The 144,179-nt window shown below is 29.9% G+C and overlaps 10 protein-coding genes and 1 long non-coding RNA gene across 14 annotated transcripts; 6 read left to right on the top strand and 5 right to left on the bottom strand.

Moving 5' to 3' along the window:
* The first annotated feature begins 29,999 nt into the window (after positions 1–29,999).
* Positions 30,000–39,403, top strand: LOC132918547 (trypsin-1-like). Its single transcript, XM_060979814.1, has 7 exons — positions 30,000–30,506; positions 31,919–31,988; positions 37,732–37,912; positions 38,086–38,294; positions 38,432–38,637; positions 38,780–38,840; positions 38,940–39,403. The coding sequence occupies exons 1-7, from the start codon at positions 30,429–30,431 to the stop codon at positions 39,068–39,070; spliced, it is 936 nt and encodes a 311-aa protein (XP_060835797.1). The 5' UTR covers positions 30,000–30,428; the 3' UTR covers positions 39,071–39,403.
* Positions 39,404–52,233: 12,830 nt separating this feature from the next.
* On the top strand, positions 52,234–72,085 carry LOC132925782 (transmembrane protease serine 9-like). Its single transcript, XM_060990148.1, has 14 exons — positions 52,234–52,717; positions 53,803–53,929; positions 55,000–55,162; positions 58,411–58,619; positions 59,284–59,480; positions 60,198–60,258; positions 60,677–60,797; positions 61,250–61,278; positions 61,755–61,825; positions 61,979–62,081; positions 65,261–65,423; positions 66,926–67,131; positions 68,896–69,156; positions 70,540–72,085. The coding sequence occupies exons 1-14, from the start codon at positions 52,604–52,606 to the stop codon at positions 70,659–70,661; spliced, it is 1,947 nt and encodes a 648-aa protein (XP_060846131.1). The 5' UTR covers positions 52,234–52,603; the 3' UTR covers positions 70,662–72,085.
* Positions 70,477–75,379, bottom strand: LOC132918546 (U5 small nuclear ribonucleoprotein 40 kDa protein). Of its 2 annotated transcripts, XR_009660513.1 has the most exons (8): positions 75,048–75,379; positions 74,831–74,960; positions 74,601–74,774; positions 73,948–74,162; positions 73,677–73,880; positions 73,413–73,578; positions 72,443–72,542; positions 70,477–70,693 (listed from the first exon to the last, which is right to left on the bottom strand). XR_009660513.1 is itself a non-coding variant. In XM_060979813.1 (7 exons), exons 1-7 carry the CDS (start codon positions 75,129–75,131, stop codon positions 72,493–72,495), a joined length of 1,023 nt encoding a protein of 340 aa, XP_060835796.1. In that variant the 5' UTR covers positions 75,132–75,379; the 3' UTR covers positions 72,366–72,492. The 2 variants fall into 2 exon arrangements, 1 of the variants encoding a protein (XP_060835796.1); XM_060979813.1 differs by lacking the exon at positions 70,477–70,693 and having other exon boundaries at positions 72,366–72,542.
* A 156-nt stretch (positions 75,380–75,535) lies between these two features.
* On the top strand, positions 75,536–79,602 carry LOC132917038 (uncharacterized). Its single transcript, XM_060977554.1, has 6 exons — positions 75,536–76,384; positions 76,444–76,580; positions 78,318–78,498; positions 78,586–78,636; positions 78,743–78,894; positions 79,136–79,602. Exons 1-6 carry the CDS (start codon positions 75,847–75,849, stop codon positions 79,241–79,243), a joined length of 1,167 nt encoding a protein of 388 aa, XP_060833537.1. The 5' UTR covers positions 75,536–75,846; the 3' UTR covers positions 79,244–79,602.
* LOC132917039 (transmembrane protease serine 9-like) lies at positions 78,673–87,059 on the bottom strand. 2 transcript variants are annotated; one of them, XM_060977556.1, is made up of 9 exons: positions 86,925–87,059; positions 86,697–86,798; positions 84,611–84,674; positions 83,727–83,889; positions 82,947–83,179; positions 81,808–82,013; positions 80,623–80,680; positions 80,369–80,534; positions 78,673–79,340 (listed from the first exon to the last, which is right to left on the bottom strand). In XM_060977556.1, exons 2-8 carry the CDS (start codon positions 86,787–86,789, stop codon positions 80,413–80,415), a joined length of 939 nt encoding a protein of 312 aa, XP_060833539.1. In that variant the 5' UTR covers positions 86,790–86,798; positions 86,925–87,059; the 3' UTR covers positions 78,673–79,340; positions 80,369–80,412. The 2 variants fall into 2 exon arrangements, with proteins under 2 accessions (XP_060833539.1, XP_060833538.1); XM_060977555.1 differs by having other exon boundaries at positions 86,697–86,994.
* A 3,369-nt stretch (positions 87,060–90,428) lies between these two features.
* On the bottom strand, positions 90,429–96,482 carry LOC132931827 (acyl-CoA Delta-9 desaturase-like). The gene is made up of 6 exons (XM_060997859.1): positions 96,270–96,482; positions 93,314–93,623; positions 91,864–91,994; positions 91,549–91,754; positions 91,116–91,301; positions 90,429–90,999 (listed from the first exon to the last, which is right to left on the bottom strand). The coding sequence occupies exons 1-6, from the start codon at positions 96,276–96,278 to the stop codon at positions 90,621–90,623; spliced, it is 1,221 nt and encodes a 406-aa protein (XP_060853842.1). The 5' UTR covers positions 96,279–96,482; the 3' UTR covers positions 90,429–90,620.
* A 2,262-nt stretch (positions 96,483–98,744) lies between these two features.
* Positions 98,745–105,004, top strand: LOC132931889 (cytochrome P450 4C1-like). Of its 2 annotated transcripts, none has more exons than XM_060997967.1 (8): positions 98,745–99,043; positions 99,939–100,146; positions 100,637–100,831; positions 100,995–101,244; positions 102,179–102,476; positions 102,898–102,974; positions 103,540–103,729; positions 104,524–105,004. In XM_060997967.1, exons 2-8 carry the CDS (start codon positions 99,950–99,952, stop codon positions 104,868–104,870), a joined length of 1,554 nt encoding a protein of 517 aa, XP_060853950.1. In that variant the 5' UTR covers positions 98,745–99,043; positions 99,939–99,949; the 3' UTR covers positions 104,871–105,004. The 2 variants fall into 2 exon arrangements, with proteins under 2 accessions (XP_060853950.1, XP_060853949.1); XM_060997966.1 differs by having other exon boundaries at positions 98,747–99,043; positions 99,911–100,146.
* An 8,114-nt stretch (positions 105,005–113,118) lies between these two features.
* Positions 113,119–122,167, bottom strand: LOC132931888 (protein monoglycylase TTLL8-like). Its single transcript, XM_060997965.1, has 3 exons — positions 121,702–122,167; positions 115,312–115,676; positions 113,119–114,672 (listed from the first exon to the last, which is right to left on the bottom strand). The coding sequence occupies exons 1-3, from the start codon at positions 122,114–122,116 to the stop codon at positions 113,152–113,154; spliced, it is 2,301 nt and encodes a 766-aa protein (XP_060853948.1). The 5' UTR covers positions 122,117–122,167; the 3' UTR covers positions 113,119–113,151.
* LOC132931891 (cytochrome P450 4C1-like) lies at positions 118,204–120,567 on the top strand. The gene is given in 6 exon segments (XM_060997969.1): positions 118,204–118,411; positions 118,670–118,853; positions 118,992–119,241; positions 119,343–119,637; positions 119,760–120,101; positions 120,164–120,567. Coding segments are annotated over 6 exon segments (1,596 nt in total). The 5' UTR covers positions 118,204–118,215; the 3' UTR covers positions 120,493–120,567.
* A 1,308-nt stretch (positions 122,168–123,475) lies between the features above and the next one.
* LOC132931890 (deoxyribodipyrimidine photo-lyase-like) lies at positions 123,476–127,085 on the top strand. Its single transcript, XM_060997968.1, has 8 exons — positions 123,476–123,664; positions 123,959–124,079; positions 124,142–124,268; positions 124,333–124,458; positions 125,134–125,495; positions 125,578–125,776; positions 126,247–126,439; positions 126,509–127,085. The coding sequence occupies exons 2-8, from the start codon at positions 123,972–123,974 to the stop codon at positions 126,912–126,914; spliced, it is 1,521 nt and encodes a 506-aa protein (XP_060853951.1). The 5' UTR covers positions 123,476–123,664; positions 123,959–123,971; the 3' UTR covers positions 126,915–127,085.
* A 2,906-nt stretch (positions 127,086–129,991) lies between these two features.
* Positions 129,992–131,559, bottom strand: LOC132917624 (uncharacterized). Its single transcript, XR_009660311.1, has 3 exons — positions 130,989–131,559; positions 130,859–130,907; positions 129,992–130,801 (listed from the first exon to the last, which is right to left on the bottom strand). It is a non-coding gene; the product is annotated as an uncharacterized LOC132917624 (long non-coding RNA).
* Between the last annotated feature and the right edge of the window lie 12,620 nt (positions 131,560–144,179).

The raw sequence follows: 144,179 nt of genomic DNA, 5'->3' as shown, positions 1-144,179 counted from the left end.
GTTAACGTTTTTTATAAATAATTATGCGTGTAAATTATATTATTTTTTCCAAATTTTTTTACGGGTTCTCTTTTTCCAATAACAAATTGCACCTATTTAGGGTGCATGCGTATAAATAGGATCATAGGAGCATTTTAAAATAAAATACCTATATGGCTATATATAGTGAATTCAGTATTGTTATTGTTATATTTATTGTAATAAGTAAAGTGGAATCGTTATAAATGCATATTAATATTACGCGGATTATCTTCATAAATCGTCCATCGTGAACTAAATCTAATATGTTTACTGTTTGGTATATGGATTATACCTAATATAGCTAATGAATAATTGTGTATAGACATCAATCGCAGAATAACGGATTGACGCAAATACCCACATGCGTATACTATTAACTATTAATACAATAATATGTTGACTTATGTCGACTTATCCACCGGTTATATATACAAGTGTACAATATATACACACAGCCACACATAGTGTGCGTATTATAGTGAAGTCACTTTGATCTCTAAATCGTGTACGCCGTAAACGTGTATAATATTCCTTAGAGGTAGTCGGCTCGTAATTATTTCACATATAATATATATATATATATATATATACCAACCGCGTTTACGTTGAACGCACAAAAGCGGGACTCGTTAAACACGCGAAGGATAATATCGCACGACGTATATAATAATACGTGTGTAATAATATTATTGTGGTGTTCTTTTGATTTCCGCACATCACACGCCGAACCGCATTGGCGCTTAAGTCAGAAATATTTCCACGAGCAACAAACGAAATAATGTGTAAATAAGTGATAACATACACAAACATATATTATATCTATTGGAATATATTTAATAATAGTGTGATGTGTGGCCTACGGGGCAAATAATTTGGTCGTTTTTAATGTTTACCCCTTCACGCGATTTGGTCGTATAATAATAAGCGGCGTACTAAAATTGTATTATAATATTTATGTAGTATAAAAGTTCGACTTTACAATATAAAAATATATTTATGTAGTGGCGGGTATTAATTAGCAGAAAATTACATGAAATTAAGAGCGCAATCGTAGGTGGAGGGGTGTCGGTATTAATTTTTCATAGAAAAAACAGTATAATTTATTGTAAAAACAAAAATCCATGTTTTCAAGTCGTTTCTTCTGTATAATTTTTGATTTTTAGCAATGATCGATGAATTTATTTTCCATTACAATGATATTGTGTAAGTTGTTTTGTAAATTTTTGCATTTGTGTATACGTGTTATATAGTAGAAAAAACTTTGATCTTTGTATTTGGTAGTGCTTTTTGACAAAATAGATTTTGATTTTTTTTTTTGTCTAACCGTAAATATTTATCAAACATTTACATTAATATTTCTTATATAAGATAAAAGCCATTTAGACGTTATTTGAACTTTCATATAATATACAATGTAGATTTATAAACAATTTAACAATGTACACAATCGTAAAAAATACTAATAAATGCGCCTATTATAATTTAAATTAGATATAAAAAATGTATTCAAATTATTATTAAATGGTTTATTATAAGAGCTAAAAGCGAAAGAACAAAAAATCAAAAAAGCAATGTGAATATTGTGAATCAATAATTTAATAAACCTATCATATTATGTGGACCCTAAAGAATTCACCACGATTAGGTACAATGAAATAAATATGTGTCAGTAATAGAGTAAGATGAATAGGTTTGGTTAGCTACTTAATAATATATATTTTTTCTATAACTCTATAATTAAGATTTTAAGTACCTGTATAGTTTCAGCCAATATACCAATTTCCAATGCTTATATTAATAAAAAATTAGAATATAATAATTTATTTTTTAAATTTTTAGAGTCTAATATGATTTAAATGTTTATGAAATACTATCATACAAGAGGAAAAGAGATTATTTATTTGCATTTTATACGAAAAAAATTGAGTTAAAAATATTTAAATATTTAAAGTTATTATTATATGCAGATACTTGAAGGTAAGTTTAAAAGCAGATAATAACATTTTTTTTTTTTGTTATAACGTAGTCTGTAAGACTGTAAACAGTCAAATAGTCATAAATTCATAAATGCATAGTATCCCACCATACAAAAAAGATGAACACGCACTAGTGAAGGTTGTACGTAATAGAAAATAGTTAATATGACTAACATTTATAATGCTATTGCCAATCTATTATCTATTATACGGCGAAAATTTATCTAATATAATATTAAAAATTATAATGTATTATTACTGGTTACTGGTAACTTCTACCTGTGTGGTCATTCATATTGCATCAATACATCGGTCTCAATATTATTCTTATTAATCATAATTATTTTTTTCCAATACGATACGATCAAGCATATTATAGTATAGTATAATTTTAAAACTACTTCGACGTAGAAGTATTTTTATAGTTACGAGTATTTAATTTATGTAATTTGTATAGTCACATATGTTGTACCTAGCTCACCTTTTATTTTATTCATAAATCCCAAGAGTGGATATTTAACCTCTCATTCAAACTTTTCAAACTTAGAATCCATAATATTATGTAGTATAATATTATTAGTATATATCGTGTACTTCTATTATGTAATTTTAGACCAAGATTTTTTTTTTTTAATATACTAACTGAGAGAATAATTTATTAATATCCGGTAGACACTTTACATACTTACTATCATTGAATATACTATTTGTTTACTATTTAGGTTGCACCTGCTATTATAAACACAAAGTTAAGTACATCACTTGTCACAGGTTTTCCCGGATTTCGTAAATAATCATCACACATAAAATAATATTTGTTGAATGACATGAAAATGAAAATTTAAAATAAGTACTTAAAAAGTCACAGTGAATAATAAATAAAAATAAAATTACCATTCATTTATTAAGCTCTACAAATTTCAATAATTATATATTAACTATAGATATTATATCGTCTATTCAGTATTTATATATATGTACAAGGAATGTGTGTGTGTATTATTTTAATTAATTGATTCAAAAACTATTACACAAATTTTGCAAAAATTCAATTTTTTTTTTTAAATATCAAAAAAAGTTTAAACAACTATTTGAATTACATCCGATAGCGTTAAATCATTTTTATTTTCGTTGTTGATTCTCCATTAGATTTGCATACACAACGATGTACATTGACGGTGTTAATTTTAGTTTACTAGTTTCAAATGAGGAGAGTACCGCCTACACTGACACCGACCTTTCCATGAACTGAAGTACATTAAAACCAAAATACACCAAGTACTTTATTATATTGTATATTTTTCATTTTCTTTAAGAAGTCAGGAAGTACAGGAAGTATAATATGATACATTATTTTTTCTTTATTTATTATTAATAAATAATAATAATAAGTCACAGATGTATATAAAAAAAAGCATTTTATAAATTGTAGATAGATTCTCAACAAAATACATTTATGGTTGTAAAAAAAAAATATGAACCGATACAGAACACTTCTTAAATGGCATAAATAATCTTAGTTTTTAAATTTGGTTTATATTATAAGTATATCTACATAATAATTTCGAAAATCAGAATTTTTAACAAAATAGAGAAAAAATAAGATGGGTATGCTTGGCAAATCACTTTGCGTATATTTGTAGTTTTTCACGTGGAAATCATTATCGAAGGTTTCAATTAATTATTCCCCCGCCTTTCGTGAAATTCATAATGATAAATATAATTAAGGTCAGCTGCAATATTGGATACCATTATAATGATTGACATTTATACGAGTATGTTTGTAATTTTTTTAATAAAGAAATGTACAACATTTCAATAGGTGTGTATTTATACTAAAATAGATGCATTGCATTTCTGAAGCTATACAAAAACTGCGATACTTTTATTACTTACATTATTATTTTCATGGTATCGACGTCGTATTTTCATATCGCTATATACATGCACGCCACACTCCATTTTATATCAATAGAATTCATGAAATATTAGGTAGCAACCGTAAAATGTATAATATACTTTTCTGAATACGTATTTGGTGAAAGCGTTTTTAGAACCTGTGACTCCGAGAACAATTATTTAACGATACGATTTCCTCCTAAAAGGTCAACAGATATTTTCTGAGAAATTATTATAATTCTTTTGACAGACCAATTTTTTTATAGGTACTTCCGTTTTTCATCGTGGTTATAACAAAACAATTCCTTTTAAGCGGTGTAAGCAATACAAACATAAAATATATTATAATAAAATACACGTTATGGAAAATTCGATGAAAGTATATTATTATGGTATATATTATATTACGTTCATTAAAATACCGGACATAAATACATAGTATATATATTATGTGCTATTCTAACGACAGTCACTATATTTATATATTATTAATTTCTTTAAAAATTATCAATTATTTTAAATAAAAAATATATATTTTATTTTCTTATGTTTAATATTTTGCGTCGAATTGAAATATTCAACTTTGGCTTCAAATACGAATTTTATTATTTTTGACCGTAAATGTCTCAGTTCTGTACGTTTACATCGGATAAATATTTTTCTACAAAGTCTAAACCCGACGAGATTTCAAAATATTGTAATGGGTTGATGCAGAAGCAGTGGGGAGTAGAAAAAAAGATTATAAAAGAAAAAAACTATAACTGCAAATTGTCCATGTACTATAACCCTAGCATTTATTCAAAACGAAACAATATAATTATGATATTATTATTATTGTTTTTTTTTTAAATAATTTATTTTTATATAGTATTATTTTCTTAATTTAAGTATAACGTTTGTTATATTATGTAAGCTCTGCAGTATAATCAATGGTTGTACCTATATAATATATCAATTAGTGTAGTATATACTTAAATATTCTCTTGTTGTTTTCAATCGTAATTAATTACATATTTGCGGTTGATAAGAGAATGTTTTTGTTTTCACTTCACACTTTTACTATACTCAATTACACACGTCATATCAGTAAATATTGTAGTCTTAAGATCGTCTGTGACCGTGATAAATTAGTGCAGTATTGACACACATATTATATTATTATGTATTATAAACGGTAAACAATAAAACACGTTGACCTAGTTTACATAATTTAAACGAACACTGGATTTAAATATACTCAAGTAAAATTTAAACGTTACAAATCAGACTGTTATTTTTAATTAGTCATATAATAGTGCATTTACTAATAATACGATTTTCGTCTTTATAACTTCTTCTCGACTTGAGTCTTTAAGTCTTTAATAAGTACCTAATAACCACTCTTATACGATTCGTTTTTGTCAGACATATACATCGATTATTCTATATGTATTGCGTATCTTTATTCTTTAGTCACGAACAAATATGTATATTAAAATAATAATTGTTCAATATGTATATCCATGTAATAGTAATATTATACATGACCTAAAATCGTATATGCACTATTAACGTTTAGCTGAATATATATATATTATAACCTGTATAATAATACCATCAACTATGTGATGTACTGATATATATTGTAATGTGTATAATATAATAATAAACTGCGTATTACGTACTAATGCATTTATAGTTTTAAATATGATTGGGTACGACACTTATAAAGTACAATGAAAAATTGTTACAATTATTGTTATTATTACATCACGTTTCTTAAATTCTGAAAAATTCTATACATTGAGGTTTTTTTTTTATTAAAATGTATGACTTTAATTTCTTTTTTTATTTTCCAAAAATCCAAGGCTTTTGTGCAGTTGATTATGATATTATATTATTATCTTCTACGATGTAGCATAAAATAGCGGTGCAAGGAGATTAACGATGGGTTGAGTTAAAATTTTAAAATAACTACTCTCGATTAAGCTTCAGATATTTAATAATATCTACAATATTTATTTCTTATATTGAAAATACTCAGTAAAATATTAATTTATTTACTGTGAGACATGTTGACTGTTATTATTATTATACAACTTTATGTCCTTTGTTCTTTTTTAGAAATTGAAAAAAATAGATACACTGAATTACTAGTTAATGTTAGCACTCGATCAATCACAATATCTCATGTACCATCGCTAACTTACTGTGGTGGTTATGAAATGTATGACTTCCATCATTTGTTGTCTTTCTCTTTCAAAAGACTCAATTAAAAAGATTATCTTTTTATTTTGCACCAACATCTCCTACATCGATGTTTTTTTATTTATAGTTATGTAACATTTTAATTTAATCCATTTTAAATTGTAATTTTCATCATTTATAATATAAGATTTTAAATACATTAATTGAACAGGATTTTGAAAGATCGTGCGAAGATTAAAAGTCGTAGATATAGCAGATGTAAAAGCCTTTGAGCAACATTATTCTTGTAAAAGCATAGTCATAAAGTTACTCGACGCAAAAAAAAAACAGAAAATAGATACCAATATAATATTTTACATAGCACATAAAATAATTCATTTTGTTTCATAGCAGATCTATTTTTTTTAATTATACGTTTCTTCCTTAGTAAATAAAAAACCTATCATTTATTAGAAACCGTCGGTTATGACACGTTTCATCTTGGTTCAAAAGTGTTCCTATAATAAGCAACTTTTACTGCAGTATAATATAACTATGATGGACTTACAGAACTTACATTCACAACATATGTTTGCCATCTTTCTAATCTGCGTGTTCACTCGTGTGGATAATTGTTATTGAAGTATAATAATTTATTATAAATATTTCATAAAAAAAAAAAAAAAAAACATATAAAATATACAATAACCGTAAATTTCTAATAGTACCTACACGCTTCGTATTCTGCATGATTGTGGTAAATTATATCTATCAATAAATATGATATATGATGAATAATTATTTTGTATTTTTTTAATTGTAATGACATATCAGAGTAATATGTTAAACTCGATCTTAATTATTATTGTTATTTTTATTGGAATTTACGGAAAAACAATATTAAATTGATGCCCAACGATAGGTACACCATTATATACTAATCGTTTTCTGTTCGTATATTTATTTATCACGTTGTATAAATATTGAAATAATATATTATGTATATATTATATACATTACACGGTCTTGAATAAAATCGAGATTTAAATCAATTTAGTTATACCATTCGTATAACTGTTTGTTGTCAAAAACAATTCACCTTCGAGTGATTTTCAATTAACAGTGAATACATTATATCGTACATATAGTAATTATATAGTATCAGTCAGCGTCGGAATCAAATTGGATATAATAATTATAAATACCTACTGTTTTTGTACTTAAATTATTACAATATATTACATGTTTAGTTTTATACAAGACCCGCAGTCATTACACTAACATTTTCATCGTTTGCAATCAAATCTTTACTCGTAATCGTTTCTTTATCTGAGTACAGTGTTGTATACGGAAGTTGATGCTGTATTTTGTAGTATTTTGTCATTGTATCGTACTTATTGACAAAACATCATTCGCGTTTCGTACCGGTGTAATTTCGTTTAAAACCGTTATTAATTCAATTCGAATAGATTCCACGACGCTATATTTTTTATATTGATAAAATTATACATTAAACCAGTGCCATAATTATACTTAAATCGTCTATCGATTAAGGATTCTACTCAGATTACTTATCACTTGTGTTATCAAATAATTCTTTAAAGTGTGGAGAAGCACTTTAATATAAATAATATTGTATTAAACATTTTTCATTACTTATAGAGGCCACATTTGCTATTTTCCTTTTGGCCTTTTATGAATTTCTAAAAATAACCAAAAAAAATTATATTTATTATTCCTATTACGTATGATAAATATATTTATACTATAATAGGTATCTATAATATTTCATTTTAATTTTTAGCTATTTTTTAGATTCTAAGTGGAGCAATGAATGCATTAATTGTATAATGTCGGTGTGTATTTTTTTTATATTTGTGTACACGATAAGTAATTAGTAAAATGCTTAAATTTTCATTTTTAAGGTTTTTTTTAATAGAAAATTAGATCTAGTTTGTACTTTAAAGAGGTCAAAATTAAAAATTCACAAAAAATTAAGGAAAACGGGAGTTTTTACAAAAATCCAATATTATTGTTAAAATAATATTATGTTGTAGGTAACCTTGATTACTAAACTTCAGACAATCGTCTTTCAGAATTCAAATTTAGCAAAATTCATTATCTTGATAATCAATAACTAGTTCCACTCGGCATCTAATGTACAGTAGAGCTATACTCATTGTTTACCTTTTTAAATACATACCTATACCTATATATTTATATTCGCAGAATATTGTAGGTAAGTACACGATATAAAATCTTCTAATAATTATTTATTTTAAAAGCTTATATTTATTTCCATATCATGATATACCCGCGGTATTATATCAAGTAATGTTCTATATCATCGAAATAAATATATGATTTAGATGAGAACATAATTATTTTTTCGATTTACAAAAATATTTGAGAGTTCACCAACGTCAATGTTCGTTTAAAAAAAAAGTATTATTATTAATTTAATTCATCTAAAAATATGAACACTAATAAAAATATCAGTTATATATAAATTTTAGAGTATCTATGTCAGTAAAACACTATGAAAAATAAGTAAAATTATACACTGTTAAATGTATTTCATGTTATCGCTAAATAATATATGAGCTATAACTTTAAAATGTAATGACGTTTTATAATAATTAATACGTACAATATAGTGTCTTTTTAAAGTTATTTAATGTATAACTTTTCTTTCAGAAGTTATAGAATTGCCATTTCTGAACTCAAATCTTCATTTTTCGCGTTCATAATTCATTGTTCCTATATGATTTTGGATGCGTTAAAACAGCAGAAAGAATTTTATACTTTAAAATAATTTCGATTTTGATTTATAGATGGAAGTACCAATGAGATATATTGATGGAAGTATAAGGTGTATACGTGCTCTGTATAATGTGAATATTTCCATATTTATCAAAAAAGCGTAACTTTTGAAATTACGATGCGTTATTGTCATTCGTATTAAAGCAATATCAAAACATTATTATCATAAACAAATAAAGTCTGTGACTAAGGAAAATGATATTTACTTACCAAATTTAAAATTTCTAACGAAAACTCACGTAACAATCGCGCACGTACCTACCTGTATAATATAGGCCACTGCGGCGTTATAACGAAATCAAGTTTACTCGAATAATAAAGTTTGGTCGTGTTTTTGGTATTCCGAGCGTACGGTTATTATTTACAGAAAATCCATCTCGAAGATATAATATACCTAATAAAATAATATTATATTCATCTTGCACACCGCATCGAGATTTTTATTTATGGTTTCTTGAGCCACCATTATTTCGCTGTAATATACCAGCTATATACCACGGTTATATATACAGTGAACTATATATAATATATATATTATAAATCAGCGTAGGACTGTACTACAGAAACTTATCGAAATTGAAAATAATACAACTATATATGTATATTATCGCATGATTATATTATTACAACTTCCCTAAGTCAAATACGGCATTTCGTTGGTTTTGTCTAAAGCACCTTGTTGTTTCTTCAAAAATCACAAACTTATAAACATTGTCCATTTCCGTTTAAATATATTTTTTGTTTTTACAATTTAAGTATTAAATGTATAATAATATTCATAGTATTTTATTAGCTGTAATATATAAGTGTGTCATTTATATTGACACGCACCACCAGAATCAAAACTGCGAATGAAATTATAAGAAATGACAATTTTTTTATTTTTTTTTCATTTTTTTTTTTAGACCTGAAAATTAAAAGAAAAATGAATAATATTTTAACCATTTTATTGAATAGGTACACGAGCACTGGTACTGCTAACGTCACAAAACATTCAATTTTCCCAACTATCTGATTGATTGAATCGTGATATTGTTAGGTATATTTTAATATCACATAATAGTCATTATACCAACATTATATTATTAAAATCGTACAGTATGAGCGATACTTATAAGATCACCGATAAAAAATAACTTTGACGGATTGGGGATGATTCGTATTATAACAAAGCTGCAAAATTTCAGGAATGAAGAATATTTCGTTTGGTGGATATTAAGCACGCATTCGATGATTAAACGTCGCATATTATTATTAGTAGGGCTGGAAATGTAATGCCCTATAAAACCTAAAAAAATGCGCTTGAAAAAATGCAGGTATATTGTTTTATTTTTAATAAATTGAGTATAAAATTGAAATAAGTGATTAATTTTTTCATAGGCTAAACTTCAACTTGGATTTCTTTTATTCTGAAAAAAACAATCATTTCCTTTAATTAATTTTATTGTTTGTTATACAAAAAATATATATAATACATTTATATAAAACTCGCGTTAGCGTGTAAAATTTTAAAATTCAATAATGACCTAAAAACCTAAAATCTCTATAATGCCCTAAAAAAAAAAAGAAAATGACGTTAAAATCAAAATGGCCAAAATATGCAAAATAAATTTTCTTATTCTTATTCTTATTCAAAAGCACACTTTACGGATTTGTGATCAGGCGAGTATCGTACAGCAACCTCCCTGGCCCAGCCCCAACTCCTAATTATTACATATGAATTTATATGATTATATTATGTATTATGCTGGAACGCATACAGAGATGTGTGTTTACCTTATATCAGATATCGTAGCACTTGGTATGGATCGCAACAGATGGCAGATGTTGCGATTGTGCAGCGGAATAATTGAAAAACTTTTCGAAAATTCGTTTCACGTGTCGATACACCATTATCGTAGTACTAGAAGATATCATTACTTGTGTATGGCTTACAGTGCTTACACCAGTCACACTTTGTCTGATTATGGCTTAAACACTCAACAAATCCTTTTAAGTTTTTAAACATTGATGGCCGGTCAAAGAATCCAAAGTCAAAACATCGTTGTCAAAATATCTCTTGCAAAAATATCTTTTACATAATAAATAATTTAATCAATAATTTCTAGTTAAAGACTACAGTGTGCCATTTCTTTGATAGTACAATATGCAGCGATCAATTGATATTTTATTTTAATTATTTGACAGTGATTAATATTAAACAAAAAAAATAATTTTTTTTTTTGGAGTTGTATCGACTATCGACTTTGAGGTATTTTTGATAATATAAACTATTATTTTCTTTATAGATATTTTTTCGAGAGATATTTTGACCCAATAGCATATTAGTATTAATTTATTCCGTCGGTTTTATTTCTGGCTTTTCTATTCGAATTTATTTATTCGTAATAACACGCACAACCGACGATTAAGTGATGTTTTCAAAACAAATTTCACCACTAGAATAAATATACTACTTTAAAAATAAAATGTCCAGTATTTTTTTTCTTTAAAAAAGTTTTTTAGCAATTTTTATTTTGAAAAAAACACTTAAGTTTAAAATAAACAATCTGCATTGAGTTTTTTATTATAAAGTACACGTGTGAAATGATTTTTCACACGGACTTAGCTTTAATTTACACCCTAATGCAGCGGTCGTCAACATTTTGGACCTTGCGAACCACTAAAACCATACTCTAAATTCTACGGACCACCTATAACTTATAATAGCTTTTTACATAAATACCGTTCCATTACTGATTAGTCTTATACCAAATTAATAAAATATATATATATAAAATAATAAAAAAAGATTTATACAGTAACATATTACAATTATACTTTGTCACATAGTGATTATACGACACACGCTCATAATTTTTAATTAAAATTAATTAAAATAATATTGCAAATGACGTTCAAATTATTCTGCGGACCACCGGTTGGCGACCGCTACCCTAAGGGGTTCCGTTTGATTCCAATACTATAGGGTACTAATCACAGTGTGAACTGTATGAATACATAATATTTAAAACATTTTTTTAAGGTTACTTCATAGAATAGATATTTTATATAATATTCTAATGGTGACATTAATTGCAAAATGGTTTTATCAACGACCACAGCAACGTGTTTGTGGAAAGCGAACCTGTAGAAAATTAAAAAAAAAATAATTGTATGTATAATGTAAAAACTACAAGGATGTGCTGATTATATTTTATTTTACAACTTAAACTTGATAATGTAATCCAAACTTCCTCATAAGTTTTTGTTATAGTAATTATTCTAATAATTTATTATTAATATATTAAGATAGTATTTTTTTGTAATTATTAATTTTATTGTACAAAAACAAATAATGAATAATGAAAGTATAACCTTGAAACATTGCACTTTCAATAATTATATTATAATTTTCTGAACACAATTAAATTGTCCAAACATTTATATTGTGTTTTTATTGTAAAATTAATAATTATTTTAAACGATTAGTTAGGGATGATAACTCAAGAATTTATTCTAGTTCTACAAATGCACTCGACTAGAATTTCATAATTAGCAAATTATTACTTACTTTAAAAAACATTTCCAAGTTTACAATTTTCGTTCTGGTAAATCTTAACTTTTAGTAGTTGGCGTTATTCATTTGCATTGTTAATAATATCAATTTTTTATTCCTCATACACATTTCGGTCCAATTACTGCTGCATAATGCGAATATAATTGAATCTCTCTTTGATAAAAAAAAAAACAATTCAAAATACAAAGAATATTCATTAAAACTTTTAAATCAGCAATTAGATAATATATCGAGTCAAATATTTTTTTTCACTCCATATAAACGTATTTTTTTTCTATGCGTGAAAAAACATCATAAGTACATTGAAAAATAAAAACTTAAATATTGCATATTTTGATGTATTAAATAATATATCTGTGCGGGCTAGTAAGTATTAAATATGAAAAATAAATATATAATAATTAAATGGTACTAACTTTTCAATGAAAATTATGCATTTCATTGCTCCTCTTTGTTTATTTAAATAAAATTATTGTACTCAATAGATACCATAATAATTCTTAAAACATGCATACCAAATTAATAAAAAAATAATGCATTTCAAATTACTTGATAATGTAAATTTCCAAATAAATAACACACCATAAATATTTGAAATGATAATGAAGGAATTAAGAAAATCATTTTCTTTACTATGATATCTGAAACCGCAAATCTATCATCGTCGGAGAAACTCTGAAACCATTTTAATCCAAATTTAATCACTTAATAAATTTAGTTTAAAAGTACTGTACACCCATAAACTTCAATGGAAATATTATAATAATTATTTGTTTGAAAATAGACAATTTATTTTAAAACAATTAATGCTTAAGTCATGAATTGTATTAGCTTTATCAAATAGAATAATAAATAAAACGTTTATAATATAATAATATTATATAGTACCTAACCATTAAGACTGAGAAAATTTGTGTCGAAAAAATGTTTTTTATGGTAGCATTTTTACATCAATTCTAGATGTCCTAATTACAACATTTAGATCTAAATTAGGCTATATAATAAATTGTAATTTATAATAACAATTATTGTAACTATCTAAATTTTCATTTAAATACTTATAATAATAATACAATTCTATTTTATAAGTCTATCTATCTAAAGTCACAACAAGTTCTATCTATCAGAAAAAATAATTTACCTTAAAGTATAATATAGACAACATAATTTGTTATGCAGGTATTACCTAATTTCAACTTTTTTTGTAGGTACATAGAATTTTATTGAAAACCAACATCCTATAAACGACGTATTATGAGTTTTTACATATATTGAGACAGGTCAGGATGCTGACATATTACATAAATAATATAATTGTGTTGGTAATATATATATATACTTAATATGCGTTTTCCCTACGATGCACATATTACAATTCGCCTAAGTACGCATTACGATTGCGTGTAGAAAGTGGGTCAGGGATAATATGATCGTTCCCCTCGGACCTCACGGCCACACCCATATACTATATTATGCGGCAGTGACCAGCACCCACATATTACAATTTTTATTATTATATTGTAAATTCGCAGCAAAACGCGTACGGATGACCTGCAGAGCTTCGACGACAACTTGTGTGTTACATCCTCGAGGAGTAATCAAACGCCGGCGCACAATTTGTTATCTCCATCATCCTGGTTGTGCTATGATTATCGTCATCACCCTCGTATATAATTCTTTTTCTTCTTTTCCGTCTTATTATTAACGTTACGATATCAAATCGTTGTATTAAATAATATTATTTTACAGCACGACTCTGCGACGCCAGCTCATCTTCCCTTTTGTCTGTTGGCCATCGCATTGTATCATTATAATAATATACTATAGTAATGTAATAACGACCATCTATATCACTATTCTATATATATATATGATTGAACGGTATATAATATGAACTACACGTAATACGATATTAACGTCGAACAATAGTCGGCACAAACTCTTAATTGAAGTAAACGTATGTGTGTGACATATGTGTCCAGTCCGCGTAGAACGACTTATATATATATTATTACATAGCTCTCTGCCGTCGTATTATTATACTATGTACTTAAACTCGGTTGGCAATCAGAATTACCGCGTATTTGGTATCCGGTATCCGCCGTGGTGACAACCCATGATGCGGTGCGTGAATAGACATCGTATAGTGCTATAGCAGATCTACCCCATGCGTTCTTATTTATACTTGGGTTCAGAAATTTTTTTCGTCCACACCGATGGCACGTTATTATTATTAGATATTATATCGTGTATTGTGTATTTGATGTATCTCCGACGTATGCCTGTGTTTATTATATTTCCTCCCAAAAGACCAACTGTATAACACTCAATCAAAATTGTAATATAAAATAATAACAATATAAATGCCAAAAACTTTAGCGTTCACTTTCCATAGAAATATAAATATAATACAACCCCTACACATATACATATACATGCCTCTTTCGCACAGTGCAATAATATAAAATCTCTACGACCCTTCTGTACCAACAACTAAAATCGTCTAATAAATTAATAAATTGCTTATTTGGCACAGCTAATTTACGCAAATAATAAAACAAAATTAATAATTACAAGAACTCGCAGTTTTGTATTGATGACTTGCTCCAACGATATAAAACAAAAACGAAACGACGAGAATTGGTGTATGCAGAATAATATACAATAAACTGTAACGTAAGCGATTGGCGCACACAATATATATTCGATATATTATTTTAAGTATTGGTGACCATCGCACAGTAAAAAAAATTCGATGATTTGCGACGCAGGTAATAATTATATAATATATTGTAAACGTAGGTTAGGTTCGTGCACACGATAAATAGGTACGTATAAAAAAAACAGCGACGATATTCGTATGCAGAATATGAAATTCATAATGTTGTATAATATGCTACGGCGATTTTCGCACGCGGTTCGGCAAACTGAGTGTACTTATGTAAAATCTTTATATGTTATTATCAGATGACAAAAAATTCATAATGATCAAATGAGCGTGTCGAGTAAGTTGTATGCGTGTGTGTGAGACCGGTCGGCGAAAAATATAGGTCGCAGACCCATATCTTCTAGACTTGTAGGTTGGCATGCAGATCAGTCGCCGTTGCATAGGTAATTATAATATAATACGTATACACAAGAATGTAAAATGTTAAGGCAATTCTATACCGACTTTTGCTGTCTCTATAATAATACACGTGGAACATATAAATTTAGTTGTATGTTCTTTGCTCAAATGTACTGATTGATCTAGGGAAGTGATAATAAATTTGAAAACAAATTTAAATTTGTAACGAAGTCTATTTTGACATCGACTTTCCCACATTTTTTTATTTTATCACCTTGAGTTCAAAAAATTATATTAAAAAAGTAGAAATTATAAATTTTCATATTTCATAAAACTTTTTTCAGATTTTTTATCGCTTCACTAGAAAAATCGGTACGTTTGGCAAAAACACATCTGAATTACTATGTTCCGTGCGTGTTAAACAAAGACAGAAACGGTTGATAATATAATAATGCATAACACATCGGACTCGAACCCGAATATATATATTATTGTATATGATCTAAAGTTGGATCATAAATATCGCAGGTAATTGATGATGATTAAAAGATATTATACTCCCGTTCGACAAATTAATGTGAAAGAACGATTGCTGAATATCTTGCATTTATCCTATACGCAATGATATAGGAATAGAATCGCGTTTGTACGCGCGCATCTAACTAACATTGCTGCAGCTATTAATCATCTGTTGACTTCTGATATATTTATTATTTATGTATTTATAATAATGCTTAAATGTTGTAAAAAACAAATACCGTAGGAAGCTAAAAAAATAAAACAATCTTATAATTTAAAATAACATGATATTATGTCGAAATTTATGTTGTTGTTTTTTTTTTTTAATTGTATATTTATTAAACCGTACTGTAGTTGACGGAAGTAAAAAAACTCGAGTCGTGGGCCATAACATAAAAATAATAATAAGACAAACACGAAAATATATTATATATCCAGTAGGACCTTATTATAGTATAGTACCTATACTTACCGTATTATAATACATAATATAACGACTTGATTGACCCACGTCCTCGACTTCGATTCGAATCGTGTTATTTACACTCAATCATATTATATTCTTGTGCACGCGTAGGTGATACGACGCTGCGTGCAACACGTAGTCATACACATTTCTCAACGAATCAATATCGCCCCGTAAAAATGTTTAAATATACATTCGGGTGCTCAGATATGGTAGAAATATTGTAAATTAAAAACGGGTTGATTTACATTACCTGCAGTCATTGCTGTAAACGCATATTATGTACGTATAATGTATATTGTATACTGTATAATAGTAAAGTTTTAACATCAACACTATGTAACATTATAAATTCAGTGGCGATAAGACAATATATATTATATATTTTACCAACTGATTCGATTTTTTAAGTAATAAGCTCTCCTTACCAGTTCACCACCACAAAACATATTTTACTTCATCAAATAGCACAGTGGATGGATTCATTAATGTAACCAATCAATTATTATTACATTGATTAGTGATCCGAGCGAATAGTTTGACTGTACAAGTAAATTATGTGTTATGTACTTATGTCGAAATTACCTCAAGCAATCCAATAAATATAGTGGGGGTCGATACGCTTTTTTTGTGGGGGGGAAGGATGAGTAAATTGTCGATCTCATTTTTATTAATAAAATATAGTATAATAATATATTTCAAGACCTTACGGTGTTTCACATACCAAATATTTCGTCCCTTCGTATGATATCACACGCTTGTTTGAACTAATGGTTTTTCAATAATTTTTACGGGCTAAGTTTATGTGTAGGCAAGATCGCGTATAGTATATGGGAGTGTGTGTAGGCTTGTGTAAATATTTACTTGATTTTTGTTTGCTTTTAATATGTGGTGATGTTTGGATTTCCCGGCCAGATGCTATGGAGAAAATTTTGCCCAGAGGCTCTAATTCTCTGGCTACGTGCGTCACTGCCCATTGGAGTTATTGATTTTACGACGATACTGTTTATTTTTTTAGTAAACATTCTTATACGTACAGTTTACAGTGACATTTAATGTACTACGATCATTTGGCGGAGCATAGCGCACGGATACAGTCAATCAACCAACAATTTATTGCAATGTACACAGTGTGTTACAATAATAATATTATAGTTATATAAAAATACTGACCACGGGTTCTTCAAAACTATAATTTTCAATAATAAAACGTATTAAATATAACCATTTCATTATTTTTTTTTTTTTTTTAAATAATTAAATGAAAATTCATTCTAAATTAGGGTAAACGATTTAATAGATTTGGCTTTTTTTTAAGCCTCAGCACGTAAAGGTCGGTATTAACTATAGTTGAAGAATTAAGTCCTAATTAACTAATTTTTTAGTTTTATAATATTCCCACTAGTTAGATAAATAAATAAACAAAAATAACTTATGAGCAATTCAAAATAGTGATATGGGGGGCTGACTAATTAAATTCAGAAAACGTCTACTATTTGCAAAAAGAAGAAATACTGTAATTATTACAGGTGGGGAGAGGGGATATTAACTTAATTCTTATATCGCTATCAAACATAATATTATTATTATGACGTAACGACAACATAATTTTACTCAACCACGGCCAAAATTACTATCCCTAATGCCAAAGTCTATAATCCACTATTTTACGGTTTCCGTGTTTATTTGATCACAATAAATAGTAATCAATTTTCATTCAGCAGAGCTATTTTACAAAACCTAATTTGAATCTTAAATGAATGAATTTTATTATAAATGAAATTCATTGCTTGATGAATTAAATGTTTAATTTTTGTTTTAAAGAGAAACTTTTATCATATATACTTAATGTACTCTTAAATTAATAAACGATGATTTGTACAATTGTGTTGAATTATTGTAAATTTTAATTTGTCGTCACACATGGTATAGATTTTCATATGAAAAATAGTATACTATCAGATAGGCATTCGTAAAAATCAATAATAGTTCAATTTTTTTAATTTGTATATTGTTTTCATTATTGTAAACACCATATTGTAATTCAAATATGTACTTAAAATATACCTGATAGGCCACCTGCTTATTTTTAAATGTCGGCCTACTAAAATATTTATAAAAATAAATTATTATTATTGACTTATAATGTTGTTGTTGTTGTTGTTGTTGATATTGATAATATTATTACAGTAATGCCATCAACGTGATTAATAATTAATAATTAATTATAATTAATAATTATACTTTCCTAAACATTAAACAACAATTTACATATTTAAATATATGATCAAATTATAAACAGTATTAAACTGAGTAAGGTATTCTCTTCTATTTCAATTTTGAATCTTTCTAATTTTGTTTCAATTCAAGATTTAAATCATATTAATATATCAAAAAAACTTACCAAATTAACTGTAATTTTAAGCAGATTTGATATTTAGCCAATTGTAAGAAATGTAACTAATAAACTTATTGATTTTACTATTAAATCGCTTAAAATTAAACATCTCACAGGAAACGATGTCGAATAACAAATGCAACAATAGAAACTTAGCGCGTTAAAGAAGCTACAGTACATTAAAAGACGATAAAAATAAAAATACTTGTAAAGAATGTATCCGTTATTGATTAAAGTATTGTAAATTTATAATTTACATTATATTGCATATTGAAATTTATTTTGAGACTATTTTGCACAAAAGTACGTTATGAAAGTATCTTTGAATTTAAAATATATAATAGTAAATACATTCCGAAATTGTTTATCGAAAAAATAATGACATTTTTATTCATGAATTGAGAAAAATATTTTAGTCAAGATAAAAAATAAAGTTGTTAATTTGTTATACAATTAGTAGCCAATTAAAAAAAATTATTCAAAAATGTATTAAACTTCACAATGCACATTAGTAAATTTTATTATAATTCAGTAATTAATAAATTAAGTATGATAGGCAAGGGACGGAGAAGGCAATGAAAGAGTATTATACAAAACATTTAAAATTATTGACTCGGTAAAGAAATAAAAACTAAATCAAATCAATCTCTATCAAAATCGTTTTCTAAGAATTTCGTAAAATAATATATATATAATGTCCTTCACATTGTTCCAAGGACCGAGACCAATAAATTTAATCGTTTCAACCTTTCGATTGTTATTATTTTCTATGTTGCATCTGTGTAGGTGTTTATTAGAAATAATATCATTATTAATTATAATTATTAAAATAATTACATTGCTTGGTTACGGATAGGAAGAATTGTTACACAGAAATCAACGAGTCACGGGGTTTACAGGTATGACATCGCATGATTACATATAATATGCAAATCGAAGCAACCGTTTCAATCATTTTATATCGTTTTATTTTTGCGAATCAAATTTAAAATTATAAAAAATACACACTATTATTGTGTGTAAGTATCTATGTATAAATTATACCACAACCGTAGTTTAAAATATAATAATATTCTGATTACGATAACCGTCGATCACAAACCATAAAAAAGTGATTGCACGATATACTTATAAAAATGATAAATCAGTTTATTTTATCCATTTATTTTTACTCGAAAATTGGAAACATAAGTATTTAAATTCATAATCATAATTTTTGTCTAAGATTTTATAATATTTCATGTTTATATATCAATATTTTAAATCACGTCTTAACTTTTCATATAGGTAAATGAATATAGAAATAATAATAAATTCATTATAATTATTGATATTATGAGTACCTATGTACTTATCTTAAGTTTGTGCATTTTGTAAAACCATTTACGGCTAATTTTAGCCACAATTGTTTTGTTAAAAAAAATTTATACATTTTTCGACCATTATTTTATTCTTACTTTTTCTGACCTGTGCTAAAGTTACATCAGACTTTTAGGTAGATACAATGTGTATTCTAGTTAGCAATAATAACTATAATATAAACGTGTAGATAATAATACATTTCCAAAAAAAAAAAAAAAAATTAAGTTTTGAAAATTGAAACCAACTCCAAAAAAATACGCCACTGTCATCACATTATACCTATACATAATGTAATACACCAACATTTATTTTGCTCCAAGCCGAGACAACAATATGATATAAGTACTCGAATTTCGGCTGATAAGTATACCTACTACTGTATTATTGTACTGTGCGTAGAACTTACCACCAACAAATCGGCTTATAATTCTCGAACGACAAGACGACAAAAACATAATGTTAAGAGCATTATTTCAACCCCTCCTCTCTACCCTAAAATGTACGCGAGAAGATCGTCGGTGACGACGAACAATACAGAATGGCGACGAGGTAGTTCCATACAATATATTTATAATAAGTCGCGACAATTCTTTAACGTTATGCGCAATTATAATATTATTATAGCGTTCGGGTCGCAATATCTCATTATCATAATATTATGCTCAAATACCCGTGCACGGACGATTACAAGTAAATAACCTTTGCGCAGATATTTGGCACATCTATACACGTGCAAAGCCGGTGTATGCGACAACAATCACAATAATTGGAAATGTCTGTACAGGAGACGAGCGAAAACTGCTCTTAGTTATGATAAGTCGGCGGTCCTTTGTGCGCAGTCGAATCGAGGAGAACACAAAGAGTCGCCGAAATGTTTTCCGAAGCGAGTTTTTTCAGTCAATAATACGGATGTTGTAACAATAACAACAAAAAATGTGTATATAAAGACGTTTTAATCCGTCCGCCCGACCGCTACTTTAGCAGTACGCCAGTACATTATGTAAAATACATTTCTTTTCGACAAATATAATATTATAATACGTCAAATCGACTAAAATTGAACAGACATCCAAGCAACAACAATACCATTACTGAAAAAAAACCGTAACAGTCCTTATTTTCAAGCAGGAACCACCGGAAAAAATAAATAAATATTAAAGCTCGTTCAATCACTAACGAGACTCAAGAGAAGGCATTTTGTTTGGAGAAACTAATGCACCGTAAACTTGTATACGTAAAAATTACTTATTGTTATTTTACTTTGGCTTAGTAATAAGTGAAATGCGTGTAAGAGTGTTTAAGTTTACAGGAAAAAAACTAAAATTCGGAAATGAAAGAGAAAAAAAAAATCACTTGGGCTTACTACAGTTGTGTACGAGTGGATGATTTATCCATTGTCAAAATTGAAAATGCATCTTGTAAAGACCGTGATGCACATACTAATTCAATTATTAGTTATCAGATCTATTATCTGTAACTATGATAAGTTATTTTGTCAAGTTTGATAAACATATAAGAACAATAATCAAAATATGTATATTCAATTCTAAAGAAAAAATGTGTTGTCCTTTTGTGTGATGATTATGGTAGTAACTTAAGGCGTGTGATAGTAAGCAAATAGTGGGCGTGCTTTAATAGTTTTTCGATTGGTACCATCTAAAGTTTTAGACGTTGTCACGAAGAGTCATTTGTATAATAATATGTCAACTCATAAATACGAATGATGAATATCATATGTATATGTATTACGCTATGAGTTTTTAGAAAAATATTACGTTGTTTTTTAAAAAGAAAAAAAGAAAGTAAGATTGGTCGTGAATATCCTAAAACAGACATGGAAATAATTTACATTATGCACATAGTTTATACAATTGTGAATATACTAAAAACAACAATAGTAATAATTCGGCAATTCACGTGTAATAAGTTATAATGTACTATATTTTTTCGGTATTTTTTTCAATTAAATATTTTTTTTTTTATATATATATATATATATATAACTGTCGCTCTTTTCATTTTTTTGAAGTGATTCTGACGGTAAATTGCTTTCGTGCGTTTTTTGCGAGAATATATAATAACTGTTGACTGTTGAAACGCCTGTGTATTTATTTCGTCGAAGGTAAAAAAGTAACGAGATTTTCTTTGAGAAACCCCAAAAACTTGCTATAGTTATTCCTAAAAAGCAATCTGTTTTTCCATTATACGAGTTCAACGAATATATATATATTAAGATCCTTTTTCATTCAATATATGGACTTTTGACATTTTATTGGAAAATCAACCAAAAGTAGGTATATTGCTATTCTTTTATACGGGTAAAATATTACATTAGCTTTTTAGATTTTTGAGCAACGAATCTAAGAAAACGTATACATATTTTATAATGCCACTACAGCCCCCTCGTAGTGTACAAAATATAATATAAAACACAGTGCCTAGTAATAAAAAATGATGACAAAATCAACAAACCATAATATTATAATACTACATGCTTGCAACATATAAGTAGATGAATAAACATACTCGTATTTTACGAACGAGCACTAATTAAAAATTCAATCTATGCGTGTTTCGGTTACACTAATGGTTGCTAAAACATTTACATATTAGTGAGCATCGTGTTACGAGTATAATTATATACCGTCTTATAGATATACTTAATAATATTTCCCCCAAAATAAAAAAAAAAATCCGATAAGAATATATAATTATATTATACCTACCGCCGCATTTTGGTTTTTTTTTTTTTTTTTTAACAAACGAATAATACAATCGGTAATATTTTACGAATGTCGCTTTGTCTAATTAATTTCAGATTAAGAAAGTTCGTGGAACCCATAGGAAAAACGCGGTTCGCTTCGTTTTATAAACATTTCTTATTTTCGTTGGACACGATTAAGGTTTGTATAATGTACGCAGCTAGTACCAGTATTGCAGTCTGCCGGTATTTCGAAATAAAACTAAAACCGGTACACGGGCGCGTGCTTAATCGCAGGAAATAATAAACCATCAATATAGGTATTACCTTTATAATGTGTATAAATTAACTGATTTTGAGCAATGAACCGATTGAAATTCCTATCAATATAACATTATAAATTATAATACTCCGTAAAATTGTCTATCATACATTCACAGCCGTGGCCCACGCGACTAATAAGATATTATATGTTAAGAACGGAAAGTTACTCAATTTTGTATTGAATTCAATTACAGCTATATACCGAAATTATGTAACTTGTGAAACATTAAACTTAGATTATATTATCGTAAAATAAAAGTACAAAGAATTGTCAATAAGTACTCCAGCCCACCCTCTTTCATACGAAAGAAATACCCGACTCGTATGATTTTTATTTTTTTTTCGGGTTTACGTTATTAAGATTTTAAGAATAACATAATAGAATATACCCGCAATTTCGTTATAATTTATATTTTATGTAAATACTTCGAATAGCGTTTCACTTTGATTATTTGGACTTACCATATTACTATATATAGGTACCTACTTACAATTAATATTTGTGCCAAACGATGTTTTTTTGTGAATCAACTTGTAAATTCTATACGTAGAAATTGTGTAATATATACCTATAGGTAAAATATTTCGAAATATTTGGAGTGAGCGAAACAACGGCACATCTCGGAGTTGTTCGGGACGTATAATAATATTATTTATATGTCGTGTTACGTTGATTAATAATACGATTATTTTCGAATTTTTTCAGCATCGACCCGACGACAGCGAGGCTACGGTTACAAAATCCCGAATTTAATTACACATAGTTAATACATCAGATCGCACATATACGGCGTTTTTAATCAAAAAAAAAAAAAAAAAGTGATCCGGATATACGTTTGCCGCTGGTCGTGTGGTTTTCGGGATATTCGTCGGGTCCGTAACCCGCACGGAGGCATTATCAAATCAGTATACGAGATTTTCGAACCAATAACGAGATTAACCTATACTGACCGGAATTACACGCTGGTCGAGAAAATATCTCCCGGAGCCATACAATTTCCGGCCGTTCCGAAATCAATTTATACGGAAGCTACAACAGCAGTGCGCGATCAATCACCATTATAGTATGTACCATCAGTATCATTCTACTATATACGAGTAGGTTTATGCTATACTTACGGATTGGGCGGGCTTATCCAATCGCCACGTTATTACATTTCAAACAAAACGTACGACGACGACTCGTTCAAAAATGTATAAATATTTTATTTTTGTAGCCGTAAGGTTAATCACAAATGCCGCGCACTTGTTTGATTATATTAAAAAAATCAAATTATTTTTAGCCGGTTCAACGTTTGTTTGATTTCGTTCGTTTAATTATATTTAACTGCGGCGAGTACCTCCTACCGCGCTACTGTATCGATAACTTTTTTTAACGAGCTTTTGAAAAACACGGCTTCTTAAAACAAAATGAAGTAATATAATATTAATTATGTACATTATATAGAGTGTACGAATAAAAAATTGAAATAATAATAACTATTAATGCATTTTATATTCTATCTACGCTCTCGTGTATATTAATATTATTTTCCGTTGTCGAAGTCATTTTAATATAGGTGCCTACAACATCAAAAGGATTGAACAAATAAAAAATCATGAAAAATAATAATTAAAACAGATTAATCATGTCACTAAAGCAGAGAATAATATCGAATCAAGTTAATATACAAGCCAGCTACAACTTCAAAAGAGTTATTATTACATATTTTTGTAAATAATGAAAACCATCGATATGTCAAATGCAATATATATATTATATATATATCTATATATACATTATAGATATAAAAAGAGCTCTGAAGTTTGTCGCTACTGGCAAAATTGGTATATTTTTTTTTATCGAAAACGTCATGTCACGTTTGAAATAAATGTCACGTCATCCGGAAGGAAACTCGCCAATATAATGCGTATACATAGCAGCAGGTAGTCTATATATTAAATGCTACACATACAAAGTAACAAAAAATATACATGAAACATGAGGAGACTTAAGGTCTATTTATACGATGTGAGGTGGCTACATGTCATGACTATACGTATATGTGTGTGCAGGGTTGCTGGCGACTAATATTAGGGAATCGAACGAATTCCCTTGGGACATTATTTTATTCGGCCTTAAGACATTTTGCGCCCCCAAATAAAATTGCATTTAAAGCCTGTGAACATAACACCCTATATACGTACCTAATATGTGTAAGCGTAGGCCGAACCGACTCCGACGGACCATAAATCTCGAACCGAGATCCGTGTATATACGTATATAAATATGTTGGTAAAACATTAGATTCGAACCGAATCAATCCTTAAATTTATGTCACAACGGGAAGTTCTCGTATTTTTAGGATATTAAAAAACTTCTTTTCTCACTTTCTATCTTGATACTGATTTTCGTTTTTGTCTTTTGAATTATAAGTATTAACGTTTCGAATTGACTATTTCAGACTAGTCGCGTTCGTTATACTAATATTATAATATGATTTATAGATATTATAAATGGTAATCTCGTCGATTGCTTATTACTATGTTATATTATGTATTATAATGTTACGTTACGTAATAAAGATCGGACTAGTGTGTTACAATAAAATGAAAATCGAAGATTTTAATATTATAAATTATGTTATTTCGTATTATAATATACTTATATTTCGTGGTATCGATATAAGTGACATACGAAATACAAATTGATAGTTTTTTATTACCAAAATGATTTTACGGATTCAATATACAAATACAAACTTAAATATTTAATATAATGTTTATCAAATAATCTTCAGAAACAAAAAAAAAAGTTTTACCGCCGTTGTATTATTAAGCTAATTGGTTTTTACTTAGGAGATTTAGATATACGAAATGATTTTCTCTCGTAACGTCGCACGATGATTTTTTTACTTTGTATAATCTATCCATTAAAATCTATCCGACATTTAATCATATACATACATATTATATATTTATTCGTGCATCGGAAGACTTAACTAGTGTGTTGTAAAAACTGGTTTAAAATCCTACTCAAAAACGATTTATATACACGATGATAAAAAGATAAAGAACATAATAACATATTTTAAGTTTATTTCATTTAAGATTTCTACATAGTAAAACTTGTATCAAGTTGATTAAATGCATAAAAATTATTTTTACTATATTAGTAAACACGAAACGTTATTTTCAATTCCATATTTATTTTTATTTATTAGTATTAAGTAAATTTATCAAATTTGTATTTTGATGTGCACGCCATTTATTTATTATATAATAATATTATTTTTTTATTAAGTGTAGAAATAACAACACTATAATAATATGTAAATCAATCATTATAATCCAAAGCCATAGATGATTCGTAAATTGATTTCATTTTAGCTTATTTTGTACAATGCGAAAATGTCAGTTTGCTACGATTATATTATATAACATGTATATGCCAAATGGTATCAAAATATATCAATGTGGTACATAAACAGGTAGTAATTCATTTTCATCGTCGCCAATAGTATCACAATATTTATTTCGGTTATATACATAGCCAATGAAATGCAATTTATTATAATAATATCATTTTAATGTAAATGTTTGTAAATGTTTGTTGATTAAAACTCGTATAAATGTAAATAGTAAAATAACGTTGTAAAGGAAAAGCTTCGACGACAAAAAAAAAATGGCACGATCAGAGTGTATAAAATAAAAATTTATAAAACGGGATATTATTATTATATTTACACAAATATATTCCGTATGATTACATACGTAATGTTAGTAGTGTTTGTATTTGTATACATGATGGATGGAACGCATAAACGCGGATAATAATAAATAATAATCATACACTCTGCACTGTTCGCGGTAATGATATGCAAGTGATTCACATATTTTTGCAATATTTACGTGGTCAGCAATTTTACAAATATTGAAATATCCAAAAAATATTTAATAACTGTTTTAATATTTGCACCATACTGATTATGTCATATAACATACAATTATACTATATGATATGTTGTTTTAATAACTATTATCGGAGAATAAATTATCGGTAAGTGTAACATACACATATAGGTACATCATAAAAGATAATAATATGTGTAACGAAGATCATGTAGTAATACATACAATCCTCTTGCAAATAAAAGTCGGTTTAAAATTATGTGGTGCAAAAAGTTTAGATGTATTTTTTCTATTCATAGTTAAATAATGCAAAATGTTGTCGAATCACGCCTCTATCACCACCAATCAGGAATAAAATACTCAACAATCTATATCATTGTTAAAGTATATCGTTCAAAAGATACCCCGGCGCTAGCTCGCTGATCTTTAACATTGCAATGTTTAAAATACATAAATACAGACTCCCGATAAGAATATTATGAGTACACACGATAATCACCTTAGTCTTAGCCGAATATATATAAATATTACAGGCAGTACGGTCTTGCACTGATAATGCGAACTGCAAATAAAATAATAGTTAAATTACATTTTTACTAATTGTGGTACGTTTTTGTATTTAACAATATTTTTTATTATATTGTGCAAGTCTCTTTTCGCTGAACATTCCTGTAATACAGCGCAATTATAGGTACACATCAGCCATTATTTCAGCGTGATGTACGAGATTCCAAATATTTATAGTACAGTAACGTCTCCACTCTTACACATCTTACTAATTTTTTTTTTTTTTTTAATAATCGGAATGTACTATAGAAATTTTCTTACTAACGAGATTTTGGAGATGGGCTTCGATTCGGTACAGTATACCTCAACCACTATATAAAAACGGATTACCTTATAATATTCGTATAATAATTATGGTTATTCAACAACACTTATTAAAATATATTCATTCTTTTTTCTTAACTTAATTACTAATTACATTATTACTATTTCCTGGACTGTGCGGAAATGATGATGTATACTTATTAAACCTGCTTCCATATTCGACCGTGCAGCACTATTTCACTATTTCTAACCTAACTCACTCTTGCCCAGCACTCGAACTGGTCCAGCACACTCTTTGTCGAATTCTCCCTGTGGCTATCATTAAATCCACTTCCTAAATGCCTACGTAATCATCAATTAAATTGTCATCACGACTGTTTAATAAACACACACACACTCACACACTGACGATTATTTCTCAATTCTCTCAGAATCTTAAAAAGTAAAAGTTTAAAAGTACTACTTTGTTTAAAATAAAAAAAAAATGTTTTCCGTTTTTTAAATTGTTGGTATCTATTATAGATTATTTCCGAGAGAGCCAACCCTCATTCGCGGTTATTGTAATAGTTAATGGTGTTACGAAATTAAGTGGTGTCTCAAAAATTCAAAATTCCTAATGGTCAACCAAGCAAATAAGCAACTAAACCATTCTACAATACAACAGTCAGTGATAATGTGTAATTATTAAAAAAAAAAATAAAAAAAGCTTCTCAGCTCAGCTTGTCAATGCTACGTACTGAAGTATGTAAACTTACTACGAAGTTTAGAATTGTTTCTTGAGACACATTTAACACGTTACCAATAGACAATAGGAAGCGTCCAAAGACGTAGAAAAAAAGCTAAAATTATTTTTACTGTAATACAATAGGTATTATCCCCGTAAATTGCAATTCTCATATCTATCTAACAGTTTAAAATAATATTTGAAAACTTGTGTTGTGTTTATACCTAGTGTAAATCTGCTATATACCTAGTTACTCTTATGTCTACGGACAACACGAGGCGGCACTGTATTAAAATACACACAATTTTACAATAACTAACATCAATTCGAATAGAATTGTGATCAGAAAAGGATGCTGTTTATACACTAATTTGCACGCGTTGTCATCATAAGTATAGATAACTGTAAAACGCGTAAAAAATAAAAAAAAACTAATTATTTTTAAAAGATATTTACAATTTTACATCGGTGAAAAAAGTTCGTTGCTCCATTAGTAAGCTATACACGACCAAATTTGAACCGAAGTGAAAAATAATGACATTTAAAAAACCTTATTTTCTAATGGTTTTACATACCAAATGTGTATCAACTGATACCTCAGTAGTAGGTGTATTATGTAATTTTCCAATATAATTGTTAACTACTTCGTTTCATCGCTCATACTAACTACGCGAACTTAACTTTTACGTCGAAAAGGTAGTTTTTTAGGGGCTGAGAGCAAATACTATATTATGATCAGCAATAATTACTGAAATAATGTTATTATATAATATTATAATAATATAAACAGTGCACGCCCGAGTCGCTCGACGGTTGACCTACAAAGGCACGCGGGCCAGTGTCGTTTTAATAAAAACACACAATATAATGTCATACGTATACCTACACGTTACACGTAAATACGTAATATCGTTTAACTATATTATATTATTATTACTGGTATTACGTATTATTATTATTATTATTATTATCATCATCATCATCATCATCATCATCATCATCATCATCATCACCATCATCGTCGTCGTCGTCGTCGTCGTTATTATACGTATTAGATAATACGCGGGCGGGCGCGCATGCACGTCGGACTAATAACGACAACAATAATTATAATATTATGGCGCGCCTACGACGCGGTAACAACAATAATAATAATAATAATAATATCTGACGGCGGCGGCGTAACCTTACGGCCGGCGCCGTCCGTTCAAGGCTGCGCGCGTGTGTGTTCTCCTCCGCGGTCGCGTTATCGCGCACGCTAACGCGTTTCCAACAGTCGCGCGACGGCCGGCCGGAGCGTATATAACACCGGTGCCGCCGATCCTGTGCGCCCGTGGTCCGCTTCGTCTCGTCCTCTCGTCACGTAATCCGCGCGTCTCAGCCGCCGCCGCCGCCGACTGTCAGCAGCCGTCGCCGATTCCGCAGACGAGACCGACTCCGCCGGGACGAACCGACTTGTGCGCCGCCCGCCGTATAATAACGATCCGACTTTACGCGTACAACACACGCGCACACTGCCGACAGCGGTGTTTGGACGATAATATTAATTATTTTATTGCGTATACACACGACAACTCGGCCGCCGACGATTTAATATTATATGCGATTATTATTATCACATCACATAACGATATTATAAAATTAAATATTATCGTCGGAAGAACCACGACTTGGGTATAGACCAGCCGCAGCGACCGCAAGATGCACCCGACCGTTGCCGCCGCCCTGTTGATCGCCGCCGTTCAGGTCGTTCAAGTCGCCGGCGCCTACACGCCATGGGTCAGTATGTTATTACACGACAATGCGTACCTACTCGGTTTATGTCCGTTTTATTTATTTATTTATTTTTCAATAAATTATTACGATCCGTACGTTACAGAAATAAAGTGTATAATAAATCGTTTTTATTACGTGGTAAATACGATGGCGGGGAAAGCACTCGCCCAACAGTTTCGTGTATTTTAATATGTTTCTATAGCAGGGCACCGGGTACCGGAATTAGAACTGGAACCTAACCCAGGTAACCACGTCCGATCTAAACCGGGACAGGAAAATATATTATTTTATTTGTAGAGAACTTTTAGGCGAAACTTTTTTGGTTACAATACTATTTAGCTATTTTATTTACTGAGGTAATAATGATTGAATTTGGTTGCAAATGTATGCATTCATTTCATTGCAATTTTTGATTTCATTAATTTATTTAAGTTCCCAGGAAAACAATACAATATGAGCAGTCACCAATATTTTAATACGTGTATACATTTTTATTTACCCGTCCGACGGTTATTGGCTCATTTTCATGATTATTTCTGTATCTAATAACGTTTATGACTAATAACATAATAATTAGGTATAATAAACTAAGAAGCATCATAATTATGCATCCGAATAAATTTTTATCAGATTGCGATATGGACTAATTGATAAATATATGAACAAAAAATAAGCAAACGACATAAACAACTACAAATTTGGTCACTTTCTAACATGCAAAAATATACACTAATATTTAAATAAAATTACTTTTGTTAGAAATAATTGGATCAAATAGATACACTGGTACAATTTTCCAATCCCTGATCCCTAGGTCGAGATTTTTCTAGGAATTATCGGAAATTTCACGGAATATTTTGAAAATAATTGTTTTATATCAACTAAAAGGCAGAAGGCTTGAAATGTATTTAGAGGTTGAAATATTTTATAGAGCTCCATATTGGAGAAAGCCTTAAAAAACCACACTGTGGCGGGCCTGGTAGTAGTTTTTTTTTTTAATAAAGTGTTTATTAACTGTTGCCCGTTAGTGGAGGATAGCTTAGATTGGAAAAGTGGGCGGGAAGCGAATATTAAGAATGGGCGAACTTATTTTTTTCCCGAGGTGACAGGTTTCGAAAGACGATTTTTTTCCACATTGACGAATCGCCAAATCCGTGTACCTATGCGCTATTCGAATTCGACCGTTTCGAAATCACCTGTTGCGCGGCCGCGGGCAGGGTCCGTAGCGTATTAATAGTACTGCAGCAGTATAACATGATAATATAATATAATGACATTATTACGATCGCGACCTCGCCGAACATATATAAGGTCCTCCCCGGGAGTCGTATGCATGCGATACAGCCGGTGTGCTGAAAATTATATGATATTAAAATTTATCGAATTGATTTACGTGTCGTACGTTTTGTTTTCAGGATCATTTATTCGACTACCGGGATGAACAGGTGCCGGATGAACGGCCAACCAAATATTGCGCGGCGTGTGGTAAATATATAACAATAAAAACCGAAACTAATCGCGAGTACAATCATTATATTCTAAAAAAAATATGTATTGTATATTATGTGCGAGTATAAGCGCTTGAGTTTTTGGAAGCAACGTTTATTTCTTAATATATTTTTGTTTACATTTGTTTTATGTTGTTTCGTGCTTTTTCAAAACAAACATACTACACTATACATGGCACATGTGATTTATTATAACTTATAACTTATAACTTATAATTTATAAGTGATTGTATTTTCGAAGATTTAAGCTTCTGCAACAGCATTATAAAATACTGGTATTGTCTTTAGGACAGTTTACCAAGTATGCTCGCCTCCTTTTTCTTCAATAATGCAGTTCATTAATTTAGTTATTCAAAATCTGATTTTTTGGATTTCTATACTTGAAGCCTTAAAGACCATACTTTTATATTTATTCTTAAAATTTTTTATAGATATTACGTGTCCTGGAGATACACTTCTGTTTTTCAAATGAGAAGAGTTTTCCGCGATAAATTATTTAGTCAATAATTTTTCGGAAAGTATTTACGTATCAAAATCAAAATTTAAACTAGTAGTTTTTTAGTTCTTTAGCTTAATATATCAAGGATAAAATAATCATGTTGATGGATAAAAAATATATGAAAGCTATAGTGATTTAAATGTTTAGTAGTTTATATTAATCTATCAACTTTATATATTTTTTTTTTTAATAACCTAAGTTCTAAATCCAATATTAAATCTAATTTATATTTTTGTAAAACCATGTATATGTACTATTACAATATCACTCTTATTATATTAATTTTAATAATTGAGGAACTACTCGTTGGAGTTTTGAATTAGATACAATACGATTGTTAGTAAAAATATCCACTAAATAATTTACAATAGAAAAGAAGGGATCGCGTTTGAAATACAGAAATTTATCGTAAAAATACATTATTAAAAGAAAAAACGGGGATGAGCATGCTCGATTATTACTCTGCTTCGTATACGACTATTATTGTTGAGTAAACACTATAGCAACGCAGAATAACATGAAAATCACGTCACGGAGGAAAACACACGTCATATTTACGTATTGTTTTCTGTACACAAGTAGGGGACATCGTCATCGGACAAAACATAAAAGGCTATACCGTCGGCTTTATCTCCAGAGGCATTGAGACATTTCGATAATGGTACAGCTGTTTCGGACAATAATTGTATTTGTTTTTAAACGGCCGCCTCTTAAGGCTATACTTAAGTACGCAAAACCATAGCGCGCACACACACGACGCTTTTCAGTCGACGTGAACCCGACGGCCCTAAGTAGACACACATACGTTTAAACAATATAAAAGTATCGTAGTGTTGTTTTCGTTTACATTTGGTAAATAATATTATTTTAGTCCTTCCCCTTCAGCTGCAATTATGATCTATTGAAGCAAATTTGTTATTTTTGTGACCGAACGGAAAAAGCAAAACATATCATTTCGTATACATATATATTTGTCTTATAAAATGCTGTCCCCTTAAACCTCCGAAACAGACCGAAAATCGATTTACAACACGCCGACGCCGGCACGTGTCATTCTGTTTTCGCTGCAAATCGACGTTTCGCGCGTTACGATAACACCGCGGCGCAATCGAACGAGTACCGTTCAAAATCGAATTTCGTACACATCGCAGTTTAATTGACCCGAACGGCGGCCATATACGTAAAAATTGTATATTATTATACATATAACCTTAACCCAGATACGATTTTCGAACAATTATTCGCCTGTCTGTCGTACATTTTTCGTAAATTATTATTTATAGACCCTTCGAATTTCCAAACGTGTAGTGGTACTAGTTAGTAACTAGTAGATATTACATGTTTTTCATTAGTTTGGTGTTTTAATACTAATACCTATCAGTGGCTTTCACAATATATGTATATAAATATTTATAGCCAAGCATCTGACAGTTGGTGTCTGCGACAAACAACGACATTTTGTATCCTAAAATATGTACCTATAAGCACGGGGGATGTACACGACTATCTGAAAGTCTACATTCCAAAGTTTCATAAACTTTTTACATAACAATAGTATAGTATATTAAAATTATTTTATTAGCAGAGTAGAATTTATTTAGTGTACGAATAATTTTACAAGATTCGTTATACTTGTTTTACTTCAATTTTTTCACGAATATATTTCACAATTTTCCACCACGTCTGATCATCTAACTTCGGAACGTTTGTAAATATAATATGATACGCACAATATTTAGTTTATATTTTACAATTTAACCATATAATATATGTAAATATTATTAAGTGGAGCCAAACTAACTTAAACGACACAAATTCGTTATCCTATATTTTTAATTGAATTCGTGTCAAGTGCTAAACTAAAAGTATTATTCTTTTTAATAGTTTATTATTATTATTAATATCCTTTTTTTTTGTTTTAACAAAAGATTTTCTTTGTCGTGTAAATGTTTATCATCAATAATAATGAGGATCCACGCCAAATTTTCTTAATCTCTCTAGTCTTCAATGATCACGTTTTGAAATATTATTACGCATAATGTTTATTTTTGCCATTTGCCGTTTAGGTTAACTATAATAAGTAATAATATATCCATGCGTATAAAGGGTTAAATAACGGTAAATCGTTCCTAATCATGATTTATCGAGTACACAGAATAAATATGTAATAATGGTAGTATAATACATCTAACTATAAGCAATAATAATTGTACATAATCCTTTGTTGCGTAGTTACGAGTTACGATGTTATGGTTAGGCGGCATACATCACTACCATTATAATTACTATGATACTGTAAGCGAGTGTACATAAACTTTCGGTTATTAATTATGTCGTTAATCAGTGAAGGTATACCGACTAAATGCGCGTTGCTACCGTCGATATAATATCATTTAAAATCGATTTAAGAATTTTTATTATCGAACTAAACATATACACAAATTTGTTTTATGTGTGTGTGTATATCGTATATGAACAACAATACTGGATTAATTATCCATTGGGTACTGTAACAGCACACTCAGTAGACGACTTTCAACTCTTAAACTTCAACCTTTTCACTTCCAAAAAAAAAAAAATGTATTTACCACATGATAATAGTATACTCAAACTACGTTGAACTACAATGTTCACAACTCCCATCCTCGCTAATTATTGCAAACTTTGTCATAATATTGTTATTTATTATTGGTTTATTTAGAATTTATCAAATAGTAATAAATAGGTATTAAATTGTGATCTGAACATTTTTATTTTACCTACTTTTTGAAATATCTTTTGAATGTGTGCATTAAAATAATAATTTTTTTGAAAGAGATGAGTCCCTAAAGTTATGAATTCTTCCCGCTCTACCCTTCCCCCCAACACCTCTCACTTAATCCAAGCTTCACAGTTAATATTTTAATATAATAATTGCATTTATCTTTTAACGTCAATTGATAATATATTTATTGAATCGACACTCAATTTAGTTATTACCCATATTAACTTTCGGATTCAGGTACATTAGACTGTTTTTAATAATTAATACTATAAAATAATATAAAGTATAAAGTTTAATGTACATACAGTATACACAACAGATCACACGTGCAATAACAATTAACGATACTTATATTATCGAATGTTCTGTGTACGTGGATCAAGGTTATAATTACTGTGTAATATACGCGTAAGTACCGAACAATTTTTAAAAATTGTTGTTATAAATAAAAATAGCTATTAACTCAAAATAAAAATTTCAATATTTCAATATTGCTCATGTTAGGTGTATGAAAATCTGATTATGAATATTGAATAACAGTGGTCGCCGAATCGCACTATATTATTATAATGTAAAACGTTTATGCGGTAACTTTCTTCGATCAACTTAATCAATAAACGGTATTACACTATAACACAGCGACATTTAATATTTGAATATGAATAGAGAGTGAAGACATAACATAATATATCGTTTCGGAAGTAATTTACGTATGAAAAAGAAACACGAAACCTCGTCAGTTGTCGCTGCACCTATCCAACGGCATAATATTTAACTGCGCGTTCCATTTTCTCGTATATGCCACATAATCGCATTGTAACGTTAATTTTAACGACTCCTCTATATTTTCGTATACATTGTACACGAACGCACATAATTTTAGCCACATATATCTATATCATAAAGCACGTCGTCAGCCGCGTATTACATATTATTATTATTATTATTTTATGTCGTACACGAAGATAACATATTTTACGTCATGTGCATATAGCTATACTGAACCGTTTTGTTTTCGACGATTGCAACAAAATGTTTACCTATATACGGCTGTATTATGACGCTTGTCTACATCACGTGTACTTACTAAAAATTACCGAATACACGATATATTCTGGTATATCACTCAGAAATTATTCGTTAAAATTCAGATTTTAGTAATAATTCGATATTCTTAACGACAAAAAAACTGTTTATTCGGCGAATTTCATAGTTTCAAAAAAAAAAAATGTTTGTATTATCTGGAAAAACTACATACAAATATTCTAAAATGTTAACCAAGTACCCTGAAATTTAAAAAATCGGATTTTTAATCGACAAGCACACATATTCATTAAAATAGGATGACTGCAACGATTAAAAATAACCATGATATTATACATAACACGGTATTACAATATATTACGGTTGATAGATTATGATGTTAATTCGGAGTCATCCGTCACGGAATCCTGACCAAAAGGGAAATCCGAGCAAACGCTGTGCACAGCATGTCTGCGCGTATAGATTCGGTAAACGATATCTTGTCTGGTATGGACGTATGGCTAGCACCATTTTCGTTTTAATTGATGGTTTTTTGGCGGAATTGATTGTGCTTCCGTATAACAACGAGCACTGTGATCTCCGTGTAAACATTATATTACTTACGATGTTCCGGAAACGCGAACGTAAATTACTCTGATAATAATATCGCATCATTAAATTGTTATTTCGACACGAAATATGTACAACGGTGTAGGTATTAATTTATAAGAACAGCAGATAATGGTGGTTTTCCATTTTGAAGAATGTGCGAGCGTGAACCGTAATAATTATTGTAGCCTATTTGCAGACATTATCGTCGTCATACGACATACCTGTACAGTTATAGCAGCGCGACGACTTATCGTAAAATTCATATTCGTGGTTAAATTTGTAAAAAAAAATCCAATGTACCAACAATAGAAATGAACAGATGTACCAGTTATGGCACATTGAAGGGCCTGAAAACAATTTATCTTATATTAACAAAAGAAAAATGTATAGGTATAATATTTATTCATATAACTAAATATTATAGAACCATTATGTATGATAACATAAAATATAACGCTTAGTCGAGTAGCATATTTTCTATTCCGACATTGAACTTTACGTCACAAGTGCGTCTTAGCCGCTGCACAGTACAATAATAAATAATATAATATGTTGTGTAAGCCGAAGTGGTCATTTTAAATATTCAATTGCTGTTATTTTTAGTTTGTACCTAAACATAATAATAATATTACATTTTATTTTTATTAAGTAGCGAATTATTTGTAAAAACAAAAAAAAATTAACGTACAAGACGTGTAAAAAAAAAAAATCACTGTATGTGCATTAAACAATATAGTAATATTATAGCCAAGTCGTCTATTATCCGCTATTACATTAAGTCTATTATAATATCGTCTGACTGTGGTTTCGTTTTCGAAATAGATAAGCCGTGCGGGACCCAACCGGAACGGAGATCGGCTTTCGCGAAGATCGTTAACGGAAAAGACACGCGGGAAAACGAATTCGGTTGGGCGGCCACGTTGGCCCGTCGCGGTCAGTTCTATTGCGGCGGCACGCTCATCACCAAGAAGCACGTGCTCACCGCCGCCCATTGCGTCGAGAAGTGAGTAATAAGTGCACAGTACCTACCATTTACATACTTAGTGTATAGATCACAATTATATTATAAGTCTACCATACAGAAAATATGATTATACGATCGGTTGGGGCTCTATAAAATCTAAAATCATCCTAAAGTAGCTATTATTTCTAATAATTGTCGTCTCGTTTTTCCAGTTTCAGCCCTAAAGATCTAACCGTGACCATCGGTGAACACGACCGGAAAGTCGATACCGGTCGCAAGTCCGTGCACCATGTAACCAAAATCCACCGGCACCAAGATTTCCGACTGAGCACATTTGACAACGACATCGCGATCATAGAACTTCGTGAAGCCGTATCCCTCAACAATCCGTGGGTGCGCGTAGCGTGTTTACCCAAGTCCGGTGAGTATCTTTAACGAATAGGTATATACATAGTGTATACCAATCACAGTGCGATTGATTGCGGTGTGATTTAACTTTATATATTGTATATAATATACTTAAATAAACTCAACTAAACGGGATTTTTCCACACGCAGCTGACACGTCATACGAAGGTATCAAAGGAACCGTGATCGGATGGGGCAGATTGGGCGAACGCAAAAAGTCGTCCAACATCTTACAAAAAGTCGAAGTCCCAATCATATCGAACGCGGACTGCAAGGACATGGGATATTCGCCAGAGAAGATCACGGGTAACATGATATGCGCTGGTTTCAGGGAAGGTCAATATGACGCCTGTCAGGTATAAACCGTATTATTTTGATAATAATAAATTTCCGATAAAATTGTTTTTTTGCGGATACTCGGAACTCCGTACGCGTGAAAATGTTAAATACCCAGTACGAGTAAATTAGGTACCGTAAATTTATTATTTTTTTTTGCAGGGTGATAGTGGCGGACCAATGCACAGACGTTTAGATTCTTCTGATATCATGGAAGTCATCGGTATGTATAATAATATATATATAAATAATTATGATAATATGTTACCGTGCTATTCATTTAATATACTAATCTATCGCGTGAATGTGTTTCGGTATACAGGAATCGTGTCTTGGGGCAAAGGATGTGCCAGAGAAAACTATCCGGGAGTGTACACCAGAGTGGCCAACTACTTGGACTGGATTATGGATCACACGGGAGACGAATGCATCTGCGGAGCAGAAAGTTCCTGATCCTCCGTTTTTTCGTTACCTCAACTTCACCACTTACATTTTAATATACCACACTTAAAATTATTATAATAATTATAATTATTATTGTTATTATTATTATCATTATTACTCTCATGTGCATAATTAAGTATAAATCGAAACGTATATATTATATTTATATAATGTTACTGTATAGCTTATAATGTTATTAACCACCGAATATGATTACCTACATTTTAATATATTGTTATATATTAATTTATATATACGATGTAAATTACGTAAAGTCTAGTCAACACACAGCTGTATAATTATATATTGAATTTTAAATAGCATTAATTAATACGATTTTAACATTGTTCTATATTATTATATGTATATTACAGTACACCTTCTTATACCTAATGTACAATAATGACCGTACGCGTCAAAAGTCGGTTTCCGGTATCGGTTGGTTGCGCCGGCGCCTGCGCCATTTACTCCGGATATAAAACCGTGACAACCGAGCCGTTTTATTTTCTATTATCATATTACATAGCCGCATTTCCGCGGCGATTAACGACTATAGACGGTATAATTATAAGCGATAAATTTTAACTACGCACATAGGTTGTGATAACACGCCTAAGTCCTCAAATCGTGTACAAAAGTGAAATACCTGCGCTCGATCCGGAATTAGTAAACTTTTTTTTTACCACCGACATCATACAATTATTTAAAAATTTAATGAAATCTAATTTGAACTCATTACGTCGATTAATCTCTGTGATTCGCCAGATATTTCATCGATTGCACGAAACGTATAGGTAAACGTCGCTGAATCCGTTTTGTTCGGATAAAACAAAACGTCTATAGTTATATCAGTAGATTACGCGTGTGTTTCGTCGACCCGAATATATTATTTACACTGATAACACAATACATTACGCTCGCTACGTTCTACGGATCAGTATTGTTCTTGATTTAATATATTATATCGGTTTGTATACACAATGATAATAATATAATATAATGCACATTAGATTGCCGGCCGTATTTCTGTTGTACACATTACACGGTCCGTTGGCAGCGCGTGCGAGCGATGTTCGCTTTTGTTCGACGGTGTCGTAAACAAATTGTAACACGAAATATTTTTTATAAATATATTCGTCTTCAGCTGATGTATCGAACTCGGAAACGGATCACTCGTGGTTTTCCTATACTGCATATTACAATGATACACGTGTAAGTGTGTAACGTGTCAAGTTTGTCGACTGTATAATCTGCGTTATAACATTTATTATACGCGTTCGCCACGAAACGTTAAGTGTTTTTATTTTATACTCGTCTCGTGTATACTCATTGTTCCGAGTCCCCGTCGGCCGTCACCCAGCACGCCACCGCCATACAATTCGTCCCGTGATAATGGTAATAGAGCTGTCTTATCGTCCGATCTTGTACATAATTTAAATGTGAAGTGTAAACGAGCCGCGCCCTATCGTCGTCTTCCTCCCGATATTATACTATAATAATATGCTATTATTTACGTATCGGAAGTGGTCTTTTCACGTGATTATGATAATATATTATAATAATATACGAGTACTCATAATAGTATTATATATGCATACATCAATATAATATAACTACAAATTATAATATAATAATGTCATTAGAAATCGAATGCGTTTTTTTCAACGCGTACGAGACCATTGTCTTACTCGCGACAACGTTTGAGAGAACATCGCACGTCGCATCTGTACCTGCAGCGGTCTTCGCAAAATATCTCTCAACGAAAGTATATTACATTATTGTGCGCGAAACTATTATAGATGATGTCGATGTGTATTGTTAATTTGTCGACAATCGTCTCTCAGATCGGCTCTCCTAGAACGTAGAGAATCCTACTGTATTATATAATAAATAGTACTAACATATGATCGTACAGACATTTCGTCTGTGACTATTCATTTTGCAGCGGAAAGATTATCGTACGAATTTCAAAACTAAGCTTGCATGATTTCGGACTCGTTGTACATTACATATTTTGTTAAAAAAAACTTCAAAAAACTTCATTTTACTGGGATATAGATAGAAATACGTATTTTTGGTCACTTCGCATAATTTGATTTAGGAGGGGGGAAAGTTTTGAACGAATTTTAAAACTTGCAGTAGCCTACAGTTTTCTGCAGCATCGGATAAGTACACCATTACAATTATGGTAAATAGTAAATACCGACCATACCTCAACCTAGTGTTTGACGCTAAAATCCCCGTCCAGGCGCTTCATAGAAAACGTAGAAGTCAAAACATAGATTCGTAAACTATAAAAATTGGCTACTAAAATAATATTATAAAGTAATTAAATAAGAGGTATCAACATTTGAAATTATTCAACAGATTTTTTTAAAATTTATATTAAATAGCATAAAGCAAGGACCAACTTGTTAATAGTATAATACAAAATATAGTACAAACAGCGAACAAGGTATGAAAATTATTAATTACAGTGCATATTCATAAATTGTTGTAAAATATATTAAATTAGTGGTTTTGACAAAACTTGTATTGAAATTATGAAAATTATGAAATATTAGGTTTAATCATGCGCAATACTTGGCATTCAAACTAAAAAATATATGATCGCATCTTCACATGGCGTTATAGATAGGCTATTTCGCTACAGCACTGCCATGGGTTAATTTCTTCAGTATCTTACGTATAAGAACGATAGTGATCTAATAAAAATACTCATGGATAAACTAACAATTAAATATAAAAATCCAAAGACTTTAGTCTTATATTTCTTTGATAAAATTTAATAATTTGGCTATTTGGTATTGAATATAAAAAAAAATTTATAGATCACATACCTTAAATATTAAACCATGTATACTAAAACAACAAATCTAAAAACTTATAATTTAATAGGTACCTCATCAATTTAGTTGTAATAATGAAAAGTAATATTCTTTCATTCAACTTATTTCACCTTTCATAATACAGTTTTAATTTTGCTTAATAAACCTTGTTTAAACCTTTATACAATTTATTCGGTTGTATAATAAACTTTTACTGAAAGCTACCTTATCTTATTTTCTTATTTCTTATTTTTGTTCTTCACATTTAGGTAATCTGTGAGTAAAAAATTTAATAAACTATAATGTAAATAAAATGTTGGTATTAATTAAAATGAATAAACTATTCTTATTTTTTAGTTTTACATAAACTATTTATTTAAATATTTTCAAAATATGTAACTATTTAACCTCTGATTTACTTACGTCTTTTTATATAATCCAACATACATTTAATTGTATGTACCTTGTGCCTTTATCGGTAGATATATATAAGATGCAAAAATAAAGCTAAAAAATCTTAAGAGATACAATAAAATAAAATCATATCCTAAAACATATGGTTAATGTACATCCGACGGAGACAGACAACAGCAATAGTCTTATGTGTGTAGGTACATAAATCTAAAATGGAAAATAACATAAAAAATAAAAAAATAATAACAATAATTTTATTAATAAACACAGGAATTGTACTATTTTATATTTATAAAATATAACATTATAAATTGTAATACATAAAATAAGAAATTTTTATTCATTTAAATATAGTATATAATGCATGTTTATAATAAAATGCACACTTCCCCCCTCCCCCAGATACTGGTTTTTCAATGCTTCATTCATACAACTAAAAACACATTTTAATGTTGTTTAGCTTTGGTATATAAATATATAATGATAACGGATAATTTAACGATTTCCAATAACTTTTATAGACTGAGTGATAATTAAATTGATTTTACAATGATATTTTTTTATGTTTTTACCTTTTACGACTGTAACAATGCTTTGATTTTCGTTTTTTGTGGTAGTTTCTGTTAGTTATCGATAATCTTAATTAAAAGATTTAAGTACTTTTCTTAATAATTGTAAAAAATAAATTAAGGTAAAACGATAGTTTTTACGCTAAAACAGTTTTCGACAATATTCATTTCTTTATTTTGTTATTACTCAATAATTCAGAAACTCTAAACTTTCACAAAAAGTTATTAAATTATTATTTTCTTCACATGATATGATTTTCAAAATAAATTAGCTTTTTTTGAACTACCTATGTATAGAAAATTGAAATTTTAAATTTTTTAAGATATTTCTATTATAATATCAAGAAAAAAAATTCACTAAATAAAACGTTTGAAACTTTAAAACAAGTTTTCCTCATACGTTTTAACATTTAAATTTAAAATTTAATCAAATTTCATCGTAGTCGTATACATTATAAAATTATCTTGTAGTTAAAAAATCAAAAATATTTTAATACTCGCCCTCTGATTGTATATTTAAATTCAAGGTAGTTTGTTATAACTTATAAGTATAAAGTACGAAGCATAAAGATGATAATCAGTTTTTATAAGTCCCAATCATTATTCGTAAAAATTTAAAATTTTACGTTTATTAAGAATTATAATTTATGAAATGAAATTATCAAAATAATACTACGTAAGTAGCTTTATTTTAAGATATAACCTGTTAACTCATTAACATTCACAATTTTGAATGGTAATTTAGTACTGACACAAACGATATTAAGAATAATATAATTTGGTATATATATATATTATTATTAAATATTCATAATATAATAAATGCAATATTTTCAGGAAAAATTAAATCAACCTATCGAAATACTCATAGTAAGTTATTTTAATAGAAATATCAAAAAAAAGCATATCATCATTAAAACGTACTTACGATATAAGCTGTCTAACAGTCTTTGCTCAGAATGGCTTTTTGATTACAATGATATATCGTTGAGTTTAAATTGAACACATCCATTACAGTAACCCACTCAACACTTGCTGTATAACAGAACAGTCAGAATGGTACCCAATTTTTTTCACTTAAATTTGTAAAACGACTCCCTGGAACATTAATTTTTCGTAAGCCAATAATCAAGCCGATTACTAGCCACAACATCATATTATATTATACGAATACTTATTAAAGCATACAGTAAATGGATCTAAAAATATTAATTTTTGTAAATATTCGTTACGAAATCTAATACAGAATTGTATTAGATTATATTTAACAGCAAATTCCGTTTTAATAATTGTCGGTCTTTTTCGGTAGAATATTATTTGTGCTTCCGTAACGGGTAACGGCTATAATATAATCACTTGAAATACATACATTATACGTATTATAAATTATAATGTTCCGGATAATTTACAAAATTTAATATTATAATAACACAGGCAAAGGACGACGACGATGTACGACAACGATAATAATATAATATTATTATATCGAATGGGCGTATTGCAAATAATGCGGTTTGTACACTCCACGAACGATATATCGTCTCTTTATAATAGCATAAGTAATAAGTATGCATTGTAATATGTGCGCATAAACTCTGCAAACCGTAATAATTATAACAATATAATAGGTAGGTACATTATCTGTTATATTAAAATATATAAATAGTATATGCGCAATAGCAAGTACCATATTATCATGTTATATTATAATGTACCTACATAAATAACACAATTTACTTTATAAGTTAATAATAACAAGTTAATTAATTCGTATAAATAAATATTATTATTAATTTATAGTCGTCTAGCATTTCTTACATTATAGAGATTAATCAATAGTTAATTTGAATATTGACTAACTAATAAAGTTAAAAAGTTATTTTTTAAATATGGATTTTTAACTACCTAATACCCTCTACACTTCTGATAATAAGATAGAATAGTTTTCATTTGTGTTTTTCTATAGTTGAAATTTATTTATTTAAATACAATAGAAGTGTACACAACATAATATCATACAAATATTCTCCAGTATCTTTATTCTCATTCATTGACAAAGATAACTGTTGCATGTTATTTGACACATCCTATTTTTTAATTACAATACAAAATAATACAATGTTTTGTAATAGCAAAATTTTATAAAATTGTACGATAAATATTTATCAGCATTTCAAATTTTGATATAACTGACATATCAAGTTCTGTAAATATAGTGAAATATGTAGGTACCGATATGAGCTCGGTAAATTTACCGTTAAATTTTATGGGTGAAAGTAAATTTACGTTCATTAATATTTAATGATGCTTATTTTTCGGACAATTTTTTTTTTGCATTCTTAAAATAGAGTGGATTAATCATTTTAAATATTTCTACAGGCGTATAAACTTTTTTTTTGGTTTGGTATAAGCTAATTATACCCTTGGCCGCAATCATCACTTCTCTCCACGCTTCTCTACTATTAGCTAATTCTTCGCCGTTGATAACTCTTAGCATTTGCAGGTGACTCTTAACTCTGTCTGCCCATCTTTGTCTTGGCCGTCCTAATACCTTCTTTCCATCTGGGATCTATTTTGTCGCTTTTTGGATTGCTTGATCTTATGCTCTCCATATATATTATGTCCTGTCCAGATATACGCTTACTCTTCAATATTACTATTAATGTGTCCATTTCACCGATTAATTCCTCAAACCACAAATCGGTCCGTCGTTACCGCAGACCCGTTAAATAATCTTTTTTTGGACCGAATATCCTTCGTAAGACCTTTTATGTTCATCTGCTTTTGTAGTTGTCCATGTTTCACTCGTATATTAAGCAATTTATTGGGCGTACCTTGTACAATATTGTTTATGTTTTTAGAAATGAAAACAGGTTTTAAGGCGAAGAAGCTATATTAATTCTTTTTCAGATTTCTCTATGGTTATCTCCATCTGTACTTAGTTCAGGTACAAATTTTCTATTAAATATTTATTCTACACGAATTTACATAATATTCTGGCTATAGAATATCCGTTGTCTCATAAATGAGCTATTCAAGAGTTTGAACCATGGGATATCTAGGTCAGCAAGAAAATATGCAATTACCTATTGTTGCTGGGCACAAACGAGAAAAATGTTTTTTTTTCAATATCTTATTATGAGAAGGGTAGAAGAAGATGAAACGTTTCTATCGGATTGTTTTCTATTTCGCAGTGTAGTACTAAGAAATTATTATTAATAACATACAATATAATAAATGCAATTAAAATATTTTTTATAAAATATACTCGTATTATTATAATAATAAAAATATTTACAATAATAAGCCAATGCGGCAGCACTGATACCGGGAATACAAAACCGTATTTAGTATTTCAGTATTTCAATTGGATTTTTGTAACGCGCTGGGAAGCTTTGAAGTCGTATTTCGCGGAAAAGACGCGCACAAATGCACAACACAATTTGTTATATCATAGAATTAATATAAATATGTTTTTTTTTCAAATAAAATGCATACCAGCCGTTACGTGGAAAAAACATTTCCGATTCTTTTTAAAACTGTGGTTTGATGTTAAATGCTTGAGGCGTAACCGCAATAACTGAGTTATACAATTTTACATAATATATGTTTATACATATTTATGTATTTATGTATATTAAATTTGTCACGTAAAAAATAGGAAAAAAATCCTTTGATTTCTGTTATTATTATTATTATTCTCATACATCACAATTATTTACTGTTTAATTTTTGAACAAAGTAACATTTTAATGTTTTGCCAAAGAAACGCGCGTGTATGCTCGTCATAGTAATTAAATAAAGGCAAATTTATTTTAAACTTCCATTACGATGTCAAAATCATATGTATGACGTGTTGAGCTTTATATAACTTACAACCCACACACTATACAGTTATTGCTGCAGCAGTTTAATAAGTATTTGTAAATGCTGTTATCCTGCGATATTCTATATGTTAAGACATGCATAATAGATTATAAGCAAAGCAATACGAATACCTCTTATAATACTCCCTCTTATACACCATACATTATTCTCTTAAGTTTTATCATTTTCTATAGGTATCTAGGGGATTTTACGACTCGAATAACAAACAAAATTCTAAATGAACAATAATTATCATATCCTACAGAAACCAAAAACCTGCGGGTTATACCTACATAATACATAATGGAACATTAAAAGATCGAAACTCAACGCTGATGAATATTTTAACTTTGTACGTATTTGTGTTGATAGAATATTAAGATATTTTAAGCGTTACCACAAATCCACAATGTTAAATACACTATCTAGTGTAAGCAAAAGTGAATAAATTTATAATTCGATATTCGTAACCGTAAGGTACAACTTCCATAATCCATTTTATTATTTTTTATTTTTATTTTTATTTTTTTTATAATAACATTATATAATTCAATTTTAATACAATAATAATAAGAGTTGATACGTATACCAGCTGAACTAAGCTCGCATCTGATATACGGAATTTAAATACACACTTCTATTAATTTTTTATACTTTCATTCCTTTCGGAAATAACGATTTTCTTGTTTAGCTCACTGAAACTTTATAGAATATTAGAACTGATCTAATATATTCTAAAATCTTTTTAAAATAAACTAAATCTATTTATTTTATTATTATGTGTATTTAAATCATAATTAAAATGAAAGTATCTACATTAAACCGAAATTGTGTAAAATGAATCACGAAAATCATTGTGCTATTTCCAACCAATTATTTTTAGTTCATCGTCTTGATATAATTTAACAAAAATAGTCAAATTTGATTTAAACAATTGTGTAAATATTTTAAAAATTTGTATTATAATATTATTATTATTTTTCTTATAATGCATTTAATTTGAAATTTCACCTCTCACCACTCAAAATATCCATTTTAATCCAGATTATAAATAATAAAATATTACAAACAAATAATATATTATATTATATTATACTATCATCATACGTGTATATAGGAATGGTTTTAAAGATTCGTGTTTACTTTGTGGTTTGCATAGAAATCGTCAATGCTGGTTTTTATTCGATTTTTTATGTTAGTGTGCGTCTTGATTTGAGTAAACGCACTTCTACCGACGACGAACATTGTCTGAAAAGTAAACATTTTCACTTTCATAAAGCCGGTCTGACGCCATTATCACGTTCTATTAAAAATGACAGTATATACCGATTTCCAATTAAATCGAAGCTAAATATAAAGTATATGTTTATATATTATAATATAAATATATTATGGTATATCAAAAAACTGTCGTAAACCACGAACGGTTTATTTTGCTGCACTGCACGGTTAATACCTAACCTAAGGTATAAATAGTAAAACGCCTTAAAGGAGATAGAATATGTGTTGATTGTTAAACTGCATTTCCTTGAAAAGAAATAAACATAGTCTGCAGGATAATAATTTTATGTTAATTTTATCAATCAATTTTTGTGATTCTGAAAAAAAATTAATTTAGTTAAATTATAGATTAATTATAACGATACACAATTATTTAATTAATTATTTTTGCTATGAATTTTTAAATGTCGAACAAAAAATTTTAAATTTCTTAAAATATTTGACGCTTAAATAATAAATATTTGTAATTTCTAATAATTGATCAGCATTTTGAGTTCAGACAAGCGGAGAAGCGCAACAAAATTATGTGACAAAATTAAGATTGCGTAATATGATCTAAAACTTTCGACGCTTCGTGATGAAGTTTAATCGCATGGGTACGATACAATAATATTGGAATATGTAATTTTATTTCATTTTTTTCAACTCGAATAGCACAACTATGTTATTACTACCATTATTATACAAATACATTTCGCTTTCTTTTTTTCGTTTTTAAACTACACTCGTGTATCATAAGTATATTTATATAATTAAATATAATATTATTCGTTTAATCGTCTTCAAACGTATAACATATAATATTATAATAACAGAAATTATTCGCATTAATAACAAACTTTATTTATTATGCAATGTAATTTTAGAAACGACTGATTTACCTGATTAAAACATTGTTTAAGCCCGTGTATGTTTTTACCGTAGTTTTTATTAGCTCATCAGATAAGCAATCGATGAAAACATTATAAAAATACGAATATCGCTACTCTGTATCATATATTATATCAAGTCAAGATAAAATAATAAATGAATATGTTCAACTAAATTTTCTTTACGGTTGCCGAATTCACACGTCTTACGTAAATTACTGTCAAAATCAAAAATAAATATTATATTTAGTTAGTTTATTTGATATAAAAGTATGTGAGGTAAGAGGTTAATAAAAACAAGAAATAACTTATAAAATTAAAACATAGTGCTTAATAGCACTGCTTATTTGTCAACTTACGATTGTAACAGTTTTAATGTCACAAAATATGCAAACACATTAGGTACAATAATGTATGTAGTACATACCATAAGTATCGTAATTAAATATAATTTATAATAATTGGAAGCAGAAATTGATGAAATATATAGCGAGTAGGTATGATTTATAATAATTTGGGTGGAAGTAAATAACTCACTTTTACTCGTTTGAATCTTATTTGTATATAATTTTCATTGCACAATTATTTTACGCCAATAAAAAAAATGCTGCTTTAGTCTGTTTTTAACCGGTCTCCCCTTACGTCAAATTATTCAAATCGACCGAAAAGTTATTCCACGTCGTGTAACGACATAATATTATGTGCGCATAAATTGGCATAATGTATACGTTAGCAAACAGTTGATAGTAAGCTTGTATCGTATAAGTATTGGTAAGTAGGCAGAAAAGGCAGGAATACAGGCAGGACTGCTGCAAGCCAAAGTACGTTTGTTTAATACACTTTTGCTAACTTTCTGGCTGTAAGTCAATCAAAATTCGACGATCGTCTTCACAGAAAAGTGTGCACGTGACATTTGTACAATAACTTGATTTCCATCGAATTTCATTGTTGCGAAATACATTAAAACTTTGATGCTTAGATATATACATATAATATATACTATAGTATAAGGCACGACGGGAGCTACAAACACGAATGTTATTAGTTTTACATTTGTTGAGTGCGTAAAATTATTTCGGAAACTGTACAAGTCGAACTTAATGTATTTTATTATTCTATACGCGTAAGCGGGTAGTATAGCGCGCTAAAAGTGTGTTGTTATATTATTTTTATAATTATTATCACATGACGGAGCTTTGTCTTTGAAAATTTAATGCCGGTTAAAATTTCGCACTGGTTAATAATGTTTTACCATATAAGTGTAGCGTATACCTTGTATAATTAATTTATAACGGCATTAAGACGAAATAACACGAATTATCGTTTTATATATTATACGAACCCTGCAAGCTTTTACGAAACTATAATTTAATAACACGAAGAGTGATTCCGCACACAACAGTATTATAATAGCCTAAAATATCTATGTAGTATACATAAATAGATTAATTGTAAAAAAAAAACATCACGTAATGTTAACTAGTATAGCGTATAATAATATTATAATCGTTGTATCCTAAACACGTGAAGAAAAAAAAAACTGTTTAAATTTAAATTAGCCGACTTATTAACTTTGTTGTACAGGTGTGCAGTAATACTATTATATATATTATATGGTATCATAATAAAATAAAACGTTTCTTAAATTAAAATTCGTTCCAAGGACCACTAGGTATACAGAGTAGGTACACTAATTAACTGTAGAAAATGTGTTTACTATAATACGTAAATAGGATTAATTTCTTTTTCAAACTAAGTGATTTTAAGTTCCGGTTAATGAGAAGATACTTTAACTTCCATAACTTGTTATTTCGTTTTTTTTCAACATACTTTATAACTTTTACCTTTAATTGGATAAAGATAATTAAATGTTAAATACTCTAAGCACCCATAACAATAATTAAAGAATTTCATTAAACAAAATATAATAAATTTTCATAATATTTAAAAAGTTTTTATTTCACTTAAAAAATATCATTCAAATTTTACAGTAATTAGTCACGTCTGCGTTGACATCTTATTATTTATTTTATTTTATTTTATAAAATATATCACAATAATATCTATTAAAGATAATCATTCAATAACACTGATAAATAAAATCTATTACAATAAACATGAAACACATGAATTTCATTTCAATAACACTTATCTTAAAAATAAAAGTCTTACTAAACTTTTATGATATTTGATAATAAAACGTACTTCGACCATTTTCTTTTAAAACGACGATGGATATTTTGAGGTAGCGAGACATAAATGTCTAAATAAACGAGAGAATAATTGAAGTGGTTTAAAAACTTGAACTGGAATTTTTTTATAAAAATTGTTTATTGACTGTTTATAGTTTTACGAGTAATTTCTACGTGGGAGGCAATGTTGGTCGTCTATTATTGAATATAAGCATGTTAGTCTAAAGACGTTTGCCTAAAGACAATTTAAGTAAGTAATGTTTTGTGAGAAAATGTGACTAAATGCTAAGATATAACGCATTATTGGAGTTGATATGATGGACCAGGCCCGTAACCAGACCAAATTTTCAGGTGGGGCATTATATACAAAAACAATATCAAAAAAAAATATTTATAGTAGGGGCAAAGACTGTGTTAAGGGGGGGGTGTCTACAGGCCTATAATGGACCCATCTAAGCATAAATATTTTACCTAAAATAATGCATTACTATGTGATTGTAAAAAATAATATAACAAACACTAAAAATTACAAATAGTGATATGCTGATATGCTGAATAATATTTAGAAACAATTTAAATAGCTTTTTAAAATGTTAAAACAAAAAAAAATAGTGAAAACAAAGTGAAAACTATTGTTCTAAACCCTATAAATGATACCTTTAGGCGACTTGAAAAGTTATAAATTTGATAGATAAAAATGGTTTAACCAGTTAAAGTAATTAATATCAGCGACGAATTGAATTTGCGCGTAAAACCCAAATGTGAGTACCTATATAATGTGAGGGGGAAACGGTAAATTATCGAATTTATGGCCACCGTGTCGTCAAAAAAATATCGCCCCTATATTAGGTTATCGAATATAAAACGATAAGCGATCGCTTGAAACGAAATTTTTCGATCTCGTGACAATCGGTGTCGTCGAGATTCGTCTACGGTATTATAATACATATACACATTACATACATCGAATTTATGATTTATCATATTTTATTATATTATTGCGGGTTCGGGCCACGGTCGACCGCCGTCGGTGGCGGGGCGGCTTCAAGGTCGTCGCGTCCGCAAGAAAGTGAGAGTAGGTGACAGAGTCATACAGGTACATAATACAACAATATATAAAATATACGTGTATGGTACATACCGCGACCACAATACCAACGATATTACGCAGCTACCGGTACCTCGCGCGAGCACGTCCGCTTTTACTCGCGTCCGGTCCGCTGGCGGGTGCACTTTCTTTCCGCCGCCGTCGTCTCCGTCTCCGTCTCAGTGGCAGCGACGCGCAGTACGACGCGATAACTCGGTTTAGTGTGTGCACACGGCTCGCATAGGAGGTAACCGCTTACCCGCGGTGTGTAATACGCGCGTCGCGGCTGGAACGTGTCCGTACATCGCTGCTAGGTCGGCCGCACGTCGCACTCGACAACCACATCGATCGATCGCTCGCTCGCTCGCACGGACGGACGGACGGACGCGCAGACCGCGGCCAACGCGCGTTTATGGTGCTCGGCCGCCGTCGACGATGCGGTCGCAGCAGCTGCAGCTGATGGTGGTGCACGTGTGCATGCTGACCGCCGCCGTCGCCTCGACCGTCGGCCACGGCTCGGCCACCGCCGCCCCGGCGACCCCGTCCACGGTAAGCTTCTGCGGTGTGACCGCTGTAACGTCGGACGTCTCCGGACGACGCGCCTCGTCTCGGTAGACGAATGTCAGTGCTTTCGGGGTGGTGATAGGCGGGTGACTAGACCGGTATAAGACGTAACCCTATATATGGTTAGGATTACGCGTCGTCATACCCATTCTCTATGATACGACTCTATTTCGTCTGTATAGGTATATTTTGTAATTCGCATATCACATATATAAGCACAATACTAAGTCTTCGGCTGTCTAAAACCTCACTAACTGTAGTTTGTTATTTTCGAGGTGGTGAAGATTATAATGGTAAAAAAAAAATCAAAATTTTTTCGTAAAAATTCGCTGTTGTAAGACACGGCAAAGGCTGATGGTTATTATATGTTTATTACTTATTATAGTTATTACCTACATTAGGTATTGAACGTTCAATATTCTCCAACTATTTTTTTATTTTATTTTCTTATTGTTTAGGGTCGAACAACGGTTGCCACAGTGTCATTAGGTATATCATGAGTTTGAATGACCACGGTAGATCAAATTGACTAAAATTTTGGGAATCTCTGTGATTATTTATATCATATCATGCTATGATAATTAAGGGGCATTCGTTTTCCCATATTCCTAACCAATTCTAGGATGGCTATTGGCTATGCACTAATTATTAATAATCAATAGTAATAATCATGTCTCGAGATCGTCATTGTCGTTCTCTCTTATGACTGGTTCGAGATCGGGATGGTGTGTTACATTTCTGTGGTAAAAGTAGCTCTGTTGCAACCGACAAAGAAAAAAAACACATACGTCGTGTGTTTAAAAAAAAGAAAATTATAATAACAGCAAAATAACGTTTTGACGATACGAATGCTTAAAATAAATTACCATCATTACACGTATTTAAATTTCAATCCGATGTCACGTGAGTACGTGACCCACCCTACTATACTTAACCTAGACATCTGTATGCATACGGGTTTTATCAAGAAGTTATTGAGAAGAAATTGTTGTGTGTCCTTTTGGAGTTTAAGATTATTTATCCTTTACGAGTATGTATGTGTGTTTATTGTTTATACTTTCTTTACACAGGACGACGACGATGACGGCACGTCCAGACCAGACAGGCAGGACGACAAGCGGATATTCTTCGACGATATATTCGGTTCGGTCAGCTACGAACCCGAGGAGAAATTACCGGTGTCCAACTGCACTTGCAGTGAGTACCTACATAATATGTATAATAATTTAATATTACCTGCGGATTACATTATTAGTTATTGTATATTAATATTAACCTGACACAATAAACCATCATAAACACAATATTATTGTGTCAAAATCTTACTAGGGACGCCGTTCGACCTGGTTACCGATTTCCGGACGTGTTTCGGAAACTCCTCGCATACCGGCTACAGTGGCGCTAGTGCGTTACTCGGTTTTCGGGTCAGAATGTAAATACATAATGTTATACTTTTACCGTCACGACGAAATTCGTTTAATATAATATAGTAATGCATATTTTAAATTCGTAACGGAAAGCATTCGAAATACTTCCTGACAAGGTGGTTCCCCATTTCTTTCGTGCATACCACACAATGTATAAAATCGGTTTTATTCAATCGACACCAACGCTTTCGATATATTATATCGTTTTATAATATCACACGTCAATAGCTCCCACGTCAAATGACGTTTATAAATTTAAATTATTACACACGTACATTCATCAGACGGATTTTCATTTAGCATTATCATTGCTTTTTTCGGTCGTTTATATGACATCCCAATGATTTGTATACGGTTGTTAAAGTCACTCCTTAATTTCGAGTTGGTTTTTGTTTGGATTCTGTATTATTATGTGCATATTATATTTTGTTTTGTCGCAGTATACAGACTTCGCCGGCAAGACAAAAAACATCGCCATATACATATAACATATAATATCGCCCGCTACAACCACCCATTTTTGAATTAAATAACCACTACTCATATCTACGACGCATATAAATCATATTATTTATGTTTTAAAATTATCAAAGATACAGCGATAATTTTAATACTTTAACTGTTTATTATAATTCTGATAAAATAGAGCGGTCTTCTCCAAATTTACGAGAATCAAACCATATTATTGAAACTAAAGGGTCAAAAAAATGTTGTGGTGATATTGGCCGCTCTTCTACTAATATCTTCACTCGTAACTGATTAAATATCTTATGTAGCTTCCATAGCAATCTATAATTGTTTTTTAATCGTCCAACTTTTAAAACGTTTATCTGTATATAGATTGTGGAGTGCCCAATCAAGAAATCCGCATAGTGGGCGGTCGCCCCACCGGAGTACACAAATACCCATGGGTAGCGAAACTCATGTATGAAGGTCATTTCCACTGTGGTGGATCACTCATCAACAGCGATTACGTACTGACTGCAGCTCATTGCGTCCGGAAGTGAGTGCACATTTTTATTAAATACTAATAAAAGGTACTATGAAAAAGTATTTAATAATTATAATAACTTACTGGTTATTTAAAAGTAAAACATTAAAAATATACAAAATAAATGGGAAACAAAACCACGGTTTATAATGATTTAATATAAATCTGAAGACAATTTAACGAAAACAAAAACTATATTCTTTTATTTACAAAATTATACTCATCACTACCCATATGATGGTAAGATTTAATTTAATTTAATTTTTTTTTTCATACCTATAAATGCTGCACTACACCAGTCATGATAAATTTATAATAATGTATGGTATTGTGACTATAAATGACAACCGAATGCTTATTCTTTTTCAAATCTATCACTTTCACTTAAACTATAATTCATTAATACAATAAGTAGTGAATGATAAAGTATATAAAAATATTAACATACATTTGCGTTTGTGAATTTATCGACTCGTGTAACTATATGGGTGGTGCATAAGGAGATGAGGAGAGTAAGATCATAGTAGTGTAATTTGAGCACCAATAAAACAGCGTGTCCGTTATAATAATCGCATACATCAGTCAAAAAATGGTACAAGTAGATAATATATTATAATGATTAGGCTATGTTCTAATTGAAAAAAAATAACTAAGCATTTTACGTTCCCGGAGATTTTGAATCTCGTTATAATATAATATTTCATTTAAGTAAAAATATTATTATTTACTTTTACTTGTTTTTCTAAAACAGAGATACAAGAAAATATTGTTTAAAAAGTCTGGTACTCAAGCTCCGAATTACGGTAAATTACTGAGAAATTCGTTTTAAATAAATAGTCACGTGTGTACGGAGTGTACCAAAGAAAGAGAGAGAGAGAGAGAGAGAGATAGAAAGACCTGTTGCCGTTTTTATATACGCGCAACTAGTGAGTCTACTTCTATGCATAGAAAGTTTTAAGACCCTCAACTCGTTGTACAGCGGTGGCCAATAGCAGTCGATAACATTTAATTACGATATTACAATAATACAATATAGCATGTACACGTTGCACGCTGTACGAAATTAATTTTTAATTACTTACGATCGATTATCGGTATGTTATACGGTACTCGAATGCCTCATCGTCGTCATGATACCAGCAATACTCGGTACAGACCACGAATTTGGGGTTTTCTAACTTTCTATACACTCATACACGTTACACATGGATATCGATGTTTAGAAGCGGTCTCGTACTATTTATATATAATATGTTAGCGCACGCGTTTTGTAAATACGTCATGAACCCATACTACATACTATGCGTGACACCGATCCATTATTATTATTATTATTATTATTATTATTATTATTATATTATCATCATTATTATTGTTCGTCTCTGATTTCGGAACAACCGTTATCGTAATAATGATATAGGCACCTGTATTGTACCGTAAAAATCACTTAAAAAAACCACGAACGCATGCGGTCGGATATGTGAAGGTATTTACTGCAGTAGTGCAGTATACGAGTTGATTCGTTTAAGTATCGTCATGAACTTTTTTAATCGGTTTTTATTTTTCAAAAACAAAATACACAGTCTGGAGAATGACTTATATGGTATTCTTTTTTTACGACCGTGACGTGTTAGTCTTTTCAATGACTGCTTTATTTTTAATTTAATTATCTGAAGCAAAATGATTTTCTAAAAGTGTTTCATACTTATATGTATAAATATAGTTATCGCTTAATCAGATATTTACGACAGTTCTATAGGCGACTTTACTAAAAGCCCTTCAATGAATAGTCTATAAACTATGTATTATAGTAGGTACATCACTCGTTGAATATCGAATTATATCTTAAGTACCTATAAAGATATATCCGAAATGTACAGGCCAACTGCTCAAGATAATTATTTTGCTTCAGAGTTTTATCAAATCACCATTGTAAAAATTTGTAAATTGCATAAAAAATGTATTATGTATAGTAATGATAATATTTCAAAAAGTGCGTATTTATCAGAAACATATAAATCGACTGTGAAAATTAGCGTATAGTAATAGCTAGGTGATATGCCACATATATGCGAATCACTACGTATATGTATGTAGATGATACCCGCTGTATTTGTATCGACCGATTACGGTATATACCCGTATATTGCCGTATAATATTATAATACCTGACGCGTAGTATTGCATTTCCACTATCGATTCGCACCGTCATTATATATTATATACGTTTATAAACCTACTGTATTTCAATTGGCCGTCGCCATACCGAGAGATTTCGTCCTAAATTGTTGCTTTATACCAGCGTGGAGTAAACAACGAGGTTATAATATGCATCCGATAGATATGATAGCCGCGGTACCTATACGCGCGCATAATAACTTTCCATTGCGAAATTATTCATAAAAACAATTTCGAATACATGAAACGTACATATTTTCATTTCACAAAACGCGAACATCGTTCACACACACACGCGCACGTATGCGTATTTGCGTGTGTTTGTCAATTAAAATTTAAAACGTACCCACTACTGTCGTACACATAGCAACGATTGCGATCGGAATATTTTCTACGATATCATTTTATAAATTATTATTACATAACAACATATTATACAATATTATATTGTATATTATATTAGATCGAATACAATAGGTAATTAAAAATTTAGTTGCTTACCATTGAATATGATATTGAGCGTTTGATGTGCTTTTATCGGTGTAAAAAATCGCATTCGGTTGAATATTTACTTTTTTTACTCTTACTGGTACTCGTTATAAAACATAATAATATATAGCTAATAATATATAAGATGCAATATGTATATATATATATGTGTGTGTGTGTGTGTGTGTGTGTGTAGGCAGCGTGATTTCGAGTTTGTACCAGTTATTGTTAATCGAGGACTTGGAGAAAGTTAAACACACATTCACACTTGTTTTCGTATTATAATGATAAACAGGCGTATATCATCTGATTAAGATCCATAAATTTAAAGAAAGAAAAAATACTTCTATTTTCCTCCGGACTGCAGTTTACTAGCTGTTAATGGAATAACATCTGTAGTTGTCTACACGCGTATTATCGTTATAACCGAAGCATAATACTATATGATATATATTAGCATATTATTATACATGGTGATTCGGCGTTTTATTCTTTCCCGTCGTGTTATGCATAAAATATATTATATTATCGTCTTTAACGAGCAATAACGACTGTATAAAAATATATAATGTAACGAATGGTGATATTTATAGATTGAAAAAATCTCGTATACGTGTGATATTCGGCGATCACGACCAGAGCACCACGAACGACGGTGAAACGATCACCAGGATGGTATCTTCGATCGTGCGTCATCGGAACTTTGACGTGAACTCGTACAACCACGACGTGGCTCTATTGCGGCTGCGGAAGGCGGTACCGTTCACCAAATCAGTGCGGCCGATATGTTTGCCGATAGCTAGTAAGTACATACCTACAGTATTTAATTCAATAAAACCTAGTGGAGTGCAACGAAATCATTTCCAGCGGTATAATTATAAACTTTGAAAATTCCTCTTACAAATCTTACATGCAATATCTCCCGCGACTTACCCTGGGACGTTGACAAATCATATAGATTTCTTCCGTTCGTTGACCTTTTAAATTTTTAATCCGTCCAAATATTCATATTTCGTTGTAAAAATCTTGCTTATATCCTGTTACAATATTATATTTAATTTCAATAATGGTTCACTCCTCTACCTTCTTCGTAATATTATAAAGTGATTATGTATCTCTGAAAAATAATTTAACTTTTCTTTCGTCTTTTCGTCATAATCTATAGGTACTTAAAAAACTGTACAGTTTAGAAAATTTAAAAATGAAATACTAACAACTTATGTCTGAGAATAAAAAGACATTTTCAATATAATTACACACTAAGATCCAGGAATCGAAAAATTACTACCTGTAACCAGCAAACTGGTCTCTATGACATATTCATTAATACAATTTATACGTCTGTATAATAGTTTACACAAAAACGATAGCGATAATAAATTAGAAAAATCGCTAGTGAACGACTTTTCCAAACTTTTATCGTAAGCACATTAAATAATCATCGTTATAATTGATATTATGTGTAGCTCGCGAACCGTCCGGAAAAGTGGGAACCGTAGTCGGTTGGGGACGTTTGTCAGAAGGTGGAAATCTGGCGGACGTCGTGCAAGAAGTTCAAGTACCGATCCTGTCGCTGGCGCAGTGCAGGGCTTCCAAATACCGACCACAGAGGATCACAGCCAACATGATTTGCGCCGGAAAGGGAGTTGAGGACTCTTGTCAGGTTAGTTAATATTTTGATTTGTGCGTATAATAATCGCATTTTGTCCTCCAGTTCGTTTATACTTACACAAATTCAACACTCCAGCAACTCAGCATACTATGCCTATTTTCACATACATAAATAAATACACTCAGCATTATATTCAACTTGTGTGTCTTTTTTCGAACATAAATCATTATTAATACACTGTTACATCGTTATTATACTAATCCGGTCTGACGATTAAAGACCGTGGTCCCAGGAATGAGACGTCCGTACGTCCGTTTCTGACGAACCATGATTCATAATAAAAAATTCTCCGCCACGAGCGAGGTCAAAATAACCACTACCTATACATAATACATATCATTATTATCAAAATTTCCAGTCTCAATCTAACGTCTATAACATCGACACCCTGTCATTTTATAGAAAAAGCAACCCGGGAACTTTCTAATGTATAACTGCGTTCGTAGTATTTGATAAGCGTCATCGTCATGTAATATATTTCAATTGATTAATCTACATATTTTATCTATAATTATCTATTATTATGTACTTCCCACGTGGAAGGTGGAACGTGTTTGAAACTGTTTTTTAAAACACTAAAATAATCTAAACATTTTTTTACACGAAACCGAAAATTGTCAACACTCTACTCACGATTTGCGACACATTCGCGTCGTCCACCAATCTATATATAGGCGTATTCAATAATGTTAATTTTTGTCGTTGCAGGGCGACAGTGGAGGTCCTTTGTTAATAAACAGCGATGTCGATGAAAAGTTGGAAATAGTCGGTGAGTATAATATAATATCATATTATATATGATATTTTATAATCCATTCGTGGAGAATACAACCGTAATGGTACAGAGGGTGATTCTCTTAATAGTAAACATTCGTTGTTTCCATAAATATTAAAATTTTGAAAATACATATTTAGTTTCTAACAGGTGGTTAATTTTTGTAATTATTTAAACTTAAAATAATTGCACTTACTAAAACAGTAAATAATTAAAATTTGATTTTGTTATGACTTCGATTTGTGTAAAACAAATATTTTCTAAGCCTTCAACACTTTTCGAGATGATGAATGTCCACTGTTCAATGATTTACTCGGTATTATAGACCGCAATATTAAATTCTGTCAAACAATCGGTTACCCATATAATCGTGTTTATTCGTCGTCATTTTTAATAACGTATCGTTTTTCAGGCATAGTCTCTTGGGGCGTCGGTTGCGGTAGACCCGGTTACCCGGGCGTGTATACCAGAGTTACCAAATATCTGGATTGGATTCAAAAGAACATGCGAGATACCTGTGCGTGCGTTAGATAGCGGCCAGAATTGCAGTATAACAATGGCATGTTAATGGAAAATAATGTATAAAATTTATCTCTGCGAGTGTTATAAATGTATTGTACATATTATATCGTATTATTACTTAATATCTAAGTATTTAAATTAAATTATTTATTTGATCTTGTATTTATTTTTTATTTTTTTTATATCCCGTGTTCACTAACATTTAATAAACGTTTTGTTTGGAAAAAGAAAAACTCGAATGAAACGTTATATAAAACTTACTATATAATATAATATACACATCACCGTGCGAACCGTCTATTATATTATTTCGTTTATGCTCGTACGTAACCGTCTGCAGACAAAAAACGTCACTGCCGCGTCGTCTCACTTTCAAGTTTTGACGATATAATAGTAAAATATGACGAACAATGTACAATCGATATTATATTTTGGTAGGTGTACATTGTAAGATAATGTACAGTTCTGCGATATCACAGCGTGTTCAGAGCAGTATATACGTTACGCGTTGCTCGTCGTCATCGTTTCTGTCGTTCATATTTTCATCTTCTTTCACCGCCTCGCGGTGTACCTGCCCATGATGTGGTACCCGTTTACAATATAAAATATAATATAATAATATGTATGACAGGTACTTCCGTCAGACGCATTTCTGAAATTCCGCATAAAATGCACACAACGTGTCTATTAGCCTCGCGGACGCATTACACAACCCGAACACGTTTTAATAATACACACACGCATACGCGCACACACGCATTAATATATATATATATATATATATATTTACTGGACCCGTCGGTCGGTCTTGAATTGGCGTGTAGAAAAGTGGATTCCCGTTTGTTGTGTCCAAGACGTATGTGTGTGTGTATGCTCAGTGTATTTATGTGTATTTGTGCGTGTGTATACATTTTAACGATGTCCGATACCGTTAAACGTATAATACTTGTGGCCGCTACGGGTCACAGTCATGACACCGAGTCGCCAAGGTTCGTTTCTCGCGGGCGTTCTGCTCGTAATAGCATGTGCAACGCAACAGGCAAGTACCTACAATTTTATTAAAAAAAATAATAATATATCGTAATGCTTTATCAATCCTCGGCTTCCGCATTGCGCGTGTATATAATGATAATATTATACGTCAAAAATCCGATGACATTCCACTAATATTTCGCGGCGATTTCTGCTGCAGGGCCATGGCTTGAAAAACGTATTCACAGACTTCGGTTTTCGCAAACCTACGCCTCAAGCGGCCGTGGATTTGATCACCAAAAACGGCCAAGAATGCGACTGTAGTAAGTATATCTGAATATTCCTAGGTACCAGATAGCCGTGGTCGTTAAATTTAATCCAAATATAATATCACATAATTCGTATCCACCTTGCGCTTAGACTTGCACGACTTTTATTTTAATATAAAATCAATTCGTGTTGAATGTATAGGTATAATCACAACAGTGTTAGAATAATTGATTTTAACTTGTTTTTCGTTTTAATAAAACATAATCTACCGATATACCGCTACTTCGGTAAACTCCGAAACGTATATGTATAAAAGATTTAAAAATGCAGTAAATTTATTTAAATTGTATATTATTATTTTTTCTCCAATACATTGTGTATTATACAACTAAGAAAGTGGTAAAAATTTTATAACATTTATTCAGAGATCATATTTTTTTCATTAGTTCATTTAAGATATTTAATATTATGTAAAATAATTTAACGCAACTTTGTGAAACATAAAAAGAAATTCATTCAAAGGATATCATTCAAATTTCTGCTTTTAACGAGTATATAGAAATTAAATATTCCATTAGGTACGCAATTATATCGTTAGCATTAATAATTGATATACTTAAAAGGTTTTAATTTTTGAATTCACTAAAAAATCTTCAAGATTTTCACAAAATGTAAAGAAGTTATTACATATACGATACGAAAACGATACCAATACGATGAATAAAATATTACAAATACTAAAATTAAATAAATCCATATTTAAAATAATAAAGCACCCGGCGCTGATATCATTTTTTCCTCAAAAATATCCTTTATACGGTATATAATTATAGAATCGACCAAATCTAATTATTTTTTTAATCAATAGAGGGAAATATTCTATAAATTACATTTACCTCCGTTTTCAATATTTTAATCTTAAATTTTATATGTCTATAAAAAAAAATTTTAAGCTTTTTTACAAATTTGTTTATAGTGCTTATACCATTATTTTTAATAAGATAAAAATAAGAGTTCAATGGGGACTATTAAATGTCTTCTTCTTTTAGATAAAAAAAAAGTACTTATCTAAATTCAAGAATATGATAGTAGGTATAGTTAATGATTTTTATATATATGATATTTTACTTATTTATCATTATTATTATTTTTAAAAAACCAAAGAACAACCTTAAAAGCTATACATAATATCCGTTAAGATGTTACGATATTATTTTCTTTTACACTATTTTTATCTAGTTGACTGATAAACCTATCAAAATATATATTATAACAATTTAAAAGATACATCTTACATTTTTCAAAATTTTCTTACACTTTTCCCCGAATTTTTCAATTTTCCAAACAACAAACATTTTCTTCCTGTAAAAACTTTATTTGATCAATTACGAACATTTGAAAACAAAAATGAACCCAATCGGTCCATCAATTTTCAAATTATACATTTATATGCATACCTACTAACAACATCATTTAATTATAATTTACATAGATTCAAGTATATTCTAGCCCCTGGATAATAAAACAGGTAATAAGGTATATTCTATACATATAATATATTATTATATTACTCTATAGTCTGTATTATACAATGTATTATGTATACATTGTATACTGTACACTCTATGAGATATAATATGTTTTAGAATATGACTTAAAACTTGACAAAAATAATAACTGAATCGTTTTATTACTCAGAATTGACGGTTAAAATAGATTGTGAACTGAGTATACATATTACTTGATAAAAAAAAAAACTTGTCATCTGTTTAATTTTAAAATAAAAACAATCAGGTAAGTATAAAAATATAAAATAGGTATACACGACACATGTTGAGTTGTGAAAACGATGAAAATATTTGTAATTTATCATTTACAACAAAAAAGCAAATTTTAAATATATACAAAATTGTTCCATAGCAAAGCTTAATAATAAAATGAAGTTAAAAATCGTGATCGCTAAATAAAATTTTAAAACTTGTCGGATAATACGAGTACACTGCAGAAAACTGATAATAAAATTAACGTTAATTTTATTTTCGGCGTCACAACAATCCAAGAGTAAATGTAATTTTCATTTTAATACATAAAGTGTTTTGACTTTGACGTTTACGAAATTGAACTCTGCGTATTTAAACCGTTTTGACATTTATTTAATCAAAGCCACCGTCCCGTGTCGGCACAATGTTTAATAACCGTATTATTATGACATGCAATCAAAATATAATGGTCATTGATGTGATAACTTAGGATTATGCGTTATAAATAAGTTTTTACGTATAATATTATTAATAGTAGTACTCAAATATGTACCTTTTATAATAATCTTTTTCTGCGCATCGAGTCGAGTAAAATGTGGTAATTTATCACATGACAGTAGATTATACTACGTGGTATAACGGTTTCATAATTTATTATTAATAATTTAATGTTTTAAACATACCTATTTTTTCAAATGTATAGTTGAATAACTATTATATTATTATTATATTAAAATATAAGAAATAAATCTATAATATATTTATACATATTATTTATTATTATAAATATAAAATATACATTAATATATTAAAATACGGGTATAATAAGTAAGTCCTTATTACACAAGTTCTTTTCTCAAGACGTGTAAGTATTAAAAAAACAGTAGTTGGTGTAACAGCGCCCATTTACAATGTTATATTATTCTCCTCTTTTCTGGTGACCAAGCCTCGTTATACCCATTGTGTAACGTGCAGTCAACAGTCAGGCCCATTATCGTCCATTATCCATATTGTATAATATATTGTAAAGAGGTTAGAAAAAATTCTCCGTAAAAGTGTACCGAAAAGTCTTTACAAAGAAATTTGATCCTTCAAAAATAATATAATTTCTTATTTAAAATAAATTAAAATTTATAAATTAATCTAAGAGAAATATAACGAAGTATTCGGATAAATAATTGTGAAAATTGTTAACCAAAATTCAAACCTGCGATATACACATCATACCTAACACCATTTATCATAATAATATATTGACATAAATTGACATATAATTATTAAACATACTCTACACGTGCACAATATCATAATAGAATATTAATCGATGGTAATGTGCTTTCGTATAATATTTTAAAGTCGTATTTTCTTTTCGACACTATACATTTTATTATATACACTCGCTATTTTAAAACAGATTTTAAACTTTAAAATGTTTAATACCTACACGTGTTTTGTGCGAAAAATTTAAACAGGTTGCGGATCTCCGAACGTCGACACGAAGATCGTGGGCGGCGAACCATCGGGCGTGCACGAATACCCCTGGATGGTCCGTCTGTCGTATTTCAATCAATTCTACTGCGGCGGTACACTGATCAACGATAGATACGTGCTGACAGCCGCTCACTGTGTCAAAGGGTACCAATTACAACTGCATTTGTACAATGACGATAATGATGATTTGTATAACTCATAGATTTAAAGCATACGTTTTTTTCACTATTTAGTAATTAGTACACGATATGGACATATGAAACATCTTAGATCTCGTGTTCGAAAGACTTGAACTTTTCACTGAATATTTATGTTAGCATTAACTATAGACACAAAATAATTTTAAAAATAATTTAGCTCTTTTTGAGTTATTCATAAATATTTTAAATTTTCAACTTGTTTTTGTTTTATTTTAATTTGCATATGATAAAATTATGTTTTTGGATAAAATGCTCGAAAGTTCGATAAAAGGTTCCTCGTAAATTGTTCATTTATTAATTAGGTAAATAATATGAAAAATACATACCTACTCATAATTTTTTTTTAAGTTTTATACATTTTTAAGAAATTTGTTAAAATCTCGAAAATGTACAATCTATTTTATAGTTAATGATTCATGCATTCTTAATATTCATGATTATAATATATTAGATAATAATGTACTATAATGTGATTTACAGAATATTGATAAATTAAAATTATTTTTACATATTATATACAGCCATATAAGTACGTACATTTATATTGGTGCATTTTATTATTTTAATTTGCTACATACTATTTCTCTGATTTGAAATAACTTGAGAAATTTATGTTTTATGTTCTGTGTTGTAATGTACATTCCAAAAGCGAGCTTAATAAACTCCAAAAATTCGTATTTTCCTTTCGGTTATTAAATGTACATCAATGTACCTATATATAATATATATATAAAACAATAAACATTAAACATTAAACACAGAAAAGTTCACTTAGGATTCAATGCAAATAAACAAATAAACTTAACATACATGTTTGAGTCCTCATTATTTGTTTTATAAAACTAAAAATTCAACCCTAAATATAATTCTTTGATGTAGGAAAATTCTTAAATGCGTTAAAACTTAAAACTGTTTCGTATCACTTTAAAATTAAAAGGCGAAGATAGAATACATAATACATAATATTTTAGTTTGCTTTCCGTACAGTTTTCTGGTATCCTTTTTATAAAGTCTCATTTAGTTATATTTAGTTACCAGTCACAACGAGATTACCTATAAACAAAAAAATAATAGTAGCTAAACTAAACAAAACTTGAACTCAGAAATTATCTAGCTAAGAAGCTAATTTACTATAACGTTATTTTGTAGTGTATAATATACATTATATTTGAATTTGAAGAATATAAAAATGAATATCAATGAATATTTCGTTTAATCATTATTTTTTCTTCTATGATAAACATTACTTTTAGAATTAGTTAGTATTAACTGTAAATAAAAATCGGAATAATTTATAACTTTTGTTTCCGAACTCATGATTATTATAATTTTTCGAGGATTGACTATTAAAATTATTATCATGTGTGCAAATAACAATAACTACAACCAAATAACTCCGTTCGCGGTATATATATATATATATATATTATAATTTCTTATTTGTAGATTCTTTTGGCCACTGATCAAAGTCACCTTTGGCGAACACGATTATTGCAATGCCACCAGAAAACCAGAAACCCGTTTCGTCTTGAGGTCTATCGTAGGTGAGTTCAGTTACCTGAATTTCCAAAACGATTTGGCGCTATTACGACTCAATGACCGAGTGCCGATGTCCGCGACCATAAAGCCCGTTTGTTTACCGACTGATGCAAGTACGTATAATGTTAAATAAACATTTTTATTAAATTAATACTCCGCCTACATTTAATGTACATTATTCAGAGTAGGTACCTACACTGAGTATTAACAATTTTTTTTCAAACATTAATTTGTATTTTTAATTTTATATTTCAAAGTAAGAAATTTTCTCAATAGTTTTCTTATTAAAAAAATTCTAGAGAGGTCTTTTTAATTAAATGTTTTTTAACGATTAGATATTTCATATTATAAATTATTGCAAGATGTAGTGGCGTACAAACTTGGTGGGGATAACCCCGCCATGACTAATTTTTTAAGGTAGACATTTTTTTATGAAATACTTTTGGTTAGTTAAGGTAACACAATTTCTCAGCTCTTTCCCCCCCCCACTCAATAAAAATAGGGCTAAGTACACTAATAATCATATAATATGTTATCTTAAAAAGAAAATTATAACATTTTAACATTGGCTTAATGTATAAATTATCGAATTTATAACAATTAAACAATATTGCAGATGATCTTCAGCCATATATAAACTAAGTTTAGACACATATGTTAGGGATAAAGAAAAACGGATATATTTTATTAATATTTTCTTCCACCACTCGTAACTCGTAATCAAGGAGTTTAAATAATCTGGATGAATAGAAACCTGCTCAATAATAAGCCTAATTAATCGTTTTCAAACGAGAAACCCGTATATGACCCGACTGACCCGTATAGGGCCCTTAATTATAAACAAATTTTTAAATATAAGACATGAGCAGTTGATTTAAAATAAGTACCTAAATTATACACAGTATTGCAGAGCACCCGTTAGTCTTTCTACAAAATCGGTTTTCATAATTAATAATTATGTATTCAGTTCATAGCAATGACGCATCATCGACGCGGGCGTAAACGACAATCCAACAAAGTAATACATATTTACGCGTATAATATATACAACGCACGGAAAACCACCCACAGTGCAAGTCGTGAAAAGTCCAATACATCAAACGCTATTGTCAGTCCTGCAATTATTTGTGTGCTTAAGGCTTGCAAGTCAGATATCGATTTAAATATATATGAATACGCTGTTGCTCTGTATAGTTTTATAGTGATTCGACCGACGTTTAATTTCCTCAGAGATTTGTTTTGGTGTGTATTGTAAATAGTATAAACACAATATATATATTATACATACCTACATTATTTATTGCAGATTAATTCCTGAATCTGTATGGTGACCACTAGTCTGAGCCCTGAGGCAAACTATTGACTAACGACGAAAGAATCCCTTTCCGAGACATTGGTTATTTTACAGAGGGATATTCTCTGGAAAATTGCAAGAAATTAAAAAAAAAACCTATAAGTACCTATGTAATTTAAAACCATGACTGACTTTAAAATTTCCTTTTTTCATCAATTTCCATGTAGTAGTTATGCCGAGTTTACAATCCCCCCTCCTACCCCCCCAAAAAAGCTTTGACAATTCACAGAAAACAAATACCTATGTACAATTATTTCAACATAAAGGAATAACGTTTAAATCGCTATAAATTTCAAGTGTCTCTAAATATGGTATTTAATAATATTATACTTGTGATTTATGTGTACGGTATACCTATATCAAAAGTTGTTCTGCAATGTACTTTTATAGGCTATATAGTGCTATACAAATATAAAATATAAATCGCTATCGATGATAAAATATAATAATTATGATATACACGACTCACCAATATAATAATAATAATAATAATAACACGACAATATTATGAATAATGTTACAGACGACAAATACAGCAACGGTATAGGAAAGGCGGCGGGTTGGGGTACGCTGTATGAGAACGGAAGTCCGTCGTGTCACCTGAGACAGGTGGACGTGCCGATCATTGACAACGAAGAGTGCGCCAAAACCAATTACACGGGCGATTTGATCACGGACAACATGATTTGCGCGGGGCACGAAATGGGCGGCAAGGACTCTTGCCAGGGCGACAGCGGCGGACCGCTGATGAGACTCATGGACAACAAACGGTTCGAGATCATCGGTACGCATTTAATTATTATCGTATTTATTGTCTATATAATAATATGCGTCGTATTATTATGCTGCGGATAGATGTATTTTTGGAAATATATTATTATATATATATTATAGGTATATAACGCAACGGAATTGGATTTTGGGGGGGAGCTAAATGATGGTTTGCAACAATAAAACGATAATTAATGAATTTATACAAATCAATAAGTATATGTTTGACGTTGATCGGAATTTTGACAATAAATTTAAAACATTGCATAATATTTTATTTTATACTGCAGTAGTGTAGTATTAGTGTTATTACGTGGTGTAATATGCAACAGATAATATTAAAATATAAAATATAAATAAATAATACCATAATAATATAGGACCTATATTATAGGCAATATAACTAGCGCGCTCTGCCCCCAATCCGTTTCGCTCACAGATCGTATGCGGCTTCGCTCCCGTAACCCGAAGATTTAATATCTGTATTTTAAAATACAAAAATTTATTTTAAAAATAAAAATCTAGAAGATAAAATAAACAAAACGTTATTTATGAATAATAGGGTTTTAAGTAGGTACCAATAATTAATTATTGATAATAATAATTATTAATTTATTTATTGGTTGCCGTCGGCAATTATTATGTGGACGATAGTAATTATATATTATAAGTTATAACATAACTATAATACAGAAGTAGATTTAAGTATCGTTATTGCGAACTATATACTACACAGTGCCAACGACCTGCACGGCTCGAATTAAATTAAGTACCTAGGTATACCTGTACTGGCTGTACTTAATTTAATGTATATAGTGTAAGTACCTATTGGCTATTACTTAAACTGTATTATTTAACAATTACCATAAAAGAAAAACTAAAAAAAAATGAAAATTACAAATGTTTATACATAGCTAAAAAAAATATAAAAAATAAATAAAAAACATTAAAAATATTTAGAAAATTATAATATAGAAATTTAGATGAAAATTTCAAGCATCTACAGTTATTTGTTTTTTAAACTGTCGAAAACAAATAAGAAAACCATCATTTTATGAGTCAATATTTAAACTATATTTATTATGATAATAATGCCAAATACTGCTTTAACATAAAAATCACAGTTTTTCTATTCTATTTATTTTTTGTGAGTGTGTGAGTATTTCGGGTTTTGATTAGGTATTTAAAAAAACTTTTTTACTTTTAATCCACCAGAACCAACTTGATTGACTTTAAAATCTGCTATACAGGTTTTATATACTTAAGTTACTACCTTAACGTTAACCCGTGCATATCATACAATATACTTTCTGCTAAAAACTATAAGACAGAATGCTGTATAAACGACATAAAGTATATAATGATTGTATAATGATATGATATCTGTTACATTTAGGAATTGTAAGCTGGGGTCACGGATGTGCCCGTCCTGGATTTCCTGGAGTATACACAAGAGTTGCCAAATATTTGTCTTGGATCAAAGAAAACTCCAAAGAAGGATGCTATTGTTCACAATGATTAAGAATGATGACACAGTACTCTGCATACAACTAGAAATTACAATATAAATAACACATAATTTATTATTATTTATTAAAAGCTTATTACCTAATAATCATATTTTAATAGTAACTATCATTAATGATTGTGATAAGAGTTATAGAAATATAGAATACGCTTGGTACATCGTGAACAATGGACATAAGACATCTGACAATTTGAGATTTAAATTGTAATATTACATTATTTAATTATGTCTTTTAATATACTCATGATACATCTTACATAGTTTATACAGCATATAATATTAATTGTAGTTAATAACCCTTTTAAATTTCTATTTTTTATTTTTTACATGCATCATGAAAACTAGGGTTACTAACTATAATTAATTAAAATCCTACCGTATTTTTAATAATGTGGGCATTGTAGAAAAGTAAAAAATAATTTTGTTATTATTAGTGATGGGTCAAACTGTTTGAATCTCGAACCGAACCGAACCCTTAATATTCGGTTCGGTTCGAAATTCGAACTCGGCATGAAAAAAATTCAAACCGAACTATCAAACATATTTTACTGTTTGAAAATTGAACTTGAAAATATTTTTCGAACCAGATTTACTGGCCACGATAGTTCAAAGACCAAATATTTGTACAATTCTTCAAAAGTTATTTTTAAAAAATAAAAATTGATAATAATTTTTTAGAAGTAATTAGACTATTAGCGATAGAAATTTATAAGCTGTATGTACCATTAATAATAATAATGATAAAAAGTATTAAGTTCAAGTTTGAATTAAAATGATTCTAGGTTCGGTTCGGTAGAAAATATGAAAGTTCGGTTTGAAAAAATAATTTAAAGTTCGATTCGATTTAAAAAATCAGGGTTTGACCTATCACTAGTTATTATATTATTCAATAAATGGAGAAAAAAATACATACATGAAACATTGTAAATTTGTAAATTGAATAAATACTAGAAATTTAAAAATATATAAAAACATAGCATGAATTTAAAAAAAGTAAAAGTATTTTATTTCTAAAATAGTTTAAAGTATATTATTTAAATGAAAGCTATATCCAATTTATTTTTTAACTATATAATTTAAGACGTAGATATTATAATGTCAATTAAGTTAAGATTGAAATTTATATGTATACTTGTATGATTAACAAAATGTAATTTTAAGACCAATGTAAATGTTTTAATTCTACTTAAAGTCTTGAAACCATTATTTTACAATTTACACAAGGCAGATCATTAATTAAAACTTTTCACAATTCCTATGTAACTATGTAAATAACAATTTATTTTTGAATTATAAGTCAGTATTAAATACAATTATCAAATTAATGTAATAGTATACCAGTGTAAATTATTTTTTAGTATAGGGTTATTAAAAGTCTGTAAATTGGTATTTAATAAAAATAATTTCATAAAGATTTGCCTCTTTTTATGTGAATAACTATTATTCACTCATTACAGTGTATTAATGATTTTTATATTTAAAAAAAATGTATGTTATACAAAAGGTTACAAACTTCATGAAATTATTTTTATTTTTCTACTTCCACCATCCTAAAAATATTTTATAATCCAATAGTTCAAAGAACAATTTAAAAAATAAACAATACTCTGAATATAAAATATTTTATAAAAATGTATACATATTTCAATATTTGTGGGTTTTAAATATGAATACATAAAATACTAAAATCAAAATTTAAAATATAAACATACATTTTATTATATGACAGAATTTAATTGTATAAATACAAAGTAGTGAAAAAATTAAATACCTTAATATAAATTTAAAATTACAATAGGGTCAGTTCAGTTTCAAATGGATTCAATCAAACTCGCCAAGATATACAACTTTGTCACTGGATCCAGACATAACTAAAAAAATAAAAATCATAAATAACAAACAATTTCATTGATAAATGCACATGACATGTTATATTAATTATTTACATACACATTTTTTAAAGTTGTTATCATTAGTGACATATTTCCATAAGATACAATGAGACAGTAATAACCAGTCAATTATACTTGAATGACTATTGATTAAATATTTAATTTTAAATTAACGATTCCAGCAACAACATTAAACATTTCTGATCTAAGTTATTTTTTGTTTTTCATCTAGCTCACTCAATATCCACTAAGTAATTTGTTTCTAATCATTAATTAATTAACACAAAAGATACTTTTCTCATTTATACAAGTGAATATAGTATAAGTAATATCCCTTAATAGGTAGGGGATGTGTTACTCGATCATAAATAGTTGATTGCAGTGGAAAAATATCTATTTCATTTTAAGTAAATCATGGCGCTTACAAGAATTTTCTAAAATGATAATAGTTATGTTAAGACTAATTTAAAAGAAAGAACCCTATTTTTATCATACATTAACCCTTTTACTGCATTCACATAAGCGCACTTCCTAATATTAAAAAAAAATCTGTATTTAAAATTAAATAGTGTTTTACTATTACTACAGTAATATGTAATTTATAAATTTATTATTTACTCTTTAAAAATTTGTAAAATGACAAGTTATAGTACCATCAAACATTTACAATAGATTCAATGCTATCAAAATAATTATAGTTTATCTTGTAACAGTAATTAAAAATTCTTAAACTTATTATTAAAAATAATTATATAAACATGACATTATATAAGTTGCCCTACTTTGCAATTATATGCTATGCTATTACTACCTAATAAGACAGCCTATAAACATCATCATTTTACTTACTTATTGGTTCTTTTGGATGGAAATCTACATCGTTTACACTTCCATTATGACCTGGCAACTTATACAATATTCTACGAGTATTTGCATCCCAAATATACACATATCTATCAGCTGAGCCCGCTGACACTTTTGAACCGTCAGGTGACCATGCACACCGCAATAAGTTCTTATAACAAAAATTAAAAAACAAGTTAAAATCAAATAAGTATAAAATTAGTTAAATAAATGTATGCTTAATATTCTTTTAAATATCAATGTATCTACCTTTTCAAAATTATGAGTATGCCCTGAGAAAACTTTCAAACATCTATCAGAAGGTGCATAAGGTCTCACATCCCATATTCTCAAACTATTATCCATTGCATTAGATAGTAAATAACAGCCATCAGGTGACAATTCAAGTCCAGTTACTGTATCCGTATGGCCAGGTAAACGATGAAGTAACGCATTTTTACGTAAATCCCAAATCTATTATAAACAGTTATATTAAACATTTTACATTAGTAATACTAAAATATATAAATAATAATATTACTTTTATTTCGTTATCTAGACCACCAGTTATAACTTGATCAGCTGTATCATTAAAGCATACAGACATCACTTGATAATTATTATTAAATGTAGTTACTGCATCGCCTCCCCGTTTTCTAGGATCCCATACTTTTATGGTGCAATCATCTGAAGCACTTGTGATCATCTGAGGTCCACGTCTTGCAGAGTCACAGGAATTAACAAACCCAGTATGTCCTACAAAAACAAATTGTGTTAGAGAGAAATATTTTACATTCAATCAAATAATTATAATAATTATTATATATAAATGAGAACAAAAAAAAATATGAAAGATGGAAACAAGTACTAGTCAATTATTTGGTATGAATCTATAAATTTATTATTTCCAATTCTATGATTAGGAAACGTTAAATTAATAGTTATGTATTTGTTAAAAGTTTGGCTATATGAAGTAGTATATATTGAAATATATTCCTGAGAAGTGAGTTTTCTTATTAAACTTTTAACACTTAAAAAAAACTAACGACCTATTAGTAAATTAATCAACATATCATGTACATTCATACTAAACAAATGCATTAAGATCATTACCAATAACCAATATAGATACTAAATATTGAAATTACTCACTACTTATTAAATAATCAATAACAAATGAATATCATAGAATACCTTTAAGTTTCTTGACTCTTTGACCCTTGTAAATATCCCAAAAAGAAACAGTCATATCAGTACTACTTGTGTATATTAATGTTCCGTCAGTGGAGAATTTCATATCTAAAACAGCTCCGGAATGGCCAGTGAGGACTCCCAAGTTTTCACATTCGCCATACACACTCCATATGACTGAAACATGATAAGTTTATTTAAATAAATGTATACAATGGCAAACATTTACTCACAAATTTTTCTGTCATAACCCGAAGACGCCAGGTAATCCCCTTCGGGATGAAATTTTGTGGCAAATATATCACCATCGTGACCTTCCAATGCCATAATAGGCATATAAAGACTCGATGTGCGGACATTGGACTGCAGTAAACGAAACAGAATTAAATTCAACAAAATCGACATAACTAAATATTAATGGCCAAACCTACTAAGATTCACTGGACTTACCTTATCGGTCTTCAAATACTTTTCTCTGACTGATTTATTCTGTTCGGTGTCAGCCAGAGCTACTTCGCTCTTGCGCTTTACCATTTTATACTTTTTTTTAAATTTGACTCACTCGTAAACTATTTTTTTTTATAATATATTCGAATTAATAACATAAATAATAAATATTAAACAATACAAATTTTTTGGACATTACGGTCAATAATTCAATAGTTTCTTATTCTTCTGTTTCTGATGTTCCTGTTAATGGCTAATCAATTTCAGTTATACGTAATGTTTACTTACGACTTACGTTTAGCATAGTGTAGTTATTATCGAATATTGAAATGTCGGCCGTCGTAAGAGTTTTGCCTGGCCAGATGATTATAGGTTATGTTTACTAGCAAGAATGTAAAAACGAAAATAAATACTGATAACAAGACCGACGAGCGCTGCTACCAACTTCAGTACCTTCAATATGATAATATAAAATATTCGGCATTCCAGTTTATTCAGTTTATTGTCGTGTGTAACTGTGTTGTACTGTTGTGTGTTGTAGTTTTGTATTTTTTACCTAACTCGGTAGGTATCCGTATTTGTACAGGTTTTTTTTTTTTTTTTCGAGTAAATTTATGACTCACAACTCGGAATATAATTATTACTTGTTGACATTGGATTTGTGGAGTGTGATGAACTTGTCCTCATAGATTTCCGTTTGTGTTTAGCATTTGTTTAATTTTTCAAAACTCAGTGCTTACTATATGATGTGAGATCGAGTACGTTTGGACGACAAGACAAAAAATAATAGCGAAACAATAACATGATCACAGTCGGGAGACGGTTGATACTCGCTGGACTGATCGTCGTCACATTGCAAATTTGGAATGTGTCGACGGCACCGACTGAGAAAACTATTAGTCAACTTATGATGTCATCTGGGAAAGTCGGTTTGGTGAACTATTTCAAAGATTTGAATCTCGACAATTTTTGCAATTTCCCATTACTGGATGTCAAAAATTTCACAAGGGTAGAAAATGAATACACTTTTCCGTGTTTTTGTACGGTAATTTACAATATTAGCAATGAATTTGAATATGGTCTCATAAATGCCACAGACTTAGAAGCTGCAAAATTAATTACTAATAATCACAAATTTAATGATGAAAGCATGTATAATATGTGGACAAACATGACCAAAAACTCTGAATCAATGAAGTTATTAATGGATCCGTTGAACAGTATAGACAAATGGAATAAGGTCTGTTATAACTTAAAGAATGAATTGCATACATACTGTAAATTTTTAAACGTAGAGGTGTTACTGATTATAAATGGCGGTTTAGAAAAATCTAATAAATGTAAGTAATGTTATAAGGTACACTGTAAATGTACAATTCTATATTTAATTTGCTTTTAGCTATAAAAAAAAATATTGACAATCCATCAAAAGACCTTAAAGAACCCGTTGTTCCTAGTGTGGTTGTTGCAGAACTGAAAACCCCTGAGGACCTACCACAAGTTAAAATTGATAAATCTCTTGAAACTGAAAAAGCTGTAAGTATATTAAGTATAATATTAAAAAAAAAAAAGATTTGTAAAAAATCTTATGAAATTTCTAATCATTAAATTTGCAGGTGTATTATATTATAGTTGTATTTAATAAATTATTTTTACTTTTGAAATGGAATAAATTAAAGTTATACCATTCTATTAAAAAATGTTTATTAAAAGTTGTATTGTATTCTGTATATAATATGTAGCTTTGTTTTGATAAAACATTTTTATTTAATTTATTGTGTTTTAAAGCCAAATCAACTATTCATAACATCACATTTTATTAAATAAACCAATATTATATGGATATAATGTATGTAATTATTAGCATTATTTTAGTTTTTATGACTACTGTTTAAAAAAGTTACATATTATTTTACCTAAAACTTTAAAAGGTTAACATATTTATTTAGCTCTCTTTGGTATAGATTAGTCATTATTTATTACATAACAAACATCATAAAATAATAATAGACCATTAATTGTACATAACATGTTAACTTGGAGATCAAAATTTTTAGAAAACCATAAATAAATACCACTAGTAAATTTTCCATTGAATAGGTAAAACAAAATAAACTATTGATTTTACAATATGTATTTTTGTTCTTAAAAATATTTGTAGGAACTTAAAATTTTTAGCATGTATATGATACTTTCAAATGCGATGTTTTTGACAAAAATTAATTCAATCTACTATATTTAATAATAAATAAATTACTCTAATAACAATATAAATATATCATAAGATAAACTTAGTAACATAGGCTGTTCGATTATTTTCGCTCAGAATCATTTTTGTTTGCAATAATTTATCTTAGAATTCAATTTTAATATATACTTTACAGTAACATACTTTTCAATGACTTGGAAGTACATTCGACACTTCATGTACAGCAGAGCAGTTACCTACTTTCCTCCTTTTTAAATATTTTAAATATCAAAATGCAGGGGAGCAATAGTATGATACTCCAGAGAGTTGAAACAAGTCGGAAGCAGTATTTTATCTAATTATTATTAAATTAATTGAAATTTAAAAAAAAACAAGATTCAAATATTTTATTTTTATATTAGTGCAATATTTGTTTTCTCTCAAATTCATGTATTAAATGCATTTATACAAAATCTTTTGTTATGGTTTTTGAGTAATCTCATAGTTAAATTAGAGAGTATAATACATTTTAAGTTTGATTTTATATTTTACTTACTTTCTGAGTATACATTTTGACTTTAATAATAAAATAATAATTTTTTTTTTAACCTAACTCCGGTTCCTTTTCAAATTGAAAAAATCTTTCGCCTTTTACTAAAATAATAATTATATGTTAAATTTTTTAAGAAAATATTTAAACAACATATGTTAAACCCTCAAAAATAATTCTTTATAATTTTTACAATAAGTGATTTAACTCCATGGTTATTAAATCCAATACTAGAAATAAAAATTGATTTAATATGTTTTGTCTATATTACACATGGGTTGGACAGAAAACATATCATAAAAAAAATTACTACTAATGACCCTATATCAAATTTTACCCCAAACAATGTGTATCAGTGAAATACAATTTTATCAATGCTTTATTGAAACGAGATGTACTTGGATACTGTTTTTTAAAGTGAATATTTTTATAGAACTCGTTATCCTGCTGTTACCTACATAATTGATATATAACTACATAATATATTATTATTTTTTAATAAATTATATCAATTACTGATTAAAATATTATTTAGGTAGACAATATTCAAAAAATAGTTGAAGTCAATAATGATAATAATAATAATGATGAGGAACTTCGTTCAGAAATGCCAAAGGATAATATAAACTTTGATGATGATGAAACTACTATTGAAGATGAAAAACCAGTTGAAGAAACAGAGACCCAAACTCCAATTGATTCGAAACCTAATTCAAGTTAGTACCTATCATCCATAACTCTAAAACTATCTCCGATTTTATGTAATATTTATTATATAATATTAAACATGTTATTTATTTTAGAGTCTAGTGTTGATTATCCTAAAGAGGACGACGGTACCATACACCAAACAGGTAAACATAATACTTTTTTTTCAAATTGAAAATTAATATTTTGTTCATACTTTTATTATATTACTTTTTAAAATAAAATTAATATATATATATCATGCTTTTGCAGAAACTAAAGAAAGTGTATCAAGGTTAGGTCCAAAACCTATATTTACAAATCATGGGTTTGGTGATACAGAAGACTCACATTTCCTTTTCTACTTCAGCATAATGACTATACTATCAATGCTATTTTATTTAGCTTTATACAATAAGAAAAAAGTAAGCATACAATTTTTAAAACTATATTCTTCAATTTGAATTCATTTCCATTTTCTGTGAATTGTAAATAAGTTTTAAGAAAAGAATAATAATAAACTATTCAACATTATCTAACAAAAAAAAAAAATACATGACATGACATATTGTATTGCAAATAAAAATGTTTATATTAATGTTTTCCTCTCTTCAATTTATTCTAATATAACAATGAGATTATCTATCTAATACTATCTTATTTCAGATAATTGCGCTTTTAATTGAAGGACGGCGAAGTACAAACCACCGAAGACGACCAAATACGGCTAGTTATTCAAAAGTAGAGACTGATGACGGATCAACTGTATTTTGATGAAATTTATTACCTTTAGTAATTTCTATTGTGAAAACAAAATTAGTTGTAGACTCTCAATGTTGTGATGTTGAGTGGTTGTTGATTGAAGAATTTCCTATAACAATTGTTGAATATGTAATGGGATATATTTTAATAAGTTAGAAAAAACTCTGTGATTAAAACATGTATATATAAATTTTACAACTTTTTTAGGAACCTTTAGTTTTTATTTTGATATTAATTATAAACATTACAAACTGTTGATCTTAACTTTTGAACTGTCCAAAAAAAAGTAACATAAATACTTAAATTTGTAATAAAAACATAGTTTTAACTTATTTATTTAACAAAAAAATAAAAACATTTTATATACATAATATACTTAATATATAAATATATATATATATATAAGTAAAATGATCACCTATTTATGTTTGTTCTTAATGTACTCCTACAAATTAAAATTTATCACTCCAAACACAGTAGTCATCTTTATCCTTCCAACTCGTTTGTCTTTACATATGTCATCATATTATTTATTACATTTTTTTACATATTTATTACATATTTTACATTTTTTTATGCATAATATAAATAACACATTTTTATAGTTCATAATTTATGTTATGAAGTATAATCATGGATACTGTTTTGAATAATTTTATTTATTAGATGACAGATACCCATGTATTTGTATAAGATTATTATAATTATTGACTTTTTTTAAGAATATTTATTTTATGTCTATATTACTGAATCGTTTAATAGCCAAACAAATGATATGGCAATATTGCACGTAAATTCGTTCTCAATCGTATTATTTTTGGGTTTTTATGGGGTCAGCGGTAAGTTTTTTGTTAATTTTAAGCAATTCTCAATCGTTCGGCCAAAAAATTATAACGTTCGATAGCATTTTACTCAATGACAAAATTGATACACAGCTAACTGACTTGCCCAGTTATTTTTATTATTTTTTTTTCCTTATGTGAATGGATAATAATAATATTTATTCCAGACAAAGCCGTGTGTTAGTCAACTCATATTATATTATATTATTAATATATATATATTAATGTACTATTTAGGTATGTACATAAATAATATATTAAAATGTATTATATTATTTAAACAATAGAAACTCACATTTTTAATACAGTGGGCATAAATAACAGTCATGAAAAATGGATTCAGTTTGTGCAGTGGCAACTGTCCTTCGTGTTTCTCATTATCCATCCCAGATATTTGTCAACCCTCGTGTACACTCCAGGAAGTTTTGGAGCTCCGCACCCAATACCCCAAGACACGATTCCTGGAAAATGAATAATTTTACACGACCACCAACGTATTTAACAGTTATAGATATTAAATATTATAAAATAATATTGCTTTAAACTCACCAGCCACTGTTAATTTTTCGCTATTATCATAAAGCATCAAAGGTCCACCGCTGTCGCCCTATATTATAAAAGAATTATTGTTCAATCTCTTGAGACCTATAAGCAAAGGCATATATAGGTTATAAAGACCTCAAGATTGGTCAATTTTTGACAGCACCGGCTTTACGATAAAACCACCGCATATCAAGCGTCCACTTGACCTAAGAGTTAATAATTTCAGTTCCAGATTCAGATATATAAGGCTAGTTAGTATTGGATTTTTCTTTTGTTATCTTATGTTCGTCATATTTTAAATTTTAATATTGGCTATACAAAATAGGTAGGTACAGCATAAGACTAATTTTATTTACAAATATAAACCAGTGGTGTAGTCTATTATTGATAGTCTGTAAGTCGAGGAATTTGACCACAATAATATTATAATAATAATTAATAAGAAAAAATCAGTTGCAGTAAAATGCACATGTAGATATCCGTATTTAATTAGTTATTATTTTATTAATAGGTATTAAATAATAATTATATTATTTTTTTGGCAATCGACTCAAAATTATAGACAGCGTCCTTCAGACCTCATTTATATATTTTATTCGTTTATATATGTGTGTATTATCAATCAATCTCCAAATAAATTCAAGTTCCCATTATATGACCATTGACCACTATAAATACGCATGTACCGTACCTATCGTATAATTTAGAATATTGTACTCTAATACTGGTTATCAAAATATCAACTCGTTAGTCTTACGTTTTCATGTTATACCGACATTTTGTTACCTATATAAAATACGACACGACACGGTGTAGTAGAGACGAGCTTTAGACTTAACTGAATCCTTCACCTTTACTAATAATACGTATCATAATATTTGATTCTCAAAACGTCATGCACTATAAAAAGGTTAGGTTTTAGCCGATTCGCCGTACAAAAGTTTTCCAAGTAAATACACTGTGACTGATGCACTTCCAAATGTCTGCAGCAGCCTGTATTCCGTGTATCCTTATATATTGTATTTATATAATATTACTTATTAGGTTCATACCATAACCTACCTATTATTGATTTATATATATATATATATCAATACCGTCAGCTCTAGTAGCCATAATATGATATATTAATATTATTAATTGTGTTGTTTATATATACAACCATGTATATAGGTAATACTAATAAGGTACCTGACACGAATCCACTCCACCTTCCTGAAACCCGGCGCACATCATGTTGGGCGTGTATCCCGTTTTCTCGATCTCGGGTACGGCGGCACATTCCTTTTCGGTCCACACGGGAAGCGTGGCGTGTCTGAGGCTAAGCGACGTGCTGCTAAATTCGCTCAACTGCCCCCAACCGGCCACGGCCGCGGTTAGCCCACCGTAGTCGTACCCTGCGTAGAGCGTAGATCATACAATCGTGACGAAGATAAACGGTTTATGTCGAGGCAACAAGAAAATAAAAAGGTGGGAATCGCGGAATTACTTCACTTTTAGATAGTAAAATATAGTATATTATAGATAGGTCGATTAAAATTATTAGTATCTACGTAATTATAGTATTGTTCGATTGTATCGACTACACGAAAATAATTGATTTGTAGTCTTTGAAGGTATAGCGAATGTTAACATTAACTAATAACTATATTTCAAATCATATTATAGGCACCTATAGCTATTAATTTCCTATTAATGTAATACGAAGTTAAGTTCATTTTATAATATAGCTTTAATACAAAGCATTGCAGGAATCAATAAAATTACTTTTTATTTTGTAGTTAGTCTAAATCTTTTCTCAGGACAATTAACTGTTTTGTTTGTTACTCCATAAGGACTAGAGGCGTTTTCAACTCCGTATAGGACTAAAAACGTAAAATTCAAACGTCATATAGACTCGTACATAACAATATTGTAGGCACAGATCCAGTTACTCCCACCCCTTGGATGTGTTTATAATATTATACATATTTTTAAGTTTGTCACGGTTTTGAATATATATTATCTAATAAACACCTATTATTTATGTTAAAACTATATTTGTAGATTTTCTAGAAAAAAAACATTTGCTCGACCTTACCTTAATATCAGATTTCTAGATTCACGACTGAATCTATGTGTATAGTTTGTGCTTTGTACAAGCAAGTTTATATTATACAACTCTAATTTCTTCTTTTTAGATATTAAAAATATGGACAATATATGGTATCCACTATTTTTTTAATTATCGTAAGAAAAGTCAACTTATTAATAATAATTTAAGTTGATATATGAAAATAATATTGTCAATAAACGTTCCACGATATAATTTTGTAAAATAATTCACTTACTGATCATAGGCAGACAAATGGACTGGGTGGTACGTTCAAACTTCACGGGTCTGGTCATCTTGACTAACGCTATGTCGTTGTCGTGCACGTTCGCCCCCAGTCGATTATACTTGTGGTGTATCTTCACTACCGACGCGCAGATGACGTGCGGTCCGCCCGGGTACAGTCTACCGGGCCTTCTGGTCTGCCCGAGCACAACGTGAATCTCCCGATAATTGGTCGCCGGCACTTCGCTTTGATGTATAGACGATTATAATTTGTTATTATTGTGGTTAGATATTTATAATTTCGATTTAATATTTGCATGTGGTTTAAGACATTATACTTATAATAACTATATAATATATTATTTTTTAAGTTTTAAGATTCATTTAATAATTTGAATGGATGGAAATTCAAAAGTTATTAGCTCAAAGAGTTGTGATATCCACCTTATATGTACTGGTAATAAAAATATTTTATTTTATAAAGACAATATTATAGATTGTATCTATATTTATAGCATGTTAAAAAAAAGAAAAGGATTTTCGAATGGTCATGATTTTTTTCCGTAAAACTATTTATATGCATACACTTTGGTACAGATATGTACTTTAAGGCGAGAAATTGCAAAATCCTCCTCTAAAGGGTTGTCGCGTCAATAATACATAGAATGTGGCAAAATACCCTCCCTAGTTTACCTATTAGTTTCTATGCAGAGTATATATATTATAAACTAGGGAGGGAGTTTTGCCACACTCTGTAGATCTTATTAATTGGCACAGCTGATAAATCACTTACCTAAAACAGTGGGCGGCCGTAAGTACGTACTGATCGGTGACGATTGAACCACCGCAAAAGAACTTCTTCTTGACATTCCATAGCGATGCCATCCAAGGATATTCGTTTTCTCTGACTTCGCTGCCGCCCACGATCCTCGATCTGGGATATCCAACACCGCACGCTACGTACAATACGTTATATAATAATACGAATAAACGAAACAGTTTTAATAAATAAGTATGACAAGCTAGTTCGGTAGATAATGCGATAACGTGTATACTAGAAAATCCACGTAGCCAAACTCAAAGAACGCAATGTTTGCGTTTAGAAAGAAAATTCGAAGCTGAACGCCGAATATTTTTTGTTCATTTTTATTTTAATAAAATGAGATGTATATGGTTGAGTGATGGCCACATTTACATTTGCTGTCTCCGTATTAGCTAACTCGTCAGCAATAATTAAATAAATAAATATGCTTATGTACATAAAGTTGAATTGTAAAATGATTAATACGAATGTTAACGTATGTAATACATTCAGTTTTATAAATTCTCATAACGTAGTTAAAAATTAAAATATTGATAAATAAGTAGATAAGAAGATAAATTACAAGTATTACATGATGGTTATATTTTTAAATTTTTAAACAAATGAAACGTGTTCTGCTGAACCGGATTTTACTATATTAATATAAGGTAGAGATAAATGATTATTTGGGGATTGAAGCACCTTTACAAAATTTTTAAATACACCTGCAGTGTCTGTAACACTAATAATAACATAATTAAGATGCTTCTGATACATGTTTATTTTTTCAACTCCCCTTCTCCGAGTATTATTAAATATCCACTTATGTGCATGCCGTCTCCTTAAGTATAATACTATAATAGTTTATATCTCACTACACGGTTGACATCTGGAATCCACCGCTCCGTCATCAGCCTTTTGGCCACCACGACCAAAAACCTGTAAAAATAAAATAATTTTAATAGATAATAATAATTAATAATATTATATTCGCACAAAATAATATAACTGTAGAAACATATCGTTCGCCGGCATGGCAAGTATCCGTGCATATTACATATAACTCACAAGTGACGAATATCTGTAAATAGTTGGAAGTACACCAATTATAGGAACCCGACTTCATAGATTCGTACTTACACGTATTATATTTATATCAAATTGAAAAACACAATTACGATAATACAATAAATTATTATAATTTGCCACACGCGTACTATGAATATCTATTTAACTGTCGTCTGTATCCGACTAATTGTTTTACCACTAGTCACTAGTCACTACGCCACAAACATTTTAAATTTCGTTTCGTTACGTCAAATAGAAGATTGGCTTTATGTGTATTGTAGGTATTAGAAATTATTATTCGAATAGCAGCATAATTATGCATAGTTGGCGTAATCAAAAATTATAGTTAAAGGAGAAAAAAATTGCATTTATCTCATTGAATGTTTAACAAATTCTCCCAATGATGTATGTCTTAAGAATTACGATGGAAATTATACTCTTATGTTTGTATTTAGTTTTTGATAAATACATATATAATATGCCTAATATAAAATATATTATTATAGTTTAATGTTAGTGATTGGTTATTTATTCTCTAACTGATGCAATACAAAAGTAATATTATAATATTAAAAAATAATAATATTTATTATTTTATATTAAAAAATTAAAGCATTTATTATAAATTATAATTTATGATAATAATATTTTACTATACAAAAATATAAAATACTACAGCGATGTCTATAAATGTCACAAATTATTAATCTTTTCTTCCTTTACTCCATAACTTTGTTTTAGTTGGCCAGAGAATAAAATCAATAATATTTTTAAAATAAAAAAATCTTCAAATATTCTCAGTGATTAAGCATTAATTGTTGTTCTATATTTTAATTTTTAAGTTACGTATGAGCATTTTTAGTATTTTCTATATTTATACTATCTTACTTAATTACTGATAATTTTCTTACCTTTAACTTTAATAATAGTTCAATTAATTATAATATTAAAACTAACAACACATAATGAGTTTTAAACTAAATGCAAATTGTCTATGTTGTAGCTCATAAGTAGCTCACTGTAGTGAATTTAAAGATCCAACTTGCTTAAAAACATTATATATTGTTCATTAGTTGAATATGGTTCAATTATATGGAGTCCTTACCAAACTGGTCTTATTATTAAAATCGATATGATTCAAAAGCGTTTTCTTTATTTGATGTAAACTTGGTAAAATTAACACCACAAAGGTTGAATTAGCTAAAGAACTTAATCTTCATTCCCTAGCGGCGGTGGATAGGCGGTTTAATAATGATGTTTTTTTCCTGTATAAATTGTTGAATAATCAAATTGATTGCCCTGAGCTCTTAGAAAAAATTCCACTAAATTTCCCACTCGACATTCTCATCCACTCTGCAAATATCTACCAAAAAAAACAAAACTACAGTCATTATGCTCGGAGCTATAAATGCTCCTATATAAACAGAATTTTATTAAATAGTAATTCCATTAAAAACTTTTTTGATCCACCAAGCAACTTAAAAAATGTTCTAAATAATCATTTATGATATTATGTGTTGAACATTTATGTTTAATTGTGTTTCAATTTAATATATGTATTTAATTTTTTTCTAAATTTCTTACTTTATGTTATCTGTAGGTATTTACTCTATATATCTTTACTCTAGCTGTGCCCTAAAGGGCGTTATTATTTATTGTAAATTTTCTTCTTTACAGTAAATTATTATTATTATAAAACGGAAACGACACACGTGGGTCGTGGGTGCTACTTAAAACAATTAAATCACATCTAATAAGAGATATATTATATACCTTCGTCGCCCCACGCATTAAAAATGTATAACCCACTCGCCAATTCGCCATCACTCAAAATCAATTATTTCACTCGATTTTTTTTATTTTACCGTGTTATTATAGTTTATTTATACTTACATGTCTAGTGATGTTCCGTCGGGTCGACACCAAAACGACAGGGTGACACAACAGCGATGCAATTAACGACAATAACTGCAGCGATAGCTCCATCACGAGTGTCTATCATAATATATTGTACATATCAAACAATACACAGATCGTAACAGTTGTACAGACGATACATTTTTTTATCGTCATAAATAAACCTTAATCTAAAATTACATAACATATTTTAATACCTATTACCTATTTTATAGTGCGGCGAAACTGCCAAACGCTCGCACGAGTGGCGACTAACCCGTAAGCCACGAATGCGGTGCACGTTTAATAGGCATGCTGCTGTCATCGCAATGCCGACGACCGTAATGGTCGGCAATTAATAACCCATTAAACAGTAAAATCGAAATATTACGTTATTGTGATATTATATACACTGCGTTGTCATTTATCTGTCGTATATTAATGTAATACCTAACCATTAGAAATCGGAAACGGGGTAAACGCCTGTAATAAGTATCGTGTACTTTGCTGGCACAGTGGCACGATGACGAATAATGTTAGTACCTATTATATATTTTAGCACGCGTTAATCGATGTCATTTGTTCTCATCGTCACCGACGTTTTTTTACGTGTATTTTATGTTTTATATAGTTATATTAATCCAGGTTGATACCACACAAAAATTTAATCGTTTTTATAAACTTTAAAATTAACGTTATTAATTTATTATTATCAAGATTTTACAAACCGTTCGATTGCTCGCAAGAATTAGTCCACAGCAATACTTATTATTTCTTGATCGATTGGCAAAATTATTGAAATTATTTCACACTGATCACGTTCATTTTATTTTATACGCGAAAAAACGTGTTTTCTTAAAAGTCTGTACATTGTATTTTTGTAGTAAAAGTGGAACCATGTTCACTATGCGTAACTGTAGCCTAACCCAGTGGAAGCCATCTTCAAAACAATGGTGTTACCTGCAAGACCTGCAAGATCACCCGCACTTAGCCGTAAAAATTTCAAATTACATATTGTAATTTTTATCAAATTAAGTTACTTTTTAGTTTTTAATTTGTTACGTTCAACTGGTACACACAAAATAGTCAACCATGACCACCAGGGTATCAAAAATTAATAGTTGTTTGATACAGCATACAGTCACCACTAATATAACATAAATTAAAATGTTGATATAGATATAAATTATATAATATTAACCACCAATAACCTCTATTATATTCTATTCCAGCAATGGTTCGTTTTTTCTACAACAGACCACAGGGTTCGATAAACCGGTGAGTATGTTTCTTGCAAGCTGCATGCTGTATCCACTAATGTAAACATTTAACTTCTAGTACTTCTACACATTATGTGAATAGATTTACTTGCAGTTAGTATAAACACTATAGTAGATGGCATATGTTTAAACTACGATTTTTTGGTATTTTGTTAAAATTATATTTCGTAATATATGAAGAGTAGACTATGATCGAAGAAACTACTTAACGTTATGAAGAATCTATTGGTAGGTATTTTATCCTGTTTTAACATCAATCATCGTCAATGATTTAGTGTTTAGTAGCTTAGTAGGTATCTACAAATTGTAAAGTTTATTTACTGAAATTTATTAATTTCAAATAATACAAGTAGACGTAATCTTTACAAACTTGAAAACTAACCAAACTTTAGTGTTTCTATGAGCGGTATTGACCATATACATAGATTGCTGGCTGCTGCATACGCGAGGTAACCTAAGGCTCACATTGTTTTTAAAACTTATTAATATGCACACTGACTGAGTATTACTAACTGACCAACAATAATACACTTAAGAAACGTAAACAACCGGCTATGTTGCATATAATATTATATGTAATACACGCTGTGTTTAATATTATAATTGGAAAAGGAAGTGATTTTCAAGTACCTACTTATATCGTGCAGCGTCAGCGCGTAAACAATGAATTAACATATTATATGGTTTTACATTATCGAACACGAAACGAAATTATATTTTACGGGTTCGTTGTTGTACACTTGAGAATTTACACGCATACATATACATATTTGATCAGCCGCGATCGAGATTGTGATCCGTATAGAAGAATCTTTTGAATAACGCTATTCGCGGCCATGTGTCGTATTGATTATAATACATTTTTTTTAACAACTACGATCGTTAACAATTCAGTATATATATTATATATATAATACTGTAGATCTAAGTGGTTCGTTACCGTACAGCATAAAACTAAATAATTGACAATAATATTCTTGATCTGTATTTTCTCGGTTACAGAGTGTTTCTATTTTTCAGGACGTTTTTATGGTTACTGTATTGTCCATGTATCACGTATTCGAAATTCAAACTTTCTTTTCAAATTCATAATAAACCCATATTTACGTATAATTTAAGAACAAAATATTATAAAATAATCTAAACTTAAGTTTTTCAGAACACCTGCACGCCGGACGCGTAGATACGACAGTTGGAAATCAATAATAATAATATAATGATTATAGACTATACGGAGCACGTATTTCTCAAAAGAAAAATATAGGTACGCCCGTTAGTATAAGAACACAAATACTCGCGTAAAGGCATGCATGTACATAAAAAAACGGCTATATTACTATTAAACGATCTACATATTTTATGATTTCAAATAACAACAACAACGATTATTAACATTATAATATATATGGTATGTATATATTATTGATTTTTTCGGATAATGACTGCAGAAAATTATTAACTATTTGTTACTGTATTTAAACCCATATAACGTTTAGCTATTATAATTTTTAGCATTAAAATAAGCGGTAAAAGTCGAAATTTCATAGTATAAAATGAGATCGCGATGTATACACTACAAATGTATATTCAGTACTCGAATTGGTAAAGCTTTCCACTATTTTATTTTTATCAAAAAGAAGGGATGATGTGTTGTTTTTTTACAATAATTTTTTTACAAGCATAATTTTAATAATTTGTATTTTATAAAATTTAATTGAATAAGATTTCAAATTCAGTTAAAAAAATTGTCCAATTTATTATAATTATGATACTGCATTAAAGTTATCGTATTGAATCTAAAAAAATATAAATGAATATGCCTGTAGTGCAGTGTATCTCAACCTTGGAGAGTGGGCTTGTGCTGGGAGGCATAAGCAGTCATTACGAAGTAAAATTTAATTTATTAAATTAGTTTTATTTTACAATATAAGAAAAAATTAAAACTGAATTAAAAAAAGTGATCATTTTTTTCAATTAATAGGAGGGGGCGCAAGATAGAAGAGGTTGGGAACCACTGTTGTTGTGCATACATTATATACATTTAATATTTAATATAGATAAATGATTGCTGTTCAAAAAAATGTATTTTAATTGCTTACAAGTATAGTTATTACTGATTTTCTAGTGTGTGTAAATATTTATTAGTTGATTGATGATTTTGTTTGGTTTGATGCCACGAGGAAGGGGCAGAAATCAGATTGAGTTAAAAAATTTGAAGGATGCTGATTTTTTTTCAATTCAAAAAGTCCCCCTTTTATTTTTCCAATTTGAGTACTGCATATATTTTTATTACAAATGTTAGCGATTCCTATTATTCGTCATACGACATACATATAATAATATCGTCAAGTAACGCAAATATTATGTATACACGCACAGGGCGTGTGTGTGTGTGTGAGAGAGAAAAAGAGAGAGAAAAGAGTGAGAGAGAGGCACTTAATCGCCGACATACGTAAATTGATATATAATATTACAAAAGTTCATACATAAAATAAAAGAAAAAAAAAAAGTTTCTAAAAAATATCCTCTGGTGACGTATAATAATAATGATAATTATTATTATCATATAATGTATAAATATATATATAGATATAAGTAATATATAGTTTAACTGATATATATATACGCGTGGCAACGTAGTTCAGCCCTTCTGAGCCTCGGCCGTACGCTCGGCGGTCGCAGCCGACCGTTCCTCCAGCCAGAACAGCTCCTCGTAAGTCTCGTCGTCCGCCACCGGTTCGGACGAGTCGCCGCTTTCCTTCAACTGCGGTCGGTTGTACTTGCAGTGCGTGCCATCCCCGCGCTTGGTCACCCGGCTCCGGACCATGGCGGGCGTCGCGTACTTCTTGTCCCACACCCAGCCCATCTCTTCGAAAAAGTCGATCAGCATGGTGGTCAGATTGAAGTACTGACCGAACTCGGCGGCCCGGTAGTCCCACGGGAACGAATGGTGATAGTTATGCCAGCCCTCGCCCAGCCCGAACATGGACACGTAAACGTTTTCCACGGGCATTATGTCACTGCACCGAGTTCACGCCATCGAACCGACGAAAACGTTTATATTATTATACAATATTTAATATAATTACATATAATATAATACACAATTACCACATAGAATAATGTAGGTACTCACTTGGTAAATGGTTTGTTGCCGTACAGATGCGCAGCACTGTTGACCAGCCATGTCAAGTTCAAAACCGTCATCAGCCGAAACAGGAAGCACACGAAGAAGCCATTCCACAGGGTTTCCCCCCAGAGGACGAATGGCACGACCATCGGCATCAGCATGGCCAAAATTGTGAACAGTATTTTGTAATATCTGTGTGGGGCAACGGTATTAAATAGAGGTAGGTACTTATAATGAGCGCGTATAATCGTGGACGTTCAATTTAAAGGCACCACTGATGAAAATGTATTTTGTAACTCTACGACTATCCATGAAGCGTTATCTTAACTTGGCAAAATCGAATTTTGTTTAACTCAACAATAAACGTGTAATTTTTAGAAATAAAGTGACTGTTATATATGGGTGCCTTTTTAATCGAAAATATAGGTTTGAAACTTACTTTTTTTGAAACATAGCGTACGGATCCATTTCGATGTCGGTCATGTCAATCTTTTTGCCTTTTGCAATGACTTCCGGATGTTTGCGCACCATCAACCATCCAATGTGCGAGAAAAAGAAACCACGCGACGCGTTGTGCGGGTCGGCTACCGTGTCGCTGTACTTGTGATGCTGTCGGTGATCTCTGATCCAAACATACAAGCAATTCTGAGGAACAACAACAGAACGTGCTTAATAAAAATAAAATAAGAGCGAAAAGTCGACAAAATTCCTCAAAAATCCTAAACTGTAATAATATAGTATTATATAGACTTACTTGTCCAGCGACCGTCTGCCCGAACACCAGCAGAGCTTTCACCCAATCGTTACATTTGAAAGTCCTGTGCGTGTATAGCCTGTGAGCGCCCATAGTGACGGAAAACGCACTTGCGCCCGCTACCATCAATGCTAAGTATATCAAAACATTTAAATTAAATTCTTAACAGTTAAAATGTACCGACAGAGTGATTCTTTTAATGTAAAACACTCATTATTTCAAAAACAATTTTTTCAACTTTATTTTCATTATATAATATAATATTTAAGGTTTATTTTTGTTAATGAAGACTTACATTTTTAATTTCATACTCCTATTTCCTAATCAGAATATTTCTTAAAGTATTTCGTGATGTTTAAATTTAAATTTCGAAAGTATAGTAAATTAGTTAATTATAACATATTTTAAAATAACCGATATTTATGGATAAGTAAACTACAAGAATTACATTTTGTGGCGCACTTCATTCAAATGAAAATTTAAAAAAAATAACATAAAATTCTACACAATAACAAAAAAACCATTTGTATAATGGTAACGCAATTTCAATTTTCGTACAAAGTACTTAAAAATATAAACTATATAGAGCACTATAACAGTTTAGATTTTTAAAATTTGGTTTATATTGCTTATAAACGAATATTATCCTCAAAATAGGACAATATCTGTGGCTTAAAGCATTGGTCAAATTAAAAATTACACTCACAAAACTAAATACTTTATTTGCTTTATTTAGGAATATAGGCTCATAAATTAAATTTTGTTATTACTGTCTCGCTATAAAATATGTGAAAAAAAGTTCAATACATTTTAATAGAACAACCGCGGACAATATACGAGTAAACTATGATTATCTTAACTATAACGACAATACTTTTCTTAGATTATTTTTGCGATTTGTCTATGAATAATTAATGAATTAGTATTAAATATTTAAATACGACACGATCGAGTACGAAAATTATTATAATGTTGTCAAATTTTTGTCTATACATAACTTTAGACATTTCCTATATTTAAATTCATCTTGATATTTTTTAAATTTTAAATTTTTTTATGACAACTTATATCACTAATTTCGTAATCGGGTATATACTATATAATACTTTTTTTATAAACAAATATTATTTATTTAATATTTGTTTATTTGTTTTTTATTATTAATACCTACTTTTAAACTTTAAACTTTAGATGTGTACAAATTTTGCAGAGTATCTGCATATTATGCCTTACCAAATTGAACTAAATTAGTCTAAAATACCCACTTATTAAAAAAAAAAAAAATTATATTCTGATATTCTACTTCAGATCAAATAAAATTAAAAATTTAGTTCGTAAAAGGAGTACGATCAACTATAAGAATATGAATCACTTGGTCATCGTTACTGATTGAGCTTAGATCCTATACTAGGTATACGTGTACTAATTAGTTATCGTTCATTAAACTTACTCCACAACATGGTGAGTACCATCGTCGATGTCAAGAACAAGTACAGACCGTACAAGGCGCCCAAGTGGAGCACAAGGAACCCGATGGTGTTGAACCAGACGATCTGCCTACGGTACACGTACTCCGACCCGTTCGGGTCGTTGGACCGCTGGCCATCCACGTCTTTCCGGTCCTTTTCGGCGGCCGCCAAATCTTTGTCCAAAATCTCCATGCTCTTCAACGCCCAGTTGTCGCCGAGCTGCCAATCGAAAAACAATTTCTTGCCGAACAGAAGTTCCTGCACTGTGGTCAGCAACGTGTAAATCAGCCTCTGCGGATAGTCTCGATATTAATCACGAATAAATCACGTATCTACCATGATAACTCGCGAGTACACGCGTGTATGTGTTTATGTGTACAAGTGTAACAAACGCTATCGATCGGGCGGTATATTAATCGTTACACCCGCACTACGCGTTTTTATATAACCCCGGTCTGATCGTATACCGCGACAATATTATGCTAATTATTTGTAGTGACAGACCAAAAACATTTTTTTTTCCATAACACCCATGTTCCATTGTTGTTTTGATCGGTCGTATACGTTTGTAATAATAATAATAATAATAATAATATATTATACACGACGTTGTATGTATTATATATATATATAGGTACATGTATAACACACGTATCGATGGGTATAATAGCAGTGTGAATTAAGAAGAAAATATTAAAAAATAATAATATATACAATATAGATATTATATTTTCCGACCATAGTCAAAATATTTTATCGTAAAAACTAAGCAACTCCCCCATAAAAATAATGCAGTGATTTTGTGAGGGGTGACTGTCCTACACATGAATATTTTAGTAAGTATGCAATTATGTATCACCTAGATTTCTTATTACTGATTATTAATTAGTATTAAAGTATGAATTCAGCCCATCTACCAACAAATGTTTGTCCCCATTTGGCACATAATATGCTCTTTATTAGTAAATAATAAAATATTATAATAACAATGGCATTCTATATTATCGAGATTTATGGGTAGGTACTTTCTATATTTATTTTGTATATAGTATATACCATATATGATCGGAAACAACGAATAATTAAACGGACTTAACTTTCATCTCAATCGCATTTTAGTTATCTATTATAGTTACCAATAGACGAAACAATTTTAATACGAGAGATATCAAGAAATTCAAACATTTTTATACAAATATCTTTAATTATTTTTTTTATTTTCATAAAACAAAAATTTAAAACCTAAACTAATGTTTACATTAAATCATAAATTGTGTATAAATAACTATAAGGTATTTAATATTTATATTAAATATAACGTGATCGACGAAAATCATACATTTCGTGACTTTTTGATTGTACATGGCAATTCCCTTTGGTACGTTACCAATATTGCACTAGACAATGATCTAAAAGTCACATACTATAAGGCAAACAGCTGATAGATACGAGTAGTGCTCACGCCTCCACTTTAAAACGGAACATCATGCCAATAGCCTCGAACCATCTTTCGGAAAATCCAGCCAGACGTTTTAAATGTAAATGGCCTATCCATCTTATCAATGCTTAACATGAATATATTTTTTCACACAATTTAATCTAATTATGTTCAGGTGATTCTATAATGTGAAGAGTATCCATGTCTTTCACCGTTCTATTTATATTTTATACGTCATAAAATTTACTTTTTATACACACTAGTATATTATGTTATAAACTAATTTAAGTATAAAGAAACAGTAATTAAACTCAATGATATATAAAATTGAATCATAAATATATAACGCTATAAGAGAAGAGAAAAATCGAATATTAAATCTGTTTTGTGTTTACCACTTTTGGCAAATGCAATCATTTTATTTTAAATTAATGTAAGTATAATCTTATATTATTTTTGTTTTAAATTTTCTTACTAATTAAAAAAAAAAGAACTGTATTATAATGAACACTCGTTTCAGCACAAGCGTTGCTTTTGAAATGAGGACCCAAAGATTATTTTAATTCTATATTTATATTTGTATTATTAATATCGCAATGTTTGTGTAATTATTATTATTATTATTATTAAAATTGTATTTTGTATAACACAATAGTTTCCATTTAATATACATAAATAAACCATCTGTTTTTACATAACGTTTCTTAATGTTTTTATTTCGAGTATTTTGAAATAATTTCAAATTCCTTCCTATTTTATAAATTACCAATCTATTCGATAAACATCGAATAAAATTTAATCTGCAATAAATATTATTTTTAAAAGGGAAAATACCTTAAAAAAGTGGGTCAAAAACCAAATAATTATTATTTTTATAGATTTTTAAATTAAAAAAAAACCTGTGTTCAATATACTGCAGTATCCATGCACTTTAAATCACAAACACTATCCATATATAATGTATATTGTTCGAACTAAAACCAATTTTGTAACCAATTTATCAACAAACATACAACATCAAATCCTAACCAATTATGTATTATTAGCTTATTAAAATGAACTGATCTAATATCAATCTTAAAGGTAAGGGCACCTCTTGAATTTTATTTATATTTCAATCTCAAATAGAGTTATAATTTTATAAATATTTTAAGATTGTAATATTTTACATCATAATGATAAATTAATCTGCACTTCAAATAAAAACATACGAGTTGTCGTAGATAATATTTTTACTTTTGAGTTTGATAATAAGTCAATTATTCGCTCTGATATTAAAGCTAACAATACAAAGCTGGTTGGTTTTGCTGAACACAATTTTACAAAGTTGTACGTTTGTAATGCGGAACAATACACACGCGGGTGTAACGACCTCTTAAACGTAAAGTAATATATTATCATATTATAATAGGTACTTATAAATCTGCGGCCGTTCTAAGACCACACACTGATGTATAACATACAAATATTAATTAAAAAGAACGAATCGTCTTTCTTACGTATCTCATGACTGCGATTCGTGTTCAATCTCTCCTATATGATTGCAGTTTGGATCCTGGTAATTCAAAACCGATACAAGGACGAAAATTCACCAATTGTATTGTTTTCCGACTTCGCATCAATAAAACATAATATAACGTGTTGGCGTGACGTTTATAGTTTAATCTTAAGCAGTAACGACTGTGGGACAGGGAAGCTAAGATCGTAAGGCGAGGCGTATGGCGTGGACCCAATTGTTGTGATCTACACTGCCAAAATTAACATGTCATTATGCTCGGAAAAGACGATTACACGCTTTGAATTTAAAAATTATATTAAAAACGCTTTCGTTCGTAATGAAAACGTCTATATAAATGTCTATAGTAGTACGCATTGTGCAAATCCATACAAAAAAGTCTGTAAACCTGCAATGACAACTGTAATGTGTCTGTTGCCTGTTGCCCAACGTTAGTCACCGCTGTTTTTGCTTTCAGTTTGGAATGTTAATTATTTGATGAGTAGCTCTAAGGTCTATATTATATTATAAAATATTACATTATAAGCAATAAAAATATGTATTAAAACTATTTTTTTAAATAAAAATTTTCTTTATTTTTATAGTACCTACGCATCCTAAACTAATTTAACTAATTTAACACTTATCCTGGAGGAAACAATTTTTCTTAATATCTATAATAAACTATTAAATGTGTATTTTTTTACCTTAAAATTAACGCATTTACAATAGTCAAATAAAATAAGATTTTATACATTTTTATTTAATTATCGGATTTTACTGAAAAATAAAAAAAAATAGTCCAATTGATTGTCATTGAAATTTTTGAATAATTTATAAATGATAAATGCATTACGATATTTTATGCAACGTGGAAAAATTTTTACACCGGTATAAATAGTGCATAGAACATAGTTATAAGCTGTAAGTACAAGTCAACATATTTATGCTATAGGCCACGGATTTAAACGGTAGAACATTCATAGTGGCTACCTAATAATTATCGTTATTATTATTGTGTCTACGATATTGCAATTAAATTTGCATGACCGTCGCTTTCATTTAGACATGACGATAATTTAATTTATGTTCCGGTATATTTTGTAAAAATTACACACACACATACACATGCACATATAAACGTGCAATGAACATTTTGTGTTGTATTTCGTAATCTAACCTATAACCTCTTTAATGTGTGTTTCGATTTCCATTTTACACGATTATATTGTTTATATTATAATCAAATGGAAATCTATCGCATATAGTGTAGGTATAATTGTGCGCATATAAAAGGGTATTGTAGCGGCATAACGACGGATTGGCGGCAATCGTTGAGATTTTATCGAATTATGTGTAATTGTGGACTTTTACTTATCTAGGGGCGAAAAGAATACAATACTCGCTTCTCGAAATTCTCAAGTTGACAGTGAACTAAAAATTGGATCTAGTTGATGTTTGGAAGGTCAAAATTAAATTTTCAGTACTTTTGCAAATAATTGGGAAAAACAAAAAAGTATATTTTTATGCAAAATTACAAAACAGGGGTTTTTTTAAGGTTGTTAAAAAAGAGACATGACATTTTCTCCAAATATTCATATAAGTATTAATTAGAAGTAACTTATAATTTAAAAAAATATTTTGGTTCTTTTTGTGCCACTAAAATATATTTAAAATTGATGACATTTTTTAGCTTAAATTTACGTATATATGTATACGTTTATATATAGTGCGGGAGGGTGAAAAAATCGAACTTTTCTGAAACTGATAAAATATCCTTGGTTTTCCTTATTTTATTTAGTATTTCTTAATTATTTTGAAAAGTACTGAGCATTTAATACTTTTACTATTTAAAAGAAAAAACTTGATCAAATATGTCACTAGAAACCATAATAGGTAGATACTCAAAATTGAAAATTGAAGCGTTTGTTTTTTTGCTTCCAAATTTTATAACATACACAGTCAACAATCATTTTCTGTTGCACTCAAGAGCTTAAAATTTGTAAAACCTTATGTGATTGGTTGCTCTCTGCGTGTTCTAAAAACTAATATCTATGCCTAAAATACATCGACTATTAACATATTTACAAAAATCAGTTTATTGACACTATTTATAATTAGGCCATCTTCTATAAACCTTTGATCCTTATCGTTAATATAACCATTATGATTGCATGCAATTAAATTTATGAGAACAAAATACGTGCACTTAGTAGTTGTAATATAACCACTGTACCTACATATTGATTCCTATTGTATTTTAATATTTAAACCGGCCGAGTTTAGCCGTGTTCAAAATACTTCAAATAAACATAATCATGAACAATATTTTTAAGATGAATTCCACAAGACACTTGAACAGAATTTCACCTGTTAAAATTAATTTTCGTCAATAAAATATACTATTTAAAAAATTTCCCATATAGTTCCATCATATGATTAATACAAACTATTAAATAACAATATTAATTATTAGGTGTTCATTACGAATATTGTTGAATCCAATTAATATTCTCTCTAGTTTATGATGGTAATTTATATTCAATTTTTACTTCAAAATTATTCTCAAATTTAATTATTCAGTTTCAGTTCATATTCTCGAGTAGGTACACGAGGCTCTGAAATTAATAAACATTAAACAATTAATTTTTTCAGTATGAATAAGAAGTAAAAGTAGCTTATATTTTTAACGACCAAGAAGTAGATAAACACTTTTTGTCAAGCACATATTGAATAAATATACGACAAACATATTCTACAACACATCAAACATTTTAAGTAAGTAAACATAATATAATACATATTAACGCATCTGCACTTATCCGTTCTTAAGTAATAAAATTATAATTTGTGATTTAATATTCTATAAGACAAGTATAATGGTGATGAACCCCCATTACAGTATTTATATTTTACAATACCTAATATAAACACATCACACTTTTATGTACACATTATATAGAACAAGATGTGTGTGTGTGTCATCTTATAAGAATATTGTGTATTACTACAGAGTCCACCTCATCCAACTATTTTTGATTACTTCACTTTATTTACAATAATAATCTTTTGACCTGCAATAAATACGTGTGCCGATGAAGTCTTTTCGTTAGCCCCGTATATTATTGCTACCAGGTTATTGGTAAAGTAAAATATATTTTATTTTAATACACATTAAATTGTGGATTTGTGGTTGGTTTATTTCAAAAAAAAATAATTTAGTATCCCCTCCCTATTTCTGTTATCAATAAATCGTATTAAAGATAAATAGCGTTTAAAAGTTTCGTAACACAAATATTCCGTTTAGGGACATATTTGCAGAAGTAAAATTATACAAAAGACAGGATAAAATAACTTAATTTTATACGGGTTACTTATACCTAAAATATATATAACGTATTTATTCATTCTTCAATTATTTTTGTCATAGAATTAATTTTGCATTATAACTAAAATTAAAATAGGTTTTAATATATTTATTCAAATAATATTTCAATACATAACAACAAAATAAAAATAACGATTTCAGCAAAGCGCGACAAACTAGAATATATTATAAATAAAAGCTAACTTACGCGATGTTGATTAATTCGAGAATCAACATTATTATATTATATTATTTCGTAATGCGCTTATCATTTACAGGTAATTACATAATTAATTTTAACAATAGATCGCACAAATATGTGGCTTTCGATTTTCACGACGTTCTTAGTCGTTCTGGCAATTTCTTCACTAATATTAAGGATCAAAGGTAGAAGAACAAGAATGTTAGGTGACCGAATACCAGGCCCGGAAGGATCATTTTTAGTGGGCATGTTACCGTTGGCCATACAAGGATCGGAACAAAAAATCAAAAATGCTCAAGTCATATACCGAACGTGAGTTCTGTACTTTTATTATAACGTATCGAAATAAAATAACTTATTTAATAATTTAGTAAACTATACACTGGCGTATTATTATTAATTAGTCTTAGCAATATATTGAAATATAATTTTTATTTTTAATTAAATTAAAAATCTAGTTGTATTCAAATTCATTGGGTAATCGATCATATAAATGGAAAATATTCTATATTATAAATCTATATTTGAAATTTGCAAAATAATATAAATTAATATGTAGTTATTCCATTAAATATCAATTAGATTGTTTTATACTTAAGATTCTGAGCGTTGAATGTATTGATTTTACTATGATTATGTTTTTAATCATACCAATAAAATGTTGCATATCTAGTTATAATTATTATAAATGTATAATAACTGTACGTAATATTATATTCATTATTTTAGACCTAACTCATAAGTATTCGCGAATGGTTTCTAATTAACCAATTAACCTATCTTAGTTGCAATATTGTTTTAGATACGAAAAATCTATATTTAAAGCATGGTTGTTAAATAAATTATACATTATTCTTACACGACCCGAGGATGTTGAATTCGTTCTTACCAATCCAAAATTTTTAAGAAAAGCCAAGGAATATAAGGTCATGCAACAGTCCATCATGGGACAAGGGATATTTACGATTGACGACATAAAGAAATGGAAGGTTAACAGGTAATAAATCATATTAAATCATAACATTTTGTACGATTGTGTCATTATAGATGTTATTATAGTCATAATTTATGAATGCGATTTTCCCAAAATCTATTTGTAAATCAAACACACGCTGCACGTTAAATTAAAAGACGATAAGACATTTTTTATAACGTTTCAGAAAATTGTTAACTAAAGGCTTTAGTTTTAAACTGTTAAAAGCATTTATACCGATATTTTACGAAGAAGCACTCGTCCTTGCTGAAATACTCCGAGACAAAAGTGATTCGACATCGAAAGAATGTGACATCAGCGGTCCTGTCAGCATGGCGACGATGGAAATGATCGGAAAAACGGCTTTGGGCGTAACGTTTAACGCTCAAAAGGGCGGCTCCAATCGATTTGTCGAAAATTTACTAACAGCGATGCACGTATGATAATGATATTATGTTCATAATAATATACAATAAGATACCCGTAATTTTACCGTAATATATTATATATGAACTAAAATATTCCTTTTTTTACGTAAAAACTAAAAATATCAATTAAAAAAATAAATAATTAGCTTTTAATTCTTTCGGAATTAAATATACTTATTAGGTAAACATTAGACAGTGCTATAGTAATTATGAGAAAATAATCATTGTTATAGTCGACTTAAAGTAAAATACAGTTTTTAATAAACGGAACTCAGTTCTAAAAAACGAGTAGATATGCATAAATCACCACTTTACTTATAGGTATAGTAAAGGCATGTATAATTACAAAAGTTTAACTAACCAGCAGCTGCCTTTTACACATTTTTACGTATATTTCCCGAGAAGCAACATTTTCATCTACTTTCTTGTCATAGGTTTCAATATATTAAAATTCCATTTAAAAAACGTTAAACAAAATTTTAATTAAAAACACACTTTCACAAAAAATGTTTCAATTCATATTCACAATATTCATACAATTAGTACGTATCTACTTTTTATAGCAGAAAATTATAAGTGTAAAACTCAGATACTATACGATCGAGTAAAATTGAACTTTTCAGAACACGAACATTTAGTATCATATTATCACATATTATGTACATAAAGACATGCATTTATTAAGTATCTATGTTATAAACAATTCCGAAGTTACGATAAATTATATTAAAAATGTTATAACTAAAGTTCGATGAGAGATAAACACTATTTCTTATTTAATATCTAATAATTTGGTTCTAAAAATTTAAGTAATAAAAAAATAAATTTACATGGTTTACCCTTTTGGTAATTGATTCGTTTTCATTCTTTTAACATGCGACTATTTTGTTCGATTATTTGGTACCTACACAAATATTTTAATGTATCTATTATAATATTATAGACCTGGGAATACAGGATTACGCATCCGTGGTACTTGAGCAGTACACTATTCCAATTTTCGTCAATTAAACGAAAACATGATCGTAGCCAACAAATCATCCACGAGTTCACCAATGATATAATCAAAAGAAAAATCATAGAGTTAAATAAATCAGGAAGCGAGAATGTCATAAATACAGACCACGACGATAACGAAGACATTGGGCAAAAAACGATAACTCTCACTGAAATTCTTCTGGAAAACTCTCATGAAATATCTCACGATCAGATGCGGGACGAACTCGTAACATTAATGATTGGTAAGTACCTATATATATATATATAATACTATAGTACATCCAAGTTTGAACTGTTCCACAGATTACAGTTTCACTGTTCAACTATGCTTTATACTTGTATAATATTTTTTAAGTATTTCTCGTACCGGTATAGAATAATCCAACATATATGTATTGTTATTATTACTATTGAAAAAATATGTTTTTGGTCAGCCCAAAGTAATATTTTTTTAACTTTTCTACGGTGAAAATGAGTGCTGCGTTATTATTAATATCGGTTATTACTGAAAATTATATTTTTCAATACAAATTTAAAATATATATTTAAATAATTAATAATTACAAAATAAATTGTAGTACATAAAAAAATAAATATCACTGACGTTGTTTTTTATATATATAATAATATACCTATACAATTCATATGCGTAATATATTACAGGAGGACAAGAAACAACTGCTTTGGTGAACGCTTGTGTGGTTTTTATGTTAGCCCATCATCAAGACGTACAAGAAAAGGTAAATACATATGATATAAGTGTGGCATGTACATACTGTATATATTAAATAGTGGGTAAGAGCCGTAGGGGCGGTGTACTTGAATTTCTAATACGTTGTTTTTAAAATAATAGATTGATAATTTATAATAAACATCTGATATTTGAAAGAAGACCACGCGTGTATGCGATTATATATAACACGCAACTATAGAATATAATATTTTGTATCGTAAACTAGAAATTTCACTCTAGCCGTCAACCCCCCCCTCCCACCTTTCCAGCAAGATAATGTATAACTAGTGAACGGATTTAAATGCAAATTACATTTTATTCTAATTTTCCAAATCTTTGTTTTCCAAGCACAAATTTCATTTCATACATCACAGAATTAAAAAATTTAACTTTTATTTTCCATTTTTTGGCATTTTTAATGAATTTTTTCTTGTTTTTTAGAGCATTTAAATCCTTTCCCGACTTATAATAATCTATAGTTACACCCGTGGAAATCTGACATGAGATGTACGTGTTAATTGTGCACAAATTTACAAACACGTTCGTTCTGTGTTTCATATTGTATAAAACAGGTGTTCAAGGAACTGGAATCGATATTTTCGAACGGAGATCGTAACAGACCGGTCACATACAACGATTTGCTTCAAATGGAGTACCTCGAACGAGTGATCAAAGAAACGCTCAGGCTTTTTCCCCCGCTGCCCGTGTTCGCCAGAGACCTGGCCGAAGACATGACAATCGGAGATCACCTGTGCCCAGCCGGTATGATATAATATACGTCTCAACGAGTGACGATGTCGATTTGTAATACGTATTATGCTTTACCGCATCTTTTAGAGGAAGTAATATTTTCTGTCGACTGTATTATAATATACACGTAGATCGTAGGTAAACGGTTTTAGAAGGGACCCATTACACAGAATACACAGATGCACACGTTGCAGTGCAGACGATTCGGATAGACTTTGTACACTGTGCTTAGCTTAGTTAGCGGTTTTAATTCTTAGACGATCTGAAAAAAATTTATATTCAATTACGTATTGAGAGATACAATTATGCGCCTGCGGGCTATGGTATATCCATTTGAAAGACTCGTACAGATAACGTTGAACAAATAAAGAATACAATTTTGAAAAAAATAAATATATCGTTTAGTACCTTTTTAATCGAACTCTCGTGGTCATGCGACGGCACGCCATTCTAAAAGTTATAAATGGAGAGAGGGGGGGGATACCATGCGCAGTTTTCGCCACCGTTTAAAAAGGTTTGATTTTTTTCCACAAAATAGTAATTTTAAAAACTAATTTTAGACCGATTACCCCGCAAACGGGTTTAAAATTATTTTGCCAGAAAAAAGCCGCCGCTTTAATCCACGAACAAACTATAAATCGCATTCAAACGATTTGTGTCAGAATTATTTTTGGTGGAAACAAAAATCGACCCCGTTTTTGAATTTCGGACGGAAACCGCGTCATACGAAATCGGCGGGTATACGAAAAATTCGTTAATTCTACAGTGAAACGAAAATATCGCTTTACACGGATGTTTCCTTATAGGCGCCACGCTGGTCATCACCCCGCTGTTCTTGCATTCGAGTCCGCAGCACTACGGCGGCACGGCCCGTGGCCCGGACGAGTTCAATCCGGACAATTTTTTGCCGGAAGCCTATCGCCAGCGACACCCGTACGCGTACATCCCGTTCAGCACCGGACCCCGGAACTGCATCGGTATCAAGTACGCGATGCTCCAGATGAAGACGGTCATATCCACGCTGGTCCGTCACCACAGGTTCCGGCCGTCCGACAGGTGTCCGACGCCAGATCGACTGCGACTCATGTTCTTGACCACGCTCAAACTGGCTGACGGCTGTTACGTCAAAGTCGAACCGCGAGAACTGGAGTGACCAACAGACACTGTAGTGCCTGCCATATTTTATAACTGATGTGTATAATGTTGGTCGAAAACATATTATTACCTATTATTATTATTATTATTATTATTATTATTACTGTTATTATTATATTATTAATACTGTTATTAGCTGTTATTATTATTATTATATTTCATATACCTATACGAAATTATAAACCTACGTCAAAGGTCGTGGTAAACAGTAGCGTGGGAAGACTCGTTAGGGGCCAGTGGCAGAACTAGGGGGGTGAAGCCGGGGATTGATCCCCGGGCGTAACATTTTAGTGAGCGTAATTTTTTTGTTGGCCTATATTTAATTTTTGATGTAAGAAGTTAAAAAAAATATTTTTATTTCACATAATTTGTTTAAGAAACATATCATTCAAACATTTGTTTGGAGGAATGAAAAACAAAAAATTAAACCATACACAGCGTAAAATAATTTAATGGTTATTATATTATTAATTATTATTAGAGCGCGTAGCTGCGCGATCGGCGTACGTCAACGATCGACAGACGACAGTTCATATTACATATTACATACAGACGGACAAATAATAAAAATTAAAAAGAACGTATAGTATGAATAAAAAATATAAATATAATAAAAAATGTATTTTGTAATCGATTATAGTACAAAATTAATCTCATTTATATTACTTAATAATACCTATGTCGTTGTCATGACAAAATAAATTATTATTTTATTTTGTCATGGTCATTGTACTCGTATTACGTTGTCGTTATTTTGTAATAAGATTCGGGATTCACCATTTTGGTTATCTATCTGGACATCATTCTAGTTAACGGTAAGATTATGATTAGATTCGTTTAAGTATACGTATAGACGTATAGTATACTGGTATATACTATAATAATTCAGATTCTAAGTGAAGCTAGGCATGTATTGATGCTCAGTGGCGAAAATACCTGGTAGGCAAGGTGGGAAACCGCCACGGGCCCACAACTGACGAGGGGTCCTAGTCTAAACAATAATACTCTATTTTATATTAAATTCTAAATTTCACAATAGAATAAAAATATAAAAATAACATTATTTTGATATACATTTTTTTTTAAGTGTGTAAACTGTACAACTATCGTGCATTATTAAATATCAGATTTCTATTTTAACATTTTTTTGCAGTTATGACTAATTTTAATAGTTAGCAAATAGTTGTATAAAAATCAGAATAACTTTTATTTAGTTTAATTATTGTAACATAAGTAAGTATAATACGATTCTACGAGTAAGAACTAGGTAGATAGATATTTTTAACTTTGTTAGTTAACATTATTATGTATGTCAATAGTATTTCTGTCATTTGAATTCCAACTGTTAAAAAACAATTGTAGGAAAGGATATTTCAGTCTCTTGGTCTATGTTTAGGCGTAATTTTAACATTTTCCCCGGGCGTAAAAAATCTAAGTTCCGCCTCTAGTTAGGGCGCTGACAATTTTAGAAAAAAGCGCCTTTTTACCGATTAAAAAAATTGACAAATGTACCTACGCAATATACGCATCAATAACAATAATGGGGGACGAAGTGGCCGAGCTTCTAACCCGTCGGTTGCGATGCGCACCGTCGCCGGTTCGAACCTCGGTCACGGGCGACACCTCTCTTCGGGCATGGCAGAAACCTACGGGTGCCCAAATAAAAATTCTGCCAATCAGCCGTCCGAACTAGGCGGCCTTCGGGCCTACTCCCGGACTACATACGCCATACGAAAAAAAAATAACAATAATAAATGAAACACTGATGAAACAATTTGAGATTTTCCTTCATAATTTTATAATTAAATCGTACACATTTCAAAATGTATAATAAAAATATGATGTTTTGAAGGTAAAATAAAAATACTTTATGTAGGCACACTATTATCCATACCCTAACGCCACTGGCTATACCTAATTAATACTTATGTACTTTAGTGGTTAGTATTATTTTTTATTATCGTGTGTTGGCTATATAGACATAATATAAAACGTAAACTATATATTCATATTTTATATTATAATTTATAATGAATGATAATAAAATAATATGCTGGCTAAATAATGTTTGTTATTAATTTTCTTTTAATAAATATAAGAAACTAATAAACTATATACCAATTAAACTGTTTATTTCTTATTACTGTTTTTATTTTTTTAAATTTCGTTCAAATAATAAACATCAGTTTTTATTTTCGTAAATAATATTTATGTTTCTTCGATTACTCTTCTTATTTGTAATTTCTAAAAGATTTCAGCAACTCTTTTTAACTTTCTATGTTTTTTTTTATTCAATTAAAAATTTTTGTTTTTATTCCAAATATAAATCATTATACATCCTTTTAGCTTCGTAGATGCACACATCAACAATGAATGCAATTTTAAATTAACAACGGATTCCATGTGATGGCGATGGCGGTAAGAAATTTTATTTTACTTTAAGTCTTGGTAGGACCAGATAGGTTCGACGAGTTGCCGAATAAAACTTGATGAGCTACAACAATTTTGAGCCGTTCGAGTCACGAGGAGCCACTAACCGAAAATATGTTGAAGAGTTAAAAGCTGAAAAATGGAGACTAAATGTTGGACTTGCTTGTTGATATTAAAACTCGATGACATGAATTTGTCCAATCCGGCCCTGAGTCTTGATCAGTACAGCTAAGTTAAACTACAGGCACCTAATTCAAGTAAGATAATTTTATATATTTTGTAAATATATGTATAGATATATAAGTAGACTTATTAAATTATTTTTAGTATTTATTGTAGTTGTGACGTAGTATATAATATATAAGTAATTTAATTGTTTTACCTACACTTATTTAATACATTTACGGATAGAGAATCACTTATGATTGGAACAGATGATAATTCAATGACCAGCAGATTTCGGCGATTTAGTATATTGGAATAATAACTGTTCGTGTCGCATCATCCCCACGATATATTATCGTACCGCGTAGGTACCTATAATATTATTATTATTTTATTTAGTTGTCTCCCCCTTACGCTGCACCGCTCACCGGTTAATCATCCAACACATCGACCATCGCCGGCCGGCAACACACACACATATAATACACATTACTCGTTTTTTTCGATATTTTATATATAATATAGTGTTAAGTTTGTAAAGCAGCGCAAATCGTATTTTTATTTCTAAGTTTCTTTATTTAACTAAATTATATATTGTTTTATTAGTACTACATAGTTTAAATTGTACATTTTTTTAAATTATTTTAATGCGTTCATATTATGTGTGCAAAACGCCACGGGATTTATTGTATTTTATACAAGGTGTACGGTGTACCCCATTATCACTAACATATTTGTAATATGTCTTAATGTCTATTATCTTGTGCGTGAGATATTTTTTAATATTATATATAGCTAATAGGATCAAGTGGATCAAGCTGACCAGTCTGGAATCTGTTAGACATTTATATGTCATTTTGTGAGTAATATTTATTTATTATTGTTTTTTAATAATTCAGCTCCAATAGCTGTCTGTCTAATCTAAATATTTACAATAAAATGTTATATAATAGATACTTGTATTAATTATTTATTTATTTATTTATTCATATACCTATTATTATTATTATTATATATATAGTTAAAATATAGTTAGAATAGTTATTATAGTTATTATAGTTAGAATAAGAAAAGTGTTGAATTTAAATAATAGTAACAGGAGGCTAGGTATTATCTTTTATGTAACGTAATTATTATTTTTTTCAAATAACATATTTTTTTTCTACAAATTATGTTTCACTAACACAAAAACTTGCAATGTATGCATTTAAATATGTAAATTATGCAAATTTATAATTTAATATTTTTAGTTATGAGTTATTTAAAATGTGTAATTCATAATTTCTATATTCTAGTTCCGTCACATTATTAATTCAGGGAGTAAAAAAGGGTAACCCGCAAAAAATGTTTCCCTGTCCCATACCTGATACCCACTTACACAGCGACAGCACCTTACCCACACTGCTCACAAATTTTACCCAGTTTCAGATGAGAAACTCATAAACAATTTTACCCGGTTTTGAATGCAAAACCACCAAAAAACGTAAAACACCAAATTTTCTTCCCGATTTTGAACACAAAATCCATAATCTTTAAAAGATTTGTCCCACTATTGTACCTCACGCCGCTAGAACCCTAGCCCACAAAAAATTACACCCGGTTTTGAACGCAAAACTCATAAGCCACCACAATTTTACCCGGTTTTGAATGCAAAACCACCAAAAAACGTAAAACACCAAATTTTCTTCCCGATTTTGAACACAAAATCCATAATCTTTAAAAGATTTGTCCCACTATTGTACCTCACGCCGCTAGAACCCTAGCCCACAAAAAATTACACCCAGTTTTGAACGCAAAACTCATAAGCCACCACAATTTTACCCGGTTTTGAATGCAAAACCACCAAAAAAAAACATAAACCACCAAATTTTCTTCCCGATTTTGAACACAAAATCCATAATTTGTAAACGATTATCCCATTTTTGTACCTCACACCCCTAAAACCGTAGCCCACAAAAAATTACACCCGGTTTTGAACGCAAAACTCATAAGCCACCACAATTTTACCCGGTTTTGAATGCAAAACCACAAAAAAAAAACATAAACCACCAAATTTTCTTCCCGATTTTAAACGCAAAATCCATAATCTTTAAAAGATTTGTCCCACTATTGTACCTCACGCCGCTAGAACCCTAGCCCACAAAAAATTGCACCCGGTTTTGAACGCAAAACTCATAAACCACCACAATTTTACCCGATTTTGAACGCAAAATCCATAATCTTTAAAAGATTTGTTCCACTATTATACCTCACACACCTATCCCACAAACAATTATACCCGATTACAGACACAAAACCCGTAATTCATAACATTTTTACCCGGATTTTAATAAAAAAATCCCATTAAGTAGGTGCCCAAAAAATCTTAACCCATTTAACTCCCTGAACTTTTAATACGATGTGACTAATAATTCCTCAGCACCTACAACCTCACTTATTTCTTTAGAAGTTCAGACACGCATTTAAATTCAGCACTAGTAAGCTGGAAATGAGCGAATGCCGTGCTACGACAAAACTAAAATTATAAATTTAAACCAATTAAAACCTTCTTATTAAACGTATAATTCGATATTTTTTTGTTTATATTACCTATGTATTATGCATTACTTATATCGGTATATAACACGCATTTTATACGCAAGAAAGTGCAGTTACTAATCTGCCCATCTACATCAATTATTAAAGTCGATCGACGTTCGCGCATTCTCGCTTACGATGTGGATTAGGCCTACTGGGGACACCACAATAAAAAAAACGCGCCTCGTGTAATACCTCATAAGCAACACGGACGATGTTATTGCGTGTCGTTTAAAGGTGGTGAGGAAAATTACACAACAGTGTTATCTTAGTATCTTACATAAAGTATTCATTAAACACCAATTAAATAATTATTTATATCAAGAAACAAGAAATATTGAAATTTTTTAAAGTATTTGTAATATTACAATACAATAGTTTTGAAAAAAATAATATCCCCTAACTTGTTAGACTCTGAGTAGTTATTTTATTAGTCCTTATATTTTCACTATCAAAGACATAAACAAAAGTGGGTCAACTTTAATATTTCCCAAAAAAATGTACGTATCTAGTAATTAAAACATTGATGATTTAAAAAATATTTTATTTATTAATTACGAATTATACGATTTTTATACGAATTATTAATTACGAAATGGATATAGAAGTGAAATACCGTTCATTTGGTCTGGCTTACCATCAACTTCAAGTTTATAATAAAAATTAAAATTAAATGAAGTGTTGAAGTTTGTGATATTTAAAGATAAGGTTTCTTCATATCCAAATATTTGTATATTTTGTATAAAATATTTTATACACCTCCAGTCGGCAGTGCAACTGCGGAGAGAAGTTTTAGCCAGCTAAAATTTGGCAATATTGAGCATAAAAAGCAGCATGGCACAAACAATCAATTTTTATAACGTAATAAGTACATTTGGATTAATGAAAAAGCGCAGAAAATTATTGTAATATTCTTTACTATACTTACTTTTATTTTAATATATTATAATAATAATTGAATTATTTTTCTATTAGATTAGAATTTGGAACTGCCATCTACTGTGAAAATGCCAGTTATTGAAAACTAAAATTAAATAAATATACTGCAACTATGTATACAAATATACAATTAATAAAATAATAAATATGTATAAGACCTTCTCAAAATCTAAAATATCGAAATTATTCAAATATTTCAGGTAAATTTGTTAATTGAATATACATTTTAATGCAACAAATAAAAATAAAATTGAATGATAATACCAAAGTTTGTAAGTAAGTTTTAAATTTTACTTAAAACTTAGTTGTGACTTATATTTTATCGCTTATAGTTATATCAAATGTTGGTATTAAATTATAATATAAATAAGGTAAATTGCGAGCGTAGCGAGCGACTTTGCAATGCAGAGTTGGTTGAACCTTCTAAACAATGGCGCAGTGGCCTCTCGTAAGTAAGGCCCACATTACTAAAATCCTGGGTTCGCCACTGGAGACAACACATGCAGATGTAGCATCCTCACATTTGGAGGTATAACGAATTTTATGTTTCTTCGGGTAACGCCTAAATTTAAAAACTAATCTCGCATGATTAGAAAAACAGTGTGCTTTATATTGGTGAAAAAAATTAGATTAAGTATATTTTGATTATCGAATACTTTAAATTTTCTATCGATGCATACTTGTTACACTTGTTGATAATTTTGAAATTTTCATATTTCATTTTTTTACATACATTTACGGGGTAAAGATTGTCGTGTAAACTCCAAAACTAAGCTAACGAGAACGTTATACATTATATTCGTAAAAAAAAAATATCGAAAATCTTTAATGGTACTAAGTAATTTCTGGAAAAACGTATTTCTGTCAACTTTGTGTAATTTTGATTTGGAGAGTAAAAGAGTTATTATCTAAATTTCAAAACAGGCTTACATGTTTAAAGAAACGGCAGGTTAGGTTAATTAATTAATGTTTATTGCTGACCGAAATCGAAGCTACGAGAAGTAAAGAAATTATTTAAACACATTTACATTCAAAAACACGCTAAGTTAAGCATTAAAGAATTCAATTTGTTTTTAACATCGTGGTTTATTAAGAATTTGCATTTAACGTTATTGTATTTGTTAATTTTAACTGGTCTTGTTCTTTGTGCTTGGTACATTTTTATAAGAAATCAAATTCTTTAATATTCGAGACAAATCGGCGTGGATGATATGGAGGATCCACTGCAACTTCGGTTTGACCGACAACTGGTATGTAGCGACAGTGGCAACAATGATTGTAAAGCTGATTGTCGGGTCACCTAAAAACCATATTTCAGGTTTCACGATACCGTCCCTTTTTTACAAAAAAAAAAAACATAAATTTATTATACACATAAATCGAAAAAATTCTAATATGTCGAGTGTCAACACAGTAATTAACACAAGATATTTTTTAAATTATATGAAATCTAGAAAAATTTTAAACTTAAAGTCATATAGTTAAAAGTACCATAACTAATTGTAATTTTTTACTACAAACAACCTCCAAAGTTAATTATTGACGCATTTGTATTGTTTCGAAAGACCGAAAGACGACGACACACACAAAAATAAATACATAAAAATCATACACACATGCTTTCAAGTTTATTTGAAAATCAATGTACGAACCACACAGAATTTAAAACTTAAAAAATAATAACGACAAAATAACGACGTAGTCAAATAATTGTGTAAAAAATACTATGTTAAAAAAATTAAAAACTTTTCGAAATAACGAGTGTGTACACAGACACTTAATGGGCCACCCCGAGTAGTTCTGCCAAGCCATACTATAATATAACAAACCTACTAATATATTAATAACCCATCAGTGGAGGATTAACCATTGGCTCGTGAGGCTCGTAGGGGGCGGCAAATTTATTACGTTATTCTATTTTTCTCAAAAAATGAACCAAAAAAGAAAAAAATTTGAACCGTTACTACATTTATGTCACTGCCAGGGCGGCTGCGGCTATACCCGATTACGCGTCACTCTTCGGTGTTAGCCCATTTAAACTGCAATCGTTGGATAGTATTGAAAAAAGAGGGGACTATAAACACTGAGCGTGTCTCGGGGCGCCGTGAAGGTATTAATCCGTCACTGATAACCATACATACGCGGAAATCTATGCAACGAGTTACGTGTCACGGGTTACCCTTGTTTTTCTTGAGGCCCCTGCGCATGATGAACTTGCAAATCTTCTGAACGGACGAGAACTTCGTCTTGCATCTTTCCGACAGCGGCAAACGCGAACGGGATTCGAGCGGCCCGCAAAGGTCGACGTTTTCTGTGGACGCGGCAATCACCACCACCTCTGAACTCAACTCCGCGTCGTCCACCTCCGCCTGCACACCGATCACCGGAGTGGACGTCCGCGGTTGTTCCTGCTGCACGTCGTCCGCAGTGATGGACTGCACGTACGTGCTGATGGAATTGTCGTCCCACCAGTAACGTTGGCGACGGCTGACCGACGGGACGGTTTGGGACGCGTGGCCGCGCTGGCGATCAACCTTGCAGTTCACCAACAATTTGGACGCGGTGGACGCGCGCGCGGACTCCGCGTACGGCCGCGGCGCGTACGACACGGCGCCGGCCGGCATCGGGCACTCGTGCACCACGTCGAACATGCCGATCCGGGTGGCGCGGCCGCGACCGCTGCTCACCAATATCTTGGCCACGCCGCGCGCCACACTCCGGGCCACGACGGCCGTCGGCGCCGTCCGGTCGCCGTGATGCCTGCAGTCGGCGTCCAGACACGGGTCGTCCGACACGATGTCGATCAGCCACGGCCGCGTGTCGTCGCCCAACACGAACGTGCCGCGGAAAAGTTCCAAGCAGTTGGGCCGCAGGTCGAGCGAACCGGCCGTCGCGGCCGCGGTCATCGCCGACACGACGGACCGTCGAATCGCCGAGTAGATTTCGTCGTCGTTTTCGCCGCCCTCGTCGGCCGCCCGTTGCCGCAGCCGTTGCCGCAGTCGCTTCGGCTGCTTGCCCGTTGCTTTCTCGTCACGCCGCATGATGGTGCTGGCCAGTTGGTCGAGGCCGCAAGTCAGCGCCGTCGGCCGCAGCATCCCGTGCAGCCCGTGTGACTTGGCCCGGTCGAAGTGACCGGACACAGCGGCATCCCGGTGCAGCGAGAACCGATGCGCGTACGGTTGGACGGCGCACGTCCGGTGCAGCCACACCGTCAGCCGGCCGTCGAGCGTGGACAGCACGATCCACGTGTGCACGTCCGACTTGACGTTGTCGCGCAGCAGCGGCGTCTCGATGTACTTCTGCACCACGCGGTCGGAGCCACCCGACCTGCCGATGCTGTCCAGCAGATCGTCGATCTTGTTCGACATCACTGGACGGCCGCCGTGCAGAGCGGCCGTAGACTTGACGATCCACACGTTCTGATAACCGTCGATCGCCGTCTGCGGCCTCGCCGCGGTCAGCTGATGGACCAGCAGGACGCTCGTCGCGGTCAGAAACCGCAGCACCGCTTCCTCGTCGTCGACCGGTACGGTGAACTTCCGCTGGTCGTGTACGATCTTATAGTAATGTTGGAAAAACGTTTCCCAGGCACCGCCCTTGCCCAGAAACGATGCCGGAAATAGCGTCCTGTCGTCCGTTAGGTATTGGTGACATTTAAACGCGGCGAAGTTGAGTGCCGAAAGAGGAACCTGCGCGATATCACGATATGGAAAATTGTATTGTCGAAACGTCTCAGGTAAATATTATGGATGAAAAATTTATATTGTAAATATGCGTGATGTATTCGTGTCTCATACTAACAATGGCGGATACAGTGGTCCTAAACTAGGGGGTGCAATTTGTTAGTTATAAACTAAAATTTCAAAAAAAAAACTTTGTTGGAATATATGATACTTTTTTGGTGAATTGAATATAGTAATAAAATATCGTATATTCTAAAACTAAAAAACCCTAATAATTATAAATTATATATAAAATATAATAAAAATAATATAATCATGGATTATAAAAAACTCCGTGTTCTAAATGACACAATATTGTGAAAAATATTTTCTGCTAATCCAGCAATCCAGTATAATAATAAAATGAAATAACAAAAAAAACCACAACGAACTTTACAAAAATCTGTTTATTGAAATCTTAAAATTAACGAACCAACCAAAAAGACAAAAAAAAAATATCAATAACTAAAAAAAAAAAAGAAAAATGTAGTAGTTTTCGAGTATACGACGTACCATTTACTATTTATACTATTTCCAACTACGAGTGCAATGAACCTTAACTAATAATAGAAGCAGAAACAGTTTTGCTAGTACCGATATACTCACTTGACCGTTTTTGGCGCACATGTTTTGATGACCACCGTCCACGAACGCCCGCAGTAACGACACGCAAGCGGTTAGTGAGTAGTCCGCGACGAAGCTGTCCGCGTGAATCCCTTCTGTGCGCGCGGGGTACGCCCTTGGATAGTGGCCGTCGAACTCGGATCTCCCTGCCAAAGCGTGGCCGCACAGCTTCAAAGAGGCGTTTGCGTCCCGCGGAAACCGGTTGACCACGACGTCCGGGCGCAGCGTCATCCAGTCGACGCCACCGCTGTGCGCGTCCATCCACATCAGACCAGACTCGTAACGTTTGGCGACTCCCTTAACGCGCTCCTCGTTATTATGCAGCGATATCACCTCGACGGTGGCAACTATTTTACACAATATTCATATTATAAATATGCGGCACAAACCGATTTTGTTGAAAATAAAAATGACAGAACTCATACTACAAAGCGATCGCACATAAATGTCAATAAATGTAGTAGACCATGGGCGTATTTAGACATTTTTTTTCGGTGGGGCTGAGGTATTTTTAATTATATTGAACTTCTACGATTTAAATATGATAGGAAATAATAAGGAGACTTAATAAATATTTCCTGGATTTCAGGGGGGGCTCAAGCCCCTCGGCCCCTCCCCCCATAAATACGTCACTAGTAGTTGTTCTGCAGTGGCCGCGGCCCGTCCCAAATATTTATAGATACTTGACATAGATTATATGAATTAATATGTATCAATCTATGACACGAGAAATATGTATAGATATCATCGATCAAATTACTATGGTAATTTAAAAAAATAAACATTTCATGGCATTTTGTAGAATTCGATTTTTCAAGACTTATCGACATATCTATTAGTTCATCAATTGTGCAAATGAACACAATCCAATCAATGTTGCCAGGTCGCACTATTCCAAGTGACATCGAATTCGCTTCAAAGTGACAGGGTCTAATATAATACGACATTCTATTTTACATATATTTGCATACTTCTAAGTTTCGAGCATATTTGACTTAATTTGGCATAATCATTCAATTTTTTATTAATTGTAATGAGCCATTTAAATTTTTAAAGTATTGTTACTAATTTTGATGTAAATGGGTACCAATTTTGTTTAAAAACTTTAAAAATACTATCTATATTTAAAAAATATAATCAAACGTTGTTTATTGGTTAAATAATTAAAAATAATGGTTAACTCACATGTATAATACGAATATAATATATATATACATCTATATCAATTATACTATTATAGTTATTATAGTAATTATAATAATTACTATTCAAATACGAGTGAATAGCACTAAAGCATAATAATAAGAAAAATAAAAATAAAATAAAAATTACAGTTATTGCGGTGTATGAATAGATAGTTTATATATAAAATTAAATATTGTCCTGCGTGTGACCTCATTAAAGTTGACTATATTAAGCAATACATTCCCATAATCTTAGGGTTAGACTAATATTTAGAGACGAAAATTTACGAATATAAAAAGTAAATTTAATTATTATATAATCTAAAATACCTACCTACCTAGTCAGTATAGGTAACGAAATTGATATTCATTATTCAGCAAAAAGAAAATAAAGAAAGTGTAATGGTGATTCAAAATATAAGGTATAATTTTCAAAATGTTAGGTTGAAATAGTTATTTTTTGTTAATGCTAATAAGAGACTTTGGTCTTTGAGGCAGTTCTCTACAAGCAAACATAATATGTTCATATGCATTTTAGTTTTGATCATTATTTGGTAAATAAAGTATGAAATGCTGACACAATATTATTATATTTCAGCTATAGAAATATATTTTTACGAATAGGTCACGTAGACATACAAACATATTATCAAATATAGACAAAAAAAAAATAGCAACAGAAGCAAAAATATGAGTTAAGTAGAATCTTATGTTATAGCCTACCTAAACGACAAGTAATTTTTTTATTACTATGCTGTCACTACTAGAGCATAATAATATTCAGGCAAAAACCCTTCAAGTGACCAGAAGTCAAGATAGTTTATTGATAATTTTTAGTTTTATTTATTTTTACATCACCAATTAGCTTTGTTATAATTTAATAATTTATTGGTATCAATTTCGTCGAGAGTCGAGAAGTTTGTAAACCTGGTAATACGTGTACCTACTTTATACGTATTAGCGTAAGTGTAAAACAAAATTTAACCAAACTTAATTTCTTCTATAAGTAACCGAAAAATATTCAAATGTATTAAATTCACAGCTCTATTCATACCGTATCCATATTTTATTAAACTTATCAGGTAGCTAAATTTATTAATCATGTGTATTTGCAAAATCACAATAAAACTAAATTTAAATAAAGGAAGTAGGTAACCGGTTTTCTATACAGTAAGAGTTGCGTTTATCTGCCCATTTAACGGAAAGGACGAATTAAATTTTAATTCAATGATAAATCTTTGCATTAGGAAAACGATTTTAAGTGGTGACAGTCTATGAATCTATTATCATATAAGTATATATTACCTACTATTAATTTTTTTTACTATTAGTAACATGATATTAACTATGAATAATCAATAGCATACAATTAAAATATCGTTGAATTACAACAAAATAACTAAAAACATTATTCTTTATATAAATATTGAATTTTGTCCAAATTTAAACTTCAAATGTTTATAAAAAAAAATTAAGTTTATATACTTTTTAGATTTTTTGGATCAAGTTAGAACTGTAAAAATAATATTTAAATGTTCGTGCATTTAATAAATTGTGTTTAAATTTGAACTTAAAATGTGACATTTTGTTATTTAGTTATCCAAACTAAATACCATAGTTAAAAATAATATATAATATTATTACAATTAAAATATAATTTAAAAAAATTTAAATGTTTTTGCAGGTTGAATGCCGATCAAATATGGAATATCTAACTTTTACTATGCTTTTATCTATTCTGGTAATAACTATATTGATATTAATACTTAAAGGCAGAAATAATATAATATTAGCCAATCGAATACCAGGACCAAATGGATGGTTTCTTATTGGTATGCTACCACTATTTTTAAAAGGACCAGAAAAATTAATCAAAAATTTGTTAAGAGAATACCGAATGTAAGTTTAGACTTTTAATAATATAATTATTCTAGTTTTTTAAAAATTTATTTATTTATTTTTAAAAGCACATTTTATTGTACCGTCCATATGAATTCACAATTATAAAATTTTATGATTTACAATTACTTTAAGTATATGTAACCAAAATTAAATACTAAACTATTTTAATTGACATATATGTGTAATGCCGTAGTGGGTAATATGTACGTATAATTTTTAGATATTTGCTTAAAATTATTTTAGATATGAAAAGTATATAATTAAATTCTGGCTTTTTAATAATTTATATATTGTACTCACGAGACTTGAAGATATAGAAATAGTTCTTGGAAACCCAAAATTTTTAAGAAAATCTAAAGATTATATGGTTTTACAAGAATCCATTATGGGCCAAGGAATATTTTCTATTGACGACATTGAACAATGGAAAAATAACAGGTAAATTATAATATATTTACTATGCAGTAATTGAATTTACAATTAATTAAAAATAGCATAAAAACGTTTAACCAAATTGTTCTAAATTAAACAATGCGGCAAAAATTAATACATATTTTTTTGTCTATATTGTTTAAGAAAAATAGTAATTAGAGGTTTTAGTTTTACATCTACAAATTCGTTTATACCAATATTTTACCAAGAAGCAAACGTACTTGCTGAAATACTCCTAGAAAAGTGTGCCTTAAAATCAAATGAGTGTAATATTAATGGCCCTGTTAGTATGGCTACAATGGAAATGATCGGAAAAACAGCTTTAGGTATAACATTTAATGCTCAAACAGGCGGCTGCAATCAATTTGTCGAACACCTACAAACTGCAATGCATGTATGCTATTTTACTTTATCGGATACTTATTCAGTTATTTATATGATAATATAAAATAATATATAATAATATTCTTTTACTAATTTTACTAATTTATTTAGGCGTGGGAGTATAGAGTTACACATCCATGGTACTTAAACAACACATTATTCCGATTTTCACCAGTGAAATATAAACACGATCGAAGTCAAAAAATCATAAACGAATTTACAGATGAAATTATAAAAAAAAAAATCATTGAATTCACCAAAAATATAAATAATAGTCAGATAAAAATAGAAAAAGATGATGAAGACTGTTGCCCAAAATCAAAAACTGTTCTAGAAATTCTTTTAGGAAGCTCTCATAAAATGGACCACGGACAAATACGAGACGAAATTGTTACAGTTATGATAGGTATTTATATTATACATAAATGATAATTATTTAATAATTATTTGTTATTAGACTTTCCATAACTTATATAAAATAAAATAAAATTTTACATTCTACATGAAATAAAATTGATGATATTTCAGGAGGGCAAGAAACAACCACTATGGCGATCACTTGTATTATTTTCATGTTAGCTCATCATCAAGACGTACAAAACAAGGCACATATATTATACTTTACTAATAAGTATTTACATTACGTATAATTAAACTCCATTAATTTGATTGAGTTACAGGTATTTGAGGAACTACAATCAATATTTTTGAACGGAGATTATAATAGAGCACCTACTTATAAAGATTTTCAACAAATGAAATACATCGAAATGGTAATCAAAGAAACACTGCGACTTTTCCCTCCGTTGCCATTTATCGGCAGAAGATTAGATGAAGATATGAAAATAGGAGAATACATGTGCCCAGCTGGTAATTTTAAAACAAACATAAATTTACAGTGTATTAAAAAAATGTGAATTACAAATTTCAAGGTGCTGCCCTAGTTATTTGCCCAATATTTTTACAATCGAGTCCATTGTATTATACAGATCCAGAAAAGTTTAACCCGGACAACTTCTTGCCCGAAAATTGTGGTAACCGACATTCGTATGCATACATTCCATTCGGTGCGGGGCTTAGAAATTGTATCGGGATCAAATATGCTATGCTTCAAATAAAAACTGTAATTTCCACGCTAGTGAGAAAAATAAAATTTTCCCCGTCTGACAGATGTCCAACACCGGAAGACCTAAAATTAATGTTTTTAATGACACTTAAATTAGTTGATGGTTGTTACGTCAAAATCGAACCACGGACGTGACTAGCAATTAATCATTAAAATTACATTCATATTAAACCAGTCCAAATGATCCGATTGAAATTAAACGGTGCTCTATATTGTAATATGTAATATAATAATTACTAATTAGGTACTATTAAATGTTTATTAACTAGTATTATAACAATCATTTGGTCGTAATTTCATTATATTATAACAATATCTCAATGTCAATCTATATAATTAAGTTAATATATTTAAATATTAAAATAAATTAAAAAATATTTCTCTTTTCTTAAATATGTTTATATTTTTTTATGCTTATAGTATCAAATCAGGATAATATTATCCTACCCCTTATTATTTTTAACTCTGCAGTTATCTGTAGTTCGTGTGGTGTAGCCTGTGTTATTTCTGAAGTCGTAGTGCGTACTATATGTAATGCTTTCCAATTTTCATATTACAAGAATTTTCAACTAGGTATTCAACCAAAACGAATAGGTCAACCTATACTTAATAGTTAATACCTCTAATCAAATCATAACATTCATAACTATAACAACAATGAGCGATAACAATTTTAAATAAGTACCGGTTTTTCGGTCTAATAAAATCTATAATATTGTTTGGTGGTGTTCTATTAAAAATAATCGATGTTTTCAACTTCAAGGAATCACATATATTATATGTTTTTGGGTTTTTGCTATTATTTTGCAACTAAGGTATCTTACATTAGGTACCTAAAATGTTAAAGTGGACCAAAAATATAATATATCATTGTTTATTATGAAGTATCGCTATATTAACTATTAAGTAATACCTAATAGGTATAGGTAAAGTAACATGATAAGTAGTGATATTTAGCGTTACCCAAAATTGGTTTGAGTCAGAAAATCAAATAATTATATACCTAACACAAAAACATATATGTGTTAAAACAAACTTAAAACTGTTCAAAAATATTCATACAAAATAATTAATACCTAAGTATTCGATTAAAATTAATTGGTTTGTTAATAATTATTGTATCAAAACAATTTGTTAGAACCGTTTTAGACATAAATAAAAACCATATATTTTTTGGGTGGTTTTTGACTAAGGGTATTGCGTATTTTTTGTTCACTATGAACCATTCATGCATAAAACATATAAGAAGTACCGATGAACTGAAATATAATATTCAGATCAGTGTTAAGTCCTACGGTGTACATTCTATAGGTATTATATTCAGTTCAACGAGGAGGTACTCACCACTCCGACCGAAACCGCAGTTGTCGTTGGCCGTAATTTTGCCGATCCAACCATTTTTGATCAACGTCATCTGAGTTTCGGCTGGCATCTTAGCGAACGTGGTAAATATGTTTCTCTCGCGGATCGCCTGTTCTAAAGTGCCGACCGAGTTCTTGCCGCTGTCTCGACACGACTTTCCGCTCGACGACTTAACTTTTGTGTCCCTGAATTTTTTAGACGACTTTTCACCGCCGACACCCGATGTGTCTGCGGTAACGATCTTCACGGTTAACGAACCACCGGGTCCGACCGAATCGACCTTTCGCTTCCGTTTAACCGTCCCATTACTCGACGACGAATTACCACTTACGCCTTTTTTGGATCTCTTGCCACCGTTTTCTTTAAGTGCATCTTCGTTGTTACGGGCCGTCGGCATGTATCCAAATCTCGGATTATGTGTTATGTGTTGAAATTTGTGAATAAATTTAGTGTTTACTGTGATAAATTTTGATGAGTAAAATGTAAATAATAGTACGTAGTTAACTATACTAAATATATTTTGTGTTCAGCCGTAAATATGGCAACGATTTATAGAAAAGGGAGAAAAGTATAGGCAACCACTTTGCCGAACAGCAGTCGTCGAGTGTATAATTGAATAAGCCACTATATTATAATAATGTACCTATATGTACATAAATAATTGAAACGGTACTGAACGATGGCAGTCCGTCAGCCTATATTACTAAATATATTTTATGTACCAAGTGTATAATACTAAATAATAACTTACTACGCTATACATTTAAATGTAAATCTTTGTTTGGATTTTTTATATTAATATTCAAAGAATTCTCGAGATATTCAATACTTACTAAATAGAGTCTACTTATTTATCTGAACTACCGACATACCATATGTGTGTTGCAACAGTACGAATCCACATTAGTTAAACACCTGCAATGTATCAATCAATTAAATAGATAGATATGTCAGTATGTCAAACTTTTAGTACCTATCACATCTTTATAATTTTTTTAAACCCGTTTTTAGCTTTATGTCTATATCGTTATTTGACAAAGACGGCTAAAGACATCAAAATAGACTAAATTTATGAACAAAATGTAATGAAAGCTATGTGTACAAATATGTGTTTTAATTGAAGTAATATTCAATATTTGTTTTTCCGACTCAAATATCAATGAACGTAAAAATAGGATTCGTATTTTTTAATTGTAGCATTGTATAATACTATTTATATCATATTGTTATAATGTTATGATTCATTTTTAATAATAAAAACAGTATTTTGAAATATTAAAAATCGCTTCTATAAACATGCTATTAAATGTTATCAGTTTTCAAAATTTAAATTCATTCAATCTTAATAATAACATACCTAAGTCCTAAAGTTTTGTATAATATTTCTATTCGTTTTGAATAAATTTAAAATAATTATAGTATTCATAATATTCGCGTTTCATTTTCGCATAGAGAAATACACCGATTAAAACCATTCATACATTTCCGTAATATAATTTTCAGATTAGACTCAAACATACTAATGTTCATTTACATTTTAAAACTGATCTTAATTAACCAAAATATTGTCATATCGATTGGCTTATATTATACAATAATTTATTGTATTTGGTTATTAAAATAATTCCTTAATATTTCTAGTATATGCAATTTATTATACTCCACAGTATCAACCAATTCCTTATCAGTGGTAACTAGTGGTAGCTTATACCACGATATAAACAATAACAATAATATTATCGTGGTTTTTACTTTTACATATTATAATTATTAATTTTTAAAATTTATTTATAAATCATAAGCAAATACAAAATAATATAGATTATAAGAATTTATAAAAATTACGAATATTACAATCATCTACTTACTACTTAACGGCATCTCACTTTGCAGTTTCCTTTGAAATATCTAACTAACAGCTTAAAAATATTAATATAAGATAAAGGTAGGTACATTATACTAATTATTAGTTTATAAGTTTGAAATTATGTTGAAAATCATTCATTCTTATATTTACGAATCTAAGAATTTTCTATATGTCATTATAATATCACTACATAGGAATCATAGGATGTTGTTAATAAATACATAAATTCAAAAAACAATTAAATAACACTTGACGATAACAACTGTGAATGATGATCAACAATAATATTAACAATTCCAGATATCTACTACTTTGTTATATTGTTATAAATAACATAATCTAATATGTAAAAATTAATGTTTATTTATTTAGCATAATACCTACAATGTCTAGCAATTCACCACCTAACAAAAAATTTAAGAAAACAAATTCCGAAGTTAGCACTTCCAAAACTAGTAACTTCTTAAATGATGTAGAAGCAGAGCGTAAGAAAGTAAGCTTAACCTGTGACTATATATTTATTAACATATAATTTAACAAAATTTATTTTTACAGACGGCTCCTTCTATAATGGAATTTAAATTCAATAAGAAACGTGTGCGTGTGTTATCTGAACAGAAAGAAGTCCCTGAATGGGCTGAAGGGGTTATTTATTGGACATTCAGAGATGAACGTATTCATGGTAAATGAAATATTTGATGTAATTTCATAATATTTATTAAATTATTTAATTCAATTTTTTTCAGATAATTGGGCATTGCTATATGCACAAAAATTAGCAATCAAAAACAAAGTTTCATTACATATAACATTTTGTAGGCTAAAACAATTCTTGAACTGTAGCTTACGACATTATAAACACATATTTCAAGGTAAGACAATGACTATATTTTATTTGGATACAAAACAAACTAATTTCTAATGTTTAAAATTAAAATTATTTTTATTATACTCACCCTACCCTAATTATACCTAAAAATTTAGCTAATATAATAATAGATAAAAAATAAATTACTATTTTCTATTACATGTATTAATGTCATAATCTACGCACAATGTTTTTCTTTTGCCATGTTCACCAAGTGAATGTTAATGCAATATTTCTATAGTGTATTTAATGTCAGAAATTATGTCAATAATAAAATAATATATGATATCGACAATTACCAAATAAAAGAATGTTGTTCTTAGAAATTTTGGCATTTATACCAATAACATATAAATTATATTAATAAATGTAAAATTAAAAAAACATTATTTCATTATTGAGAGTTACTGCTATTTTGTTTTAGTAAATTAACTTACTAATTATGAGTTATAAAGAAAACCAACCATTATAAAGAGTTTTCACTTTCTTTGTAAAAAATATGGCATTACACTCTAAATAATTAACTGAATTCACTAAACTTATCAATAAATTATGAAATTATAATAGTCAAGTTGTAGTTATACTTTTAATAATGTTATAAGTTATAACTATATTGTTTCTGTAACGAAAAATCGGAACATTATAATATCATGTATTAATTTTTTATTTTTTTTAATAGGCTTGGAAGAATTAGAAACTGGGTGTAAAGAATTAAATATTCAATTTCATTTCTTAATTGGTTGTGCAGCTGACGTACTACCAGATTTTGTAAAGAAACACAAACTGGGTGCAATTGTTGTAGATTTCATGCCTGTACGAGAACATATGTCATGGACTAAACAATTAGCTGATCGTATTGGATCTGAAGTGCCAGTAATACAGGTAGATGCTCATAACATTGTTCCTTGTTGGGTGGCATCTGACAAACAAGAATATGCTGCAAGAACAATACGAAACAAAATCAATAACAAATTACCAGAGTTTTTAACAGAATTCCCACCAGTGATCAAACATCCATTTAACAGTAAATTTAAAGCTCAGGTATGTAATATAATTGATAAGATTAAAATACCTATTTTAAATAAAATAACTTATTTTATGTTTTCAATTTAATACTTATTAGCCAACAAATTGGGATGAAGCTGATAAAACCCTAGAAGTAGACCGCAGCGTTGTATCCGTGCCAGGTCTGACTGCTGGTTTCAAAGCTGGTATGAGTGAATTAGAAAATTTTCTGAAAAAGAGATTGCCAAAATATTCTACAGATCGAAACAATCCAGTCAAAGATGGTCTTAGCAAATTGTCACCTTGGTTGCATTTTGGTAAAAATAGACACATAATTTTTTTTTTTTTTTTTTATTTAAATAAACAAATATACAGTTTTACATTAATTGTACATTTGAATTATCTATCTTCTGTAAGCTAGGCTTGTGGCGAAGATAGAGAGTTATAAATTGATACATATTATGCTTAAAAACTAAAAAGGAAAACTAAAACACTATTATTGCGTAATTATACAATACAAAAAGAGATAAATAAAATATAATACAATAAGGTTAACCTAAGTTACATTTAAAGATACATGTAGCCAATCATTAATTAATTTTTTAGCGTTATAATATTTGTAATTAATATTAACATTCTTCTTTATAGAGAAAGGCATAGAATTGTAATATATAGGACCTAGATAATCAACAAATTTTTGACCAACTGATTTTTTACAAAGAGATGTTTTAGCATCTCATTATAATGTTAAATATTTTATTTTAGTTAACACATTTATAATATTCAGGTCAGATATCAGCTCAAAGATGTATCTTAGAAGTTAGTAAATTAACAAAACAGTACCCAGAAAGTGTGGCAGCTTATAGGGAAGAAGCGATTGTTCGACGAGAACTCTCTGACAATTTTTGTTTCTACAACCCAAAGTATGATAAGATTGATGGTGCACCAAATTGGGCTCAAACCACCTTAAATGATCATAGGTAATTTTTATCTTTTGCATAACACAGCTTTCTATCTTAAATCATAATAAATGTATTTTATTTGTTTAGAAAAGATAAAAGAATGTTTGTGTACACCAGAGAAGAGTTGGAGAAGTCACGCACGCATGATGATCTGTGGAATTCTGCTCAAATACAGTTAGTAAAGGAAGGCAAAATGCACGGTTTCCTACGCATGTACTGGGCAAAAAAAATACTTGAATGGACTGATACTCCAGAAAGAGCATTAGCCGATGCAATTTATCTCAATGACAAGTATAGCATGGATGGTCGCGACCCAAATGGGTTTGTTGGATGTATGTGGTCAATATGTGGTATTCATGATCAAGGGTGGAGAGAACGAGACATTTTTGGGAAAATTAGGTATATGAACTATGCAGGATGCAAGAAAAAGTTTGACATAAACGCTTTCATAGTTAGATATGGTGGCATGGTTCATAAATATACTAAAAAATAAATGTTGAAAATTACAAGTTGTATCAGTTTTTTTTTATTCATTTTAAATTTTTATACTTAAATTTAAATGTTAACATCACAGTATTATTTTTTTAATTGTTTAATATACTGTTTATTGTTAAATTATTATGAGCACTTAATAAATTATAATAATTTAATTGTATACAAAAAATTTTATTTTATTTTTCATTTCATAAACCTCTACAGAGTTCTTGCATTTACTAAGAAATTAGAAATTTAAAAAATAACTCTTTCCTCATTTGCCATTTATTATTATAACTGTTTTCCATTCATGGCATATTCTCTGTAATGCCATTTTGTAAGTATTACAAAGTATTGTTAATACTTAAACGTTCAAAGTGGTGTTAAACATTGTTTATTTTAACTTAAAACCTATCAGACAACAATCTTAAGTGTAAACTGATAGGGAGTGAAAAATATAAAGTATATCAAGTTCAAGATGATACAAATTTTACCAAAAATATGATTATAGTCAATTAATTGTAATAACACAAAATATTTCATATTTGTTTAGATTATGAAACTTATTATCATTAAGTTTATTATTATTTACCAATTTACTCTCATAGAAGATTACATCTAAAAAATATTTAGAGCATCACTTATATTTTTTTTTTTCAATAAAAAGTTATGAAAATCCAAAAATTGGAATTTGTCATGGAGGAAAAGGAAATAAATGTTACTTTACTGCCGATAAATGGAAATATCAATTTTGCGGAAAAGTAGAATACCCTTATAATATTCCCTCCTCCCTGAACCGTGTTAATCTTTATTTTTGGTGCATTAAAACATTATATTTTTCTACTAAAATATTTGTGTGTTTGATAAATATATAAAGCACATTATCATAGTACCCCCTATAAAATACTCAGCTTCACCTTTGAATAAATGGTATATAACTATTTAAAAAACAATTTTTGTAGTAAAATGATCCTAAATGTAAATTTTTTAATATATTATACTATCATAAGTTATAGCGATCAATTCGATGATTAATATTAATACGATTAAGGCATTTATAATAATATTGTATTATAAATTATTGTAATAAATTTCGAAATACAGAAATATTATATACCTAATTCATAAGAAATAAATCATTGTTGTTATGGAAAGATTACATCAACGAAAATTTAAAAAAAAAAAAAGTCACCTCTCCCTCCGTATTCATCCGTCCAGGTCATCAGTTCTTTTTATGTCCATCAAGTTGGCACCCGGCACATTATGCTTTACGGCTACGTAACTGGGAATTTTCTCACTTAAATCACTTAGGCTTGAATTTCAAGGTGTGGGATTTCCCTTAAATTGTTATTGTTTCCCTACAGAAAATATAGAACATGATACCCTAGTTTTAAGATGATCTGAACGGCATTTGATGTTAACATGAAAATAAACGCCGCGAAAATACACTAAAGTATTAAACGGTCTTTGACCCACAATCATTTGTCACTCATACAAAAAAATATGTACGTGTTAAATAAACACATCGTTGTTTTAAAAAAAATTCTCTCATCTTTTCAAAACTATTAATAAAGGCAGTAACATAATAAAAAAAATTATATAGGTATATATTTTACAAAAAAAAAATTATATTTTTCATTATGGTTTTGATTTCTACCATAAAGTAATTGATTACATTATTAATTGTATCGTATGTATAATAACTAAAACGTAATATAAGACTTAATAAATCACATAAAATAATATAAATGCATCAAGCAACATGTAAATACCTACTCGTAATTGTGCATAGAATACAATTTAAGTAAATAATTATTGTAAATTGATTGGATTATTTGATGTGTGTGACTATAGACATTCAAATAGATTTTATAAAGGGATTTAATAGGATTCAAGTAAAATCGTAGTACACTAGTACCTATGGATAATATTATGGACTAATGATGCTTATTTGTACTTAACTACACAAATAATATGATAAGACTATAAGTTGATATATATTCGACTCAATACATCACCGAAACACTCTGTACGAAAATTGAGTACTATTTAAGGGTATACAAATATAAATCACTAACAATGGGATAAAAAACTAAAAAAGATCGTTTATTGCAGACCACAAATTCTAAATGTCATATACGATAAACCTAATGAAACGACAGAGGGCACAGAGGTACTATCAATATCAAGGCAACTTTGTTTAAATAAATTGACATAATTTTTTTAATAGTTAGACTCAGACAGTGCGTTACAGCTGGTGCCAATTTTTGGAACCTCCCCCGAAGACGGCAGAAGTCCTACTAGCTACTAGCAAAGTTCCAATTTTACGGACATGTCTCCTTTTGCCTCCTCTAGAAATACAGCCTTAATATAAATGTAAAATACCTATAATACTTTTTAATTTTTAGTACCCAATTCAGATATACCTATTTACCCATAGGCCGTTATCACATTTCAGCAGTGAGATAATTGTCACTAATTCAGTTGTACTATAGCGAGTTAAGTACCAGAGCCCAAAGGTACCCACTACCATTGATTACACAATACTAGTATATATAATCAACGCTGCTATGTATATCGATTTCATATACCTACCTGTAATTGCTATATGTATGTATTAAATGAGATGTGAAGTACATAATATATGTTATATTATAATGAAATAAATACTTCATTTTTACGAATATGAAGTATAATCAGCACATAACAGTATTATTTTATAAAAAAAAAAATGTCTCTTTGAAAAAAAATTGACCGCGTAGAGATCTAACCACACATCCCTTCTCACATATAATACGCTCACACTCATGCTGTTACAGTTGCTTGTTACAGAAACGATTATACACCTATACTTCATGAGCACATAAACAAGAACATGGTCGTCATCTCTCCGGGGGAACTAAAGAACGTCCATGGCCGATTCGCGCGCGCGTATTCACCTCCTACAACTATATAGGATATACGTGCGTCGGATCACGTATATTATAAAAACGATCTGGCAAGATTTCAAACCGCGTTTCCTCGGGCCGCAATCGCAAACCGAGTAGAATGCGCGACAAAAGCGATAACCGACAATATCAATCGAATTACGACAATATCAATTATACAAAACATAATAAGATACGCCACCGAAACGTTGCACGAGGTTTGGTAGGTACCTATTATACACGTCTTCGCGTCGGCCATTGCCGTATTTTATGCATTTTATTTAGCAGCTGCGTTTGTACTGTATACGACGATATATCATAACGTACCTAGTCTCCCATAGTGTCCTGCGAGTCCTTGACGACGACTGTTTACGCGTGCGGGCTATAATATCGTCATTATAATCGTCACAGACCCACGGAAATAATAACAATTAATAATAATAATAACAATCTGTTATTTCAATGTTTCATTATAAGTACTCTTTTACACGTTCGCACACACACACATCGATATATTTTTCAAATTTATCGCTGTTCTAGCAGCAGGTTATTGGTTCCTGTTTATTCGCTCAGCGCGTAGTCGGTGTTTCGAAGACTGCATCGTGTATAGGAACTTAGTGTAACCAACGAAAATCATTGTCATTTATTTTGTCGATCACCTTCGATTGATTCCAGGAACCGTGTTATACTATTATATATCGTGCTCGTATTGGCCGTATTCTAATAGAAGGATCCCATATAAGTTGTGTAAATAGATGATATATACACTGATGCAACGAGTATAGTATATTTAACAATTTAACATTTTGCAGCCCAACTTTCATATATAAGTTACAAATTTCAATACACGGTTACGTGTAACGTAATATAGAACACGATAAGAGCGTTTTTAAATTGTCTTGAATTTTCGAGACGATTGCCGCCCCCTTGACCTCCTTGGCTATAACACCTTTTTATGTTGAACGATCATGTGACGAGCCTAAAAAAAATATATTATTTTTAACTGCTCTCCTGACGAGTATCTTACGACACTGACCTTATACGTCAATGTCGGTTGTGTTGCCTGCTCTCGGCGTACTCTCGATCTGTGCACAACAACAATAACAAAAAGCGATTATAATAATAAATAAACGAATACAATATTATAATATTGATCGTCGACGGACCTGCTACATTGGGCTCAATTGGTACCATTTTTGCGGGCCCCTTCGCTAGAATCTAATGTTTTCCCCGAACGTATCGGTCCGGTGCAAAATCAACAGTACGTATCAAGATGTCGTCATCCACCCTATTACATCGTACTAATGTCAATGCTCGATCCCAAACTTTTAGAAAAGTGAAAAATATTGGTATAATCATCTCTCAGAAGCGTCCCCACACCATAATGTCGAGATGTCTTTGTACGTCCACGTCGGTCGCTCGCCGCGATACGATGAAATTGTAGTTGACCTCTGCGCAGCTGCGACTATTTCCGCGGTGTGCTTTCGGCCGCTGTTATATAAGAGGCACGGGAGTGGGCGTGATTATTGTAATACAATAAATATATATGCACACACGCGATGATATATACTGACGCCGTGACGCCCGAGAAAACGTGTTTTTTTGACATCGGTCCAAATTTTTCGACCGCGCGGGGAGACGGATTTTTTTTCCTGTCCCTCCCTCTCCGCCACCCGAAACTCACACAAGCCCGGGACCACCGACGGACTTTTCGTCCATTTCGAGCTCTATCACATACGTCACGCACGCTGCAGCCGTATAAAATTGCAACTGTTTATGTTGCGTATCGCAGCTCGCCAAAACCAACGTACCTGCCCGCCTATGACAAACTCGCTTACGTTAATATAAAACTTATAATACACACGTTTTACAAGCGCGCGCGCTGTATAGTGCGTGTCACTATATATATATATATACATATTTCATATACTACATGCATGTACGCACGCGAACCTATTGTAATCGAGCACGAAGGTGACCTTCGTCGTATAAGGTATACGCGCCGCCTTTACTATTCGCACATCGTCCATACAGGGTGTGGACAACGGTATATTTTCCAGTACACGCGTTTACAACTATATATAATATAATATAATACAATATCACACGATATAATATATCGTGCGCTCGGTGTACGCGACTAAACGAGTTATGTATACAAATGAGACGAACGTCGCAGAAAACCGGCAAACCCCGTGGCCCACTCCGTATTATATACACACATGTAAATATATTATATTATATAGTATTACCTATGGGTACCTCCAAGATAATAGTCCGATCGTCAAACTGCAACGTCGAACACTGCAGGCTGCTGCGCGTACACGCCGAATGATTACTATTACAATGTACGTAGATATACGTATAGAACAAGAGAACACTGTTTTACATCTTGTCGGATAGATAATAATTTGTTTTGTTATATCGTTTCTTTTAAATTGTTCTAGCAAACCATATTATAGATAACTACTAACTCACATATTACTATATTAAAGGTGCTGCGGTGTAGCCTAAACGAAAGAAAATTTCGTAAAACAATGAAACACACAAGAAATGCTACTACCACCTGTTCAAAAAGAAAATAAACTATAGAGACGTTTCATAAGTTATTACTATTACTATTTTATGCAAAAAGTTTGAAAAAGCTGCACTCGAACTATTGAACAACAATTTTACACCACCGCTTATTATTGCTTTGTGTATACTTTAATGTTTCTTGAAATTATTCAAAGATATTATAACAAAATTTGATAGAAATTTAATAACGAAAATGTGAAACCCTGTCTGGGAACTTGCTGGAAGGAAAAATAAAAAATAAAAAAATTTGTATAGTTTATATATTTTTTACTACGCATTAAGCGAATTTAGTTTGTAAAACTCGTACAGCAGACGGTTTTGTTTCCGAAACTCGCCTGGAAGTCGCAGAATATCGATCGGCTCATCGCACACGCACACGCACTAAGACTATAATATGTATATTATATACGCAATACGCACGAAGCACTGTTCCGTGTCACGCCACTTAGTTTTGTTTATTGTTGACAAATGGAATAATACAGTTCTTATAGACGTATGCGTGCCCTTGAAATTGAAAATAAAAGGGAATCTCGTTAATTAATGTAATTTAAAAAATGAGTATTTTTTTATTTTTATTTCGTTAAGATCATTGCTTTCGTCGAGTATCGGAAAAAAAAACGTGTGGGCGGTCTATATATATATATATATATATATATGCACGATTGTAAAAGAAAAACAAATTAATGATCGAAGTATACACTTTCGTTACACAACATCCGCAAATAAAAAATGTATCGTTGAAAACTTTGGCATCTGTAAATTGCAGTGTATGACTTTGTGTTTAATCTATTTTTTTATGTATTGTTAAACGCATTGAAAGAAATCGAATTTAAGTGACAAGTGTACTTATAGAAATGCTCTTTGTATTGTATAATTATCTGTCCATTGCACATTCAGAAGTGTAAGTAAGTTGCCTAGATTGTATTCCTCGTTTTCATGGTCGCGGTCGCTTTAAATATATCGCGCCACAGGAAATAATTGTTATGAACCATTTAATTTAAGTACTAACGTGGTATTATTATGTATTTATGTTATTACTTTATTAGCTTTATTAGTATAATTGTGCAAAGTAATAATAATTTACATTAGTATTTACACGGGTACAGTAAAGCAATAAATATTTTCGTAACGTAACTGTCGAAAACATGGACAAAAATTCTTGTTGTGTTTATAAACGACTTCAAAATTATTTTTTATTTGATTTCAAGTCTTTTCGATGAATTTTTATTTTTAAAACTAATGCGAATAAAGTTATACATTCTCACAACAATAAAAGTATAAACTTTGACAAAACTCATCGCTATAAACGCAATGCTTATAAACTTTGCTATAAAAGTCCACAAATATATACTTTATAGTACAATTCTACGTTTAAATTCGATTCCATTTGTGAGATTACAGCTGTACACATTTACTATGGATATAATATATACCTTTACAATAGTTTTCAAATAAATAGAAAGGAAACCTTTCGAAAAATTACTTCCCTTACTTAAATATTTTAGTCATTGAAATTAAATTTTATATTTTCATTTTCGTTTTTACGTCGTCGTATAACTTCAATACTCATAGCGCAGTTCAATGATTTCTTTCTTGAATCTCGTCCGTTTATCGCGATTTTATTTTGGCCGACTAATGCATATTAATATTATTTTTTTTTTTACTTGTACTTTCACGGTATTATATATTAAAATAATTATAAAAAGTACAAACGACGAGACATTAACGATTTTAACCATTGCGTGCATGCATTATTTTTTACAACCGACTAGACATTATCGCGTCCGAAGATTATGGTACAATTTATTCTCGAAAACGCATACTTCGGTTTTATTATTCACTGCAGCCTTACACATTTTTATTACTTATCGCGTTTATCATTACGAAACGCGACATTCGATAATTGTCTATCACGCAATGTGTATCTAAATATAGGACAGGTGATAATATGGCTTATGCCGATTCAATTAGTTTATCCTGACATGTAATATAATATTACGAGTGAATAAGGCGAATAGTTCAAGCGATAGCTCTTCCAACTAATTTTACTTAGATGGTGTATATTTCTATTCATTAATTTATTATATAGTATATTACACAGAAGAAAGTATCAGATTCAGGATAGTTCGAAACCATGACTTTCGGTATACCGAAACAAAATTGAAATCGTCAACGTTTCGATACATTATAATGATTTTTGTACAACAAAATCAGTTGGTAAAATTTTCGCGTCGCACTATTTGCCGCGCTTGATTTTGATTTAAACATTGGTTATGTTATTTCCGTGACAGAATATACAATACGCCACGGGCGACTGATGAATAGACAGTGTAGCATAACGATATTCGCACTGGCTCATGAATAGTTGTTATGACTTACGATACTCGATAGTCGATGATTTGAGTTTTAAAAATGATTAAATCATAACAAAATCAAGAGGCATGAAAAACCACTACTAATGCGTTTTAATCATTATAAATTATAAATAAGTGTAACGTCGAAACTTGTTACTAATTCAAATAAACCTTCATAATTTCCTAACACGCGATGCAGGAGCAGGAATACATACTAAATAGTTTAGATGTCTATATATGTTTAGTTGTTTACATGGTAAACATTTCTATTCCTGCACTCTCGAATAACTAAAAATACTATAGACCCTAATTATATTTATTTATTATTGATGTATTATTTTTTTAATAATAAAAACATTATAAATTATAATATATATTTTATACATCACAGCTCGCGTTGCCAATTGCCAATTGGTATTATAAATAGACTGTAATTAAAAAAAAAAAGTAAATAAATCGAATTAAATTTATACAAACGCTTATACCTAGCAAAGAAAACCGTGGAACACGCCAAACGCACCGAAAAAGCTTTACTTTTAATAATAATATAATACGCAGAAAACGTACATCTGAGCAGATATTACGCGTACATTACACGTGCAATTTCGAGGGGAATCAATTTTTTTTATGTATCAAATAACTGAAAATCCTTTATACATTATACTGTAATACTGCTGAGGTGGTGATGAGTCTGCATTGCAGAAATCGTTTTCACGCCGTTTTCATCTCTACGCCTCACAACAATTCATAATATATATATATATATATATATATTTATAAGTACCCTGCCCAAACGAAAAAATACCTTTAAAAACGTGCGCGAAGCGAACACGTCGCGCGCTGGCTAAACGATCGAAACTACAATATTATAATATTTAAATTGCAATGATTATGCACATTATAATATTATATCTGTAATATTCAATATTATATTATAATATTATTACAACGTTTGCCACGTCGATGGTGCAGCAACTGTAGCTTAACGTATGAACGCGAGTTTTTCGTACATATTTTTCCGCGTCCACCGTACCGTATACCTAAATAATAAATTATAATTAATTATAATATATATATATATAATATATTACTATAAGAGTATTATTATAATAAACCGCGCACGACGGACTCGTGTGGTTTGCGGCGGCGGGCTCATCGCCGCCGCCGCTGAGCTCGGGCTACTACGCAAAAACCCCGCTCGGCACGTCCCGCGCAAAAACGCCGCCGCCGCCCGATCGATGCGTGTCCATCCGCACGGAGGTACGCAGTACACAATATGGCCGCGTCCTTGACATTGAACGAGATTCGTTTATTTCCCCTTCGTTCCGAGTGTACTACACGCACATGGGTATATAGGTATAATACGCGTATATATACGGGAGCACTGTGCCACTGCATGGTATTTCTTTTTGCGTATTTTTTGTGTATATATATATTATATATACATCGTGATGGCGACCGAGACGTATATAATTATATGTACGGAGTATATACGTATAAAGTGTATAATATTATGTACAAGAAACAAGACATGTCCGAAACCGACTCATCGTCTTCGTTTCGTTCGTCGATTTTTGTTATTATTATTCCGATCGTAATAGCTGCTGCGTTACGTAAACCTACATTTATAAAAAAATTATCGAAGTTCCACGTCATCGTATAAAATCGAACACTCCGTATCTATAGATACAGATAGTCTATAGATACAGATGTATCAAATAGACGAGTGTGAACTGGAGCTTAAGTCGCCCTCTCTGTAGACGAATAGCTAACATAATATACGATCTGAAAACATTTTATATTTGGCTACGAGTTCCACCTATACGACGCGTAGGACGCAAATATTGTAATGAGCATACGTCGTGTACACGATAAATAACTTGGATTCGCGTAATAAACATAATGATCATAATGTTTACTAGGTTTATAACATAACACTTATTTCCGTTCATCTTCATCTATGCGGGTACAAACAAACTACAAAAACTAAAACTTCTACCATCATGATGCTTACAAACGCTGGTCGCTGGTGTCATCTAAATTGTATATATTCAAGACCTTCGCAACCACACACGCTACAAGTACACTGCGGACATCGAATAACATGTCTGTAAACAATTGTTAATATAATAATATAATGATAATACTAATGTACAGATGTACCCATAGCCGATATTATATTATCATTATTTTAGTTGTATTGTAAATAAAAAATGTAAGAATAATATGTTTTACATTCGACAAAAACAACAATACACTGCAGCACGCCTCTCATATAGAATACTATATAATCGAAATACCGAAAACTGCACGACATTTTGCACATGAATAATGTATAGTATAATTAATATTTATATCATATCCATGCAATGGCTCAGTGGCACGAGAAAGTCCAATGTCACTTTTGGATCAATTGTTTTAGAAACATTTTTTACCTATAAATCTTACCTAATATACAAGGTAATCGATGCATTTATTATTATTTTGAAAAATACCATCTTTTTATAAAATATTTTTTATTTCTGTTAAATAATTATAGTTTTACTATTTTTTTTAATTGTATTTAATTTTTTTTAATTTCATATTCTAAGTTCTAACTAATTAATTACTATATATGATACAAAGTTGTAAAAATTTTAATACTTTTAAAAACTGTTGTTTCGAAATTACATAAAATGACTTAGAACAAAAAAAAAATACTAAAACTTTTCAAAATAATGAATACACTTAAATGTATCACCTTGTGGCTTACATGCAATGTATTAAATACTCATGGTGATAATTATGTATTTAATCATTTATAATCGCTTTAACCTACATGACGTTCAGCGAGGTGTTTTGGCCATTTTGGTTTAAGTCTAAGGAAGTAAAATATATATAATATTATTATCGTTCGATTTGTGTTATCTCCCAGAAATATTCCGTTTCGAAATCGTTATACGTGCACCAAATCACGGAGTTGTACCTAAAAATATTTTCTACGATACGAAGGTATTATATGAAATAAAGTGTGTTTGTCAGCAGACTTTTGTGCATTATACTAAATATATATTACAATATATATTTATTATTTAATGTTGTACTAAATGCGCACGTCAAAGTAAAAGGCCAAACCAGTCGAGGTCGTGTTTTTTTGTGTACTGCAAATGTATATCCGAGACTTTATATTATTCAGACGGCTACGGTTAATGTTATATATTTAACTAATTTACTACACATATAAACGCGTGCTAGAGATAAAACGTGAACCCACGATAACAAATTTACGGAAAAAAAACTTAGTCGACAAAATATTATACATGATTTAATTTCATTAATTTTGACAAAGAAAAACACCAGCTACTCACGGTCATCGAATAGGTAGAAAAAACGCGTAGGTATTGTATTATAATTTATAAATAATTTTTTCAAAATCTATAAGTTATAGCCGTTATAGGTATACGGTATACGCAACGCGTGCAATTCGCATATTTCTCGTCTCGGTACTCGGTTTTACAGTGCGTATACTCTTTAATGCAATGGACAAACCTATATACTATGTACGAGCCCAACAGCATGATAGACGTAAAATTGACGAGACAGCGATTGACGTTCACTGGTGAGGGGGCCAGAAGAGGTGCATACTGAGTACTGACTATACTTTTATAGTATACTAGTATAAATACACCAACTTAAATTATATTCCCTTATCCATTCATATTTCTTTCTTATATTTAGTTTTTGATAGAATATAGAACATAAAAGCATAATACATTTTAAGACGTATAAAGAAATTTATACGTACATATAGCTTTGAAAAAAGCATTTTTTGTTTAAAAATTCAACATTATTCGAAAACTTACTTACATCACATCAATACATTTGCATTATATATTACAGTCTAAACGAACCGATTGAAATTGATCATTGTTAAAAAAAAATTTCAATAAAAAACTAAATATAAACAAAATCCTAATATAGAATAATATATTACATATTATTATAGAGTACTAATAAATAATAATAATAATAGTAGTAGTAGTAGTAGTAGTATAGAATATAAACAATTCAGATCTAATAACAATATAATATAGTAGCATCTGCTCGTTGAGTACAATAATTGTCTATTAAATTCGTTTATAATGGTATGGAAATTATACATATTTATAATAAATAAATAATATATATAGTTGTCGATTAGAAATCACTTAGATTTCCATTAACGCGTGCTGTTATTTTTATAAAATTACATTAATAGATTATTATATTAAATACATACATATTATAAATAGTTATAACCACACTAACCGCAGCTATATAAAATTGTGGTACCTGGCACCTAATGCACGTATTTTATGCGTCGTATAATATTTTTTATGATATTTCACTATATGATATCATGTGTTCAGGTGCTTAGGTGCAGCGGCTCCGCACTCAGCAAGTATATTATAGATATATAGATACTAGATACGTCGTGCATAATATTGAAATAATTTTACGGCGTGGAATTCATATCAAAGGATCCATTTAATTTACAATCATCTCTTTATAACACTGTGATTATTTGTCACCATTGAATACCACGCGATGAGTGTTAATTATTATATTAATTATATTAATTAATTTATCTAGTTTATGATAGTTGTACGCTGCTCAAATCATGAGAATATTAAAATATGATCATTGATCATTGTACCTACGACCTCAAGACTTAAACCTCGTGAACTATTTGCATTAAATAACATGGTATATACAAATAATAATAGATAATATTATAACACACACACACACACACACATATATATATTGCAAGATTTTTCTGTTCCGATTATAATACCAATAGTACCATCATTACACTATATTCAGTAGTGCGAATTTATATTACCAATTTAACGGCGTTCAAATTTGTTTCACCCACCACCACACCAAATAACCTTATTGTTTTGAATATCATAATTTATAACTTTTTAATAATAGTACTTTTGTGTCGCAACTGTATAGCTAAACAATAATTATTATTATATTCACCTTAATGATTATATATTAAGTATAGTAAATAATAAGTATACTAAAATATGTCTTTATATGCAATATGCGTACATTATATAAATGTCGATTTTAATTTTTCACCAATTTTAAATATTGGAATTATTATTTGAATGTTATTTTCTGGGATAGGTACCTAAACCTAATCAGTAGTAAATGAGTTGTGGAAATAAAATAAATTAATTGTTATAATTGTCACAAACGTGTTTAGTAAATTACTCACGAATTGGATGTCGTTAAAAAAATTGCACGTTTAATCAAAACCGGTTGCGATTGCATCTGCAGTTTCGGTTTGTTATGAACTCGGCAATAGGCCGAGTGAGTCATGCAAATAATTATGTAATGCAGTTTAAAATGTTTATAGGTACAACAATCGCTAATTGTTAATTAAAAATTACACTTGGGACAGGTAATGTATAAAAATAGTATTATATATGTATAAATATAATATATATATTATATATATACGAAAGCACTATACCTATATAATAATATATTGTATTTAGACGCGGTGTATAAACCGCAAAACGTTTTCAGGTTCGAGACGATGAGCTATAGTTAGATACACTTCTTTTTTTAATTTTATTTTCAATAGAAAATAAATTATAATACACAATGGACGTTTTAATTGCTACGGGCATGGACCCAAAAAATGTAAATTATATATATCAAACGAATTTTTATTTTTAACTCATATCTGCGCAAAAATTCTCCCCCGAGTGCAAAATCTAATAAATTTAAGTCATAATACAATTAATTATTAAATAACCATGTGATAATTTTTTTATTTATCCCAATTATGCACAATTAGATTATTTACCCCAATATTCTATTACGAAGTATAAAATAATATTATAATAAATACCCCTCAGTCATCGTAATTCGTATATCCCCGCGTTTTCGAAAATAATATTTCCATTTTGACACTTAACATAATATGAATCTATCGACTATGTTATAATATTTCAAACGAAACTTCACAAAAATTCACTGCATATACATAAAATGCACATAACATACCACAGTCACGAATCGTAGAAAGAAAGATTTAATGTTTTTAAGTTTTAACAGTGCCTTGCGATGAACGTGTATACAATATATATATAATAGAAATTCATACAGAATATATTAATTATTGTCTATTGTCATTTGTAATTATACTGTAAAATATCATTAAGACACATCATTATATTCTCTTAACATTAAAATATTAAAAAACCATATGTCTACATAAATGCTGCTATAAAGCTACAATTTATCAAATCAGATGATATATAGGTAAATATTGAAATATATACATAAATTAAAAATTAAACATTTAAAAAACCCCATTTAAAACTGAAAAAATGTACATACAATAATGTTTATATAGATCTCTAATCTGTTTAAATAAAAATTATTGTTTATTCGTTTTAAAATCTGATTTTTCGCTTTTCGTTGGTTTTAGACTATAGACAAATAGGTAACATGAAGTCAGCGAAGTTTTAAAACTATAAAATATGTCTCAAAAGTCCTGTACCTGTCCAAGTATCTATCTCTGTATGACACCATATCACATCAATATATATTTAAATGCTGTTTTTTCAACAGACAAGAAAATTTAAATTTAAATTTGAAACACATGTATATTCTATAGATTACTGTTAAAAAGCCCGCAATCAGGTATATTGTTTTAATACAGAGATAATTAGAGAGATACTTTTTAGAAACGCTGTTGTATAGTATAAGGTTATAATTATTATACTTTATAGTATGGACATTGGATACAATAAATAATGAATAGGTATACAATATAAAGAAATCTGAAAAAATAACGTTTAAGGAGTTTTGAGTGTAATATAATATATTTTGTTAATATATAGGTAAAGCATATAGATAATTATATTTAGTAATGCAAATTTAAAGTAATTTATTGATACAAGAAAAATAATTAATTTATTAATTAACACGTACAAATCCAAGTATATTGTATAGAAAAAAGAAAGACGGAGAAAAGAATTGGAGAAATTTTAAACTACTGCAGTTTAACCTATGGGTATTTGTTATATATATATATATACGTTATACAAGTATTATACACATACATCCTTTCCAGTGTACATAGCAATGACTGTACATAAAATTATAAATAATATGATTATGATACTGATACACGATGGAAAACACAATAAAAGTGAGTGCCGTAATGTAGAAAACATAATTATTGACCCCTTTGCTCTTCGATAGACTTAGTTTCTATTAATGAATGCGATTCATTTAAGTTCAATCAATACATTTTTATATCATTGAGCCTAGTATTAACACCATAAATGTATACAACTGTCAACAGTATCTACAGTACCACCGACGATACCATGGAAACATACTCGAGAGTAGAGAAACCCAGGAGGTCGACATCGACAAATCGCATAAATTACATTTAAAAAAAATGACAATTGAAAAATAAATGAATATTATATGTACACTATACAACTAAAAAAATTACAGTGAAAATAAAGAATAAGGTTAGGTAGTAATATTAAAGTTTTATTCTTAAAAATAATTTTTTAACTAAATATTAGGTAGTTTGTTATTAAACATTCTATTAAAATTAAATTCAAAGGTATTAAAAATAATATTTAATAGGTAGTTTACTTATTTACCTGATACATCTTATGTTTGTGTTATCAGGTAATTACTCCTATCGTAAACTCGTAAGTACACCCATCATAAAAATATATTTTGTTATAAATACAATTTTTTACAAGTCTAAGACCGAAACACATTTCGAAGTGGGGCCGGTGAGGGGTATAGATGGGCCTCCAAAACCCACAGAATATTTGTTTTTATTTATTTTACAAACAAAATCATTGATTATAATATCATTATTATATTATAGTGTTCACTGATTAATAATAATATAGCCATCATTATTATTTAACGTATTAACTTTATTTCGACATCGTATAATAGACGTTGTGGATTAAAAGAGTACTCTATCTAAAACTCTCTCTCTTCCTAAACAATAAATAATTTTCTTGATATATTTTTTGAAGATTTTAATATGATAAATTGATATTAATTAATAAAATAATAAGTAATAAGATTTAATTATTTACGTACATACTAAAATGTGTATTAACTGTATTTTATTTACAACTAACAGCCACCAGGAGTAACCGAGTGTAAACAATTTTCTAGTTTTTATTATGGATCACATAGGAATTGACAATTTTTTTTCAGAATTGATAATAACGCGAAGTATCTAAATTATGTAATTAGTGTTATTACCTATCCTATCATGTGAAAAATGTCTAAATAAATAGCAAACGGTTATCAATGCAATTTTATTTTACGTTGATGGCGATAAACGACGTCAAAACAACTTGCAAAACTAAAACGATTTTGTACAGATAATGAATGTGTATACTGGACTTCGGAAAACGGATATTTATTAATTACAGAATGGATAATATAAAATGATAAACGGAAAACTAGTACGGTCCACAATAGTCAAGGTTTCCCAAACTTTTATCAAAAAAAAAAAAGAAAAATATCAACAATTATTTTTAATTTCATTTTACCGACGATCAATGGGAAACCACGACTCACGAGTGACTGCGAGTGAAAATAATACCTTTAAGAACCCGTTTTGAATCAAATATACACAATACCTTACCGCCTAAAAGTTCAAAAAAAAAAAAAAAATTCTTTGCAAGACAAACTACACAACAAATGTGAGAGCTTCTTAAATAAAGAAATTCAAATAGGACAATTTTTAAATAATAATAGCAAAGTATACTAAATAATTATTATTAATCATAAATTGTATTATATTATATATTGTACCTATATTTTATATTTATTTTACCTGCCTGCTACTTTGTATGTACTTATTTGTGTTTTTGGTTAATTTTGATTGCTAACATTATTTTTTTGTTTTAAGTATTATTTAAATTTAACTTGTTGACGATGGTGATTTATCGAAATTATATTATAAACATTGTAAATATTTTAGGACCCCTGAAAATTAAATTTTGAATAATACCAGTTTACCGCGTTTTTTTATTTCTTTTGTTATAAATGTATGGACCGAACCAATATTCCGAGTATCATATAAAATAACCGTGCCTAGGTATTTATTGAACTTACTTTTTCGTTTAATCAATATCACTTCGTTTCGTATGTACCATTATCCCGACCTATACCTATTATAGAGAAATGTATTAAGAGTATACAGAAATGTATTTACAGAATGTGGAGGTGATAACCTGGTTTGATTATCCTCAGAAACCCTCACGATCAAATAACTCAAACTTTTTAACAATAAGATTTAAATATTTTATAAATATTTTTTAAAACTTATATAATTTATAAAACGAGAAATTTTGTTATATATTTTTAAGAACTATGTTTTGTTGT

The sequence above is a fragment of the Rhopalosiphum padi genome, chromosome 1, assembly GCF_020882245.1.
Source record: "Rhopalosiphum padi isolate XX-2018 chromosome 1, ASM2088224v1, whole genome shotgun sequence".
In the NCBI taxonomy this organism is placed as follows: Eukaryota; Metazoa; Arthropoda; class Insecta; order Hemiptera; family Aphididae; genus Rhopalosiphum; species Rhopalosiphum padi.
The sequence above is the reverse complement of the archived record's forward strand: the minus strand, read 5'-3'. Positions and strand labels throughout refer to the sequence as shown.

What these genes read in the sequence shown, in the direction of transcription:
- LOC132918547 (XM_060979814.1), top strand. Translation starts at nt 30,429, where the DNA reads ATGCACCCGACCGTTGCCGCCGCCCTGTTGATCGCCGCCGTTCAGGTC. An exon ending in CAAATATTGCGCGGCGTGTG is followed by an intron (nt 31,989 to 37,731) that starts GTAAATATATAA and finishes TTTTCGAAATAG; the next exon opens with ATAAGCCGTGCGGGACCCAA. An exon ending in AGCGTGTTTACCCAAGTCCG is followed by an intron (nt 38,295 to 38,431) that starts GTGAGTATCTTT and finishes TTCCACACGCAG; the next exon opens with CTGACACGTCATACGAAGGT.
- LOC132925782 (XM_060990148.1), top strand. Translation starts at nt 52,604, where the DNA reads ATGCGGTCGCAGCAGCTGCAGCTGATGGTGGTGCACGTGTGCATGCTG. An exon ending in GCAGCTCATTGCGTCCGGAA is followed by an intron (nt 55,163 to 58,410) that starts GTGAGTGCACAT and finishes TGATATTTATAG; the next exon opens with ATTGAAAAAATCTCGTATAC. An exon ending in TTGTTTACCGACTGATGCAA is followed by an intron (nt 67,132 to 68,895) that starts GTACGTATAATG and finishes ATAATGTTACAG; the next exon opens with ACGACAAATACAGCAACGGT.
- LOC132918546 (XM_060979813.1), bottom strand. Translation starts at nt 75,131, where the DNA reads ATGGTAAAGCGCAAGAGCGAAGTAGCTCTGGCTGACACCGAACAGAAT. An exon ending in AAGAGTCAAGAAACTTAAAG is followed by an intron (nt 74,163 to 74,600) that starts GTATTCTATGAT and finishes TTGTTTTTGTAG; the next exon opens with GACATACTGGGTTTGTTAAT. An exon ending in ATACTCATAATTTTGAAAAG is followed by an intron (nt 73,579 to 73,676) that starts GTAGATACATTG and finishes TTTTGTTATAAG; the next exon opens with AACTTATTGCGGTGTGCATG.
- LOC132917038 (XM_060977554.1), top strand. Translation starts at nt 75,847, where the DNA reads ATGATCACAGTCGGGAGACGGTTGATACTCGCTGGACTGATCGTCGTC. An exon ending in CTCTTGAAACTGAAAAAGCT is followed by an intron (nt 76,581 to 78,317) that starts GTAAGTATATTA and finishes AATATTATTTAG; the next exon opens with GTAGACAATATTCAAAAAAT. An exon ending in CTTTATACAATAAGAAAAAA is followed by an intron (nt 78,895 to 79,135) that starts GTAAGCATACAA and finishes ATCTTATTTCAG; the next exon opens with ATAATTGCGCTTTTAATTGA.
- LOC132917039 (XM_060977556.1), bottom strand. Translation starts at nt 86,789, where the DNA reads ATGGAGCTATCGCTGCAGTTATTGTCGTTAATTGCATCGCTGTTGTGT. An exon ending in GACGGAACATCACTAGACAT is followed by an intron (nt 84,675 to 86,696) that starts GTAAGTATAAAT and finishes TTATTTTTACAG; the next exon opens with GTTTTTGGTCGTGGTGGCCA. An exon ending in TTCCAGATGTCAACCGTGTA is followed by an intron (nt 83,890 to 84,610) that starts GTGAGATATAAA and finishes TATTGTACGTAG; the next exon opens with CGTGCGGTGTTGGATATCCC.
- LOC132931827 (XM_060997859.1), bottom strand. An exon ending in TACGCTATGTTTCAAAAAAA is followed by an intron (nt 91,302 to 91,548) that starts GTAAGTTTCAAA and finishes TGCCCCACACAG; the next exon opens with ATATTACAAAATACTGTTCA. An exon ending in GGCAACAAACCATTTACCAA is followed by an intron (nt 91,000 to 91,115) that starts GTGAGTACCTAC and finishes AACTCGGTGCAG; the next exon opens with TGACATAATGCCCGTGGAAA.
- LOC132931889 (XM_060997967.1), top strand. Translation starts at nt 99,950, where the DNA reads ATGTGGCTTTCGATTTTCACGACGTTCTTAGTCGTTCTGGCAATTTCT. An exon ending in AAGAAATGGAAGGTTAACAG is followed by an intron (nt 100,832 to 100,994) that starts GTAATAAATCAT and finishes ATAACGTTTCAG; the next exon opens with AAAATTGTTAACTAAAGGCT. An exon ending in AGATCACCTGTGCCCAGCCG is followed by an intron (nt 103,730 to 104,523) that starts GTATGATATAAT and finishes GTTTCCTTATAG; the next exon opens with GCGCCACGCTGGTCATCACC.
- LOC132931888 (XM_060997965.1), bottom strand. Translation starts at nt 122,116, where the DNA reads ATGCCGACGGCCCGTAACAACGAAGATGCACTTAAAGAAAACGGTGGC. An exon ending in CTGCGGTTTCGGTCGGAGTG is followed by an intron (nt 115,677 to 121,701) that starts GTGAGTACCTCC and finishes TGTGTAAAATAG; the next exon opens with TTGCCACCGTCGAGGTGATA. An exon ending in TGTGCGCCAAAAACGGTCAA is followed by an intron (nt 114,673 to 115,311) that starts GTGAGTATATCG and finishes GATATCGCGCAG; the next exon opens with GTTCCTCTTTCGGCACTCAA.
- LOC132931890 (XM_060997968.1), top strand. Translation starts at nt 123,972, where the DNA reads ATGTCTAGCAATTCACCACCTAACAAAAAATTTAAGAAAACAAATTCC. An exon ending in CAGAGATGAACGTATTCATG is followed by an intron (nt 124,269 to 124,332) that starts GTAAATGAAATA and finishes AATTTTTTTCAG; the next exon opens with ATAATTGGGCATTGCTATAT. An exon ending in TTATAAACACATATTTCAAG is followed by an intron (nt 124,459 to 125,133) that starts GTAAGACAATGA and finishes TTTTTTTAATAG; the next exon opens with GCTTGGAAGAATTAGAAACT.